The following is a 144,179-nucleotide window of genomic DNA, read 5'->3' on the forward strand; positions in this document are numbered from 1 at the left end:
TTATAAGAATTTAATAAAACACTTCCAACATTTGAAATTTTCATAAACTAAATCAACTCTAAATATAATTATAGAAAATATAGAAATGAGCCCCAAACATCGGGGTGTCACTAAGTCATAAGCATCTAAATCTATGAACTAAGAAATAAAACTGTCTAGCTATCAATACAGTCCAAAAGAAGAAATGATAAAAGGAGTAGCAAGGTCCTGCGGACGCTAGCAGCTATATTGCAGTCTCCAACGATAGCCGGCCTGAACTCAACGATCGCCGCGCTCTAACTTACCTGGATCTGCACATAAAGTGCAGGGTGTAGCATGAGTACAACCACCTCAACAAGTAACAGAAATAACTAAGGAACTGAGTAGTAGTGACGAGCTAAGTAGAACAATTCAAATATTTATTTTCACAATTTACAATAAACATGAATAAACAAATAAATTCCATAAAACCAACAAATGCAACAAAGAAATTAACAGGAAAATGCAGCAACAACAAAAGTAAATGCAACCTCACAGCAATGTCACTCCATCACTCAGCACTCGGCACTCAGCACTCAATACACTCAACACTCAATAGGTACATGCACTCACTGGGGGTGTGTACAGATTCCGGAGGGGCTCCCAAAGCCCAAGCGCTAAGCACACACAACTCACGTGCTGCACGGACAACTCACGTGCCATAATATCAATCCCTGGATCCGCATGGTCAACTCACGTGCTATGCGGACAACTCACGTGCTATAGTATCAATACCTGGATCCGCACGGACAACTCACGTGCCTCAATAAAATACCTCATAACAGGCCCTCAGCCTCACTCAATCATGTACCTCTCTAGCCTCATCATCATCAACAAATACGGGAAACACAGCCCACGTCAAGTATCACAGCATATCAGCAAAATAATAGGGACTGAGGTAAACATGTACAATAATATCTATGACTGAGTGCAATTAATGTAAGCATGAATAAAGCCTAAGCATGATCTCTAACACGAAGGCAAACAAGTTCAACAACAAATAAACACATAACCACAGATAATAGCCATTAAGCCTCACAGCCTCACGGGACTGACCAAGTCTCAATCCCTCGCGGTGCACACCCACACGCCCGTCACCTAGCATGAGTATCACTTCCAAACAATCACGTGATGTCAAATCTCCGGGTTTATACCCTCAAAGCTAGAGTTAAAATTATTACTTACCTTAACAGCGTAAAATCCTACTCCGGGATGCCCTCATCTCTGGACTCAGTCTCTAAAAGCTTCAAATCTAACCAAAATCAGAATACTACTATCAACATAGGCTAAAGAATCGAATTCCACAATAAAAACTACATAAATAGGCCAAAAATCCGAAATCGGCCAAAACCCGACCCCCGTGCCCATGTCTCGAAACCAGTCAAAAATGGCAGAATAACAAACCTCGTCCTCACCCTAGTCTAACCATATAAAATTCGTCAAAATCGGACTCCGTTTGGTCCCTCAAATTCTCACTTAAAACTCTTCAAAACTCAAGCCCTAACTCCCTCAATTCACCCTAAACCCTTACGAATATGGCTAATCAGTGGAAAAATCATCATAAACACGTGTAAATAAACCCAAGCGACCTACCTCACTGATGTCTCGTGATTCTCTCTTGAAGAATACTGCCCTATCTCAAAAAACCGTTCAACAATGGTGAAGAAAGGGCAAAAATTCGCTAAGTGTGACTTAAATAGGTTCTGCCCCATGGATTCCTCACCTGCGGACCCTTTTCTCGCACCTGTGAATCCGCATCTGCGGTCCCAGGTGCACATCGATGGAAACCACTTAACCGGCCAGGCTTCACACCTGCAATTGCCCCTTCGCACCTGCGGGCTCGCAGGTGCGACCTCACTTCCGCATTTGCGACCAAACCCAATAGTCCAAAATCCGCATCTGTGACATGCCCTCCGCACCTGCGATCATCACACCTGCGACTCCTCCTTCCGCAGGTGCCGAAATAGCAGTAGCAGTAGGTTTAGCTGTATTCTCCAACTTCCAGACTTCTCGTTAACCATCCGAAATCATCCCGAGCCCCTCAGGACCTCAACCAATAATTCCCACAAGTCATATATCACTGCCCGAACTTAGTCAAACCTCCGGAACACCCAAAACAACACCAAATCAACCCCGGATTCAAGCCTAAGAACTTCTAAACTTCTAAAATTTGCTAACGACACCGAAACCTATCAAACCACGTCCAAATGACCTCAAAATTTTCACACACGTCACAATTGATACTAAAAACCTACTCCAACTTCCGGAATTCCATTCCGACCCCGATACCTAATTTTTCACTGCCGACCAAAATTGCCAAATTTCTAACTTTTGCCAATTCAAGCGTAATTCTACCACGGACCTCCAAAGTGCATTCCGGACACACTCCTAAGTCTAAAATCACTCAACGAAGCTAACTAAATCATAAAAATCCAAGTTCGAACTCGTTTACTCAAAAGTCAACTTCCGGTTGACTTTTCTAACTTAGCTTTCTAACTTAAGAGACTAAGTGTCTCATTTCACTTCAAAACTACTCCAAACCCAAACCTACCAATACTATACAACTCAACACAGCGAACAACACATAAATAAGCAGAAATGGGGAAAACGGGGCTACACTCCTGGCCTCACTTTGTGAACATATACAAAACTATGTCAAGATGTCCCTCGGGGCATATATAGGTGTACTAAAGTTCTTTTCTTGGAACTTTGTCGAACTTACGACTATTGCTATATTTCGTTTCATAGCCTCGGTTATCTATGCTTATGGATTTACTACATCTAGGTAGGTTATACTATACCATAACACTAACTTAGGTTTATTACTACCTAGGTCTGCTACCCAACTCAAGGTTAATCTCTCGCTACTTATACTATATGTATAAATTTAAGTCCTTTAGTTCTTCCTCATTAGTGTTTATCTTAAGAATCACGGCCTAATCTCATCTCATACTTTGTAACTTCTATCCATCCATTGTTGATTCACCTAAATGTTGATCCATAATCTACCACTTATAGCTTGAAACTTCTTACATAATACATTGTCACTAAGGCTCATGTCTCATCGAGGAACATTTGAAGTGATTTTGCTAATCCACCTAGGGATGATCTATACTTCAATAACCATATTTCATAGCATCCCAATGTGATTCATCATATGGATTCTAATCCTGTGCAACTCATGAAATCCCTTTTCTCAAAATTGTTACTCAATCAAAGGCCTAAACGTCATCCTCTTATCTATCACCATTACACCCGTATTCTACTACCAGGGAAGCATTCCATCTCTTCTAACTACTACTAGTCTTAGACTCCTTTGCATTCATTATGTCTAAATTGAGATTTCTTTAACTTATGAAAACCATCAACACTCTTGTTTTGATGGGCTTAATCTCGAGGCCTTACCTGTTCTCGTCATCTTCTCACTCACCTTTTCATATCCTTACTCTTATCTACCTAAAACCTTGTCACTCTATCATACTTTATCTTGCAACCTACACATATTTATTTATACTACTCGCAATCTTCCTTTAAATTACTAGCACCATATATTTCCTTCTGTGCCTTCTCAGTTGTCTTTAAATGTAAGCAATGACTTTTCCTAGTCGTTCTGCCACTTGTTGTATGAATACTTGACTTATCTTAGTGCCCACACATATTGGAATTCCATGCAACCCATATGATCTTGAATATCACCTTTTCATTTTTGTTCCCCGTTCATTAGCTACGATAGGTGCCACTTTTGTATGGAGTACATACAATGTTGTTATGAGACTGTTGTTACAAGACAATTTCTTTGTTATGTCACTATGCTTAAGTTGAAGCCTACTTCCTTATTTCCCCAGCTAGTCTTTCTTTGTAGTACTTAAGGAGTCCTTCTGGCTCTTGTAAAGTTGCGAGTTTATTATATTGTATACCCGAAGGAATTGTCGATGTTCTTACTCGCCTACAAATATCCTTAGTTACATACCTCCGTTCCCTTGTGCTCATAGGGTTACTTTTGAACTCAAATTTTGATTGTCTTCTTAGTGGAACTCTCTCTTATTTCCATAACATTTATACGAAACCTTTAATTACCCCAACTCCTATATAAAATTTTTCAACGATTGCGATCTCGTATAAAAGAGACTGAATTCCCTATGCTGGGGTTCACTACGTTTATCGTTCATGATCTTTTGATTTATCTATGACCTCTTGTGTAGCCATAACTAGGCTCTACCTGAATCAACTACAGACTACTCGTTGATCCATTCTCATATATACATTTTGCGTAACCCCTCTTGGGTTATGCCCTCTGTCTTAACTTACCTCTCATACGGGATCCTTGTGTATCAAGTGTTCATTCCCACTTATTTATCAATATCATCGGGTGTGGAACCCTTACTGATTCTCCCCGGCGTCATGCTTGCATAATGTTCTGGAGTCATATCTTATCTGTAGGATCTGAATAAATGCAATCTCATTCCTTTCACCTTTTTACTGCATTCTTCCTTTACTATTCCATAGTTACCTCTTCATCTTTGGCATTTTTTTTTTCACATGTTCACTGACATCTTACTCGCCCTATGGTAACCCTTCTATACCAGGGATAATTGAATTTCTTACGCACAAGGGTGACACTTAGTGTAACTGGAACATTTAGCCCCTTAAGCTTAACTCTGCTCACTGTGCTTGCTTTTGGGAAGCGTCTTCCTGAATGAACTTTAAAGGTTATTCTTTTGGTGTCCATTATATTATTGTCGGAATGCTATCTCTAAAATTCTCACGATGCCGATAGCTATATAATCCTTCGGTCCCTAATTCATGTTCAGTTTATCTTGTTTACCAGCCCATACTGATTTCTATTACTCTGGGGGTCTAGCTTTTCCTTCAGGTAATCATGTTAGAGTTACCAACTCATTTCTCAAAATTGGAATATGACTTTATGGCTTATACTCTTTTATTGACTCAAGGCATTTCACCTATTGTCTTTTCCTTCACTTGACTATACACTCTATCATCCCGTCATATTTTGATTTACTATTATCATACATTTATCACATCTTACTCATGATGCTTCATTTACTCTCTTTTTATTCTCCTGCTAATATTTTTGTTCATCACTTTATTCTGAAAACTTCAGCAAAACATTCTTTCACTTTTAGCTCCCCTTGCTTTATCTCATTGGCTCTTCGGGACGCCTAACATTCTCCTTTTTTTTTTACTAGGGGTTGATGTCATACTAAGGTAAATATTTATCTCTTCTTGGACTCCACTGCCTATCTTCTGAAATTTCTAAACATTCCGGTATTCATATCTAACTATACAATTCTAGAGTGCACCATCTGGATGTGTTGCAAGGAGAATTATTACCATATTTTGCATTATCCTATAGAAATGTTAGCTAATGATAACAATCCATCCACCATTTTTAGGTTACTCTAACCCCAGCTGGATCCTTCTATCATATCCTTCTCTTAAACTATATTTGTTCGCTCCCATAGGACATAATTGAGATGGGTGTGGTCAATTTTATATACCTCTGTTACTGTTGAAGGTAACTCAAAATACTTATATTTCTCTACCTGAATTGTAATTACTGATAATCTTCATTAACTAGGTACCTCGTACTCTTCTTCATCTTGCTTCTTTTACTTGCCCAAACTTGTGTCTACCTTCCGATTCTCTCATTCCTTTTTACCATATGAGTGGATAGATATTCTTTCCTTAGGGCTCCTTATCAAGAAGCTTACACATCTTAGTACACACATGATCTGCTGAAGACCTCACATTTACTCATCATAAGCAAGATACAAAATTGAGTTTCTCTGACTTAACTCTTCCATAGCCACATTAAATCACTTATCAACTGTCTATCTGGATGTAGGTATCGTTGTATTACAAATAAAATAAAATTGAGGAGTTTGAATTCTTAGAACTGAGATCTACCATACGATGTAGAGTAAGAAGAAAGAGTGGCAGTCCTAAATTCCCTGTAGCCTCCTGCTTAAAAGTGTGGTGCACAACACACCCATAAACAAGACTCTACTAGACACGGCTTGTAGACTCCCTAGGACAGAACTGCTCTGATACCACTTTTGTCACGACCCAAACCGTAGGGCCGCGATGGGCACCCGGTGGCTTACTCAACCGAGTACCAACGTAACATATCTTTATTATCATATCATCATAGGTAAATGGGCCAAAAGAGGCGTCATGAGATAACCAGAATAAAACAAAAGGGAATACTAGACATAGGATGACCCAACCTGATATAGAAACTTATACATGTGACATACGGGCCTATAAGGCCGATATGATCATTTGTATACTAAAAAGATAGTCCGACAAAGCCATACAAGTATCCATATATATGATATCTGTCCAGAAGCCTCAAAGAGTACATAAATTCCATAAAGGTAGGGACAGGGCCCCGTCATACCAATCAATACAAGTCCAAATCATACTGACCAAATAGGTAACTCCAGAGCAAGTGGAGTGAACAACACCTTCTGCTGAGTTGATAGCCTATTAGGAGGACTCTCAATCTGTCTATCGGGACCTACGGCCATAAAATGCAATGTCCCCAAGCAAAAGGGACGTCAGTACAAATAAATTACCTAGTATGTAAGGCATGAAAGTAGTATATAAAAGACATGAAAGAAACATGGAGTAAAGAACTCAACCTGAAATTCTGAATAACTCTGTGAATCATGAAAAATTTATAATGTCATGCATGTGCGTATAAATGTCATACCATGCATAGGTATATACGTACATAAAATCATCAAGCTTCTAAGGGCATCCCATCATATCATCTCAGCTACTGTTGGCGAAATCATCAACTTATATCAGCTGATCAGGTGGTGGTGCGTATATAATGTCATAACCTTTTCCCATACCCCATATACATATAATATACACGTATATAATGCCATCTAGTCATGGGTCAATGTACAGGTATAAATAAATGCAATGCATAAGGAAGTAAGTCAATAAGATCTCTTGGAATGTCATAAAACCCATGAACAGACGATATGATAGTAGGACATATGGGGAATCAAACACATAGGCAACCCTAGTACTTCTAGGAATAGAATCATTTGTGAAAGTTGTGTGCTTGCTCATTTCGTTGCATCATATGGATCATGCCAAAAGGAAAGAAGGGATAGTCTAAACATACCTTAACTCCATTAAGTCCTTAATATCTTCAAAGCAATTATTCAAACAACTCAACTCAATCTACCATAGCATAAGGAGATTCAAAATCAGTGTTGAGTAAAGGCTATGTCCGTAACTTAAACTAGTAACTTGTTTACGTAAATTTATGCAGCATCTCCCCTGTAACAAGACCCTCCTCCAATACCATATACCAGCAAAAATGACCAGAGCAATCCAGTAATACATAATTATCAATAACAAGACACCATATAACAACAACAAGTCACAACTACTTCACGACGAGCGGCAAGCTCCAATTGGAATCTGTATACCCCATATCACCTCTTATAGACTTCTTACTTTAACTTAATAGTATCATTAACATGATAATAAAGTCATTCATCAATGATTCCAGCCTTATACCATATATTTATAACAAAGAAAACAATCCACAACTCCAATTATCCTCAATTAGCAACTTTATTCACTAGTTCATGTCTAGTCCATCCATTTAACTTAATCAATGTCAAGATAACCTTAAGAATATACAAGAACACAATATACATACCTCCTACAGTAGCTTCAACTCAAAATCCAAGTTACATATAGCTTATAACATCCCTCAATGTCAATACAACACCATAGAAGTGATTTAATCTAATCTTCACTTGCAATCTCAAGTTTCATATGTTTCTTTCATCAATTCACTTGATCAACATATATACATGCATAACAACAGAAACCATATCATAATAAAGTAATTTTCACCATTTTCTAGCCATAACTATATATATATATATATATATATATATATATATATAGCCTTAAAACAACCCAACAAAATATAACAATATATTTTTCCCTTTCAAGTGTTATCTTGTAATCTTCATCCAAATAACTTAACCAACACATAGATAAAATTAATCCCAAGAAATAGGATGTTATAAATACCTTAAATAATCTTGAAAACCTCGAATCAAAGATTCTCTTAGCTTACAAGCACCCTTAATCACATCACAACACCATAGAGACTCTCTTCTTCACTTAGGCAAACTTTGATGTTTGATTATGGTATATTTCTTTGGAATTTGTTTGGAGCCTTTGGGGAACTGTTTGGGAGGGTTTGGAGAGTCTGAGGCTGGAAGGAGGACGAAAAATGAGCAAATATCATCCCAAAAATGAGATAAGAATAAGTGAAGGTCGGCCCCTGACCAAGTGGTTCCCAAAGGGGCTTCCTACGCAGTCTCACAAAAACGCAAATATCTCTCTACACCGATGTCGTATTGACGAAATAGAGTTAGAAACTAGATACATGGTTATTTAATTTCATATAAAGATCTCCATGTAACTCTCAATATTTTGGGAGAAAACTGCCTCGCAACCTGGCCTATAAACCTGCCAGTTTCTCCGAATTGCGGCGACGTGACTTGATAACCCTACTTTAAAAATCCATATTTATCTACCCTGATATCGTATGAATAAATGGTTTGGACCGTTGGAAACTAGGTTAAAATACCTTCATTTTGGTATGATATATGTCCCAAAATGATATCACAAAGCTTACGAATTTAATTTCTCAAAACGGCTCGTTACAAGGCAAATCTTAGCTCGATTTTTCCGCAACTTAAATCTATTTTTTCCCAAACTTTATATTTTATATAAAAACATCATATAAAGTCATATAATGACTTTAAACTCATTTAAATCATGATTAACAAGTCACTTATTCATCTTAACTTACTTAAGACTTCGATAAACCTTTTTTATCCTTGTAGAAGCATTTCGTCCCTTTTGAGCTTACATTAGATAATCCTATAATGACAGTGACGTCTGAAGTACGAGGTGTAACAACATTAAATAAATTAATATACTTTCAAAGAGGACCTCATTTTCGAGCTAACATCAATTGACTTACGACGTACTTTCACGTTCAAAAACATGGGGTGTAACGTTATTCCCCCCTTTTGAACATTCGTCCTCGAATGTTGACTGATGTGCTTATCAGTCTCATAACCTATAGATCTTGAGAATAATTTAATATTTTCCTTACCCTCTAGGAAATTATTCGGTGAATAAATTCAAAGACCAGGGCATTCCCCAATTTAGGCATCTTCCCACATCACAACTTGTGGTCGGAATTCTTCCAATCTCGTAACTTTTACTACCTTCTGTGATGCAGCCAGTATGAATCTATCCTTTTATGCGTGGATCTTATATCCTTTTTCCTCTAGCTTTTTTCCAATATCTTGGCCTCACTCTATGAACATATATAGAACTATGACATGATGTCCCTCGGGGCATATATAGGTGTACTGAAGTTCTTTTCTTGGTACTTTGCCGAACTTACGACTATTGCTATATTTCGTTGCATAGCCTGGGTTATCTATTCTTATGGATTTACTACATCTAGGTAGGTTATACTATACCATAACACTTACTTCGGTTTATTACTACCTAGGTCTGCTACCCAACTCCAGGTTAATCTCTCCACTACAAAAAAAAATGCAATTAGCTACGAACATCATCACTAATCTGTTGCTAAAACGCTCGTAGCTATCAGAATTTCTTGATAATCCGTTGCTAATCTATCGCTAAATGCGATTAGCGAAAGATTTTTCTGTTTAGCTACAAAATTTGTTTGTCGCCAAAACCTAATTTTTTAGTAGTGCTCGCTGCTTATCCTATATGTATAAATCTAAGTCCTTTAGTTCTTCCTCATTATTATTCATCTTAAGAATGACGGTCTAATCCCATCTCATACTTTGTAACTTTTATCCATCCATTGTTGATTCACCTTAACATTGATCCATAATCTACCACTGATAACTTGAAACTTCTTACATAATACATTGTCACTAAGGCTCAGGTCTCATCGGGAACATTTGAAGTAATTTTCTTGATCCACCTAGGGACTATACTATACTTCAATAACCGTATTTCATAGTATACCAACGTGATTCATCATATGTATTCTAATCCCGTGCAACTCATGAGATCCCTTTTCTCAAAACTTTTACTCAATTGAAGGCATAAACGTCATCCTCTTATCTATCACTGTTATACCCTTATTCTACTAGCAGGGCAATATTCCATCTCTTCTAACTACTACTAGTCTTACACTTCTTTGCATTCATTAAGGCTATACTGAGCTTTCTATAACTTACGGAAACCATCAACTCTCTTGTTTTGATGGGCTTAATCTCGAAGCCTTACCTATTCTCGTCACCTTCTCACTCACCTTTTCATATCCTTACTCTTATCTACCTAAAACCTTGTCACTCTATCATACTTTAGCTTGCGACCTACACATATCTATTTATACTACTCACAATCTTCTTTTAAATTGCTAGCACCATAGATTTCCTTTCGTGCCTTCTCAGTTGTCTTTAAATGTAAGCAATGACATTTCCTGGTCATTCTGACACTTATTGAATGAATACTTAACTTATCTTAGTGCCATACATATTGGAATTCCATGCAACCCATATGATCTTGAATATCACCTTTTGATTTTTTTTTCTTCCCGTTCATTAGCCACGGCAGGTGCTACTTTCTTATGGAGTGCATAAAATATTGTTGTGAGACTGTTGTTACAAGACTATTTCTACTTTATGTCATTATGCTTAAGTTGAAGCCTACTTTCTTATTTCCTCAGGTAGTCTTTCTTTGTAGTACTTAAGGAGACCTTCTGGCTCTTGTAAAGTTGTGAGTTTATTATATTGTATACCCGAAGGAATTGTCGATGATCTTACTCACCTACAAATATCCTTAGTTACATACCTCCGTTCCCTTGTGCTCGTAGGGTTACTTTTGAACTCAAATTTTTATTGTCTTCTTAGTGGCACTCTCTCTTATTTCCGTAACACTTATACGGTACCTTTAATTACTCCAACTCCTATCTGAAACATTTTCAACGATTGCGATCTCGTATAAAAGAGACCGAATTCCCTATGATGGGGTTCACTATATTTATCTTTCATGATCAGCTAATTTGTCTATGACCTCTTGTCTAGCCATAACTAGGCTCTTCCTGAATCAACTACAGACTACTCATTGGTCCATTCTTGTATCTACATTCTGCGTAACCCCTCTTGGGTTATGTTCTTTTTCTTAACTTACCTCTCGTATGGGCTCCTTATGTATCAAGTGTTCATTCCCACTCATTTATCAATATCATCGAGTGTGGAACCCTTACTGCTTATCCACGGTGTTATGATTGCATAATGTTCTGGAGTCATATCATATTTGTAGGATCTGAATAAATGCAATCTCATTCCTTTCACCTTTTTACCGCATTCTTCCTTTATTATTCCATAGTTACCTCTTCATCTTTGGAGTTTTTTTTTCACATCTTCACTGATATCTTACTCGCCTTGCGGTAACCCTTCTATACCAGGGATGATTTATTTCCTTACCCACAAGGGTGACACTTTGTATAACTGGCACACTTAGTCCCTTAAGCTTAACTCTGCTCATCGTGCTTGATTTTGGGAAGCGTTTTCCTGAATGAACTTTAAAGGTTATTATTTTGTTATCCATTCTATTATTGTCAGAATGCTATCGCTGAAATTCTCACTATGCCGACTATTATAAATCTATCGGTCCCTAATTCATGTTCAGTTTATCTTGTTTACCAGCCCATACTGATTTCTATTACTCTGCGGTGTAACGTTTCCTTCTGGTAATCACGTTGGAGTCACCAACTCATTTCTCGAAATGGGAATATGACTATGACTGATACTCTTTTATTGCCTCAAGGCCTGTCACCTCTTGTCTTTTCCTTCACTTGACTATACACTCTATCATCCTGTCATATTTTTATTTACTGTTATCAGTCATTTATCACATCTTACTCATGATGCTTCACTTACTCTCTTCTTATTCTCCGGCTAATATTTTTATCCATCACTTTATTCTAAAAACTTCAACAAAACGTTCTTTCACTTTTAGCTCCCCTTGCTTCATCTCACTAGCTCTTCGGGACGCCTAACATTCTCCTTTTTTTACTAGGGGCTGGTGTACTTCTTTGGAATTTGTTTGGAGCCTTTGGGTAACTGTTTGGGAGGGTTTGGAGAGTGTGAGGCTGGAAGGAGGACGAAAAATGAGCAAAGCTCATCCCAAAAACGAGATAAGAATAAGTGAAGGTCGGCCCCCGACCAAGTAGGTCCCATAGGGGCTTCCTATGCACTCTCTCAAAAACACAAATATCTCTCTACACTAATGTCGTATTGACAAACGGTTTACAGCATTAGAAACTAGATACATGGGGCTTTAATTATATATAAAGATCTCCATGTAACTCTCAATTTATTGGGAGAAAACTGCCTCACAACCTGGCCTATAAACCTGCCAGTTTCTCCGAATTGCGGCGACGTAACTTGGCGACCCTATTTTAAAAATCCATATTTCTCTACCCCGATATCGTATGAATAAATGATTTGAATAGTTGGAAACGAGGTTATAATACCTTCATTTTGGTATGATATATGTCCCAAAATGATATCATAAAGCTTACGAATTTCATTTCTCGAAACGGCTCGTTACAAGGCAAATCTTAGCTCGATTTTTCCGCAACTTAAATTCGATTTTTTCCAAACTTTATATTTTATATCCAAACATCATATATATTCATATCATGACTTTAAACTCATTTAAATCATGATTAACAAGTCTCTTATTTATCTTAACTTACTTAAGACTTCGGTAAACCTTTCTTATCCTTGTAGAAGAATTTCGTCCTTTTTGAGCTTACATTAGATAATCCTATAATGGCAGTGACATCTGAAATATGGGGTGTAACAATATTAAATCACTTCATATACTTTTAAAGAGGACCTCATTTCCGAGCTTACATCAATTGACTTACGATGTACTTTCACGTACAAAAATAAGGGGTGTAATATCCTTAGTTATGCATGTTCATGTATCTATGTCGATGAGTGATTCTATTGTTGTGGACCATGTGTATAGGTCGTGTGTAGTGACTATCAGGGGTTTGGAGATGATGGTTTATGTTTTACTACTTAGTATGGTTGATTTTGACGTGATTCTAGGCGTGGATTGGTTGTCACCATGTCATGATATTCTGAATTATCATGCTAAGACCGTGACTCTGGTGATATCGGGATTGCCTAGGATTGAGTGGAGAGGTTCTCTGAACTATGTTCCTATTAGAGTGATTTCATATTTGAAGGCCCAACGGATGGTTGGGAATGGATGTTTGGCATAGTTGGCCTTTGTGAAAGATGTTGGTGATGATAATCCTACCATTAAGTCTGTTTTGTTAGTGAGAGACTTTCTGGATGTGTTTTCTGTAGACCTGTCGGGCATGCCACCCGATAGGGATATTGATTTTGGTATTGACTTGGTGTCGAGCACTCAACCCATTTCTATTCCTTTGTATCATATGGCACTAGCAGAGTTGAAGGAATTGAAACAACAACTTGAAGAGCTCTTGATAAGGGGTTTATTAGGCCTAGTGTGTCGCCTTGGGGTGCACTAGTTTTGTTTGTAAAGGAGAAGGATGGTACCATGCATATGTGTATTGATTATAGGAAATTGAACAAAGTTACAATTAAGAGCAAGTACCCACCGATGCGCATTGATGACTTATTTGACTAGCTTCAAGGTGGGAGAGTGTTCTCTAAGATTGATTTGAGGTCTGGGTATCGCCAGTTGAAGATACGGGATCTTGATATCCTGAAGACGGCCTCGCTATGGCCACTACGAGTTCCTTGTGATGTTTTTTGGGTTGACCAATGCCCGAGCAGCATTTATGAATCTGATGAACAGTGTATTCCAGTCATATCTTGATTCTTTTTTCATAGTATTTATTGATGATATCCTGGTGTACTCACATATCCAGGAGGAGCATGCACAATATCTGAGGATTGTACTACAGACGTTGAGGGAGAAGAAGCTTTATGCTAAATTCTCCAAGTGTGAGTTCTGGCTTGATTTTGTGTCATTCTTGGGGCACGTGGTGTCTAGTGAGGGGATCAAGGTAGATTCAAAGAAGATTGATGCAGTTCAAAGTTGGCCTAAACCGACTTTAGCTACTGATGCAAGAGGGTAGAGTGGTTGCTTATGCTTCACGTCAGTTGAAGCGCCATGAGAAGAACTATCCCATTCATGATTTAGAGTTGGCAGGCATTGTTCATGCATTGAAGATTTGGAGGAATTATCTCTACGGCGTGTCCTGTGAGGTATTTACAAATCATCGGAGTCTACAACACTTGTTCAAGTAAAAAGATCTAAATTTGAGGCAGCGGAGGTGGTTAGAGCTGTTAAAATACTATGATATTACCATTTTGTATCATCCCAGGAAAGTCAATGTGGTGGCCGATGCCTTGAGTAGAAAGATAGTCAGTATGGGTAGCCTTGCATATATTCCTGTTGGTGAGAGACCGCTTGCATCAGATGTTCAGGCCTTGGCCAATCAGTTCGTGAGGTTAGATGTTTCAAAGCCTAGATGAGTTCTAGCTTGTGTGGTTTCTCGGTCTTCTTTATATAAGTGCATCATAGAGCATCAGTATGACGACCCCCATTTGCTTGTCCTTAAGAACATCGTACAACACGGTAATGCCAATGAGGTTTCTATTGGAGATGATGGGGTTTTACGGATGCAGGGTCGGATTTATGTGATTAATGTGGATGGGTTACGTGAGTTGATTCTTGAGGAGGCCCACAGTTTGTAGTATTCCATTTATCTGCATGCCGCGAAGATGTATCAGGACTTGAGGCAGCACTATTAGTGGAGAAGAATGAAGAAAGATATAGTGGAGTATGTGGCTCGGTGCTTAAACTGTCAGCAGGTAAAGTACAAGCATCAAAGGTCGGGCGGTTTGCTTCAAAGGATTGAGATTCCTCGTTGTTGGGATCTCACGGACTTTGAAATAATTCGATGTTATTTGGGTGACTATGGACCGGTTGACTAAGTCCGCACATTTTATTCCTCTTGTAACTACCTATTCTTCAGAATGGTTGGCTGAGATCTATATCCGTGAGATTGTTCGTCTTCACGGTAAGCCGGTGTCCATCATTTCTGATCGGGGCATGCAGTTCACATTGCAGTTTTGGAGAGTAGTGCAGCGAGAGTTAGGCACACGGGTTGAGTTGAGTATAGCATTCCACCCCCAGACGGACGGACAGTCCGAGCGCACCATTCAGATTTTGGAGGATATGCTACGCGCTTGTGTTATGGATTTCGGAGGTTCTTGAGATCAGTCTCTACCGCTTGCAAAGTTTGCATACAACAACAACTACCAATCAAGTATTCATATGGCTCCTTATGAGGCCTTATATGGGAGACGATGTCGGTCTCCAGTTGGTTGGTTTGAGCCGGGGAGGCTAGGTTGTTGGGCACAGATCTGGTTCAGGATGCCTTGGAGAAGGTCAAGTTGATTGAGGATCGACTTTGCACGGCATAGTCTACACAGAAGAGTTACGCCGATTGGAAGGTTAGTGATGTCGCATATATGGTGGGATAGAAGGTATTGCTCAGACTATCGCCCATGAAGGGTGTGAGAGGTTCAGGAAGAAGTGCAAGTTGAACCCTCGATATATTGGCCCTTTTGAGGTGCTTGAGAAGATTGGGGAGGTGCCCTACAAGCTTCCATGCTCCGGAAGTATTACGGTGATCCGTCTGATGTTTTGGACTTCAGCACGGTTCAGCACGGAGATTTGACTTATGATGTGGATCCGATGGCCATTTTTTATTGGTATGTTTGAAATTTGAGAACAAAAAGTATAGCTTCAGTGAAAGTTCAGTGGAGAGGCTAACCAGTAGTGGAGGCTACTTGGGAGACCAAGCGGGAGATGCGGAGCAGATGTCCACACCTATTTGAGACACCAGGTATGATTCTAGACTCATTTGAGGACGAACGTTTGTTTAAGAGGGGGAGAATATAATGACTTGGCCGGTCATTTTGAGTATTGTGGCCCCGTTCCCCCATTTATTGCTGATTCTAAGTTCATTTGTTGTTATGTGACTTTCCGGGATGATTGGTTTGGTTTCGGAGATGTTTCGGAATGAATTGGGACACTTAGTCCCAAGGTTGGAAACTTAAGTTAAAAGAGTTGACCGGATGTTGACTTATATGTAAACAGCTCCTGAATGGAGTTTTGATAGTTCTGATAGCTTCGCATGGTAATTTTGAACTTAGAAGTGTGTCCGTATATTGATTTGGAGGTCCGTAGGTCATTTTGGCTTGAATTGGCGAAAGTCGAAAAGTTGAAGGTTTGTAAGGTTGAGAAGTTTGACCGAGAGTTGACTTTGTTGATACTAAGCTCGGATATTTGGTTCTGGGAGTTGGAGTAGGTCCGTTATATCATTTATGATTTGTATGCAAAATTTGAGGTCAATCGAAGTTGGTTTGATAGGTTTTGGCATCGATTTTAGAAGTTGGAAAGCCATTAGGTTCAATAGGCTTGAATTGGGATGCGATTCATGTTTTTGATATTGTTCTGTGAGATATGAGGCTTCGACTAAGTTCATATGATGTTTTAGGATGTGTTAATATATCTGGATGGGCTCCCGGGGGCCTCGGGTATGATCCGGATTGAGAATTTGACTTATGGAATTTCTGTTGTGATCAGTTCTGGTGCAACCGCACCTTAAAAAAATTGGTCGCAGGTGAGGATCCACAGAAGCGACCAAGGGGTCATAGAAGCTTCTTTGAGTGAACATACGAAGCTATTGACATCATCAAAATTCCGTTCCGGAGTCGTTTGCTCAAAAGTCAAACTCCAGTTAACTTTTTTCATTTAAGCTTCAAAAATAAGAATTGTTCTTTCAATTTAATCTGAATCTTCCGAAAACCAAACTCGACCACACAAGCGGGTCATAATACATATTACGAAGTTGATCAGAACCTTAAGTCGCTGAACGAAACATTAATTCTCAAAATGACAAGTCGGGTCGTTACATTCTCCCCCTCTTAAAACATACGTTCGTCCTCGAACGTGCCAAGAATTATTCTGAGGACATTAAATTACTGAGTGTACTATTACACACCTACTCGCGGTGAGTCCACGTCACCAAAATTTTAACATGGTCCGACCATACAATCTGAGTTGAGATTATTTCTTTTATCCACATTTATAAACTTTAAAACCAATTTCTTACACTCCAAACATTTTTAAAAGGCCTGATTTTTCATATCAACACACTGTGTTAGTCTCAACCGGTTGTAGCAATTTTGTGCCTACACATACATTATATGTATGCCCATAACCAAATCTCTAGTCATAATAGCTGTTCATAATTAATTCCAGCATCCTCAATTAGCCTCATATTAATCAAATCCTCATTTCAAATTTTCACAATACTAACAGAAAATCGCGAGGCATGAAGACCTCATAATTATTTATCCGAATTAACGAGTCACATTTAACGCCACCTGGCACTCACCTCGTGGGATAAAACTCAATAATTATAGCACGAATATGGCTAAATATGCACAGAAAAACACATACAAGAATTATCAAATAAGCCTAACAGGCATAACTCCCTATTTGTACTATAATTCAAAAAAAAAATCACAAGGGAGAATTTAAACACATAAATTTTCATCACAAGAATTCTCGTCCTTATATAACTTCCACCGTGGCTTATAGCCCAGTTTAAATATTTCACATCATATTAAATCGCGAGGATCCCATCCTCAACTCTGAATCACAAGTACTTTGCACATTATGCCAACTGAAATTTTTCATTTCCTTTCTTTCTTCTTTTTAATAAATTCCGTGAAATAATTTCACAATACATAATGAACCCCTATACCGATAGGGCATATAATTCATAAAATTGTAATCAATTATCCCAAAATTACATCAAAAACCACTATAGCGAGTAATAGAAAGTCAATTTTGGACTCGTAGCCCTCAATAGTGAACAACACAAAATGATAGATATGTCTATCGCAATAAAATCTCCCATAAGGGGTAAACACATAAGTAGGTTACATAATTACGAAGCTCACTCATAAGTGGAGCATAATAGGAGGACTCGTCTTGATACTCAGAATCGAATCAAACTAAGGAAAATATTCCTTTATAACAAATCGGGATCATACCTGTAATGACACCACATGGTGTAGCGGCCTCGGCCATACCATAGCAATTATATCAACGGGCTGGGCCTCCACCTCTAGGGCGCCCTCTACCCGCCTATCCTCCACCCCTAACTAGTTGTGCATGTGGGATAGTAACTGGAATAGAGCCTATAGCTCGAGTGTTCTGATGAAATTCACATCTCCTAAGTCTGGGACAATCTCTCATGATGTGCCTAGTATCACCATATTCATAACAACCTCTCTGAGGTCGCGGTTGCTCGTACTGAGTCTGTGCCGGATAACTGGAATAACCACTGTAAGAACCTCGTGCCGGTGGTGCACTAAAAGTATTAACTAGAGCACTACGAGTACTCTGAATTGTGGACTGGGCTGACCGACTGCCCGAGCCTCTGCCATGATGAGTCATATCTGCATAGTAGAATCCACTGAATCCTCCAGAGTTTCGAAACCTTTTGACCTCCTTAGACTCATTTTCCTCACTTCGAACACGTTCTAACATCGTGGCAATCTCTACTACTTACTGAAATGGAATGTTAGTCTGCAACTCTCAAGCCATATATATTTTAAAATCATAATCGAGCCCTTTGATGAATCTTCAGACTCGCTCCATAACTGTAGGAACCAAGATAGGAGCATGACGGGATAACTCATTGAACCTGATATCATATTCTGACATCGTCATGGTGCCCTGACGTAACCGTTCAAACTCTGTGCGCCACGCATCCCGGAGAGTCTGGGGAACAAACTCTTTCAAAAACATCTCCAAAAATTGAGCTCAAGTTGGTGGCATTGCATCGGCTGGTCTACCTTCTTCATAAACTTGCCACCACTGATACGCTGCTCCTAACATCTGAAATATAGTAAAGGCAACGCCATTCACTTCCACAATACCCATGGTGCAGAGAATACTATGACATTTTTCTTGAAATCCCTGGGCATCCTAGGTAGCTGTGCCACTGAAGGTAGGTGGACTATACCTTTTAAATATCTCAAGTATCTTTTGTTCTTCTTCTGATGCCTCTGGCCTGACCTCAGGCTGAACCGGAATAACAGGCTATACCGGTACTATACCCGAAACCTAAATAATGTAAACCTGCTGCTCTGGAGTACAGGCGGTAGGAGTATGAACTCCTCCCCCAATCTGTGAAATATTTGGTGAAACAGAGATCAATCCCGTCTGAGTTAATGTACCAAACATGTTCAAGAACTGTGCTATGGTCTCCTGAAGTCCGGGGGTAACAACAAGTGTCTCTGGTTCTTGTCCCCCAAGTAGAGCTACTGGCAACTCTTCGACTGCTGCTCTGACAGGTGTTCTAGCTGCGGCACGTGCCCTTCCTCGGACTCTACCTCAGCCCCAGCCTCTTGCGTCCCTAGCAGAATGTGCAGGTGTCTGCTCAGCTGACCCGGTAGCACATGACCTCGCCATCTGTGAGAGAATAGAGATATAAAGGCTCAAATTCCAAAATCAACAAATCCGCATAACATGAATTAAAGAAGTGGAAATTTCCTAACAGTACTGTAGCCTCTCGAAGATAAGTACAGACATCTCCGTATCGATCCGCAAGACTCTATTAGACTCGTTCATGACTCGTAGAACCTATGAACCTAGAGCTCTGATACCAACTTGTCACGACCCAAAATCCCACCTCAGGCTTCGTGATGGAACTTAGTCTCTAAGACTAGGTAAGCCGATTACAATTTTATTTCAAGCCATTTTTTTAAACATATAATTTAATACAAGTGTCGAAATCAAAAATGGAAACAAACATAACAACCTCCTAAGACTGGTAATACTGAGTCATGAACTCTAACTGAATACATGCAATAATCTCAAGGATTGAATATACAATACTGTTCAAATAAGAGTTGACAGAACAATAAAATGGAAAGACTCCAAGGGATTGCGACGACCAAGCAGCTCTACCTTAAATCCTTGCGATCACACTCTAACCTCTGTCCGAATACGATATCTCCAATACCTGGCTCTACACAAAAATGTGCAGAAGTCTAGTATGAGTACACCACAGTCGGTACCCAATAATTATCAAGACTAACCTCAGTTAGAATTCGTGACTTAGTATTACCAGTCTTGGGAGGTTGTTATGTTCGTTTCCGCTTTTGGTTTCGACACTTGTATTAAATTATATGTTTAAAAAATGGCTTGAAATGAAATTATAATCAGGTTACCTAGTCTTAGAGACTAAGTGCCATCACGACGCCTGAGGTGAGATTTTAGGTCGTAACACCCCTGAGGATATTGTTGCGATTCTTGATGAGCTATCTGCAGATGCAAACCAATTGTCTGCTGAAGGAAATAAAGGAAGAAAATCAGTTGGGATATATCAGGTGAAATCCAATAGCTCATTGCAGGCTCATCTTGATTCAATGGCAAAGGAAATCAAAAAGTTGACCTTAGCTAAGGTCCAAAGTCAGCCACTAACAGTTTATAATTTTTGTGGGATGGGACACCCAACATATGAGTGTCAGGCCTCAACTGCAGATGAGGTGGTGAATGCTATGGGATGTTTTGACAGAGAAAACTATCAAGGAGGAAACAATTTCAACTCCATGGGCCAGAAGCACCCCGAATTTTTGTGGAGTTCACTTTGGGGTAGTTTGAATACATGGCAGCAGAATAATCTTAGACCTCAAGGACAAGAAGCTCCAGGCTTTCGAAATAAATAAAAAAGGCAGCAATACCTGCCTCAACAGACCAACCAGTCTAGCATGGAAGATCTGGTGAAAGCCTTTATTATTCATACATATGAAAGGCTTGAAACTCATGGAACAGCTATCCGAAACTTGGAAAGACAGGTGGGACAACTTGATAATCTATTGTCCGAGAGGGCTCCAGGAACTCTCCTTGTTAAATGTCGAAAGGAATCCAAAAGAAATAATAAATGCGGTGTCTTTGAGAAGTGGCCAAGTATTGAAGGACTCCATCGCAAAGCAAAGGGTTTAGTTGATGGGAAGATGAGTGGAGATTGTGGAGGAGCCGAAAAATAAGGACAATCAAGAAGGTGAAGTGAGGGTAGATCCAGATGATGGTCTGAAGAAGAAGAGGAGGACTAGAGCTCTGAAAAAGAAGAAGAACAAAAATTCAATGAACAAGGAGACTGAGGAAAGCAAATATATGCATGCTTTACATTTCCCCCAGAAGCAAAGAAGAGAAAAGTTGGACAAATAATTTGGGTATTTTCTAGAAGTGCTCAAGCAAGTGCATGTTAATCCATATTTCACAGAGTTGCTCTAACAAATGCCAGCATATTCCAAGTTCTTGAAGAAAATATTGTCTAACAAGCAGAAAGTGGAAGAGACATCGGTTGTTAAGCTCACAGAGCATTGTAGTGCTATTCTACAAAATAAGCTCCCTCAAAAGTGTGGAGATCCAGGGAGTTTCACTATACCTTGCTCTTTAGGGAGTGCTAACTTTGAAAAATCTTTGTGTGATTCAGGCGCTTCTATTAATATTATTTCATTGTCTATTTTCAGGAAGCTTGAGAGAGAGATTGGGTCAATCAAATCTGTACATGTGTCTTTGCAGCTGGCAGATCAGACCACGATAATACCCGAAGGAATAGTGAAAGATGTGCTAGTTCGAGTGGACAAATTTGTGTTCCCCGTGGACTTCATTGTGGTAAACATGGAAGAGAATAAGGAGGTCCCTCTGATTTTAGGGAGACCTTTCTTGGCTAGTGGCAGAGCTATTCCGGATAGTCAGGAAAGGCAGATCATGCTACGAGTGGGGGAAGAAAGAGTGGTATTCAAGATGAAGGAAGCAATAGGGGCATATAGAGATGAGTCGACTGCATATTCGGAATTCAAGGCAAATGCCCTAAAGGAGCGAGCTGGAGAGGGTGAGCATGACAAGTGTGGGATGTACCTAAAAAAGTCAAAGAATAAAATCTCTGTATGGTTGTGTACACTGGGTCGAGCGTGCAAGGTGAATCCCGACATTGATTCAGACTCAGACTAGATGATTCAGCGGAGTTCCCTCACCTCTTGCGTTTTCTTTGTGTATCATAGGGACATGCCACAGTGCGGTGGGGGATGTAAATATGCGTTTGTTTTTCTTCTCCTTATCTTTGTGTGTGTTTTCGTCATTGTTTTGTTTGAAAAATAATTTTGACTTTTTCCGACGATGGATTTTCTCGACTGTCTTCTTGAGGGATTAAAGTCGAAGAAGAAGAAAATAAAATGTCTTTAATCTTTTTATTTTCTTAGGTAGTATAACAATCCCCTCTTGGTTTTTCTTTGTGTCGCGGGTCTTTTTCAAGGATTTTGCTTGAACCAGGTGTAGTTAGTTTTTTTTTGTTAGGAATAGAGAAATCTTGTGTCGTAATGCTAAGTGAAGATAAATTTTATTGACTTTGTTGTGCCTTGAGAGCAGTGAGTGCCTTAGTTGTGACGTCTAGACTCTATTCTTGACTTATGCATAAGTTCCTTAAATTGTTTGATTTTGACTTTCCTTGACTGCTTTGACTAGAGAGTCGTGATAGACCCAATAGTTATATTTCAACGTATGTGAGCGGTTTTTGTCGATATTATATGCATGTCAGTTGATGTCTATAACTTTTCCTATGTGTTTGCAAAGCGGAATAGCAGTCCTGTTCAGTCTAGGAAGTGATAGAGGAACCCGATGTTGAGCTAGATATATGCCATTGACCCACCTAATGGTTGTGTATCCTAGTAGCCCTCTTGAGCCTATAATCCTATTTCTTTGGCAACCACATTACAAGTCTGACCCCTTTGTTTGAATTTACTATCTGTTTGAACCCTTTTACCTCTCTCGATCACTTGAAATTGTTATGAGCTTAATAAAGCTAAGTGGAGGTATGGTTGGCTTTTGAGTGGAACTGAGAAAAATGGAGAAAGGTGCACCATTTAAAAATTGTGAGAGCCACTTGTAGAGAATTGAAAAAAAGAAGAAATGAATTTGGTTGAAAAAAAATAGAACCTTGAAATGGAAAAAAAAGAGTTTGGGTATGTATTAGAAAAAAAAATGATTCCTAACTAGTGGTAATTCTCATCTTGTTTGTGCTTAAAGAAATTGGGAGCTGATGTTATTATGTTTTGAAGATTGAGGTTTGGTTCAACATAAGTATGGAGTTTGAATTGTTAATATATATGTATTAAAGTTCTTAGAGGGTGTAGTCACTATATCCAAATGTATCCTACTCGTCCCGCATCCTACATTACAACCAAACAAAGTCCTACTTATAATAATTTGACCACTAGTAAGTGTCAAGTCGACCCCTCGTCACTACTTCTTCAAGGTTAGACTAGATACTTACTGTGTACGCATTATTTTACGTACTCATGCTACACTTCTGCACTGATTGTACAGGTACTGAGACAGGTACTTTCGGTGGTCACACAGGCGCATAGACGCACTTTCACAGAGACTTAGTGGTGAGCTGCTTGCCTTGCTTTGATCTGCAGCATCAAAGTCTCCCTCTACCTTATTTATCATTTTTATAGTAGTTTTTTATATTCCCTAGATTGTTCATGTACTTGCGGCACCGGGTTTTAGGGCTGCTAGCGGTTATTCACCATTGTGCTTATTATTATTATCACCGTGATTTATGTATTATTCACACTTGGTATTTTTGGAAAAGAAATATGTATGTTTCCATGAGATTTTACTTTTATTCAGTGTATTTAAAGAAATTTCTATTTTTAAAAGTAAAAAAGGAATAATTAAATTGGAGGTTCACATATTGGCTTGCCTAACAACAGCGTTGGGCGCCATCGCGACCTATTATGTGTCTTGGGTCGTGACAGTATTAGAAAAAAAATTGATTCCTGACTGGTGGTAGTTCTCATTTTGTTTGTGCTTAAAGAAATTGGGAGTTGATGTTATTATATTGTGACGCTTGGGGTTTGGTTCAACATAAGTGTGGGGTTTGGATTATTAATGTATATGTATTAAAGTACTCAGGGACGTGTAGTCACTATATCTAAATGTATCATACCTGTCCCGCAGCCTAGATTACAATCAAATAAAGTCCTACTTGATCTTTGACTGAATGAGCTCAATTAGTAGAGTATTACACTACGGGCAAGCCTATGGTACGTCTTTTGTGGCACATGGATTTTATTTCTGAGAGTGAGTGAATTCTTTCTATCTTGAGTTCCTATTTGTTCTTGAATTTTATTGTGTGTGGAACTACTCTTTAATTTGTGTGTGAGGGCACATGATTTGTAAAGGAAAGGTAAAGTCTTTGACCTCTGTGTTAGAGTAAGTGAGCAGGTTGTGAAAAATATGTGGTGCTTTTGAGTCAAGTCTTGAGTTAGGATGTTGCGGTATGATAATTAGTCTGCTTTAAATATTTTTGATATGATGAGCTAGTTGAATTGTTTGATGAAAAGATTGTTTTTATGTGAAGTGTAGTTTGATTGCTCGAGGACGAGCAATAGTTCAAGTGTGTGGTGTTGATGGTATGCTAGAAACCCCCATTTTAGCTGTAATTTGCACTCTAATTATTAAACTTTACTTGTGGTTAAGCTTATATGATGGTGATTTGCACTTGTTACATGTTTTATACCTTGTAGGAAGTGATTACGAGTTAAAAAGATAAGTTGGAGCAAAATCAAACTATGTGGAGCTTCGAAGTCTGAGTAAAAGGCCAAGAAATTAAATCGGGATTGCATGCAGGGTTCGAGGACCAAGTCTGGAGATTAAAAAGTGCACTAAAAAAATTACTTTGTGAAAATTGCACTACTGCGCCGCATGGGGCGCCGCGAGGCACGCCACGCTAGTGTAGTGGAGCATGTCTGTAAAAATAGTATGGCTTCTGAACATCTCTATTGGTGCGACGCATGGGGCGGCGTGCCCTGCGCCATGCCTGTGAAAAACTGTCAGAGTGTTTTCCTGTTTTGACTTAGAAAGGGTAGTTCCGTTCAGGCCTGTTCCTACATTGTATAAATACACCAATAGCAAGTTTTTGAAGGGGCTTTTGACCTTGAGAGCTTTTGAGGGGCATTGGAGGATTCAAGACACAAGATTTCATCTTCCTTCTACCAATTCAATATGCGAGTTTGGACTATAACGTTGGATTAATGGTTTCTTATCCTTTAACTCTATTTGTGATGACTTTCTCCATATTTATGGAGTAGTTTACCTTAGGGTTAGACATGATTTGGTGACTTGATGATTGTTTTGGATATAATTACTGTTTAGTTGCTTGAATTTATTGGAGAAGTTTTAATATTAGTTATGATTTTATTCTTTATAGTGTTTAATCGAAAGAGGAACATCTTATTGAATATTATTGCAGCGTATGCCTTAGTTTATTTTGGTGATTCTTTGAATTAATCGTGAGAGCTTTTTGAGTTACCATTTAAATTGAGATTGAGAAATATTCGCGAGAAATTTCTCTTAGATCATTCCTACCATTCGATTCTTGCATGTTTTACCGCATTTCACATTAGTTTATTTGAAAGATTTAAATTTAATTGAGAGAGGAATCTGAATCGTAAGTATAATCTAATCATCTATTGAATTCGTGAGAATCGATAGAACCTTAAGAGTAAAATATAATAGTGTAAAATTCAGAATAGCAGTCTTGCACCTATTGTCGTGCCCTGTTTTCTCGCGAAAGCGGGTTTCGACGTGTGACAACTCTTTTAAATGGGTATTAAAAGAGAAGAGTCGTCACCAAACGGTTTAAGATGTGTTAGGGCACCTATTTGAAAATAACTCTATTTTGACTAGTCAACGCCACCAAAAATCGAGTAAGAGCTCAAATTACCTCAAAGAAAAAGTGTTAGGCATTATTCGAGGTCCACAACTGTGGTTCCCGACCGAAGTTTAAACTATGTGGATTAGAGAATTAAGCTAGGTGATCAAATAAGCAAAGAAATGTGTAGAAGTTGAAAACTCCATTATAACATAAGAATTAACTATATGGATAATTGATACAAGTCTTACAAAATCACAAAGAGTACAAATGACTAAATGCGGACAACAAGCGTATAAATAAAGGGGTGCCCTAAGTTTTTTAGCCTAAAGAATCATCCTGTGCAACCTAAATAATACTTCGCAACTCCCTTGAGGTAGGGGTTGCTCATATTATTCAGCGGGCACAGACTATCATCTCCTGCTACCCAATTACTATGTTGAAGTTATTACTTAAAGGCACTCTAATTCAATTCTAAATCGTACTCTATGCATGCACTACCCGTTCCGTGCCTATGGTCGAGGAGGCTTTGGACCTACTATTAGGTGGTTCTAGACTTTACTTAGGTTACTCAAAATGATAAACTAGGCGACCTTATCAGTTACAATATTGGCACCAACTGTTTGTTGACTCTCATCTTGTATAATCATAGCATATGCTTGATTGAGATTTGGTGCAGTGGTCTTCATCAAGATTTGCTTGCGTGCTTGATCATATGAATCATTTTAGCCACTTAGGAATTGCATTACTCGTTGCTGGTGCATCATTTCCACATTCTCCTTTGATTTTGGACACCCAAAGTTAGAGAATGGGGCTAAAACATCATATTCATGCCAAAGCTCCTTCAATTTCGAAAAATAAACTGAAACTGAGCTAGTTCCTTGTGATAATGCTCCAATTTCACGATGTAACTGAAAAATCCTCACTCGATTGACCTTATCAAATCTCTCTCGTAAGTCTTCCCAAATGAGATGTGCATCTGATGCATAGACGATACCACCTAGGAGTTCTGCACACACATTGGTCATGATCCATGACAACACCACCGCATTGCAAGTTTCCCATTGTTCCTGCAATTCAGCTGTCTCGTACAGATCCTTCTTCCATGTGCCAGTAACAAACCCTAGCTTTCCTTTTCCCTAAAAGTGTGATCCTCATCGATCTGCTCCAAAGCCCATAATTGTCTGATCCAGCGAGTTTTACGAGTATAGAAACTGAGCTTGGAGTGTCGTATGGACCCAGGTATAAATGATGTGTGTGGTCGATCAAAGTTTCTGCCATTGCTCAGAATAATTTGACAGCAAATGATCGAATTGAAGACTTTATGTGAATTTCGACCTAAACGAGATGTGAAGGAAGATGCGATGCGTAAAGTGCAAGGTTTGAAGCTCTCACCTTGCTCGTTAATGGAGTCAGAAGAGAGAAAGAGAAATAGAGTATTGAAGAAGGCAAATATTTTTTTTTTTTGTTAACACTGTACATCCCTTTTATACAAAACTAACAACTTTCACTAATTAACTTAACAAACTAATACAGCGCATTGACAACTGTCATTAACTAGCTAAGAGCTATAACTGACACCCTAACTAAGAAATACACATGAGCTGCAGATGCTCTATTTGAATAACCTTCCCTATGGATTAGCTTATAGCAACACTGGTATTAGTACTATTGAGTTTTATACTGAGATGATTGTTTCATGAAATAAAACTAATGAATTCTGAAAGTCTATGATTTCCTTTTTAGTTTGGATAAGATCAAGGATTATTCTGTAACACAATCTGGTTCCTTTCTTTAAAAATTTCTCAGGTTTATTTAAGTAACTTAAATGATACCACCCAAAATCTGCTGATACGAACGTGGCCAATACGCACAGTAACGGTCATGGTTCCATTATTCCTGGATTATCAAATTTGGACATGTGGCAACATCTCTAGAACGTCGTTAATCCCTTAGTTCACAGTTACCTAAATTTGTACGGTGTTTTGTGGATAATATTTTATTTACATAAAGGAGCTTTTCCAAACAAAAAAAGCCGAGCGAGTGGGAAAATAAGTTGTATATGTTTTAAAAATAATAACAAATAATATGTAAACTGTGAAACTGAAATATCTTCTGAAAGCGAAAAATCTAATTAGTTAACCTCTTAACGGAAAATGTTATAGGTTTTTGTTGGATTGATTTGACCAAATTATCATGAAAAATTTTATAACAACACAAACTGAAGGGTTGTTTATGTGTTTTTTTTTCTCTTAATAAAAAGTTGAAATCACGATATCAGGTAAACTCCTACCAATATCTAACAAATTGTAGGTTGATGGCTGATTCATCGAATAATTCATATTGTTTAAGGATTCGCTTTCCCCCGGTCAAATACAAGAAAGGACTATTTTCTTTTTGGTACGGATGAAATTCTTACAAGCCCATTATAAATTAAGAACACAAACGTGGTATAGTTTAAAATGAATTTCGCCCTTCATAAAATATAAAATGTGTTGTTGCATGTAAATAAATCGTTTCAACTATCAAGGTTTATGGTAAGATAAGATCATTTTACTCTTTAATTAGAGGTATCGAATTCGAATAGATAAGTCGTGTGAACCATCCAAGTTTGTGATAAGATAAGATTTTTTTACTCTTTAATAAGAAGTATGGAATTCAAACTTCATGAATGAGTTCTCATAAGGTATACCCTTTAATTGGTCTTATGCGACTTAAATTTAAATTAATCATTCAATGGGGAGGGTCTTAGCATGTGCCCGAAGACCGAATGCATTAAAGACTTTGACAACTTGTGGTGGCCTGAAGCGTGTTGTACTAACACGAATACTCTTTTTAAGTCTTAACATAATTCTAACTGTTCAGTGACCTTACTCCCTCTGGTCCATAATAACTTCCCGGAGTAGCCAATAGGGATTTACCAAATTTAGTTATTTATTAAAGTCAAAATAACTTGTAACCAACGTGATCAATATTCACATTGGAATCCGACTATATCCGGATTCACGTCGCGTAGAGCCTCATTCCATGAAAAGCGCTCCCTACCAAAGATTTTTTCATACCTAAGGTTCGAACCCGAAACATCTGGTTAAGGGAAAAGCAGCCCCATCCGCTCCACCACATCCTTTTGTTGTAAAAAAAAAAATGTTTCAAAACGAAACTAAAATGAATTTAAGTAATTATTTTTTTTATATCTATCCATGTGATGTTTTTATGAAAAGAATGAAAGAAAGGTGATGTTTTTAAGAGTTAATATAAATGATACGGAGTACTATATATGTTCCATTTTATAAGACACTAACTTTTATGGAATGAGAAAATTTTCTTTTAGCATAATTTTTTTCATATATTTTTTTCAATATATTTAATTAGGAAGTACATGGTCTAATTTTTTCAGATAATTAATGAGAAAGTACAAATATGTATATAGAAGAACTAGAGAATGTCCAGTGGTAAAACTGGCAACTTTCAAGCACTTCCTTTGTTTCAAAAGAGAACTTCGTAAATTTTAATTATAATATTCTCATTTTTTATGAAACTTGCTTATAGAAATGATATATATAGTAGTTGAAAGATTATCTTTGATATTGCTATATACAATTTCATTTTAGATGGCAAGATCCACATTTTTATAATTAAATGCACATAAAACGAAACCAAGGGAGTAATACGTTAGTGTACATACTAAAGTATAGTGCAATTCCTGTCAATTTGGGGCATGTGGTTCGAGAAAAAGATCCATTTGGAAAACAATTGGTCAGAATTGGAGACGTAGGACCCAAGACTTGTTACATCCCTTTCGGTCCATCTTCCTACTTTATTTATGAAGAAGTAAAAGAACCGCTCAATGTCTTAACAATTCGCTGTTCCCTACATTTCAAGTTTCTACTATAAATAAATAGCCTCCTATAGTTGCACTTTTTCGTTGTCCGCGTTTATTTCCCTTCTTTCTTTTCATATATATATAAAAAAACTGCTCCAAGTAGTTTCCAATTTCCACATTCTCGTAGAGATCTGGTAATTCTCTTCTCTCAGTTTTCAGAATTTGTTGCAGTTTTAAATGTATTCTTGTTTGTACTTTCCAGATTATGTCTTTTCTCTTGTTTGTACTTGCAAGTATCGTTAACGATGTAGTAATGCTCTTTGTTCTCTTTCAAGTTTCTCCTAATGAGTTTTTCCTTTTTCAGATTTTGTTGCAGTTTTAGGTGTTCTCTTTTTTGTACTGCAATTTCTTTTTTCTTTTTTTTTGTGTGTGTGTGTCTGTGTGTTTGTGGACATAGTCGGTTAAAGTGTTGTATACTATTTACAATCATGGTGCTTTGTTTCGTCTTATATGGCTTTCTCTTATTTCTCAAAGATCAAGAATGAATTTTTATCAACAGATTGAAATCCAAGTTCATTCAGGTTTCTGGTGAACTACTCAGAGAATACATTCTTGTTTTACTTTTCAATTTTTTTTCCTGCTAATCTCTGTATCTTTCCAAGTTTATTGGAAGGGACATTGATAGCTAATCAGTTTTATGTTTTTCTATTAGTAATTTGCTTCGAAACGCGAAAAGCCCTGTTTACATATTTTAGGTCTTCTCCCCCTGTATTATCCTATATTGCTAGGATACTCCGAAAATGATGGTGGGTGTGCAGAGGCGGAGCCAGGGTTCGCATTGAAATATTTAATGAATTTTCTAATACAATACATGATCTAAGCAAAGTAATGAGTTCGTCCGAACCTATAAGAGTACACTAGCTCTGCCCCGGTGGGTGTGTCGGATCCTCCAAAAGTAGTACATTTTTAAGGATCTGGCATGGTGCGCAGCATTTTGGAGAGTCTGCGTAACATAGGTATTATCTGGACATTTTGGTCTCCCTTGTGTTGATCTGCATATGATAATAGTGGGTCAAATACATTAGAACCATTTCCAAAGATGTTTTCTGCTATATTCCTCCCCTTCATTCTTTGGAAGAGGATTCCTATTGTAGAAGCACTAGAACATGTATCTCTATTTCCTTCTTTCAATTGTTGGGGACAGAACACTGATTATCAGTATTATATGCCACGAGTTTCAAATTTTAATTAAGCTTTATCCGCTCTCTTAATAGCCTTATTATCTGTGTTTTAAGAGAATCTCTATCACACTTGACCATTATATATTTAATTTCTGAGCGAAATACTAATTTTGATGTTTATATTGTTTAAGATCCGTAGAACAAAATGGAGCATGAAGACAGCTACCAGCTAGTTTCAGAGCCAAAATATGAATGCCTTCTCTTTGGTAAGGCTTTATTTGTAACCTGTTCTCTTTACAAAAGAAGATTGCTTTGTGTAGTCATTCCTAAAGTTGCTTCTACCTCAATGTGCAGATGTTGATGATACACTTTATCCACTGAGCTCCGGTCTTTCAGCACAATGCACAAAGAATATCATTGGTAATTAGCAGTTTTCTTGTTTGATATTTCCCTGCATAATTGCTTCTTAGATAATTGTTTGTTGGAGTAAATAATCAATAATTTCCCATGGTTGCATCTTTTAGATTATATGGTTGAAAAGCTTGGGATAGATGAAGCTAAAGTTCCAGAAATGTGTGTAAGCTTATATAAGGAATATGGAACAACGATGGCTGGTCTCAGGGTAAGATTATCACTTGTTTGAATTAGCTAGTCTGTGTTCTCACAGTTAGTTTTGGCTGACCATATTCTAAACTTTGCATTCATTCTTTGCAGGCCATTGGTTATGACTTTAACTACGATGACTACCATAGGTACCACTTCTTCTCTACGTTTCCTTGCACATCTCCATATATTATTTTCAAATGACAATTACCTAATCCGGTCTTCCTTGACAGTTTTGTACACGGGAGATTACCTTATGAACTTTTGAAGACCGACCACGTTTTGAGGAATCTTCTGCATAGCTTGCCTGTTCGGAAAGTTGTAAGTTACACATTCTTACATTACATAGCGCTACAAACAAATACCTTACTGACTGTTGACGATGTTGATGTAATGTTCATATGTGTTGTGATTGAAACAGATATTTTCAAATGCGAATGAAGCCCATGTGGCAAAAGTTCTAAGCAGGCTGGGATTAGAGGATTGCTTTGATGATATCATATGCTTTGAGACTCTGAATCCTACTCGCAACAGCAGTGTTGCACAAGACAATGTTAATGGCGGTGAGTTGTTAGCCAAAATCTAATGCCATTCCTCTTGAAACGGTTGTAAACTTGTAATATATTGACTAGTATAGATACTGTCTCTCCTTCCAGAATCCCCTAGGACTCTGGTTGTTTGCAAACCCTTCGAAGAAGCCTATGAGCAAGCCTTTAAAATAGCCAATATTAACCCTCAGAAGACGGTATGTTATTAGCCTCTCTTTCACTCTGGTGGTTGAATAGAATGAATTCTGAATTTCAATCTTTTACTGGTTTACATGAATTCTAACCTAATACTTTTTTATCTTTCTGCTTTCCTCAGCTGTTCTTTGATGACTCGGTCCGTAACCTTGAGACTGCTAAGATCATGGGCCTTCATACAGTTTGGGTAAGTAAAATTACTAATTTTCGGAGCAACAAAAAGAAAAAAATCTTGTGCTTCTTCCTTGTTAGTTGTTACTTTATGCTTATGAATTTCACTTATTTGGTATAGGTGGGAGCCTCACATAGAACAAAAGGTATAGATTATGCACTAGAGAGCATTCACAACATGAAGGAAGCATTACCAGAGTTATGGGAAGATATTAAACCAGACGCTCGCATCTCAGAAAAGACTGCAATTGAAGTGAGAGTTTAGCTGTGTGTAATCTCACAATAAAGACTTTTCCTTCTCTAGTTTCCTCATTTGCCTGTTAACATGAATAACAGTAGTTTCATTGATTTCATTCCCTAACTGTATTATTATTGCTTAGTGGATGTGAAAGACTTTTTTTGATTTCGACTATTATTCACTGTAAACAGTCGCTAGTGTCACATTAATTGCCATTCCATAAAATGCCTTAAAAAAATAGGCACCTCCAACCCTTACCCAGATATGGGATGAGTATCATTTTGTTTAAGAATTCTTAGTGAACCTTTTCCTTTCCTTTGTTTTTCCCCCTCTAATTTTGGTTTCAATTCGCACAAAGAATAGATATGTGATAGAAGCAGTTAAAGAACACAATAAATGGAAATTCCACTTATATGGTTGAACAACAGAGCGTTCCACAACTATAAATCCATGAGACTCTTATGAATTCAGCCCAATAAGGATATCAACACACAAATAGCTATTGGGCTGAGAAGAGTTATTAGGTCGAGAACAAGCAATAAGGTCAGGCTAATTTGGGATCCGGGTTGAGTAGTGAGCCGAAGAAACTTTTCTATTAAAAGAGTAGTGGTCGGTGATTTTGAGATTATACGCATTGTTGAGAACTCTGTTCCCCTCCCGTCTCTGTTATTCTGGCTTCTTCCTCTGGACTATCTCTTTATGTTCTCCCCCGGCTCTCTCTATCCTTCTTCTCTTAATCTCCTTCTTAGTTCTAGTTTCTATTATTATAATGATTGACTTTTTGAGTTTATGAATTAAACCTATCATTTTCCTCGTTTACTTTGTGTTGTGGATTCGGTTTCATAACACTGGTGCTTTCATCGATTCGGACTCCAATGGAAGCGGTGATACTAGATAAATCCAGCAATGGCAACCTAGAGAGTTGGGTTTATCGGGCAGAGCGTTACTTCAAATTCCTTGGCTTCTCCGAGGAAGACTGGTTACCTCTTCCTTACTTCTACCCTGAAGGTGAGGCCCTCGCTTGGTTTGATTGGCTACATCATAACAAACAGTTCTACGATTGGAACCACTTCAAGGAGAAATTGTTTTTGCGATATCAAAAATGGACTTTCGCAGATTCCAATAGGAGTGTGGCTGATCCGTCCCTGGCTTATCATAGCTACGTTAGTTATGCTACTTTGTGTCCGTCTGAAGCCCAGGTATCTCCCTTACTTGAGTTGAGTCATAATTCCAACTTTTATGGGTTAGAATCTGCACTCAAAGTTGGAAACTCAGAAGCGAAGCATGTGTTCGATGAAATGTCTACTGGAGTTTTCACCAAAGCAGTGGATGAAACTTCTGCTATTAAAGCAGCGTGGCAAAGCACAGATGCACACGTCTCTATCTCTCACTTTGTAGCTGATTTGAACGATAATCAATCACCTAAGGTGTTCGACGACATGTTACATAGTGGTTGTTCTAAGGTATTCGAAGAGGTGCAATCAGATGCTCCAATCGAACTGCCTGATGCCGAAGCTACAATTCCTGAAAGCAGCAAAGTCCAACTGTTCGATGACAGTTCCCATAGAGATATGCGAGAGAGGTATGCTCATACGACTTCTCTTGATCGTGGCTCTAGTGAACAGCAAATTGAATTTGAGGTCTTGGAAGACATGTATCTTGCTGACTTTTTCATGGGACCAGAAACTATGTGAATTTATATCTTGATAAACTTTTTATGGAGAAACGAGATGAGATTTCGACAGGTAAAATGCCTTCGGATGAAACGATACCGGATGTTGAGCATGGAAACGTTAGTGGAGAAGTAGAACATGATGAAGATATTCTATTGGTGGTGAGTGTACCGCATATTGATGTCCCAATGAAATTCGATAGTACTTGTAAGGATTTCTCGACCATAGTTGTGGACGATTTCAAGGAAATATCTGATAAATCATCTTGTCGTATTGATAACACTTTCACTGATCAACGTCTTTCAAATCAATTTCCATTTAATCCTGGTGTAAATCTCGTTGTGGTCATTGTTCGTGGAATTGTGACGGGTTTTTGTGTAGGAGATCCAGGAATAAGTTTCAAGTTCAAGTCTCTAACAGGTTATACAGTGAATGTGGAGCCACTGCTATTGATGGGAGTTACTGACATATTTTTCTTCTTTGCAAATATCAAATCATTATTGTTGCATAATCATTATTGGACTTGATATTTTACTAGGCCAACATCTGACTTCATTACTGATGCATTAGTCATTGCTTCACTTCTTAGTGTTGTTCTAAATGTTGCTGCCAAAATTCACAGAGAAAGAACTACACAAGTCCTTCAAAGTGTCATAGCTGGGCAAACGGGGGTAAATCCGAGAAGCCAAGTTACTTTTGATATGCTTGTAGTCTTCGATTCGGGAGGAGGCCCTTTTGATGTACCAATTCTTGAAGATAGAGATGGTGTCTTTGAAGCAACCTTGAATGCCATAGCTATTCTGTTAATATACAATGGACCTCTCTCTGTTGACAACCTTGATCTTTAAGATCGGAAAGCAACTATTCATGAATTTACCAAGTTAGAATATGGCTTGTCATGTTTTGGTTTTTATTCCCTTATTGAATCACATTCTACAAGTAGCATTAGAGTTTATGGTGCACTAGGTGAGTTGTGGAGAAAAATAAAAGGGAGTAGAAATATTGACTCCACTGCTAGTTTGGGGATATTTGAAACTCTAGAGCTTCGCTCTGAAGTTGATGGTGTAGTTGAGTCTATGGCGGGGCGTTTCAATACTTTGAACAGGAGAACAAACGAACAGCTAATCACAATGGACCTATGGGTTGAAATACTGAAGGAAAAGGGCTGCCAAGGAAACTGCCAAGCATTTGTTGCTTTGCTAGGGGTGCTAGAGGCACAACTTGCCCTTGTTATATAGGGAGTTCTTGTTCTGCTTTTTACATGTGATAGAGATGAGCTCGCCACAGAAATATGCATACCAAGGTTCGTGTTAGTTATTGATGTTGCTTCAATAAATATCATATCCCGTACTTGTGTTGCTGGCACACATGGGGCTGCTGGTTTCTTTTTGATATGCAAGTGGACTTTCCAACTAGGCCTTATACGTGTGAATGTTTATCTAGCTACAACGAGTTTACCATTTTCCTTTATTGAAGAATTTTTTGCCTCGAACCTTGAGGATAAGGTTCTTATTGAGGACGATGGTATTGTTATAAATCAACCCCAGCCCAATAAGGATATCAACACACAAATAGCTATTGGGCTGAGAAGAGCTATTGGGCTGAGAAGAGCTATTGGGCCGAAAACAAGCAATAAGATCAGGCTAATTTGGGATCCGGGTTGAGTAGTGAGCCCAAGAACTATTCTATTAAAAGATTAGTGGTCGGTGATTTTGAGATTATGTGTATTATTGAGAACTATGTTCCCCTCTCGTCTCTGTTCTTCTGGCTTCTTCCTTTGGACTATCTCTTTCTGTCCCCCCCCCCCCCCCCCCCCGGCTCTCACTATCCTTCTTCTCTGAATCTCCTTCTTAGTTCTAGTTTCTATTGTTGTAATGATTGACTCTTTGAATTTATGAATTAAACCTATCATTTCCCTCGTTTACTTTGTGTTGTGGATTTGGGTTCATAACATAGACAGTGCAAAAGAAGCCCAGTATATGACTCTATGCTGTTGATACAATTGTTGGTTGGAATGTTGAAGTTTAAAGCTTTATGAACTAAATGGTGTGAATGTATCTAATATTGTGCTACCATTTATCAAAAGTGAACACGCGGATTTGTTTGATTGGAAATAAGCTTCAAATGCAAGTAAAGCCCCAGATACAGAAGCAAAGGGAGACTGTAAAAGTGCCTGTACCACATGATGTGAATTACAATTCTGTTTACCCGAAAAACGGATGAAGTTAAATTTATACGTAGTTCTAAGGGTATGTGGTATAACTTGACACAAATCATAAGAGTAAATGAAAATATTAGATATTGACTATAAAGAATGAAAATAAACAAAGTTGAGAAGAGGATGATTTATGGATTAAGCAAGATAAGTCAATCTATGAAGCTAAAAAGGATAATTCTTCGGTATGAGAGTATATGATATTTTAGTTACAATGTAAGCAAAAACTTAGTTTTTACAGAAATAATAACAAACCCCTTTATAGTGGAGGGATCCTACTTTAGATATAATTAAAAATACATAGTGGGAGACCCATGATAAATAAGCTTTTCCATAATTCCTGTTAGGATTCTCTCCCCTAGTGCGGTTGCAACGGCTCTTGTCTAAGAGCTCGATATTGACTCGAGATCAATATCGATTCGAGCTTGATTTTGATTCAGAGCCTTGTATTGATTTGGGGACAGTGTTGGTCGGTCTCTGTATCGTAAGCTCGATAACTTCATCATAGTTCGATTTGGATTCGAGCTCGATAATGATATCGAGCTCGACATTGATCGGTCCCTAGGGCTCGAAGCTTGATGACCTGACTTCGGACCTTAACCTGATCTTCGATCCAATGCATTACCATTTTGACCAGTTTGTATGAAGGACTAACCGGTTTTGACCATATACAGATAGTCCCCTCGTTTTTTGGGAAGGATGTAGCGAGAAACGACATGATTATTTAATGGTACGATTAGATATATACTGGCGTTTGCATCGAGTCCGATCATGACGTGCGTGATAGCTGTCCTGTCGGTTCAGTTTACCTAGGCATTTAATGCATGTCAGACGATGGTCGGCCATTATCGAAAATGAACCGTCATTGATCTACCTATAAATAACCCCCTTTTCACTTTTAATCACTTTTACATCTCCAAACTCTAAATTTTCTAATTTCTTTCTCACACCTTCTGAATTCATTCGCAAATCTGTGATTCTTCTCTGCAAAATCTTTCTTCAAAAATACCAAATCTTTGTTACCTCCTTCTATTCTCGATCTTTAAATCTAAAAATGGCGAAAACATTAAAAATAATTCCTCAGAAAGAGAAAGCTTCTTCTTCACAACCTGCCGCCGACAAAACACCGGTAGATCCACGGCCTGAGGAGTGCATCTTGGGGTGTGTGTTCTTACCTCTGATTTTAAGGTCGACAAAGGCTCATCGGTTCCCGGCCGATGTGAGCCAGTATCGAGGTATTTGTGTTCGATAACCGAAAGGCACCTCGAACATCTACAGAAAGATTGTAATTAGGAGAATAAATAAATAATAATCCCGTCTTCTGAAGAAGATATCACCACTTACGTGAAAGGGTTTTTAAGTGTGTATACTTACCCTCTCACATTAGGTCCCCTCGACCCTGTTATTATTGATTTCTGCCGTTAATATCAAATAACCCTAGGCCAGATCCATCCTTCTTTTTGGCGGATCGTTATTTTGATCCGTTACTTTGTGAACAAAATCGAGGGGATGCCTTTTACGCTCGACCATCTTATCCGATTGTACTGCCCTCTCCTCTTTCGAGGCGGGTTAATAAAACTCTAGCATCGGGCTACCAATGTTCTGTTCTCGAGCATAGACGAGAAAAGGGATCGAGGCTGGATGGGCAGGTTTATTCGAGTAAGGACTTCAGACCTGATTCCGACTGAAAATATGCCTTTTCCCGAGGAGTGGAACATGAAGCATAAGTGTAATTCTGCTGTTATCTCCTATTATTTTTCCCTTTAATTTCTTTTCTCACTGATATCCCTTTTTGTGATGCAGCGGTTCCCTGGATGCCCGGTGTAGTTCCTGACCTTAAGAACTAGGTACGGGATCTAGCTTTGACCTCCACATATGCAGAGCGCTCGTGGCATGATTTGTCAAAGGGCCGATGGGAGGCCAAAAATCATAGTAAGCCCCTTTCTCGTATCTTTGGTAGTTCGAATGAGATGCTTTCCATATACTTAAATAAATTTTCCTGTATGTAGGTGTGGGCAAAGATACAGTTTTGAGGCCCTCGTCCGTCGAGAAAGAGGCTTCGACCTCTGTTCCAAAGCCGGTGAAGGATAATAAGAGAAAAAGGGCCTCAGCTTTCGAAGATCCAAAACCAAAGACGAGGATGGCTCGTAAGCCGAGGAATAATGCCATTCCTTTGACCGTAGAATTAGTTCTGCGTCTAAGGGATGATGAAGAAGAAGAAGAAGAAGAAGAAGAAGAAGAAGAAGAAGAAGAAGAAGAAGAAGAAGAAGAAGAAGAAGAAGAAGAAGAAGAAGAAGAAGAAGAAGAAGAAGAAGAAGAAGAAGAAGAAGAAGAAAACGACGGGTACGTGCTAGTGGCCCGAATGAAGAAAACCATCGATGCCCCAAAGGCAGTTGAATTGATGGCAATTTATAAAGCTCTGCCTCGGACTGAGGAGATATTGGAGGAAGGTTCGGTTAGAGTCCCCGAATCATTAGAGATCGAGAATGCTTCCTACCGAAGTCAACAAACGGTGGGTATATCGGAAGGGGCCGGTCCTGAAGCTCTCCGAACTAAGGAGAACGCCCCAAGCAAGTCGCTTGGGGTAATAGTAATCGGAGACTCGCCCACTCTCCCTACTTTTTCCGAAGTGCAGCAAGCTCTGAATCGGGTAAGCTTTAACTCTCTTCGTTGATATTACTTTTATGTTTGCTATTCTTTTCTAACTTCATTTCTTCTTTCTTCGCAGGCTGTGGCGGTTCATTGAGAAGCATGTTCTCGGTCTCGAGCTGAGTATATCGGTTCTAGGCCGACCTCCGACGGGTTACGAAGGTGAGGAATGCCCTTAGACTCCTTTCCGGGCAAAGGGAAGAAGAAAACAAAGGCCTTCGAGATGATTTGGACAAGGCTCATCAAGACCAGACCGACCTGACCGAGCAGGTAATGATAATATTAAGATCTTATGGCTTGATTTAGGATCGGAGGCTAATATTTTAATATCACAGCTGCAGCAGAAACTCGAGATGATCGGGCAGCTTCATGAGGAAGTTGATATAATAAGGGCGGAGACCATGGGATGGAAAGATGGCATTGACCATCTCGCTACAGAAAAAGAAACTGTTCGGGCCCAATTGTCATTGACTGCAAGTCAACTTCAAGGCATGAAGGAGAAGAGCTTGGTTCAAGCAAGAAGAATAGAGGAGCTCGAGGCTCGGATGGCCTTCGAACTTGCCAAGGCCAAATCTGACACTGAAAAGGCAAAGGCCGATGCGGATGCATTCGTGATCATCTATCGAGCTGATGCTGAAGCTGCTCAGGTACAAGCAAGAGAGGTAGCCGAGACCACCAACACTCGAGCACATTGGGTTGCTGAACTTGCTAAGTGCCGATCTCGGAGAGAAACCCTCGAGAAGATCCATGCTCGAGGTTTCGATCTCACCGAAGAGATAAAAAGGGCTAAAGAGCTCGAAGCTGATGCTGAAGCCTCGGCTTCCGATGATGATGATGATAATGATGATGATGATGATGATGATGATGATGATGGCGATGATGGGAGAAAGAGTGGGTCCGAGAGCGGGTAGGAGCCCGACAGAGAAGAGACTGTCCCCGTAGATAACCAAGAAACTTAGCCCTTAGTTTTTATTTTGGTTTTTTGTGCAAGGTCCTGTTCGGACATTGTAAACATTCTTGTGTATATATAAAGATCTTTTCTTTTCCTGACTTGCTTCTGTTTTATTCTCTGCTTTGTGAAGATTTTGTTTCATTCATGCCTTATGAAGATTTTCATAAGGCTATAGGCAATATGATCGTATTTGGACCTTGTAGCCTTTATAACCGAGTGAGTGCTCAAACTCGAAGTAGCCCGTAGGCTTAGTAGTCGAGTGAGTGCTTGCTCGAAATCGAAATAATGTAGCCCATAGGCTTAATGGTCGAGTGAGTATTTGCTCGAACTCAAAATAAGAGTAGCCCATAGGCTTAGTAGTTGAGCGAGTGTTTCGAACTAGAAGTGATGTAGCCCGTAGGCTTAATGGTCGAGTGAGTGCTTGCTCGAACTCGAAGTGATGTAGCTCGTAGGCTTAATTTCTCGAACTCGAAATAAGAGTAGCCCGTAGGCTTAGTAGTCGAGTGAGTGATTTCTCGAACTCGAAGTAACGTAGCCCTTAAGCTTAATAGTTGAGTGAGTGATTTCTCGAACTCAAAATAAGAGTAGCATGTAGGCTTAGTAGTCGAGTGAGTGCTTGCTCGAACTCGAAGTAACGTAGCTCGTAGGCTTAATGGTTGAGTGAGTGATTTCTCGAACTCAAAATAAGAGTAGCCCGTAGGCTTAGTAGTCGAGTGAGTGCTTGCTCGAACTCGAAGTAACGTAGCCCGTAGGCTTAATGGTTGATGAGTGATTTCTCGAACTCAAAATAAGAGTATCCCATAGGCTTAGTAGTCGAGTGAGTGCTTGCTCGAACTCAAAGTAACGTAGCCCGTAGGCTTGATGGTTGAGTGAGTGATTTCTCGAACTCAAAATAAGTTTAGCCCGTAGGCTTAGTAGTCGAGTGAGTGCTGCTCGAACTCGTTGATTTTTCGGTTGGCAGTCCCCGATTTATGGGGTAATGGTCGACTTTTAAGCCTGTTTACATAAAATCTCAAAATAGAGGAATTTTTCTTGGATATAAGATATCAGTAAAGAGGAAATTTTTCATGTTTTGTAAGTCATTATACATGTGTTCATATTTTGTGTCAGGGCTCGGGCCAACTACATGAGCATGGTTCATTTTGACCATTTGGCTCTTACTATTTTTCCTATCGGAACCCTGTTGTTATGGAGTAACTTTCTTGTATTAAACTTCATATATTTGAGGGGTAATTCCCCCCCCCCCCCCAGTATTCGAGGTCAATTGTAAAGAGGCCTCGGATACTGTTGAATTGTTCTATGTTAGCACGATCTATGGTTGCCTCATTAAAAACCTTGCCGAAAAATCCATTTGGGATAAAACCAGTCTAAGGGAAAAAGAGTGCAACGCGTGCTTTCAGACCTAGGGCTTCGAGTTGAATGATCCATCTTTGTTCCTGATCAAACTCATGCAAGGGTTAGTTTTGAAATATAAACGAACATGGGAGGGTCGTACCTTAGCAGTAGTATCTTTTTAGGTTTGACGCATTCCAATTACTTGGTAGTTGTTTTCCGTTTATAATACCGAGCTTGTAAGATCCTTTACCGACATTTTCGAGAACCTGATACGGTCCTTCCCAATTTGGATCCAGTTTTCCTTCATTTGGATTTTGGGTGTTGAGGGTGACTTTCCTTAGCACTAAGTCCCCGATTTTAAAATGGCGTAGATTGGTTCTTCGATTATAGTATCTTTCGATCTGCTGCTTTTGGACGGCCAATTGGACGAGAGCAGCTTCTCGTTTTTCATCCAATAATTCGAGGCTAGTATTCATAGCCTCGTGATTTGACTCTTCTGTTGTATATCGAAACCTGACACTGGGTTCCCCGACTTCGACTGGAATCAAGGCTTCTGAGCCATATACTAAAGAGAACGGGGTTTCCCCCATAGTAGATTTTGATGTTGTTCGATATGCCCAAAGAACTTCGGGTAGAATTTCTCTCCATTTTCCCTTAGCGTCGTTCAACCTTTTCTTTAGGTTTTGAATGATAGTCTTGTTTGTCGATTCGGCCTATCCGTTCCCACTAGGGTGATACGGTGTTGATAATATCCTTTTTATTTTATGGTCTTCAAGGAATTTTGTCACTTTGCTGCCGATAAATTGTTTACCATTGTCATACACTATTTCGGCAGGTATCCTAAATCGACATACGATATGATCCCAGATGAAGTCTATAACCTCTTTCTCCCTTATTTTTTTAAACGCCTGTGCTTCAACCCATTTAGATAAATACTCAGTCATAAATAAAATGAACTTAGCTTTACCTGGGGCCGAAGGTAGAGGGCCGACGATATCCATTCCCCATTTCATGAATTGCCATGGGGATATGACTAAGTGAAGTTGCTCTCCGGGCTGATGGATCATCGGTGCAAACCTTTGACATTTTTGAACAAACCCCTTTGCATCTTTGTCCATATCGATCCAATAATATCCTGCTCTGATTATTTTTCGGACTAATGAATCGGCACCAGAATGATTTCCACAAGTACCCTCGTGAATCTCACATAGGATGTAGTCGGTGTCTCCTGGACCTAAGCATACTGCCAATGGTCCATCGAATGTCCTTCGGTATAATATTCCATCTACGGACAATGTGAATTGAGCAACTTTGGTTCGTAGGGCCCTCGAATTTTTAGGGTCCGATGGGAGCTTTCCGTTATTCAAGTATTCAATATACGTATTCCTTAAATCCCAGGTTAAGCTTATAGAATTTATCTCGGTATGACCTTCCTCGATCACGGATCTCGAGAGTTGAACGAAAGTCCCCGAGCTGATCTCATCTTCTTCGACCGATGATCCTAAATTTTCAAGTGCATCGGCCTCACTGTTTTGTTCTCGAGGTACATATTGTAAAGTCCACTCTTTGAAACGGTGCAAAGTTACCTGCAGTTTGTCCAAATACCTTTGCATTCTGTCCTCTCGAACTTTGAAGGTTTTGTTTACTTGATTTACCACCAGTAAAGAGTCACATTTGGCTTCAACGACTTCTGCTCCCAAGCTTTTAGCTAGCTCGAGACCTGCAATCATGGCCTCATACTCGTCTTCGTTATTAGTCAACCTAGTAGTTTTGATAGATTTCCTAATAGTGCTACCCGTAGGCGACTTTAAAACGATGCCTATCCCGGACCCATTCACGTTCGAAGCCCCGTATGTGAAAAGGGTCCATACCCCCGATGATGTACCCGATTTCAACAAGAGTTCCTTTTCGACTTCCGGTACGAGGGTTGGCATGAAATCAGCCATGAAGTCCGCTAAAATTTGAGACTTGATGGCTGTCCGGGGTTGATATTCTATATCTTACCCACTGAGTTCGACGGCACATTTGGCCAATCAGCCTGATCGTTCAGGCTAATGCAAAATATTACGAAGTGGGTAAGTGGTTCATACACATATAGGGTGACATTGAAAGTATGGTCTTAACTTTCTTGAGGCGCTTATCAATGCAAGTACCAATTTCTCTAAATGTGGATATCTAGATTCTACTTCTCCTAAGGTTCAACTTACATAATAAATGGAAAATTGCGTACCTTGCTCTTCTGGAACTAGGACACCACTTACCGCAATTTTCGACACTGCCAAGTATAAGCAAAGTTTCTCGTCTGCTTTTGGAGTATGAAGCAGTGGTGGGCTCGATAGGTATCCCTTTAATTCCTCTAATGCTTGTTGTCATTCCGGGGTCCAGGCGAAATCGTTCTTCTTTTTTAGTAGAGAGAAAAATCTGTGACTTCGATCTGACGACCTTGAAATGAATCGGCCTAAGGCAGCAATCCGTCTCGTTAGCCTCAGCACGGCTTTTACACTGTCCACGATGGCGATGTCTTCAATGGCTTTGATTTTATCGGGGTTGATCTCGATCCCCCGATTCGATACCATAAAGTCGAGGAACTTGCCCGAACCGACCCCGAAAGCATATTTCTCAGGGTTGAGCTTCATGTTGTATTTCCTTAAAATATCGAATGTTTCCTCAAATGAGCCAAATGGTCCTTTGTGTGCAGGGACTTAACTAGCATGTTATCAATATAAATTTCCATTGATTTAGCTATTTGTTCCTCGAACATTTTATTTACTAGGCGTTGGTAAGTAGCTCCTGCATTTTTTAGCCCGAAGGGCATCACATTATAACAATATGTTCCATACTTGGTGACAAATGAAGTCTTTTCATGGTCTTCCGGGTTCATTTGGATTTGATTATACCCTGAATAGGCATCAAGAAAAGTAAGTACCTTGTGGCCGGCCGTGGCATCGATCATGCGATCGATGTTGGGCAGGGGAAAAGAATCTGCGGGGCACGCCTTGTTTAGATCCTTATAATCTACACACATTCTAAGTTTGTTCCCTTTTTTAGGGACGACAACTACATTGGCTAACTATTCGGGGTAATTCACCTCCCGAATGTACCCTATTTTAAGAAGTTTAGTTACCTCGTCCTTTATGAACGCATGCTTTACCTCGGACTGGGGTCTTCTCTTTTGCTTCACCGGTTTGAACCTAGGGTCCAGGCTTAGACGATGCGTCGTTATGTCCGATGGGATCCCTATTATATCTAAATGGGACCAAGCAAAACAATCTATGTTATCGATAAAAAATTGAATAAGCCTTTTCCTGAGTTCGGGGGTTAATCCCGTTCCCAGGTATACCTTTTGTTCGGGCAAATGCTTGATTAGTATGACTTGCTCTAGTTCTTCAATCGTTGATTAGGTAGCGTCGGAATCATGGGGACCATGAAGGATCGAGGGGCCCTTTGATGATCATCTTCGTCAATCTTCTGATTTTCTGGTTGGGTTGAAGTTGACGTCTGTGATTGCTATTTGGCATCTCATTCTCTTTTTGAGTACGACCCCTTTGTTGATAGAGGTGAGGATATCGAAATTACTTCTTCGACGGCAAATATTTCTCTCGTGGCCGGTTGTTCCCCGTACACTATTTTGACTCCCTCCGATGTTGGGAATTTAAGAACTTGGTGGAGGGTCGAAGGTACAACTCTCATATTGTGGATCCATGGCCTTCCAAAAAGGGCGTTGTACCATATGTCGCCTTCGATTACGTGGAACTTCGTTTCCTGGATGGTCCCGGCCACATTTATCGGCAGAATTATCTCGCCTTTGGTGGTTTCACATGCCATATTGAATCTACTTAGAATGAGGGTTGCGGGTACGACCTGATCCTATAGACCGAGCTGTTCTACAACCTTCGATCTAATAATGTTGGTTGAGCTACCTGGATCAATTAACACACGCTTAACTTTAGTTTTATTCATAAGTACAGATATTACCAGTGCATCGTTGTGAGGTTGCATGACTCCTTCTGCATCTTCATCATTAAAGGACAATGTTCATATGGGTGCATAACCCTGAGTTCGGGGTCGCTTTTCCCCCATAACCGATGTCTTAGTGCGTTTAAGAACCGGCCCTTGAAGGGTATCGACGCCACCGATGATCATGTGGATGATGTGTTGTGGTTCTTCCTATTCGTTTTGTTTGCCGAAATCCCTGTTTTTGAAATGGTTTTTGGTCTTGTCGCTTAAAAATTCTCGAAGGTCCCTTTTATTGAATAACCAGGCTACCTCCTCTCTTAGTTGCCTGTAATCTTCCGTTTTGTGGCCATGGGTGCCATAATATTCGCACATTTAATTGGGATTCCTTTGGGCAGGATCGATCGGTATAGGTCGAGGCCATTTAGTGTCTTTGATGCGTCCGATAGCGGACACGATGGCGGATGCATCAATGCTGAAGTTATACTCCAATAAATATGGTGCTTTCTTAGGTCCGGTAAGCCTGTCGAACCTATTTCTGTTCATCAGCCCCCGAGACCCTTGACCTCGATCACTTTTTTTGTTACCTTGTCCGGGGTTACGTCTCGATTCATTGATTCTGTGACTTCCACTATATGGTCGGTACCGGTCCCTGATCGGACCTTGTTCTCGATTGGTGTCCCTTCTAGCAGCGGGTTCAGAACCCAACTGATCATCCTCGACTCTAATTTTTGGCTGGTACCGATTATGCACGTCGGCCCAAGTAATAACTGGGTACTCGATCAGGTTATGCTTCAACCATTGTGAAGCCGTCGAACTTCGTTCGTTCAAACCTTGAATGAAAGCCTGAACAACCCAATCATTTGTGACTGGAGGCAGATCCATTCGTTCCATTTGAAAACGAGATACGAAATCCCTTAGCATCTCGTTATCCTTTTGTCTTACTTTGAACAGGTCCGACTTCCTGGTCTCGACCTTTATGGCCCCGGTGTGTGCTTTTACGAAGGAATCTGCAAGCATAGCAAAAGAATCGATAGAATTAGATGGTAAATTATAATACCATATCATTGCTCCCTTTGACAGGGTTTCACTAAATTTCTTCAATAATTCGGATTCGATTTCATCGTCCTCTAGGTCGTTCCCTTTGATGGCACATATGTAAGAGGTGACATGTTTGTTGGGGTCAGTAGTTCCGTTATATTTAGGAATCTCGGGCATGCAGAATTTCTTTGGGATCGATTTTGGAACCGCGCTTGGGGGGAAAGGATTTTGTACGAATTTTTTAGAATCTAAGCCCTTCAATATTGGCGGTGCCCCTAGGATCTGATCAACCCTGGAGTTATATGTTTCCACCTTTTTGTCGTTTGCCTCGATCCTCCTTTCTCCTGATTTTATTCGTTTGGTCAGTTCTTCGAACATCTTAGCATTTTCGGGATTAGTCCCCGACTCATGCTCATTTGACCTTACTATAGCTGGTTTCGTTCTATGGGCGATTTCTCGGGGTGGACTGGGCTCCGTCCTGCTCGGTATCTGGTTTTGACTCTGTAACTGAGCTATTGTTGCATGTTGAGCTTGCAACATTTCGAAAATCATGCGCAAGCTGACGCCGTTTTCTTCTACGTTATGGGTATCTCTAGCTGCAGATCGAGTGCCACCATGGATGCTATTTTCGGGTTCAGAACGTAGGTTTGCCTCAATGGCCACATGCGAATTAACATCTAATGGCATTTCGACTCGAGCTTCAACGGCGTCGACAAGCGGCCTTTCGGTCTTGGGCGTTAAGTTGTTGTTCTCACCTTAAAGACCAACTTCGTTGTCGATAGGTAAGGCCATTTATTTGATAGCTCGTCGTTGCTAATCCGAAATCAAAAACACTTACGGAAACAAGCGTAAAATGGCGTGTTTTGTGGATTCATATTAAATAACCACTGTTATCCTTAGCCCCACGGTGGGCGCCAAACTGTTTACCCAAAAAATGGATGGAGTTGAATTTGTACGTAGTTCTAAGGGTATATGGTATAACTTGACACAAATCGTAAGAGTAAATGGAAATATCGAATATTGACTGTAAAGAATGAAAATAAACAAAGTTTAGAAGAGGATGATTTATGGATTAAACAAGATAAGTCAATCTATGAAACTAAAAAGGATAATTCTTCAGTATGAGAGTATATGATATTTTAGTTACAATGTAAGCAAAAACTTAGTTTTTACAGAAATAATAACCAACCCCTTATAGTGGAGGGATCCTACTTTAGATACAATTAAAAATACATAGTGGGAGACCCATGATAAATCAGCTTTTCTATAATTCCTGTCAGGATTCTCTCCCCTAGTGCGGTTGCAACGGCTCTTGTCTAAGAGCTCGATATTGACTCGAGCTCTCGATCTTGACTCGAGCTCGATTCTGATTCGGAGCCTTGTATTGATTCGGGGACAGTGTTGGTCGGTCTCTGCCTCGTAAGCTCGATAACTTCATCATAGTTCGATTTGGATTCGAGCTCGATAATGATATCGAGCTCGATATTGATCGATCCCTAAGGCTCGAAACTTGATGACCTGACTTCGGATCTCAACCTGATCTTCGATCCAATACATTACTATTTCGATCAGTTCGTACGAAGTACTAACCGGTTTTGACCGTAAGGAAAACTTCAGGCTTCGTTTGCTTAACCAATCTTAGAACATCGTCCATTATATTGGACTGTTTTCGTCCTCCAGTTAGTTCATCAGAAACATTTATAACCAATTAATTACAAGCATCTCATCCCTATTTATCTTGATAGAATCCCAATCTCTTAGCTATAGCTTTATACTCAAAAGGGACATTAAATGTCTTGCAATAATTTGCTAGTCGATGCCCTGTCTCCTCAACTCTCTCAGCTGCTATGAAGTAATGATCATGTACAAAGTTAGAATGCCAAACTCAAATTAGTGTTTTAATAAATAAATAAAAAACTAAAGTAAATGTTGCAACATGAAAAAAGTAACATGCTAGAACCATCGAAATTTATATTTAAACGGCGGCATACAACTTAAATTCTTTTGAACGACAAATGTCTAAGGAACAATTCAACAATTAAGAAATTACTATCTTCAAAACGCAATACCGCTTGTTATAACTAACACTTTGATATTGGTGAAACATATTTACTTTGAAAAAGAAAATTGACTATTCAAAGTGACTAAATATTTATAAAAAAAATTATGAATGATTCCTCTTTCATTTTTCTCATCTTAAATAATTAGACGACTGCTTGCTGTTTCTATTGAAATTTTTTGTTACCCTTACTTAAGGAAATTTCCCGCAGATACAGATGACAAAGACGCAATTAAACATATATCATGATGGATCACGGGGACTACACAATTATGGACATCTATTTTTCGTATGTAATCACTTAAAATTGCTTTATCAATTGGACCGTCTAATATAGTAAAAGCGTCAGAGAAAATGACAAGCGCAAAACAAAAGGGCAGCATACGATGTAAGAAGACACTATACTGTAATAAGTCAATTATTAAACCAAAAGACAAATATGTCTTCCAAACCAAACGTCAAATTACATATCTCAATGCAGTTTAGTCCAAACTAAATTGACTTCATTTTATGGACCAGGTTCATTCTATTTGAGGCTTTATAATTCCACATAGTGTTATTAGTGATTTTGAATGAAGATATTGAAACCATTTAATAATTTATCATTTTAGTTGTGAATATAAAAAAGTGTTTTCGCTTTAATAGTTAAACTTTTAAATGTAATGATTTACGTTTACCCAATTCTACGAGCGAGGTATTAGAGTTGGTAAATATTCTGGAAACCAGTAACTACCATAAATATTTACACTTGTTTGGCACAAGAAAAAGAATCAAACTTGTACCTCTAATCCTTATTACGCTCTTAATAAAAAGAATCAAATAAAAGGTTAAACTGCAGTGTAAATAAAATCAAGATTCCTATTTTCTTAAAGATAGTGCAGGACAAATATCGGATAAAACTTGTCTCGTAATTAATGATATCTTTCTTACTGACATTATCTTTTTTTTATAATGGTTTTTTTAATCTTAAAAGCATGTGATAACCTGTCTTTGAGATGTCTTCTTTAGTTTTTTCTAGTAGGTTCGGATTTATTTAATTTAGTGATTTTTCGTTAGTTAAATAGATCAATAGTAGAACAGATTCTTTTCTTTCAGTTCATCAAAGAGTTATATTATCGTAAGAATATTTACGTGGTAAGAAGGAAACCCAGAGAGAACTAATGCCAAATATATGAGAAAGAACAATAAAAAGGAGGGAGAATTGCTTCAAATATTACGCTTTATCTATTAATTTAATGAAAGGGGGCTTAACATGAAATTCATAAAATTGAAGGTAAAATACAAATTTAAAAGTTAATTTGGTCAACATTTTTTCCCTTTCAATTGCTAGGGAAAAAAAGAATATGTCAGAGAGCAAAAAAGAAAAGATATGAGAAATTATGCAACTACCATAGTCACCATAAGATTATCTTTGTCAAGACAAAAGATGTATCTTATCCTAGAAACTAGTGACATTTTTGTTAAAACCAAAAAACTGAACTGGAAAGGGAAACAAAGTTTTAACATAATGGGTTTCAAAATTCTCCTTTTTCTCCTTGATACATAAAATTGAAATGTTAGACAACACACCTCATTAGGCTAATTTTAGAGAACGTAGATAGATAACAACTACCAGTCGTTAGCCAATTGTACACAGAACGATCACAAGGAGACATGACAAGCAAAGCTAAGTCGCACAAACAGTTTCAACTATGTGTTTCACCATACTAAGCTTAATCAAGATTAGCAAAAACCAATCCTTTCTAGGGACAACATTATGTACAGAATGGCTACATAACACATCGGTTTTGGCTACATAACAGCATCCTATGAACTGAAAAGAAAATTGTGCCGCCGGCCAAAGCAGCTGAATACAGAAGTGCAATCTCATGCATGAATGCAGTCCTCCCATGATCTTTTTGGAGACCTCAGGATTTTGAGTTTGACAATGAACGTGTTTCAGATACTTCTATGCTGGCACCCAACACGAGCTAGCACATACTACCCGGCCTTTCCAACCCTGTAACATCCAATTACCATCCTCATCAAACACAAAATCTCGGTGGTATCCCCCCTTTACCTTGCACCTTAACTTCTGCATGAGTTGTTGGTTCAAGGGAAGCAGCTTGAATCCAGCCCTCATATTGCGGACCTGCCACTGCTTATATGTCTCAGGCCTCTCAACCCTCTCGGACCCTTCGCAAGCAATTACATTCATTGCCTCGCGCCTATAAAATTCTTGTTCAAAATGCAACCTCTGCTGATCATCACGGGGTAAAGTAGCATCAAACATGTCAAAGAGAGTTGAGTAGTGGAAGAGGGCCTCCCTGAAGCGAGTGACAAAGAAGGGTGCACTGTAAGATCCATTGACTACAGCTTGCACAAAGATATCTGGATTCATCTTTCTAATTAAGCTCAGAACTGCATCCCTTGGACTGTCCACAACCACCGTCTCATCCAATAGGTTCTTAAGACGAAAAAGACAGTTCACAGCAACAGTCTCGCCACTTGCAAGTTTCAAGTCTTCAATTTTAATATTCTCCCAATTCTGTGTAGCTATCGCATTATACTCAAATGGAACATGAAAGCGCTCGCAATATTTTGCCAAGCGGCTCCCTGTCTGTTCTAAGCTTTCTGCTGGCCTGAAGCCAGGTTGGGGAAGGTCTATTCCAGTAATGCGAAGCTTTGGAGGCCCACTAGGTATCTGTGAGAGAAGCTGGATGAGTATTGGCCACTGGAAACCGTATGTTATACCAAAATCTATGAGATGCAATGTCCTGGCATTCGATGCTGTGTGGAAGATCATTTTATTTGCAAACAATATTGATATTTTCTTGAACGGGCATGACGAAAGGTAAACCTGGTATGCTTTCAATTTCTCAGCAGCTGTGATCCTTTTCGGGGCAAGGGCAGCATATTGTTGAGTGCCAGTGCCAGCCAAACGAGCTTCAAGGCCATCTGCAAATACACTGGCCAGCCTCTGGTATGCATCACCTGTGGGTGAAGAATGCTGCCTGATCTGCTTTAGCTGTTCATTTGCCGTCCTGCGATCGTCAGCAGCAACAGATTGTGCACAGCTAATTAAGAGAGTCCTTAGATCCACAGCTTCATTTTTAGTCCCTTGTTTTTTAGCACGAGTTTTTCCACCATTTGATCCATGTGCTTGTCCATTCTGATCTGAACTTTTGTTTACTTCAGATGGCATCTCACACTTGACATCACCACATCCTGTCCCCTTATCTGTACAAAGCAGAACCCTATCAAACATCTCTGATAACTCAACCTCCTCCACATATATTGCTGATTGTTTGTTGCTCCTTTCGTCCTCGTAATCACTGTCCTCGGGATACTGATGCTTTCTTCCTTTCGTGCCATTAGGTGAGTGATTCTTCTCATCCTTCTCTACCTTGACGACAGCCTCTTTGGATACTTCCTCCATCTTTGGAGGCAATGTATAATTATCCAAATCGATGACAAATTGACTGAGGTTTGGAAGGAATTTACTAGCTTCCTCCATCCCTCTCTTGAACTGTAAGATGGACTCACTATCAGTAAATACATTTGAAACAACATTAGGATTTACTAAAGAGTCCACATGGGCATTTGAATTATTGAAGTTATTTAAAGAACCACGGGACCTCTCTGAGTTACTCTGCACCAAAGGTCGGACGTTGTATTCCGATGGATGACTCTCGACAGGCAACCTAGATTCTCCAGGATCAACAACCCATTGAGTATCGGTGGAATTAGTACCAGTATTGCTACTACTTGTACTATGCTCGCTGGAATTCCAGAAAATGCTGTCTGGGCTTTTTAACTGATGGTCAACATAATCAGAGGTACGATAGGGTGAAGGAGGGTACGACTTGCCAAGGGCTTCATAGAAGGACTTCTCAGCAGCTTTTAGAGCAAGCGGATCATGGAACATGCTGGGCTTATCTTCAATATTCTCCTCCATTAGTATCTGGTTAAGGTACTTGAATAGAGAATCAGAGTCGTGATCATCTGGAGAGTCCACTTCCGAGCTCACATTTGAGGATGGAGCAAAGTTACCAACGTCTGGGCTTGATGTATTGTAAGGGGCACCAAAAGCTACATAGTCATTCGTATAACTGAGAGGATGATTCAGTGATTCCTCAAAGCTAGACAAATTGATCTGATCTTCGAACTCGAAAGTGTTTACTGGATGAGGCAACGGATTGAACCGAGGATCCATAGACGTGCACAATCTACAAATAAAGGAGAAAGGAGGAAAATATTACAAGGAGAAAAGAGGGATGAAACAAAATTTCATTGGGTTGCAATAAACAATGAGAATATACTAAGCTGTGCATATATTGAAAAGGTGATAACTATTTCTTTTATCATAAGCAAACTTATACTGGCTAATATCGATATAAGACTCCAAAACAATAGAAGAACCAGATAATGGGTGGAAACAAAACCTAAGACTTTTCAGAAACTCGGTCACATTAAGCTAATTAATTGCAATAAATCAAAACAAACATTAAAGATATCACCCAATGAATCAAAGCAAACATTAAAGATATCACCCAATGAATCAAAGCAATGAATAACAATATGACTCAAAATCAAAACACGAAAATAAATAATTAAAAAAAGAAGACGAAAAAGAACTGAAAGAACGAAGATCAAATCTAAGTTACAAATTTCACGAAAGAGAAGCCAGGCACAAAACACCAAACTGGAAAGAAAAAAATGTGAACACCATTAATTTTTATTTCTCTTTCATAAGATTAGATTCTTTTTTCGTTCAAAAAAAAAGTTTCTAAAGGAAGATAAGAAACTCCATAAGCCTGGAAAAAATCAACAGAGTAATAACATCGAGAGGAACAAAAACCCAATTGAGAACTGAAGAAGTTGGGGGAACCAGAATCAGTCATCACAAAAATCTCAACTTGAAAAACAAAAGCTTTACAAACATTTCTATCTACTGGTGTGCGTACCTTAGACTAAAGAGAAGTTGCGCGATGAAGTGAAAATGGGAGGCACTCTCTCACTTTTATTTAAGAGAATGAAACGGCAAAAAAAATGCGAAGAGGATATGAATATTAAAGCCCAAGGAGTCAATACTAAGCCAAGAGAAAAAGGGAAAGGGAACCTTCTGTGAAGGAGAAGAAAAGAAGCAAAGAAATTAAATGTTAAAACTTAAAAGTGATGATCAGATAAAGCTTGACGGGTCCAGGTTTTTAACCCGCTAGAGCCAGTCAAACATGGGTCATGGCTTGCATCAAACCAGGTCATATTCTATCTTTGTCTGTGTCTGTGCAGTGTGTGCAGCTTATTGGTGCATTTTGCTCTGAGCCACATTCCCACTTAGCTTTTTGACAAGTATTCTGTGCCTACATTTGTTGAGTCCGGAACCCAAATATTGTCTAACCAAACTATGGTTAGAAGGGGGAAATATGTATCCTCTTTCTTTGTTTTAATTCACATGGCCATTAAAAGCAGATAAAGAAAATTTAATGTACAACAAGAAAAATAGAGTATAGGGAAGTGTAATGGTCAAAGGCTAGCTATAGAGTTGGTAAGCAGCAATAAGATTTATCGATATTTTTAATAGTTGTTATTTTGTATTATACATAAAATAATTTTTTTTTTTTATTTTCAAATTAGAATTATGAGTTTTATTTTACAGTTAAAATTTTCATAAGAGAATAATATATACAGTTTAATCTATTGCTTGAATTTTTTATTTTATTTTATTTTATTTTTTAATTTAAATATTAAAATTTTAGTTATATTTACACAATATGAATTTTATTAATCGAAATTCTAATTATAAATCTTATAATTTTCTTATTATTAAATATAAACTAATTATAACTATTTAATCTTTAAAATTATAAACCAAGAATTATTATTAGCTAAGTAATGAATTATGTTTTTCATATTCTTATCAGGATAATTAATTAAATGATTGTTCATAAACTAAATGATTATAATACAGTTTAGTTTATGAAAATTTAGTTTAGAAAAATTAATTAAATGGTTGTTCATAAATTAAATGGTTATAATCAGTTTAGTTAAGGACAATTCTTATTAGAAAAAATTTAGTCTACGAGCAACCATTCAATCAGTTTTCCTAATAAAAATATATGAATTATATTCCATTACTTAGCTAATAATAATCCTAATGGATTATAATTTTAAAAATTAAATGGTTATAACCAGTTTAATAATAAGAACAACCATATTCTTATTTAAATTTTTTTAATGGATAATACAATTACAATAGCCAAGGAATAAAAGGAGAAATAAAAAATACATTTAAGAAAAAATATAAAAATATAATTAGAATTTTGATTAATAAAATTCATATAGTGTAAATATAACTAAAATTTTAATAATTAAATTCAAAAAGAAAAATATTAAAAAATAAAAAAATCCAAGCAATAGATTAAACTGTATATATTAATTAAAATTCTCTTATGGAAATTTTAACTATAAAATAAAACTCATAATTCTAATTTGAAAATAAAAAGAGAAAAAAAAAAGAATTTTGTTTTGCATATAATACAAAATAACAACTATTAAAAATATCGGTAGATTATTTTAACAAAATAATAAAAGGCTTTTTTTTATACTTTAAATGAATTCAAAAATCATAATTTTCTAATAAATATTAAATGATTTTAGTTACATTAAAAAGTAATTATAAATATTAAAGTATTTATATCTAAATACTTAAACCAAATAATGAAAAAAAATAAAAAAGAAATAAAAAAACAAAAAATTGTTGTCCTTGGACTTGAAGGCCAAAACCAATTTTATTTCTAGCCTTTAACAATTACACCACCCAGCACACTTCTTATTGTTTAGTACATTAAATTCTCTTTATCTATTTTTTCTGTGCCACGTGTATTTCAAGAACAAAGAAAGAGGGACGTTAACGCTGTCTGGTAAAAAAATAAATTGACATACATAGCGCATTAAATTAATGCGTTATACCTATTTTTGTCTCCCTTTTTTTCGCCATAGTTTGGTCGCTTGAATCTAATTATACAATATTTGGATTCCGGTTAGTAGATGAGCTTTAACTTTTTGGATTTAAATAACAGCCTCTTTATTTCATTTATGTGGAACTTTATCATTTGGAAGATCAAAGAGTGACTATTTTTTAATGACTTTCTAATATAATAGGTAAAATTAAATAATTTTTGTGTTGTAAAAATAATTTAGTAATTTTGATGCAGTAAATTAAAGCTGATGTAGTAACCATCCGGAACAATTAATGTCTCTGCCCAAAAATTTTCTTGCTTTCCGAGTCCCCAAAGATTACGGGTGTGTTTGGCACGAAGGAATATATTTTCCATAAAAAATATTTTCTTAGAAAATGAGTGGTTTTATTACTTATTTTTCTATGTTTGGTTGGTAAATGAAAAAAAATTTCGGAAAAAATATTTTCTAGTGTTTGTTTAGAGTAAAAAATATTTTTTTATAAAATATTTTTGTTGAAATAAAAAAAAATACTTTTTACTACATTATTTTGTTGAAACGAAAGAAAATACTTTTTACTACATTATTTTGTTGAAACGAAAGAAAATACTTTTCTACATCATAAAAGAAAATATTTTTTTGTTGAAACGAAGAAAATACTTTTTTACTTCATGAAAGAAATACTCATTTTTATTTTGTTGAAATGAAAGAAAAATATATTTTCTACATCATAAAAGGAAAGTACTTTTTTTGTTGAAATGAAAGACGATACTTTTTACTACATCATTTTGTTGAAATGAAAGAAAATATTTTTTCTACATCATGAACATAAAGTATTTTTTTGTTGAAATGAAAGAGGATATTTTTTACTACACTCTTTTGTTGAAATGAAAGAAAATATTTTTTCTACATCATGAAAAGAAAGTACTTTTTTTGTTGAAATGAAAAGAAGATATTTTTTACTACATCATTTTGTTGAAATGAAAGAAAATACTTTTTTAATATCATAAAAATAAAGTACTTTTTAGTTGAAATGAAAAAAGATACTTTTTACTACATTATTTTGTTGAAATAAAAGAAAATATTTTTTCAAATCATGAAAAGAAAGTACGTTTTTTGTTGAAACGAAAGAAGATAGTATTTTTTACTACATCATTTTATTGAAATGAAAGAAAATACTTTTTCAACATCATGAAAATAAAGTGTTTTTTTGTTGAAATGAAAGAAGATAATTTTTACTACATTATTTTGTTGGGGAAAGTTGAAGAAGAGTTTTGGAAAATATTTTTATTTCGCTTGATAGGGAAAATATTTTTCTCCAATTGGAAGAAAATGAGATCACGAGAAAAATATTTTCTAAAACATTTAAGCCAACCAAACATGAAAAAATTGAAAAATATTTTCCTTTTTACCAAACACACCCTAGAAGTCTTTTCTTCTCCTATTTGTATGTAGACTGTAGAGGAGATACTTGGAGAGGAAGCAAATTGGTCAAATTTGGAACCAAAAGTTATTTTATTATTTCCCCCTTTTAGTCAAGAAAGATATTATACAAAAGTAAGACAATAATGATATAGAATAAGTCGAATATTCTAATGCGCATTTCAACCAATAACTGTTCAACTTTTATAATTACTCTGATCTCATTTTCTAACACGGTTAACAGAGCACTAAGTAAGATCTAAACATAAAATAATCATTTCAAATACATTTATATTTACTTCATTTCATTTTAAATGCTGTGTTAGATAGGCACCGGCAGAGGTTAAGAAAGAAAATACTTTTGGCATATATATCAAAAGCAATAATTTTAAAGATTATTGTGATATTTATACTATATTAAAAGTACGAAGGCCATTAGCAAAATGTCGTTCGCTTTTTTTATCCTTTAAAAATAGATTTTATAGTGGATAACATTATAATTTAGGTTACTCTCCTAATATTTAGGATTTTAAAATTAATTAATATTTTACTTTCTAAAAATTATTAATTTCCTTATTTGAAGCAAACCGAATTAAGAAAATAAATTTTTTGTTCTTTTTTCTTTTCAAGCGCTTTGCCGCTTTGCTCAAAGTCTTTAGCTAGCAAATTGTTGTTGCAACCTATTTGCCATATTTTCTATCGAGATCAAAAAATATTTTCCCAACCAATGCAACTCAATTCTTATTACTTTATTAATTTTTGTTTTTAATTTTTTATTACTGAAAAGTTAACAATATAAAGAATTTTTTTATTTTCCTTAGCAAGTACACTTAAATAATTTAAAATAGATGAGCTATTATAAGAATATGAAAAAGTAAAGAATTATTCTTATAGTGCTAAGAATATATCCATAAATGCAATAACAACTTATTTATGTATGACTTTTAGATATATTTCAATATATGAGATGTTTGATATTAACAATAAAAAACATGAGTAGTAATATAACACTCTTTGAAGCTACAAGATACTAGGTTGGTTGCGAGTTGCGATAATACAAAATATATAGAGTTAATCTCTCAAAATGTTATATCATTTTCATCTAATTTTTACAATACAATAAATATATATAGTCCATATTTTATCTAACCTACTATTTTTTTTAACAGAAATAGTTTTTATCGTAAAATGGTCCTAAGTATGGATAAAAAAATCTATCTTTCTTTTCAAAATATATACCATAAATTGAGGGCATCATGTCAAAAGATGTTTAATTATATTGGAGTTACACAAAATTGTAAAAGTTGATGCAATAAAAATTAAAGATGAAAAGATAGAAGGCAAAAGCATATCAAGAAGACCAAAAAAAAAAAAAAAGAAGGAAACAATGAAGACCCATAACTTCTAAAAAATTAAAATTGAAAAAGATTAGTAAAATACCATTCTTTAAATAGTATAACCTCTAACTATCTTTTTACCAAAATCATAATTTTGTTCAAATACGGAGCAACTTGTGCTGGCACATTATTTAATATTTAGTTCAAAATTTCTAATTGAAATTATTTTAATTCAATTAAAACACGATATTAATATTTATTTGTATGATGAAGAATATAGTTTATCAATAGTTTTTTGTTATTGACTCAACAAACACGTGCATCGCACGTACTTTAAGACTAGTTTATATAAAAGCTGAAAGCATATCATTAAACATTTAAAGTTAAAAGTTTTCACATATAAGAATACTTTTTTTTAAAGAATAAAAGGAAAGAGTATTATATAGAATAAAGTGGAAGGAGTAACACATAGGAGTAAGATACACAAAACTTCACATGCAAGTCATGTACTCTTTTCAGTTCTTCGCTAAAAGGGTTCATGAACATATTTTAAACAGTAGAGAAGAGTAGTAATACTGAGTCAAATAGAAATAAAATACTTAATTAGAGATTTTTAATAATCGATATTTATTTAGGTTATATAAGAACAGACCGAAGAAAAGTCACCAATTTGATAGAACATTGCTTGACTATGAACAGCAACTTGAAAAAAACATCAAACTTATTCTGATCAATCTCGTGCACGGCCTCGACTTTTGCACTTTTTCAGATTCAATGACTCACACAAAGTTATAGTACTACGAATGTACTATATTTATAAGCTAACGGTTGGATACACACACACACAAGGAAATATGTACTATATCGCGCCACTATTTATTTTAAATATTAAAAGAAAAAGTCTGGGCCATATGGGGAATCTTATGCTACTTCTAGTCAAATATAATAATAACGAGGTTTTAGGCCGTTAATTTAAGAAAATGTCTTTTATAGATCTCTTACGTGTAAAAGAAAAATCTCGTACGTGTAAAAGTAAACTTCTCATGTGTTAAAAAAAAAAGGTAGGGTCATAAAACTAAAAACAAGTTTGTAAAAGGCCAAAAAACCAATTGACCCAAGATAACATATCAATATTTAGTCGGACAAATGATAGAAAAGAGACACTCAAAAAAGGATTTGATCAAATTAATTAATTAAAATATGCTTTATTCATATGGATTCATATTTGAAAACCTCATCCACTTAACAGAAATTAGTAAAAATATGAACTCGAAGTTTCATACGAGGTTTCTATAATTGATCTTTTGACTTGACAGTGATAACTTTGCATGGTGATGAGTCCACGGGACCCGTAATAATCACATCTGGTTACCTGTCTTGTTATATAAATTAATTTCACAAATAAGTACTACTACTTGATTCATTGTATCGTAGTTACGTTAAAATATTTGCATAAAAAATATTAGCATAATCAAAAGTCAAAACTGAATGAAGAAAGATTGATTTTAGCATCAATCACCCTTTACTAGCAAGTAGTAATACGTGATACAAAAATAATAGAGAAGAAAGAAATATTGAAGCTAAGAGAGGAAGAAAGACTTAGAGAAATGTTAACGCTAGCTTCTTCAGAATAGTGATTTCAAGACAGAAAACGACTTAAAGAAATTAAATCACTTCTTCAAAATAGTGATCGCCTGACATTGGAGATGTATATATATAACAGATTACGCCCTTACGGGGTCTGGAAGTTGCAAGAAAAATGAGTAGATAATATTGACCAAGAACAAGAAGGAAAAATATTGTGTCGTGGCAAGTCACTGTCTTGAAAGTGATTTCGGCCCGACTGAGTGTAAATCGTTAAGATCGGTCGCTCCCCAAGGTTCCACAGCACCTCCAAACACGTGCACTCGTGGCTGGTAGTTTGGAATTTGCACAAAATAATTGCCCAGAAATCAGTTAAAGAAGAAGAGAAGATGAAGGTGTCTTTTTATGTGATTGAAAACTCCACAAGACAGCTTCTAATATAGATAAGATGCTAGAGTTTGTTACAAGAGAATTAAATTGGGGTTAGGAGTTACAAGAATTCAAGTAGCAATTACCACATAGTTGTTACAAAGTAATAAATCAGACGGTAAGATAATGAATTTTGGTAAGCATGTATTTGGACACTTTCTGGTAAGCTTCTCTCCTTGACACAAAAAATGTAAAATAATTTTAGCAAAATCTTAGGTCTCACGCATATCTCGCGTGCTAGTGGGTGGGTTGGGGGCAAATCGACTTGTTTTGCCTTCAGGACCAATTTTTCATGTGCGCGAGACCACTACCTTTTACTAGCTCTTTACAAGCCCGACAAAGAGGAATTCAATATAAGGAGAAGAAAAAGACTTTCCGCGACCAATGAAGGAACTTTGTCTTTAACAAAAGACAAAAGAAGTAAAGAAGAAAAAAGGGACCAAACAGAAATCTTTGGCTTTGATTATCAAATATAATAATACCAACAGAAGTGACATCAATATTCTTTTTTAAAAAGCAAGCACGCATGTCGTTCTGTTAATATATATAGTCAGATTTCATCTTTAGAAATATGATGGCATCTTGTAATTAGTTATACTGATACACCTAACTACTGCACTTGCATATTACAAACCTTACAACAATCTCCCACTAGCTAATTGTAATCTTACAACAATCTTACAAACATTACAACACTGTTCTTATCTATCAAAATTCTAGCTATATGTAACTGGTGAAAATTTGATGGTTCATTTTTTTAACTTTTTGCCATCTACTTAAATTCATTTCATGGATGATAGCATTAAGTATTAGTGGTGGTAACCATAAGTGCAATCTACTAGAATGAAGGGAAAAGTAGTTGTATATATTTGTTATGACTTCGAAAAAGTAGGAACTCCAGCAAAATTAGCAATATTACTGGTACACAAGATGAAGCTATCTATAATCTTAAAATTGAAATTGATGTCCCAAAAGTGGAGAATCATAATATGATAAGGAACTAGTAAGTTTTACAATCAAATAGGGAACAAAACATTTCCCTTTTGCCTTTTCTATTGAACGAGTTAATTACAAAAGTACAATACCCTTACCCTAGAATGAATTTCTTTCCAAGGAAAGAAGCATTTAATGCCAAATTCTTGGCACAAAAAAAATTCTGTTAGCATATCACTTTATTCTATCAAACATTTACAAAGAGCCAGCTTCCAACCCCTCCATGCAAGGAACTATATAGCACTAACTAATTAACTTTCCCTGGTAATACTTTTTAAACAGAAGATATTTTACAGTGACAAAAAATAAGGAAACCTCTTCTTCAGTCCCCCATCGTGCAGCCATTTCCACGACGTGTTCCTAGAGCAGAAGGTAAGTCTCCGATGGCTGTTTCATCTGCTGTTTGGCTTGCTGTTGGGACCAGTAAGCATGGGCAGTGAGGACCCTGTCCAAGAGCTCCTGTGGCACGGGCTCGCCCCTCCTTTGCTGAGGGGATATTCTTGCTGTGTGCACCAGAGTTTTCCATTTATCCTGATAACAGCCGTCAATTAAACTCAATGTTGTGTGATTACTATGTGTATCAAGATTCAAGAGGATGGCTCATGACTATTTTCTTTCTCCTTTCCAGGTCATTCACAGAAGATTTTGTTAAGTATTGGAGATGTAAAGGAAATTACATACAAGATGCATGCAAGTACGCCGCTTTAAGAACCAAATGATTTCTTAGCTGCTTGAAGAAGCAACAAATGGATAAGGCTTCTCAGATTGTAACATTAGTCATGCACAGAATGAACTAGCTAATTAAGAAAGCAAAGCATAAAAGTCGAAATGGGAAGAGAGATCCCGGCAGGCAAGTCAACAATTGGCTGCGGATGGTGTGATGTTGAAAAGCACGAGACAGTGACAAATGTTATACCTTCAAATCGACATAAGTTCTATGATTGGCATTATCAAAAGCTCGCAGTTTCACATCACGCCATCTGCCAAACAACAAAACAATAACTGATAAACTGAAAAAACAAATCAGAAGTCTGCATCCTGACCCACGTTGTACTTCATTATCACTTAACAAAAGCCCTGGTTGGGGGAGTGGGGTAGGGGTGGGGGGAGTTTGGGTGAAGATGTTAATGAAATTTGATAGATTTATGAATTCTTTTGAGATCCCCAGAGCTGTAACTCGTTGTACAGATACATAGCACTCACTTAGTGCTCTTTTGTGAAGAAATACCCTTATTTATAATAAAAGTTAATAATAATCTAGAATCTCATACACATCATAGCTCAATTCAGTACTAATTATGGTTATACTAAACATACCTTCCTGTTCCAAGCTTCTCAACAGCTTGAACAAGTGCTTCCACTTCCGCAACAGAAAAAGGTCTACGGATTCGACGCTGCGTGGCCTCAGATCGCTTGGGCTTCAGCAATGGAACTACGGCCAAGGCTTCTGCATTTACCGCAGTTACTGGAACCAATGCTCTTGAATTTGCAGAAATTTTCTCCAATGCTGCGTAATGAGGAGATGGAGCTGAATCACGATCACTTTCAACAAAATTATTCAAACTTGTTCCTGTATGATCATCAGATCTCCCCTGATGAATGCCAGTAATAGCAGGAGATAGGCACCTGGTGATATATATATATATATAGTGCAAAGTCGTCAAGACTACTTTTGATTCTAGCATGTTTCTAAGAAGATGTAGTTTCCAAAATAAAGCTCAAAAAATTGAATACACAATAAGCTCCTGCACATTTCCACAAAAGAAGTAGGAATACTAGCCAAGATAGAAAACACTAGAAAATATAGAAACAACCCACCAAGAATAGGAAGAAGTTATGGATTTCTAATTTCAAAACAACCGCAGGTATATATTTAGCCATATAACTTGCTGTTAAACTGAAGTAGCAGCAGAAGCTCTATAATAACAATGGCTACGGTCCTAATACCCATCAGAGATCGATAAATAGAATACCTTGTTAGTGGTTGAGGTGTATCACAAGGAAGGACACAAGAACGCCAATCTGGACCAAGAGGTGGAGAAGCTTGAATGGGATTGGGCTCCAGTGAGAAGCCCAGAGCATCAAGCTCGTAATCATGAGAAATTCCAGTCTGCAATAAGGTTTTGTTATCATCTCTAACCTTCTTACCCTGAAAAACCACACCGATACGTAGTCCACCACCAAGTATAGCAGTCACTGCTTCCATTACGGTCCTCTGCAAAATATTACGAACATGAATAGTGTTTTTCCAAACTGACATTCAAAAAAAGAAAATGTAGCACAAGGCAGAATACTGATGATAGAAACTTATTGAGGAAAGTGAATTAGTATTTGAAGGTAACGCTTTCACATGCCTTTAAAGAACCAACAGTTGCATTTTCTGGAATCTCGACAAAAAACTCAGGAACCCTGAAGGATTTGATTCTAAACTTAACTGCGTGAAAGGAAAAACATTCCCATATTAGAACCTCTTCAAATGACAGAGCAAGGAATACAAGAGAATTCACGTGATAACACCAAAAGAAGGCTCTCTCACCACAGGAATCACTAGGCTTGAAGGATGCACGACCTCCATTGAAGACTGACGTCCCAGCTGCTGCACCGCCTGTCAGAGTTGATATGCAGAGGTAAATAAGTATCAATAAGGATCGAAACATACACACATTTATGCACGCAAGTAAAAACTGAGTCATGTCCATGTTGCTGCATGAAAGGCATAAACTGAGAAGCGAACAAACCTCCAGAAGATGCTTTACTATAATAGGAAGCATTTCCATGTAAGTCACTTGTTGGAGAACTACAAATTCCATCGGTACTCATCTCTCCATCTGAATTAGAGAAGGAGCCACATTTGAAGAGCTTTCTTTTCTTGAAAGGAAAATCCCTCTGAGACCTTTGGTGCTTGTAGGCACTGTTTCTGTTGTGGTAAGCATGCATTGTTTTCCCCCCTGGAAAAATCCTCCTCGTGTCAAACCCCAGGGCAAGTGAATATGAAGGATTGCAAAAACAACAAACGCTTACCAGTATTGGCATGCCCCTCATTGTCAGATTTTAGATTTTCTTCCCAATATTTGGAAGCTAGTAACTTCTTAATTGGGCGATCTCGTACCCGTGGTGCTGACCCAGAGGCCTTATTTGGGGTGCTTGGTTGAGTGCACCCAGAGTTTTCGTCATCATCTCTATTATCTAACTTTACATCATTCCGGATCACCGGAAAGGACCTACAAGGAGCAGTATACGGAGACAAAGATAATCTTACACTATCATCTGAAGTAACAAGTAGTGTTGAAGGTTTCTTATCCCAAACATCAGGGAACTCTGGACTGGAAATTGCAGCCCCCTTACTTGTAGAAACTTTAGCATTATTTGACAGCTCAATTTTAATCTGTTTATCACTTTCTGTGTCTAATGTACAACTTGAAAAGACTCCATGTTCCTCCTCCCTGCTTTCACCATTTACAAATTGTTTAGCAAAGGGGAACTTCTCTGAGCAATCAGAACTCATAGTGACAGATGCAGGTCCAGAGATGGTATCATTTTGAGCATGTGGCAGTTCACTTAAAGAACGATTTACAACTGGAGCTTGTGAGACAAGCTCAGAAATGAAGAACCCCCGCTCATAACAGCCTTCAGCATAAGATTTTTCTTTTATCTTCTCATCTTTCAGAATTGATTGCTCCTTCCCTCTAACAGAACCCGTAGAATCAGGTGAGCTCGCTCCCTCCCCCAATAACTTGCCAGCTACAGTAGCTAACAAGTCAAAGGGACACGTTCCATCGCCATCAGCTTTCCTCCTAATAGTGCCCCTTCTCTACAAAAATTGCCAGGGAAATAAGATCAGGATAAGTGCCTCAATAGCAGAGGAATATACTTATAAGGCAAAATAATGGATCTGAAAAGTGAGATTACCCTAGCCGATCTGGTAGCTCGAGGTATAGGAGGCACCTGATAGCCATTGAATCCATAGTCTAACCTCTTCTGCAACACCATATCTCAGAAACCATCCCAAGAAATATCCAGCGAACACAAAAAACCAGCAGATTTTTTACAGTCTAAAAACTTCATGCTACACAACTCCTGTGGTCAACTGCACCAAATAGTCTAACAAAGAAGAGCCCTGCAAAATCACAAGCATTATAATTCGAGATATTTAAGCAAAAATAAAATTAAGTTAAATCATAAATTAAGTGATACTTAAATAAAATTTCATGTGAAACAAAAGGATCCTAGAGTTGAAATTCTCTTAATTCAGGGAAAAGATAAAAGAACAGAATCATCATTGTTTGATAAAGCTCCAGATGCCAGTAGGGAAACAAATCCTACAAAACTAGCGCCTTGTACTGCAGAACTTTATGCCAAACTCAACCCCTCAGCATCATAATCTTCGTTTATTGATACTTAAATGCTGATTATCAACCAAGATATTAGGGATGATCGATTAAGATCTGATATATTTAAATCATATCTAAAGCTGTTGTCACTCCCTAAGTTGAGCTAGATTTCTGAGTAAATGAAAGCTTCCCATCTTAAATATGCAGTTCAAACTACACCTTTCAACCATGATTCGCTGCTTGATCAGGACAAAATTGAATGATGTCATAATCCTAATCCAAAATGCAACGACGAGGTAAATAAGTAGGGACATTAAATAGGATCCTTATCGTAATTGAATGACAAAAGTAAAAGCTATTTCCAATTCTACATTTGCTTCAATAGAAATTACTTGGAACTGCTAGATCTCAATACTTTTCAAGGTTTTCCCCTCCAATAAATAGGGAAAAGGGAAAAGCAAGTTTAAGACATGCAGTGTGATATAACCATTACCAGATCAGCAAAACAAGAATGCAAGAAACATATAAACCTAAGTGCTGATAGAAGAAACATAATATGTGAAGTTCCAACATGGCGTTGGAACATGTTTTGTGATCAGTCGGAATAAAGGTTATACATGAATCAAACGAGTGGTATTAGTCACAAAATCTGGTCTTATGCATCTGACTAGAAAATATTCAATAAACGAAAATGTGAATACATAGAACCCTCTTAGATATTATAAACTCCATAAAGTCAATCCTTTGTTTAAAGGACAAGAGAGCATTTTCTCACGAGGATAAAGTAAATTGTTGCAAATTTGAAAAGGGAATACTAAAAACTAAAAGAACCCGCCCAAAACCCAGACAGAATAACACCAGAAATGAAATCATGAGTGCCAACACCCCCACCACCCCATAACAAGTACCATAACATCAGATCAACCAAACTAAACAAAGGGAAATATAGATATATCCAATCCAACGGACCCTGAATTTCAAAGAAGGGACCCCAAGTGGAAAAAGAGAGAAAGCTTTTGGACGTTAAATTCTGAAAATAGCAGCCCCCACTTAGATCCAAGAGATGAGAATAGAATCTAAAAGTACACCAAAAAGTTTTCTGAATTCAGAGGAAAAGGTAAAAGAGTGAAAGTTAAGAATTCCAAGAATGCTCTCTATGTCACAGAGAAACCTCAAAAAAAAAAAAAAAAAAAAAAAACACCAAACCATCAAAATTTACCATGTGCATTCTGAAAATGGACATTTCTTTAACTTTCTCAAGATTTTCACTCCAACCGAACCAAGTTCTGAACCAAAGATCATAACTTTATGAATTTGGGAACAAACCAATAACAAAAAAGAACAACCCCATCTTTAAACAACCAAATTTATGTCTAAAGTCACCATAATTTCCATTCAAATCCAAGAATCACCCATGAAAAGACAAATTCCCGTAGAATTTAAAAGCAACAAGATAATTCAGGATCAGAAAGGAGCAGAAAATTCAACGGAGAAATCAGAGAAGAAATAAAAAAAGAGATCACGAAAATAATATACCCTGTAATTTATGTAATGATGAACCATCCAATGTTTTTCATGGCCAAAGAAAAACCCTGAGAAATAAACCACCGCATGTATGTCTTAAACCCCCACTTCTTTATACAAGTTACTGGCGCTAACGGTAAAAGGCCCGTAGATGCACTTGCCAGTACCAGGTTTCTGTCTCAGAAACTACCTTAAGACCCGGTTACTCGACAACTGGTGGGCCCATATCCTCCCCGCCAGGTTGGCCGTACATGCTGCCACGTGGAACACCTTTCGGATCAACTGCTCATCGATAAAAACGTTGAGTCACGAACCAGGGTATTTTCTTTGAATTTTGTGTTTTAACTATATCATTTTATTTTATTCTCGCATTACTTTTATGGAGTTTTTTTTGTTTGTTTGTGAATTTTAAACATCCGTACTTGGAAGTTGTTTAATTTTCCTTTTTAGTGTTTTAAATTACTCAGATGAAATATGAGTAAAGCATGTGCAAAGCGTTCCAAACTTTGAAGAAACTCCAAGAAAAGATTAGATGATATTAGTAGTATTCTAATTCTATAAGCATCAAAATAAGAACGGTAAAGGGCCAAATATACTCCTTTACTTTCGAAAATGGTCTAACACTGCCCCTCGTTATACTATTGAGTTTTTCATACTCCTGCAGTCATACGTTGGGTTCAAATATACCTCTCATTTAAACGGAGGGAAACGTATCATCATCATGTTGGTCAATTCTAAATATCTCCTAATTAATTAAAAAAACTCATTACCCATATCCGAAAAATAATTATTTTTTTTTGTAAAAATTGGAAAATACTGAAATTATTTTTACTAAAAACTTAAAAAACGAAAATATTTGTTTTTCAATTTTTACAAAAAAAACTGCTTTAGAAAAAACTGAAAAATATTTTCTAAAACAATGTTTTTGTAAAAACTAAAAAACAAATGCTGAAAATTAATTTTTTAAAGCAATATTTTTTATAAAAACTGGAAATAACTGATTGGTTTTTACTAAAAACTGAAAAAAAAAAAAGAAAATATTTTTTTTCCCAGTTTTTAGATAAAAAATGATTTTAAAAAAATTGAAAAATATTTTCTAAAATAATATTTTTGTAAAAACTGAAAATAAAAACTAAAAAACAATTTTCTAAAGCAATTTTTTTGTAAAAACTGAAAAAATAAATATTTTCTTTTTTTTCAGTTTTTAGTTAAAATTATTTCAGTTTTTTTCAGTTTTTAATTTCTTTAGAAAATTACTTTTCAATTTTTGTTTTCCAGTTTTTACAAAAATATTATTTTAGAAAATATATTTTAGTTTTTTTTAAAGCAGTGTTTTTTTGTAAAAACTGGAAAAAAATTATTTTCGTTTTTTCAGTTTTTTGTAAATTTATTTTTTAGTTTTTTTCTGTTTTTACAAAAAAAAAAAAAAAATTCGGGTATGGATAATTGGTCTTTTTAATTAATTAGGAGATATTTAGAATTGACCAACTAGACGATGACACGTGTCCCTCCGTTTAAATGAGAGGTATATTTGAATCCAAAGTATGACTATAGGGGTATAAATAACCCAATAGTATAACGAGAGATATTTTTAGACTATTTTCGAAAATAGAGAGGTATATTTGTTCCTTTGCCGAAATAAGAAAGATTCATTCATTAGCCGCATATTCATCGATTTCGTAACTTAGCAACAAATCTAAGGTTGTATTTTCCTAGTTATGTCAATACCTAGAGAAAAAAGTAGAAATATTACCGAATTAGGCAATCAAACCATGTTATCTATTACTCCTATAATATATAGGATCAAGTAATAAAATGAATATAAGAATACATATTAATCAATCGCGTTAATTTAAATAAAATTTATGCAAAAGATGTGTGTCTTGCATTTTACTTTATGCCTTGGCAGCGAATACCCAATTTTTTAAAATCCTTTTAAAGAGTTGTTTATACCTTTTGGTTTCATCGACGAAAACAAAAACAACAAAAGTTACCTAAGTCTTGAAGTAGTTATATCCTACGAGCAAAGTGGTCATAGATTTCCATGTCTCACCAATTTTACTTACGTCCAAACTGTTTGGTGAATATCCCTTTCTAATTCTGATGGGATCTAGATTCAAATCATTTGAATTAATAGTATAGTTTATTTTCAAAATTTGAGTTAATAATTGCACGATAAATTACACCTTAAGAAACACACTTCAATTAAGTGACGGTTACAACGTTAAAGGATAAAGTTTTTCTGTCGTCTTGTAGTGGACGGTTGTTGACACTTGACACCTGTCTGATTTAGACAAAATATAGAAAAAAAGGGTCTAACTTAAATTCTTATCCAAAATAAAAAAGAAGCAAAAGTGGTAGTAAAAAGGAGAAAAATTACCGGTGACTGAGGATTGAGGGGTAGTTTTTATTGGGTTTTACAGTTGAGTTCGATTTGTTGGGAGGTTTTGTAGTAAAAGAAGGGTTAGATAAAACCTGGCAGTGAAAATTGAAAGGGCGAGGTGTGTGTTTAGGGACAAGTTCTCCGATAAAATTGGAACAAAAAACCTTTGCCCTTTATTCGTAAAAGAGTGGATAAACCATGTTATTCTCACTACTATTCTATAAGTCCACTAATTTATTAAAGGTTTTGTTGTGGATTTTCTTTTTTCGACTTTTAGGGTTTTTTTCCTTTTTTCTTTCGACAGAAGAAGAAATTAATAAAAGGTTAATTTAGATGCAACCATTTGATTACGAGTTACAAGTAATTTTGTTTATGCACACACGCTTGACATGGAAATATTACTATATAATTATGCATAAATTTACAAACTGTAAATTACATTTTCCTCTAGATATAATGTACTACTTTGCATGGTTAGAGATTAATTTTAGCGCAAACGCATGAAATGAAATAACTATTTGGAGACATACAATATTACTAGATTATGAATAAATTACAAATAGAAAATTATACTTTCTTCTAAATATTATGTATCTTTTACATGGTTAGATATTGAAGTTTAATCATCACTTGATAATCAATCTCACCTTTCACCGCGTAAGCGGGGTTCAAATATGATAAGTAGTGCATCTTTCTCCTTTCTGTTGGGTTTTTTGGGCCGTTTACTTCCTGCGTGGATTAAAAAGTGCCTTTTGGAACAATTCATTTTTGCTTTTGGCCTATACATAAAGACCATTTATGTCTGATTTGGGGGTTAGAGAGATTGAGAGACAACATCCATTTTTAACACAAAAGAAGAAGAGAGAGTGTGCATATTTTTCTACAAAAAAAATCAGCTTGAGCAGCATACATTAAACTTCGATTTCCTTTTATTTCTTGTCGGATCGAGCTAAAATTTGAATTGGGAGTTTTTAATATTTGGTTCTTGGATTTCAATGCTGGAAATGGAATTTGGAGGACTGTAGCTTCGATTTTGAAGGCGTGAACAATAACTTATTTTTGGGGTGATTTCTCTCCTTTCTTCAATTATTTTGGTGCAATTTTATTTTTATTGTTGCTCTTAGTTTGGCACTTACTTTATTACCAATTTAAAGAACTTTTGTAACTTTTGTTCATTAATTTAGTGGAGCTTTGAGAGTCTTTGGTCACGTAATTTTTACTCTTCACATTAAGGATGGTGTCTCGTTTGTTTAATTTATTTTTACCTTGTCGTATTTATTTATTGGTTGATATATTTACTGCATGGATACATTTGTGCTTAATTTTCTTTGTTTTCTCTTGGTTCAAATAGATTGAAAAAGTTAGACTAAGGTATTATTTTGCCGCTATCTTATCGTGCGCATTGTTTGTGCTTACTTTTCCCCGATACAGTGGTACCACACACTACTAAAAAATTTAGTTTTAGCGACGGACAAATTCTGTAGCTAAACAAAAAATCCGTCACTAACGACAGATTATCAAAAAATCTTGCTAGCTATGAACGATTTAGTGACAGATTAGCGACGACGTTCGTAGCTAATTCTATTTTTTTTTGTAGTGACAACTTATGGTTATATTGATTAATATTTCTATTTGGATGGCAGGGGCAAATATGAGCAAGATGGTGTATTAAAATGGCAGTAATTACCATATTTGAAAAGGCAAGATGAAAAATCTTCTATTTAAGAAAATGCATTTACATGTTTGCTTCTAATAAACTCGAATCTATGTCTGATGAGGATTGAAAATTTGAGTATTTACAGGTTAGTGGCTATATTAGACATTGAGTTGAAAATAATACACAAAATCTTATTGTGAATAAAATACATGCTAGAATTTTGTGGGATAAACTCGAGACACTTTATGCTTCGATGATTGATAATAATAAGTTGTTCATGCTGAAACAATAGATGAATATTACATACAAAGAGGGCAGTCCTATTTTTGATCATACAAATAATTTTTGAGGTATTCTTGATCAGTTGTCTGGAATGTTTGGAAGGTTTGATGAATAAATATAAGGACTTTGGCTTTTGAATACTCTGGGAAACTCGTCGGGTTTCTTTAACTAATTCGGCTCCCAATGGTATTGTAACTATGAAATATGCTAAGAATGATGTTTTAATGAATATATGAGAATAAGATCTCACACTTCGTCTTCTTTAGCTTCACACTCCGATATTTTGATTACTGAAGACAAGGGAAAAAATAATTTCAGAGGTCAGAATGATAGAGGTAAAAATTGAAGTAAGTCAAGGTCCAGGTACAAGAATATTATATGTGATAATTATAATAAGAAAGGGTATATTAAGAAATATTATTACAAGTTTAAGAGATAAATAAGACAACAAAAGGAAGATGGCGACAACGAAAATCGTGTTACTATTGTTATTAACGATGATATTCTTTTTTCCCGCAAAAAATATATCATTAATCTTGTTCATGATGAGACTAGATGATTTGTAGATTCAGGTTCCACTTCTCATGTCTCGCCAAAGGAAATATATTTCTTCTTATATTCCAGATAATTTTGGAAGGTAAAAAAATAGGTCATGATGATGAGATTGGGGTCTTTGGCGTTAGCATAGTTTGTATGAAAACTAACAATAATTCGAGATTAGTTCTTAACAATATCAAGCATGATCCAGATATTCGTCTGAAGTTAATCTATGTCGGAAATCTTGATGAAGAGGATTATTATAATATTCTTGGTGGTAGCCAGTGAAAGCTTACTAAAGGTATAGTGCTCGTGGATCGATGTATAAAGTTATGTCGCTTGTACAAAATGCATGGCTTTATTTTTACTGACTCAATTGATTTGGTGGAGAATGATACTTCATTAGAGTTATGGCATAGAAAGCCGAGTCATGTGAGTGATAAGGAGATTGATAATTTGGCTAAGAAGAATTTGCTTTTTGGAGCGAAACAAGCAAAGTTACAGAAATGTGTTCATTACTTTGTTGGAAAAAAGAAAAGAGATTCTTTTAGAGTTATCCTTCTTCGAGAAAGCTTGATTTTCTGGAATAAGCACACTCTTAGTTATGTGGTTCTTTTAAAGTAAGGTCTCACAGCGGTGCACTTTACTTTGTGACTTTTATTGATGATCATTCTCGCAAACACTGGGTATTTCCTTCGAAGTCCAAAGATCAAGTACTTGATGTGTTTAAGGATTTTCAGGCCTTGTTTGAGAGGCAGTCAAGAAAGAAATTAAAATGCTTCCGCTCAAATAATAGTGGTGAGTGTATTGGTCTTTTTAATAATTATTGCAAATCGCGGCATCAGAAAACTCCTCCAAAGACTTCTCAGTTAAATAGTTTAGTAGAGATGGTAAATAAAACTTTAGTCAAAGAGTTAGATACTTGCTTTCAAATGCTAAGCTGCCAAATTCCTTTTGGGCAGAAGCCATTTGCTGCTTATGATATCAATTTGTCTCCTACTATTGCTTTAGATGGTGATATCCCTTACAGAGTTTGGTTTGGTAAGAATATTTTTTATGATCATTTGAGAGTCTTCGGGCGTAACGCCTTTATACATACTCCTAAGAATGAGAGGTCAAAGTTGAATGTTAAAACTAGGCAGTGTATCTTCATTGGTTATAGTCAAGATGAATTTGGCTATCATTTTTATGATCTAGTTAGGAAGAAACTTGTTAAAAGCCATAATGTTGTGTTCTTTGAAGACCAAACAATTGATGATTTTCACAAAGCTAAGAAGATTGATTCTCAGAGCAGTGAAAGCTTAGTTGATGTTAATCCAGTTCCTATGACTATTCCACCTGAAGAAAATCTTCAAAATGATGATAATGAAGATGGTGATTATGTTCAAAATGACCAGCATGATGTTATTGATGCTCCAGTTCAGGATAGTGTGGTTGGTCAGGAACCAATTGCAGTTGATGCTCTAGAGAGTTCTCTTAGAAGATCTATTAGAGAGAAAATACCTTCTTCTTGTTATCCTCATACTGAGTATACTTTTGGCTGATGGAGAGAACCTTGAAAGTTTTAAAAAGGCCATGCATAGTGAAGAAAATAAAAAGTGGTCTAATGCTACGAAGGATAAGATAAAATCCTTACATGATAATCATACTTTTGATTTGGTTAAGCTACCTAAAGATAGAAAAGCTGATGAGCGCAAAACACAACACAAAATTGATGCTCGCTACACAAAGATCGTATAGTTTAATTATCGTCTCCATATGGATTGAATTTTAATAATGTTCAAGTAATTTATGGCTTAACACTATTCAGGATAATTAACACTTTGATTGGAATGACTATGAACTAAAATTAACTATTAAAATTAATTAACAATTGATCACAGAGAACTAGAGAGTAGAGCAATGGGTTATTATCAAGACGAAGAATAAGGGTTTTGACATGATAGGTGCAAGATTGCTATCTTGAATTTGACGTTGTTATTGTAATGATCCAACCGGTTGTTTTGAGAATTAGCATCCCGTTCGGTGGCTTAAGGTCTCGAGTAGCTTCGTATTATGTATTATGACTTGCGCGTGTAGTCGACTTCGATTTTTCGGATGATTCGGGAGTGATTTGGAAGAACAATTCTTGTTTTAGAAGTTTAAGTGAAAAGAGTTTATCGGAGTTTGACTTTTATCAAGACGACTCCGGAATGGTGTTAGATGATTTCAATAGTTTTGTATGGTGATTTTGAATTTAGGCATGTGTCCGAATTTAGATTCGGAGGTCCGTAGGTTGATTTGATGCATTTTGGCGAAAAATGAAAAGTGAAGGTCTGGAAGGTTGAGAGATTTGACCGGGAGTTGACTTTATTGATATCGGGTCCATATTTTAATTCAGGAAGTTGATATAGCTCTGTTGTGTCATTTAGAACTTGCATGCAAAATTAACTTCATTCCGGGTTGATTTGATATGATTCGGCGCAAGTTGTAGATGTTGAAAGTTCATAAGTTCATTAAGTTCGATGTGAGATGCGATTCATAGTTTTGATATTGTTTGATATGATTTGAGGCCTCAAGCAGATCCGCGTTATATTTTTCGACTTATTGGTACGTTCGGACGGGGTCCCGATGGGCTTGGGTGAGTTTCAGATAGGTTTGGGTTGTGTTGCGCTCGTTTTTTATGTTTCAACTTCATTTCTTCAAGATAAAATGATACCACATTGAGAAAATGAGATCCAATTTCCATTTTGATTGAATCATTAGATCCGTATTGTAATTACATAGGCATAACAAAAAGAACCATCGAATTTGGACATCGTATGAGGGCGTTATGCTCATTTTAGTGTCAAAGAAGAGAGCTGGTGCTGGTGCTTCGCAGATGCGAAGTTGGGTCCGCATCTGCGACCCCGTAGGTGCAAAAAATGGTCCGCAAAAGCGGAAAGGACAGCTGGAAATGCACAGGTGTGGATTTTTGGTCGCAAAAGCAAAAATCCCTGTGTATAAAAATATCAGACCGTGTTCTTTTGGTATTTTGAGCATATCTTGAGTTCTAGAGCTTCGATTGAGGTGATTTTTGCAGCGTTCTTCTCGTCTTTTCATGGGGTTCAGTATCTAACTATAATTTTTGTATTTTGATATGATTACAGAAGTTCATTTTTGAATTAATTCATATTTTTATTGGAGAATTGGGGGTTTTATCAAAAACTTTTCTAAAGAGAATAATTGAGTTTTGAACATCGATTCAGAGTCGGAATTGGATAAAATCAGTATGGTTGGACTTGTAATTGAATGGGTTGTCAAAATTTATAGATTTTATCGGGTTCTGAGGTGCGGGCCCGGGGTTGACTTTTTAGTTTTCATTAAAGATCGAAGCTTTATTATCCGTAGGTTTTTTCTATGATTTTTATTTATGATATTAAGTTATTTTGGCTAGATTTGAGCTGTTCGGAGGTTGTTTCATACGAGAAGGTCATTTTAGAGTATCGATTTAGCTTCTTTGAGGTAAGTATCTTGCCTAACTTTGTGGGGGGGGGAGGGGGGAACTACCCCTTAGGATTTGAGTCGTTTGTGCTAATTATGTTATGTGAAAGCCTTGTACGCAAGGTGACGAGTACGTACTCAGGCTTATTTGTGGAAATTGACCGGTTTAGACTCTTAAGCTTCTTTTCATGTATTTATTTGGAATTTTTAGCACATGTTATATCTTTTATTCGCCATGTCTACTATCACATGCTTTGTTTGAAGTTGTCGTTACATGTCACATCCTTTACTTGTTGAGTTAGCTCTTATATGTTTTATTTGAAGTTGTTACCACATTTATTATAATGTGATCTCTTTTATTGTTGAGTTATTCTTAGTTGAAATTATTGTGCATGATATCCTTTTGTTGCCGGGTTATTCTCATGCATTTAGACGTAGTACTAGTTCGTGTCATCTCTCTTTCATTGTTAGCCTAATTCATACACTAGAACCTAGAGTTTACCATTTCATGGAGATGCTTTCACTATTGAGTTTATCCTTAAACAATTAATTGGAATTGAGGTTATCGAAAGTCATTAATCTATTTTAAATTGAAGTTTTGTTTAAATGGGGTGTTGTTCCTTGTGAGTTACTTTTCGCTCGTTTTGTTGTTATTGAGATTTTATACACATTGTGTTTGAGCCGTGGGCTATTTGTTGTTGAAATATTGATATTATTGGATTTTGGAAAGGTTGTGGCCTATGGGCACTTGTGTTATGAGTTGATACGGCGTGTTGTTGTGATGCTAGCATTTGGGAATTATTGTATGTTTTGGTTGTTGTTATGCGGAGTATAAGGGTGGTTTTCACCATTGTTGTTATGCGGGGCATAAGGGTGGCATCTCATTGTTGTTGAATATACGAAGTAATAAAGGTGGCTATTGTGTTATTGTCAGGGCGGCGTGATACGGGTGGCTATTATACGTAGTGATACAGGTGGCTATCGGAGAGATAAGGGTGGCTAACGATATTGTCAGGGCGGAGTGATACGGGTGGCTATCGGAGAGATAAGGGTGGCAATATCAGGGATGATGTGTGATGGCTTGGGGACATTGTGTTGGTGATTTTTGTGTGATGGTGTGCTTTTCCTTGTGTTTGACATACACCTTGCGTCACTTATTTTGTTGCTTCGATGAGCTACTCGATTTACTTAAAATTACTTGTTAATTGGGGTTGCGGTAGTACACTCACACAAGCATACACCGTAGCATACCACTTATACTAGCTCAGGAGCATGCAACTTGACATTTATTGATCACGCCCATATGTTCTTGTATTATCCGTCTTTATGTTGCTATTGAGCCTATGACCATACCGGGCGGATTATGATTGTGAGCGTGTGACCATGCCGGGCGGATTGTGATTGTGAGCATGTGACCATGCCGGGCGGATTGTGAATGTGAGCCTGTGACCACGCCGGGCGGATTGTGAATGTGAGCCTGTGATCATGCCGGGCGGATGGAGATATTGGCACATGAGTTGTCCATGCATTTGTGATTCGAGATGCGGGCACGAGGTGCCGTGAGTATATGCTGGGGGTGAGACCCGTGACTTGTGACTATGAAATAAGGTATCACAAAGTGATTTCATTGTGAATCTTGTGTTAGAACGGCTTGATTAATTGGCTGTCCTTTGTGTTCCTTATTTGGTTTCTATGGAATTTTCACGGTGTTATTGCTTTAATGTTTATATCACATGTTGATTTTATTGCCATTTACTGATTTCTGCTTTCCATTATTAGCTTTATATTTCTATACTGCACAAGTTATTTTGTCTAGTGAGTGTCTTGACTGTACCTCGTCACTACTCCACCGAGGTTAGTCTTGATACTTACTGGGTACCGACCGTAGTTTACTCATGCTACACTTCTACATATTTTTGTGCAGAGCCAGGTATTGGAGATATCGGACTCGGGTGGAGGCAGCTTGTTGATCGCAAGGATTCAAGGTAGAGTTGCTTGGTAGTCGCAGTCCCTTGGAGTCCTTTCCTTATATTGTATTGTTGGTTGTTATTTGAACAGTATTTTATTTCGATCCTTGAGATCATTTCATATATTCAGCTAGAGTTTGTGACTCTGTATTACCAAATCTTGGGAGGTTGTTATGATCATTGTCACGTAGGCTTATTCCGCTTTTGTTTCGATATTTATTTTAAACTATGTTTCAAATTATCATTGTTAAAATTGGCTTAATCGTTGTTAGTAATCTGCTTACCTAGTCTTAGAGACTAGGTGCCATCACGATGCATGCGGTGGGTTTTTTGGTTGTGACAAGTTGGTATCAAAGCTCTAGGTTTATAGGTTTTACGAGTCACAAGCAAGTTTAGTAGAGTCTTACGGATTGATATGGAGACGTATGTACTTATCTTCGAGAGGCTACAGAAATATTGGAAAAATTTCACTTCTTTCATTCCTGCCGTGCGGATTTCTTGATTTCACAGATGGTGAGGACACGCGCTACCGTATCAGATGAGCAGACACCCACGCCCCCTGTTAGAGCCGCTAGAGGCCGGGGCCGAGGTAGAGGCCGGGGAGGGGAACGCGCCGCATCTAGAGCACCTGTCAGAGCAGTAGTTGAGGAGCCGCCAGTAGCTCCGGTTGGAGGACAGGCACCGGAGGCGTCTGTTGTTACCCCCGAACTTCAGGAGACTTTAGCGCAGTTCTTGAGCATGTTTGATATATTGGCTCAGGCGGGATTGATCTCTATTGCACCAACTATTTCGTAGATTGGGGGAGGAGCTCAGACTCCCACCGTATGTACTCTAGAGCAACATGCTCATATGGGTTAGGTTCCGGGTGTGGTGCTGGTACAACCTATTATTCCGATTCAGCCTGAGGTCAGGCCAGGGGCATCAGAGGAGGAACAAAAGAGGCTTGAGAGGTTCAAGAGGTATAGTCCACCTACTTTTAGTGGCACAGCTACCGAGGATGCACATGGTTTTCTAGAGAAGTGTCATTGTATTCTATGCACCATAGGTATTGTGGAGGTGAGCGGAGTTGCTTTTACTACATTTCAGCTGTCAGGAGCAGCGTATCAATGGCGACAGGTTTATGAGGAGGGTAGACCAGCCGATGCAGCACCACCCATTTGGGATCAGTTTTCAAAGATGTTCTTGAGGGAGTTTGTTCCCTAGACCCTCAGGGATGCGTAGCGTACAAAGTTTGAGCAACTGCATCAGGGCACCATGACAGTGTTAAAGTATGCCATCAGGTTCGGTGAGTTATCCCGTCATGCACCTACTTTGGTTCCTACAGTCAGAGAGCGAGTCCGCAGATTCATTGAGGGGCTCAGTTATGATCATAGATTCTACATGGCTCGGGAGTTGCAGACTGATACTCTATTTCAGCAGGTGGTGAAGACTGCCAGGATGTTAGAGCGTATTCGGTGTGAGGAGAGGGAGGATAAGGAGACCAAGAGGTCTCGAGGTTCTGGAGGGTTTAGTGGATTATACTCTTCAGCTATGACTCATCGTGGCGGAGGCTCGGGCAGTCGGCCAGTCCAGTTCATACTTCAGACTACTCGTGATGCTCCAGTTAGTCAGGGTACTTATGTGGGGCAGTCATCTTTTAGTGCACCACAAGATAGTCGAGGAAATCCTTTGTTGGGAAAAGTCAAATAATAATGATGAAGACATACACAAAGAAAACATATATACATATTTACATCCCTCACCACACACTTTAAATTGTGACATGTCCCCATGACACACAAATAAAAAGCAAGAGATAAAAAAACTCCATGAATCATCTAGTCTGGGTCTGAATCAATATCGGGGTCTGCTTTGCACGCCTGACCTAGTGCACACAACCATGCCGAGATTTTCTTTTCTAACTTCTTTGGGCGCACCCCACACTTATCATGTTTGTTCTCTTCAGCTAGATCCTTTAGGACATCCACCTTAAAATTAGTCTTCCCTAGGTGCCCTTATTGCTTCCTTCATCTTGAACACCACTCTCTCTTCCCTCGCTCTTAGCATGAGATGCCTTTCCTGAATATCCAGTATAGCTCTGCTAGTAGCCAAGAAGGGTCTCCCTAAAATCAGAGGGACCTCCTTATTTTCTTCCATGTTCACCACATGAAGTCCACAGAGAACGCAAATTTGTCCACCCGAACTAGTACATCTTCCACTATTTCTTCAAGTATTATCATAGTCTGATCCATCAACTGCAAAGACACAGGTACAGATTTGATTGACCCAATCTCTCTCTCAAGCTTCCTGAAAATAGACAAGGGCATAAGAATAATAGAAGCACCTGAATCACACAAAGACTTATCAAAGTTTGTACTTCCTAGAGAGCAAGCTATAGCGAAATTCCCAGGATCTCCACACTTTCGAGGGAACTTATTTTGCAGAATCGCACTACAATACTCTGTGAGCTTGACAACCGAAGTCTCTTCCACTTTTTGCTTGTTGGACAATATCTCCTTCAAGAACTTGGCATATGCTGGCATTTGTGAGAGTACCTTGTTGAAAGGTAGATTAACATGCACCTATTTGAGCACTTCTAGAAAACGCCTAAATTGTTTGACCAACTTATCTCTTCTTTTCTTCTGGGGGAAAGGTAGAGCATGCATATATTTGATTTCCTCAGTCTCTTCATTCATTGAATTTTTGTTCTTCTTCTTCTTCTTCTTCAAAGATCTATTCTTCCTCTTCTTCTTCAGACCATCCTATGGATCTACCCTCACTTCAACTTCTTGATTATTGTTATTTTTCTGCTCCTCTACAGTCTCAATTTGTCCTTGAATCAACTCGCCCTTTTTATTTTGCACTGGGTCCTTCAATACTTGCCCACTCCTTAATGACACTACGTTTTATCGTTTCTTTTGGATTTCTTTCGGTATCAGCAGGAAGCGTTCCTGGAGCCCTCGCAGATAATAGATTAGCAATATTCCCCACATGTATTTCCAAGTTCCGGATGATTTGGCCATGAGTTTCAAGTCTCTCATATGTCTAAATAATGAAGGCCTTCATTAGACTTTCATGCTACACTGATTGGACTATTGGGCTGGTATTACTGCCTCTGCTAATTTAGAAAACCTGGAGCTCCTTGTCCCTGGGGTAGGGGATTATTCTGTTGCCATGCGTTCAAACTACCACCAGGTAAACTCCACAAAAAATCGGGGTGCCTCTAGCCCATGGAGTTGAAATTTCTTCCACCTTGATAGTTTCTTCTGTCAAAACTTCCCACATCATTCACCACCTCATTTGTAACTGAGGCCTGACACTCATGTGTTGGATGGCCCATCCCACAAAAATCACAAACTGTTGGTGGCTGACTTTGGACCTTAGTTAAGGTCAACTTTCTGATCTTCTTTGTTATTGAAGCAATCTAAGCCTGCATTGAGATATTAGATTCCACCTGATGTATCCCAACCGCTTTTCTTCTTTATTTCCTTCAGTAGGCCATTGGTTGCATCTTCAGATAGCTCATCAAGAATCACAACAATCTCCTCAGGTGTTTTCTTCATTAAAGGACCTCCAACCGCATTGCTTAGAGTTCTTCGTGAAGAAGGTGTCAATCTATCCCAAAAATCCTGGAGTTGCATCCACAATTCAATTCCATTATGCTGACATTTTCTGACTATCTCTTGAACCTCTTCCATGCCTCAAAACCTATTTTTGTGTCCTTTTGGCAGAAGTTATGGATTTCTCTCCTAAATTTCCCCGTTTTTGCCGATGAGAAGTATTTGTTAAGGAACGTTTTAGTCATGTCTTCCCATGTCCTGATAGACCCAGTTGGTAAGCTTTGCAGCCAGTGCAGTGAAAAGGGGAATGCCCTTAAATAAACTGCATCTTTTGACACTCCGTTGTACTGGAAGGTGTTCATGATTTCCTCAAAATCCATCAGATTTGTGATTGGATCTTTAATCACCTTGCCTCTGAAGACATAGTTATTTTGGATGGTTTACATAAGACTTTGCTTCAGTTCTTCACTGCAATCGGCGGGGCCCTCACACTTGACAATCCCTAATTGTATACTGGCCTAGCATATTCTCTTTATAAGTTACCAGGCATGGGTCCAACATTCCAAAATTCATCTTCTACAAGAGGTCGGTTCAGGTTGAATCTCCGTCCTCTGTCCCTATTAACAGTTTCATCATCTCCTAGAGCTGCTTCAGTAACTTTCTGTGCAGCTGCTTCTTATCGCTTGGTGGCTTCCCTTGTAGCCAAATCAACTCTATCATTACTGTTTTTAGCCATGGGTTCCTGGGTCGAAGACTGCCCCAAGAAATTTCTGGTGAGTTTTCTCTCTTTTCTCAGCTGTCACCGGTGTTTCTCTAACTCCAGCTCGTATGCTTCACTTCCTTTGAAGAAGATCGAGTCATACACCAGAGAAATCAAATCTGTTACCTGCACAAGTAAGAAACGTTAATACAAGAAAATAAAATTTGTTCCTGAATTAGCACCAAAAACTATTTTGAACACTATTGATTGCCAATCCTCCGCAATTGCGCCAAAATTTGACGAGTACAAAATACAACACGAAATTGATGCTCACTAGCCAAAGATAGTATAGTTTAATTATCGTCTCCATAAGAATTGGATTTCAATAATGTTCAAGTAATTTTTGGTTTAACACTATTCAGGATGATTCACACTTTGATTGGAATGACTATGAAAAAAGATTAACTGTTAAAATTAATTAGCAATCGATTACAGAGAACTAGAGAGTAGAGTAATGGGTTATTATCAAGACGAAGAATAAGGGTTTTGACATGATAGGTGCAAGACTGCTATCCTAAATTTGACACTGTTATATTTCACTCTGAAGGTTCTATCGATTCTCACGAATTCAATAAGTGATTAGATTATACTTCCGATTTAGATTCCTTTCTCGATTAAATCTAAATATTTCAAATTAACTTATCTTTCACCGAAAACCTCAAAAAATATGAATAAGTTTGAAAACTGTGATTTTCCCCAAAAAAAAAACCTTTCAACAATAAACAAGATTTTTCATTTTCAGATAGCATGAGAAAATGAATCTTTATGCCTGTATCTCAAGTACGCATGTCAAATGCAATGCATCTCAATGATGAACTGATGTACTCACACTCTCAGAGTACTCAATCTCACTGTCTCGTATTCTCACTCATCATGCTCAACACTCATCACACTGAGTCACTCAGTATTGTACAGAGTAGATCTAGCCCAAACATAATAACTGCTAGCAACTGCGCTCACTGGGTTGTGCAGACTCCGGAGGGGCTCCTTCAGCCCAAGCACTATAATCCGCACGGACAACTCACGTGCTGCACGGACAACTCACGTGCTATAGTATCAATATATGGATCTACACGGACAATTCACATGTTGCACGGACAACTCATATGCTATAGTATCGATATCTGGATCCGCACGAACAACTCACGTGCTGCACGGACAATTCACGTGCTATAGTATCAATATCTGGATCCGCACGGACAACTCACATGCTATTGTATCAATATCTTCAGAATCAGGCCCTCGGCCTCACTCAATCATCAATCTCTCCAGTCTCCCAGCCTCACAACACTCATGATAAGCAGCCCAAGTCAATGATATGAGATGCGACAATATACAATAACAGAGACTGAGATATGATATGTAATGATGAATACGACTGAGTACATAACTACAATTAAACAAATAACTCAACAGCAAAGAATGACCACTGTGGGTCCCAATAGAGCCATCATATAGCCTAAACATGATTTCTAGCATAAATTAGAGCTCAATTGCTCTAACACATAGAGTATAGAAAAAAAACGTTTAGACAAGGTAGCTACATAATTCAATGGTATCGACTAACTCACAGTTACCACGTTGCATGCCCACATGCCCGTCACCTAGCATTTGCGTTACCTCAACATCAATCACATAGCACGTAATTCGAGGTTTCATACCCTCAGCACTAAGTTTAGAAGTGTTACTTACCTAAAATCGTGTAAATCTTTACTCCATCACGCCCTTGCCTCGCGAAACAGCCTCTGAATGCCTCGAATCTAGCCACAAACAATTCGATACAATCAACACGAGCTAAAGGAATCAATTCCATAAGAAAATACTAAGTCCTGAATCAAAAGTCAAAAAGTCAACTCAAAGTTAAACCCCGGACCCACATCTTGGAATTCGATAAAAGCCACAAAAATCCGAATACCCATTCAACCACGAGTCCAACCATATCAAAATTAGTCAAATCTGATGACAACTCGGCCTTCAAAAACTCATATTATAGTTTATGAAGTTTCTACAGTTTTTCCCAAATTTTCATCTCAAAATACTAATTAAATGATAAAAACAATAATATATTCATGTATATTAAGCAAATCCGAGTTAGAATCACTTATCCTGATGAATTTCTTGAAAACCCCACAAAACATTGCCACAAACCGAGCTCCCAAAGTCCAAATATGAAATAATACTCTAACCCTCATTTATAAAGTACAAAAAACTGATCTCCCATTGTGTTGACCGCACATATTTTGTGCGGTCCGCACATTCCAGGTTCCGCGGCCGCAATCCAAATTGTGCGGTCGCACTTCAGCAGTGGCTGCACTACCAGGATTCAGTAAATAATCCATAACTTTTATAGATATCCAAATAATTAATGGTTTACCTTTCTGAAAATCAGACTCAAAGGGCTACAACTTTTGTTTTTGGAGTATCTCCAAATTCCTTATAGATTAAACGATATAAGCTTCCGAAGTCAGACCATCAACCTGCAGATTCTCCTTTCTGCGGTCCGCACATTTCCTCTACGATCCGCACATGAGGCTTTGCCTCAGCACTCCAAAATGTGCCCTCCACACTTCACTCTCTCCAGCACATCATCAAAGTGCCGAAATGCCCAAACTTGTTCAAAACTCACCCGAAACACACCTGAGGTCACCGGGACCCCATCCAAACATACCAACAAGTCCTAAATACAATACGAACCTACTCGAAGCCTCAAATCACACATAACAATATCGAAAGGACGAATCATACCTCAAATAGAACTTAATGAACTTTGAATCTTCAACTTTCAAAACTTACGCCGAAACATATCAAATCAACCCGGAATGAACTCAAATTTTGCACACAAGTCCCAAATGACATAACAAAGCTACTCCAATTCCTGGAACTATGATCCGAATCCGATATCATCAAGGTCAACTCATTGTCAATCTTATGGACTTTCCAAACCTTTAAATTTTCACTTTCGCTAATTAGCGCTAAACCTTCTAGAAATATCCAAATGCAAATTCGGACATACGCCCGAGTCCAAAATCACCATCCGGACCTAACGAAACCATCAAAACTCCAATCCGAGGTCGAATAACAAAAAAAGTCAAACTTGGTCAACTCTTCCAACTTAAAGCTTCAATCATGAAATTCATCGTTCTAAATAAATTCTGAATAACCTGAAACCAAAGCCAACGATTCACACAAGTCATAATACACCATACGGAGCTACTCATGCCCTCAAACTACCGAGCGAAGTGCAAGTGCTTAAAACGACCGGTCGGGGGCAGTAGTGTATATTATCTAGAGATATTATTTTTTCTCAATTTCTAACATCCAGACTTGATCCCCGAACCTCGAACACGATCCCGACTTAATTCTTTGGGCTTTAACTCAGATTTCAAAGCTCCAATTCATCCATTTTAGCTCTAAACTTGCTTCTCAAGTCGAAATCATATTCTACACAGCATGGCACACGTACTAAGTAAAAAGTACTAACAATTAGGCTCAAATACAATCATAGTATAGTGATTAAAGTGCAAAATATAGTTAAAAACGTGAGTTCCTAGCCTACTCTCAAAAGTGACGAGCACAAAACACAACACGAAATTGATGCTCGCTAACCAAAGATAAACAATAACAACAACAACAACCCAGTAAAATCTCACTAATGGGGTCTGGGGAGGGTAGTATGTACGCAGACCTTACCCCTACCCTGAAGGAGTAGAGAGGCTGTTTCCGAAAGACCCTCGGCTCAAAAAAACAAAAAGACAAAAGGGGAAAAAGGGAGACAATATTAGTATCACAACAACAATCATAGGATAAATAGGAACACCATGAAATCCAGAAGAAAGATGCAAAGTAAAGGGAGACAATATTAATAAGTATTAGTATGACCACAACAGTCATAAGAAAAATAGGAACATCATGAAATCTAGAAGAAAGATGTAAAGCAAAAGCGATAGCTAGTAAATAGGACCTGCACTGAAAAGCGAAATAGTAAGCCACAACATTCCCACTAGTTATCTTAGACAAAAACCCTACATGGCTAGTCCCACCATGTTACGAAGTAAGGCACGACTCAACTACCTCCTAACATACAACCCTAATATTCGACCTCCACATCTTCCTATCAAGTATCATGTCCTCAGAAATCTGGAGCCTCGCCATATCCTGCCTGATCACCTCTCCCCAATACTTCTTAGGCCGCCATCTACCTCTTCTCGTGCCCTCCGTAACCAACTGCTCACACCTCCGTACCGGAGCATCTGGGCTTCTCCTCTGAACATGTCCGAACCATCTAAGCCTCGCTTCCCGCATCTTGTCATCAATGGGAGCCACATGCACCTTCTCCCGAATATCATCATTCCTAATCTTATATATCTTAGTGTGCCCGCACATCCATCGCAACATCCTCATTTCTGCTACTTTTATCTTCTGGATATGTGAGTTCTTAATGGGGCCAACACTCAGCCCCATACATCATGGCCGGTCTAACCACCGCTTTATAAAACTTGCCTTTGAGTATCGGTGGCACTCTCTTGTTACACAGGACTCCAGATGCTAACCTACACTTCATCCATCCTACCCCAATATGGTGTGTGACATCCTCGTCGATCTCCCCTCCCCCTGGATAACCGAACCAAGGTACTTGAAGTTGCCTCTACTCGGGATGACCTGCGAATCAAGCCTCACATCCACGCCCACTTCCCCTGGCTTAGCGCTGAACTTACACTCCAGCTATTCCGTCTTCGTCCTGCTCAGCTTGAAACCCTTAGAGTCAAGAGCTTGTCTTCAAACCTCCAGCCTCTCGTTAACACCTGCTCGCGACTCATCAATCAGAACTATGTCATCGGTGAATAGCATACACCATGGCACATCCCCTTGAATATGGTGTGTTAATGCATCCATCACCAGGGCGAATAAGAACGGACTGAGCGCAGAACCTTGGTGTAACCCCATTACAATAGGAAAATGCTCAGAGTCACCTCCTACTGTCCTAACCCGAGTCTTAGCCCTATCATACATGTCCTTAATCGCCATAATGTAGGGAACCGACATACCTTTTGCCTCCAGGCATCTCCAGAGAATTTCTCTAGGAACCTTGTCATACGCTTCTCTAGGTCAATAAACACCATGTGCAGATCCTTCTTCCTCTCTCTGTATAGTTCCACCAACCTTCTAACAAGGTGTATAGCTTTTGTAGTCGAACGACTCGGCATGAACCCGAACTGGTTGTCGGATACAGACACTGTCATCCTCACCCTCGCTTCAACCACCCTCTCCCACACTTTTATGGTATGACTCAGTAATTTGATACCCCTATAATTGTTACAACTCTGGATATCACCTTTGTTCTTATACAATGGAACCATCGTACTCCACCTCCACTCATCCGGCATCCTTTTCCCCTTAAAAAAATAATATTAAACAACCTAGTCAACCACTCCAAACCTTCTCTCCCCACACACTTCCAAAATTCCACCGGAATCTCATATGGCCCGGTCGCTTTCGGGTTTAACGCTATTCAGGATGATTAACACTTTGATTGGAATGACTATGAACTAAAATTAACTATTAATATTAATTAACAATTGGTTACAGAGAACTAGAGAGTAGAGTAATGGGTTATTATCAAGACGAAGAATAAGGGTTTTGACATGATAGGTGTTGATACCCAATTTTGCCCTCATATTTTATAGATATCCTATAAACTTTCAAAATATCATTTTTGAATTATTACCTAATTTACAAGAGTCATATAAGTATTTTCTATAATTTTCTATAATTTTTAAAGTTTTAAAATTGATTTTCTCGCATTCAATCTATTTAAATATTTATTAATTACCTCTTTAAATTATTTTAGGGTGATTTAATCATCCAAATTAATTATTATTTTTACCCACATGAATTTTATAATATTTTATATCATCTTGTACGTAATTATATTTGCATTTTATCCATTCCATCTACACTAGTTACAATAACAGCCTATATTCTATACATAATTCTATATATTATATTATGTATGCTAAAATAGCATTTTTTAAAATATATTTTTATAATGTTAAACCATTATTTTCAAGCATTTTACTGCATAAATAATTTTTTTATTATTTATTAGCCATTTTTTATAATTTATTTTTAATGAATTTCGTGTATTTAAATTGTAGCCCAATTTTGAGCTAATTTCGGACCAAAATCAAGGCCTAAAACATTTAGCCCATCCCAATTAAGGCTCAGAAGCCCAAACCAAACGACCCATTAACAAACCCAGTCGGGACCCGTCTCAATGACCCGCCCCACTCTTTCTTTTAATCTTGGGCGTTGATCTCATTAACAAACCCGGTCGGGACCCGTCTCAATGACCCGCCCCACTCTTTCTTTTAATCTTGGGCGTTGATCTCAGAGATCAATGGCCCACAAACCATCTCTCTTTTTTTTAATCCACCAAACCCCTAACCCTAAAGATCATTCCCTACCTAACAGCCACCTCCAAACCCTCTCGAATGTTCTCTCGTCTCTGAAAGAAACCCTAGCAGCCGCCTCTGATTCTCTCCGATTCCAATGTAAACATAGAGTCAATCCATGATTTACTTACCTATTTTGAGGTACTATGATGGTGTATATGCGCTTGTGGTGTTACTTAAGTTTTTGGCAAGAACTATCTTTCGAGATCTGGCCTGGTCGACTCTAATTCGGTGGGGATTTGGATGATGTCTCATCTATATACATCATACAAGGAAGGATCCTTGATTCTTGGTTCGATTCTCATACGTGTGGACCCAACTAGGGTTTGAGAATCTCCTTCTCTTTTGCCGATTTTGATTGCATGCGATATATTCTTTCCTTCTTTGTGTTTAATTGATAATTTTTCATGTTTGTCTGCTTAATTTGAACACCATATAAAACCTTCCCCCAAACCCCTAAAATGGGACCTCAATCACTGAAATTACCAATATTCTCTCATTCTCACTTGTCTTATACTACTGTCTTTTGGCCGGCTGAAAGCAAAGGCCACCGGATGTAAGGCCCCATAAAATTTTGCCAAGGAATTTAAGGTTTCGTGGTGCCGAGGTAGGCTAATGATTTTGAGAATTGTAAAAAATGAGCCACGGTACAGACCTTTTGGGCTAAAGAATGCACTAAAGTGTTTATGGGAATTTTTGGCAGAAGAAAGCGATTCTGCTTTCAATTTCGCGACCGCAACAAAACTGTTCCGCGGACCGCATAAGCATCACAGAGTGGAACAGAAAATGGACAAATTTTGAAAAATAATTCTGCTGGCCGCATAATGATTCTCTGGCCGCATAATCATTATGTTGGCCGCATAAAAATTCTGCTGGCCACATATCCATTCTGCTGCCCACATAATTGATTTTGTTGCCCACATATCTATCCTGCTAGCCACATATCGATTCTGCTACCACATAATCGATTCGGGATGCGAGACATCTACCCTTACGCTCCTACAAGGGTAATGAGGCAAGCTGGAAGAAAATAAGTCATACCTCGGGTTTCCAACATGGTTTAGTACAAGGCAGATTTCAAGGGAGATGTCATCCCATTCAAGTTCGAAGCGCAACACATGTGAAACCAAAAGATCATCGTGGAAGGAGAAACTATTGAGGTATAGAGATATCACGACGGCCATATGTACTACTATCTATCATGGTTAGAAGATGACGTAGTTGGGGACGTCAAACCAGGTGTCAATCTGAAGGATAGGATCATAGATGAAGTGTTTGAGGCACAAGTGAAGTACAAGAGGCTACGCAAAAGGGTATTCGAGTCCGAAGCTAAGCATCTGGAATAACATAAAGTGAACATGAAGGCGATAAGAGAATGGAAAGAGATTGTCACTAAGTCGACTGAAAGGTTAGAATACTTGGAGCAAGGACTGATGGAGCTAGAAGGGAAGATGAGAAAGAGACTTTGGGATTGTCAAACCATGGACGACAATGAAGGAGGAAAGTTGGCAAAGGCTTACTTATTACTGGACATGCGCGATCTGGGAAACATGATTGATGGGGGTCAAGAGAGCCAAGCATGGAGAAGGTTCTTTACTGCTTTCTAGTTTAGATTAGATTTCGATGTAATAAGGCCTAATGCCATTAGTGATTTTATTATTATTATTATCGATTTAGTAAAAGATTATTTTGGCTTATTTTCGTGCTAATGAAATGAAGCAAACGTTGGCATCAATTTTCTCAAAGTCTATATGTCGCTTAGGCCTACCTCAGGCACAATGAGGTCTCCAAATTAGGACGCGAATTATAGCATGACTTTTATGAAACATGTTTAAATATTGCAAACACTCTTTTACTTCGCCTTGCTGACTTCGTTACCTTTTCATTTTTATTTCTTTTATTTATTCTCATTCCCAAAGGTTGGTTCGTGCATAGTGGTATCATCAACATACCATACTAGATTTAGAGGTCCTCCACCTCCTCCTCCACCCAGCGACCCAAAAACCAAAAGCAAGGGCAAAGGGAAGATAGATGATTTAAGTGGTATCCGGAAAGATAATGCTACTACGGCAGAAAATGTTAAAACTTCAGATGGTAGAAGCACTCCAGGACAGAATGAGTTGGTCTTACGTTTGGAGCAGAAAATCCTGGATCTGCAGGGTGAGCTTGAACAAGTCCGAAATCTGGCAAACCTTTCCCTTACTCTCAATGTTCCCGACATCAACCAGCAAAAATTAACCACTAAAAACCAAACACCACCACAAAACACACAAATCCCGCGCCGCACCGCCCATAGCACTCAATCCTCCCGTACCGCACCAGTATCATAATCCCGCGCCTCCCCAAAACCTTAACCCACCACCAGTGCAAACCCCTCAATAACAACACCATCACCCAACTCAATATCTATAAACCACTACTTATCACTCTCCCAAAAATGCACCATAACCTACTCCCGATCCCACAAAACTTAACCTACGATCACCCATATACCCAAGTTCCAGGAACTCATCAAATCAATCTGATATATATGGAAACCTTACCCCATACCCCGTAGCAAACCCTATACATACCTGAGCCAACTGAGAAGTACATGCTCATTCGAAACATGGCAGAGGAACTCAAGAAACTTACAGGGAGAGTCCAAAGTATCAAAGGCGGGAAAGGTGTTAAAAGTTTAAACTACGAAGATTTGTGTATCTAGCCAGATGTAGAACTGCCGGAGGGTTACAAACCTCCCAAGTTTGAGATGTGTGATGGCACTGATGATCCGAAGGTGCATCTGAGAACCTACTGTGACAAGCTTGTAGGAGTGGGTAAGAATGAACAAATCCGCATGAATTGTTCTTGTGAAGCCTTATAGGAGACGCCTTGTCTTGGTATATCAGTCAAAACCCAAAGAGGTGGGCAAATTGGGTAAGTATGGCATCAGATTTTATGGACAGATTCAGGTTCAATACAGAGAACACACCAGACATTTTCTATATTCAAAACCTCAAGAAGAAGCCGACAGAAACCTTCTGCGAGTATGCCACTCGTTGGAGATCAGAGGCCACAAAGGTAAGGCCAGCACTTGAAGAAGAACAAATGAACAAGTTCTTTGTTAGAGTTCAAGATCCGCAATATTATGAACGGCTGATAGTCATCGAGAATCACAGGTTCTCAGACATCATCAAGTTAGGATAGAGGAAAGCAGAAGGAATCAAGAGTGGGACAGTAACTAATTTCGAGGTGCTGCAAGCCATAAATAAAGTCTTGAAATCAGGAGGTATCTCAAAGAAGAAAGAACTGGGTGTTGTGATGGTAGACCAGGGCCCTAAGTCTCCCCTCACATACCAAACACCTCCACCCACATACCAACCCTCACCCCCAAAATACCAATACCCTGCCACCACCTACCATACCTATAACACTCAACTTGCATATTACCATTCACCTCCACCCGCCTGCCAAAACTACCCAAAGCCACGCCCAAACTTCGACCACAGAACTCCCAGATAATACACCCCAATTACTGAACCCATAGCCCAACTGTATGAGAGACTGAAAGCCGCTGGTTACGTCACCCTTATTCCTGCTGTTGCTGTCAAGAACCCTTCCTAATGGATCAATTCCAACAAAACTTATGCCTATAATTCAGGCATGAAGGGTCATATCATTGAGGAGTGTCACATGTTAAAAGACAAGATTCAGACACTGATCAACACTAAGGTTATAAAAGCAAAAGAAGCTGCACCGAATGTCCGCAATAACCCTCTACCAGATCATAGGGGTGAGGGAGTGAACGTGATAGAAATTGACGAGGAATTAGATCAGGAAGTATCCATCGGACTCATTCGAGAGGGAGATACTCCTAAAACATCTCCAGTCACCTCACGCCAATTGTGGTACAAACCCAGGCACCATTTGAGGTTGAGGTAGCTAGCTACACCTTTCACTGTAATGGTAGCTCCCATACCATATTACAAATCTAATGTCGTCACATAGAATTATGTTGCGGAAGCGAGAAGAAAGGGAAAAGCCAAGAGGGAAGAGATGGGTGCCGCGCAAGGTATGACTAGAACTGGAAGAGTCTACACACCTGAGAATATGGGAGGAACGAGCAAAGAAGCTGCATCTAAGCTGCCTGTTGTTGAGACAGGCACTGACGATCTTTGGAGGAAGATACTAGCAAGGGAATACTCTGTTGTTGACCACCTGAATAAAACTCCCGCCCAGATATCCATTTTATCATTGTTGCAAAATTCAGACGCACACAAGAATGCCTTGATGAAAGTGTTAAGTGAAGCTTATGTGCCTACCGGCATTACTAGTGGAGAGATGGCTAACATGGTCGAACATGTAATGGAGAGTCACAAAATTACTTTCCAAGAGGATGAGTTACCACCAGTAGGGTTGAGTCACAACAAAGCATTACACATCACAGTGCAATATAAGGACAAGTTCATTGCCAGGTTCCTGATAGATGGAGGTTGGAGCTTGAACATATGCTCGCTGACCACTCTGAAAAGATTAGGTAAAGGACTGCATGAGATACGGATGGAAAGCATGAATGTGAAAGCGTTTGATGGATCTCAGAGAGACACTATCAGAGAAATCAACCTTTATCTACAGATGGGTCTGACTTGGTTTGATGTCGAATTCCAAGTTCTAGATATATCTGCTACTTACAACCTATTGTTGGGATGACCATGGATACATGCAGCTAGGGCAGTGGCTTCTACTCTGCACCAGGAAGTGAAGTTCGAGTGGAATCATCAGGAGGTGATCATTCATGGAGATGGAAGCAACCCTATCTACACTAACCAGAACGTTCCAGTCATCGAAAACAGGAGGAAGTTGGGCAAAGAAACATATCACCGCATTGAGCGGGTTAATGCAATTAAAAATGATCAATGGTGGAACAACAAGATAGAAAGCATATTGATGTGGACAGGATATGAACAAGACAAGAGTCTTGGTCGAAAGCTTCAAAGGATCACAAAACCCATACAACCACAGTATCATGGCACGACCTTTGGACTCGGGTATGAATACCATGCAAGAGTATTAGAATTGGATACCACCATGGCGTTCCAATTACTATATGCTAGAACAACCCATACCATCTTTGCACCAGACATTCCATTAAGCTGACATGATATGGGGATTCGAGGAAGATGAGATTTTGGCCTGTATGAGGAAGTTGTTTCTGGATGAGGAAGACATGGACTGCAGTATAATTGTGGAGGAGGAGGAGGAGCAGGAGGAGTAGGAAGACCTTACTATTCAGACAGTGGCAGAAGGAGCTGTTCTTAAGAACTGGACCACTGCACCATCCTGAGCTCGCTGAGTACCTGGGTAGCCTGGAAAAATTAGCATGACTTGTTTTTAAATTGTTTTGAGCATTTAAGACATTTTCAGTATTTTATTTCGAAATAATTACTCGAGCCATCGAGTCGTACTTGTTGACAATTTTAAGCTTTATTAATGCATTATTGCTTTTTGTATTTATTATTATCTTTCTACATTCTTTTTAGCGTAATTATTACATATCCTAATGAACCTATGACTGTGACTTGTAATGAGACAATGCAACATAAGTACAGTGATTCTGAAGATCTGGAAGATGATATAATACCTGAGGAAATTGTCAAAAAAATAGAGAATTTTGAAAATAAACCAAAGTCTAATTTGAAGGAAACCGAGGCCGTTAACTTAGGGAATTCTGAAACAGTCAAAGAAACTCGCATAAGCATTCATCTATCATTGTCAGAAAAGGAAGAGTATATCAGGTTCCTAAAGGAATATAAGGATATTTTCGCATGGTCCTACGACGATATGACTGGGTTAAGCACATCTATAGTAGCTCACAAGCTACCTACCAATCCCATGTGTCCACCGGTAAAGTAGAAGCTCAGAAAGTTCAAGCCAGATATGAGTCTGAAGATAAAAGAGGAGGTCACCAAGCAAATCAAAACCAAGGTTCTTCGAGTGGTCGAATACCCGATCTGGTTAGCCAACATTGTGCCGGTTCCGAAGAAAGATGGGAAAGTTAGAGTATGTGTCGATTTCCGAGATCTGAACAGAGCAAGTCCTAAGGATGATTTTCTGTTGCCTAACATACACATATTAATTGACAACTGCGCCAAGCATGAACTCCAATCCTTTGTGGATTGCTTTGCAGGATATCACCAGATCTGGATGGACGAAGAGGATGTCGAAAAGACAGCCTTTATCACATGATACACATGAGGGCTACCTACATGAGGGCCATGATGACTATCTTCAACGACATGATACACAAGGAAATAGAGATGTACATGGATGATGTTATCATCAAATCCAAAAAGAGTTCAGATCACATAACAAACCTGAAAAAGTTTTTCGACCAACTTCGAAAATACAATTTGAAGTTGAACCTCGCAAAATGTCCCTTCGGAGTCCCTACGGGAAAGTTGCTAGGTTTCATCGTCAGCCACCGAGGTATTGAGTTAGACCCATCAAAAATCAAAGCTATCCACGACTTGCCACCGCCAAAGAATAATAAAGATGTGATGAGTTTTCTAGGACGCCTTAATTATATCAGCTATTTTATAGCACAATCAACGGTGATATGTAAGCCGATCTTCAAGATGCTGAGGAAAGATGTTGCGATAAGCTGGACTGAAGAATGCCAGAAAGCTTTCGACAAAATCAAGGAATATTTATCTAAGCCGCCCATGTTAGTCCTGCCAGAACCAAGAAGACCTCTACTGCTTTATCTCTCCATGTTGGATGGAGCCTTTGGATATGTTCTAGAACAACATGACGAAACTGGAAGGAAAGAGCAAGCGATATATTATGTGAGCAAGAAGTTCACACCTTACGAGGCCCGATATTCTCTGTTGGAACGCACCTGCTGTGATTTGACATGGATAGCCCAAAAGATGAGACATTATTTCTATGCATACACTACATATCTCATATCAAGGATGGATCCACTAAAATATATCTTTCAGAAACCCATGCCTACGGGTAAGTTAGAAAAGTGGCACATATTGCTGAGTGAGTTCGACATCATCTATGTGACTCAGAAGGCAGTCAAGGGGCAAGTGTTGGTTGATCACTTAGCGAAGAATCCCGTAGACGGAGAATACAAACCATTGAAGACGTATTTTCCCGATGAGGAAGTGTCATTTGTAGGAGAAGATATTACCGAAGCATACGACGGTCGGAGGATGTTCTTCGACGGAGAAGCAAACTTCAAGGAAATGGGTATCAGAGCCGTTTTAGTATCAGAAATCGGTCAACATTACCCGGTATCTGCAAAATCAGGTTCCCGTACACAAATAATATGGCGGAATATGAGTCCTGCATCTTGGGACTCAGGTTGGTCATCGAGTTATTGGTAATCAGAGATTCTGATCTATTGGTACACCAGGTACTAGGAGAATGTGCTACCGAGATCACTAAAATATTGCCATACTTGAACTATGTACAAGAATTGTTCAAAAGGTTCACAAAGATAGAATTCAAGCATGTTCCAAGGATCCAGAATGAGTTCGCAGATGCATTTGCCACCTTGTCTTCCATGATACAACATCCAGATAAGAACTTCTTCGATCCTATCCTAATAGGAATTCATAAGCAGACATCTTATTGTGCTCATGTTGAAGAAGAGTTCAATGGAAATCCATGGTTCCACGATATCAAAGAATACTTGGAAAAGGGAGAATACCCAGAGAATGCTACACACACTCAGAAGTGCATGCTTCGAAGATTAGCCAACCATTTCTTTCAAAGCGGAGGAATTCTGTATAGAAGGACTCCTAATTTGGGATTGTTGTAATGTGTCGATGCCAAGGAATCATCTAGATTGCTCGAAGAATTACATTCCAGAACCTGCAGACCTCACATGGACAATTTCGTTTTGTCCAAGAAGATATTAAGAGCAGGTTATTTCTGGATGACTATGGAGACATACTGCATCAAATATGTTCAAATGTGTCACCAATGCCAGATAATGCTGATATGATACGAGTGCCGCCCAACGAACTCAATGCAACGAGTTCACCCTGGCCTTTCGCTGCTTGGGGCATGGATGTCATCAGACCAATTGAACCCACTACTTTAAATGGACACAAGTTCATTTTGTTGGCAATAGACTTCACAAAATGGGTTGAAGCCGTATCATATAAGGTTGTGACTAAGAAGGTCGTAGCAAATTTTGTCTGAAATCGCATTGTTCGTCGATATGGAGTACCTGAGTCAATCATTACTGACAATGCCACCAATTTAAATAGTGACCTGATGAAAGCTATGTGTGAAATATTCAAGATCAAGCATCGGAATTCTACAGCATACCGGCCACAAATGAATGGAGCCGTAGAAGCTGCCAACAAGAACATCAAGAAGATATTGAGGAAAATGGTGGACAACTACAAACAATGGCACGAGAAGTTACTGTTTGCTTTACTTGGATACCGCACCACAGTTCGTATATCAACTAGGTCAACCCCCTATCTACTAGTATATGGTACCGAAGTTGTTATCCCTACCGAAGTGGAGATTCCTTCCATAAGGATCATACAAGAGGTCGAGCTTAGCGATGCGGAATGGATACGAAACCGATATGAACAACTGGATCTCATTGATGGAAAGAGAATGAACGCAGTGTGTCACGGTCAACTCTACCTGAACAGAATGGTAAGGGCTTTCAACAAAAAAGTTAGATCAAGTTAATTCACACCGGGGCAATTGGTGTTGCAATGAATCTTCTCACATCAGGATGAAGCAAAGGGGAAATTCTCACCTAACTGGCAAGGCCGTTACATGGTTCACCGAGTACTGATAGGAGGGCACTTATACTTGCAGAAATGGATGGAGAGATATGACCAAAACCTATCAACTCGGATGCAGTCAAGAGATATTATGATTGCACTTTCTATTTGATGTAACCTGAACTACGCTTGACCTGATTCCCGTTTAAGAGGGGATACGTAGGCAACCTTGTGGGTTCGGTCACATCATAATAAGATCTACATTCCCCATATGGTCAGAAACTAGGGCAAGATCTCAAGTTTGTCGGATCTCATCGCGTTTAGGATCACCAAATAAGTGTATCGCCAAAAGTACGCATATAAACAGGGGCAAAATTTTGAGAAGGGTCCTCAAAATTCCGACCTGAGGAGGTTGCAATATCTCAAAACGTGTCACAGTCTTCGATCCAAACATTATTTGCTTTCATACATTATCACATATTTTGCACAACTACATTTTTTAATATAAACGATTTATCACAAATGCATATTTTTTGAAATTTTCATTTTCTGTAGTAGCCAAACGTTACCCAAGATGACTAAAACAAGACCTCAAGACAAGGAGAAGAATCAAAGGCACGAACCAACCTCCCCCCTCCAAAACTCATAATATTTCTTTGGGTGCAGGCACGAGAGACATAACAAACACGTCCGCAAGCATATACATACAACGAGATCACTATCTTCACACCGACATAAGTCTCCAAACGCAAACGCATCAAGCTAAGAAATACTTTGACCTCTCGCATTTAATCATTGCTCTTCTTGCATGGGCTAAGACCTACCCTCGTCATTGCGTGAGACTAAGCACTGTCTCCATTCCTTGCATGAGGCTAAGCACTACCTCCATTATTGCATAAGGCTAAGCATTGCCTTTTCTTGCATGAGACTAAGCATTGTCTCCATCCCTTGCATGAGGCTAAGCCATGCCTCCATTATTGCATAAGGCTAAGCATTGCCTTTCCTTGCATGATACTAAGCACTGTCTCCATTCTACGCATGAGGCTAAGCACTGCCTCCATACGGCATAAGGCTAAGCACTGCCTTCCCTTGCATGAGACTAAGTATTGTCTCTGTCATGACCCAAAATCCATTAAAGGTTGTGATGGCACCTAACACCACTGTCAGGCAAGCCAACAATAAAAGATTATCTTGATTACTCATACTAGTATTTGAAATCAAAATTTTCTTCGATTACATAGTACGAAATGAGATTTACAAAGTGAATGAAAATATTTTCGCAACTACATTAATGAATAACCTGTAAGCACCCCCAAAAACCGGTGTCACAAGTGCATGAGCATCAACTAGGAAGTAAAATAAAATACAGCATCTGTCCGGAATACAAATTAGACAGGAAAAAATACAAATAACTCTGAAAGAGACTCTGCTGGCTGCGGATCGTAACCTGAAATGCAGCTTGTGGCAAGTCCCCTTATCATCTGGACCACAAGACATAAAAGTACCTGCAAAAAATGTGCAGCAAGTGTAGTATGAGTACGTAAATCAACGCGTACCCAGTAAGTATCTAGCCTAACCCTAGAGAAGTAGTGACGAGAGGTCGACATCGACACTTACTAGTGGTCCAATAAGACAGTTATAATAAGAAGTAAATAGATATAGATCAGAGTAAACAAACGGAATAAACAAGTGTAAATACGTGATACAATCCTCCTCTCTACAATAGGCTCAAGCTCTCAATTAGCAATTACCCCCTCAACCGGAGCATATATATATATATATATATATATATATATATATATATATATATATATATATATATATATATATATATATATATATATAATGAACCTCACCAGATAGGTCACCATAATTCAAATCAGGAAGACTCATAGATACACTGACTTCTTGTCAAATATTACGCATGATTCCATGAGAGTATTTTATAGAAATGCCGAAGCGTACGACCTGATACCATCATAATATGTGCATTGCCTAGGGTCAAATGACACAAACCATAGATACATCTATTACACTGCCGAGGCGAAGGATCCGCTCCCATGAGAGTGTGGTACATAATCTTGCCGAGGTGAACGGACCGATCCCATTAGAGTGTGGTACATAATCCTGCCGAGGCGAATGACCCGATCCCATTAGAGTGTGGTACATAATCCTGCCGAGGCAAACGACTCGATCCCATTAGAATAAGAAGCTTTAACGGGTCCTTGACCCCACTCACGAATAAACGTGTAAGTTATAATTTTAAGAAAAACCTTTCGATGAAAACGCATAGCACGGGAGAAATCTGTAAGAGGAACAAAATTATTCTGTGGCAAGTCATGAAACTCGCGAAAACTTTACAATAACAAGTTTATCACTCTACACAGGTCTAGTCTCAAGTTGTAATGCGAAATAAAAGAATTAAACGAGCAAGGATAATCCCTATAGTACAAGTACAGCATGGGGTGAACCTAAGACTACCCGGATAATAACATGGATCAAACTACGTACGGACTCTCGTCACCTCGTGCGTACGTAGTCCCCGCAACAAGTTTCACATATAAAATATGTCACCTAGGGGTAGTTTCCCCCTCACAGAGTTAGACAGGAGACTTACCTCATCTCAAAACTTACTTTCCGGTCCAAAATTGTGCTTTAAATTCTCAACTCGGTGCCGAACGACCCGAAGCTAGTCAAATGTTATATAAAATAGTCAATACATGCTCAAGAGTTCACACCCCAACTATTAAAGTGATTTTTCTAACCCAAATTGAAGAATTCCTAAAATTCACCCCCTGGCCCACGTGCTCGGATTGCGAAAATCTTTGAAGAAAATTGTTACCCATAACCTCATGAACTCAAATATATGATTTTTATCTAATTCCACAATCATTTTTGTGGTCAAAATCCAAAAATATAAATTTCTAGGTTTCTTCAAAAATTCCCAAATTTCCACTAGTTTCCATGTTAAAATCTATATATAATCCAAGTATTTAACTCAAAATGAGAAAAAGTCACCTACCCCATAACAGAGGATGAAGATGGCACTCGAAACCTGCTCCAAAAATCGGCTCCCATGGATGAAATGAAGTGAAATTGAGCCAGAGTTCCAATTTAAAGACCATACTGCCCAGCCACGACTTCCGCTTCTGCGGTGAGAAAGTTGCTTCTGCGATAGTCGCTTCTGCGGCTCCAAGTCTCGCACTTGCGAGACACCACACCAAGGTCTCTGGCTGCTTTTGCGGCCCTCATGCGCATCTGTGCCAATGCTTCTGCGACGACCACTCCGCAGGTGCGATCTCGCTTCTGCAACGAGATGACCGCATCTGCGGTCTCAGCTCTGCCCAACGAAAATCCGCATCTGTGCCCCCTCTTGGACGCTTCTGTGGCTCCATACCTGTGGCCAAAACCTCACAGGTGCGGTTACACCAGAGGGTAGATACTTCAGCTTTCCTTCCAAGTCCAAACTCGATCCATTAACCATCCGGAATCCACCCGAGGCCCTCGGGACCTCAACCAAATATACCAACACATCCCAAAACACATTATGAAATTAGTCGAGGCCTCAAATCACGCCAAACAACATTGAAACTATGAATCAACCTCCAATTCAAACTTAATGAACTTTGAAACTTCAAACTTCTACAATCGATGCCGAAACCTATCAAATCATGTCCGATTGACCTCAAATTTTGCACACAATCTATAATTGACATTACGGACCTACTCCAACTTCCGGAATCATAATCCGACCCTGATATCAAAAAGTCCACTCCCGGTCAAACTTCTCAAAATCATCCAAATTTCCAACTTTCGCCAATTGACGCCGAAATGACCTACGGACTTCCAAATCAACGTCCGGACACGCACCTAAGACCAAAATCACCATACGGAGCCATTCTCAGGCTCGGAATCCCAAACGGACGTCAATGACATTGAAATACATTTCAACCCAAATTCATGAAATTCTTTCAAAATGCCAACATTCCACAATAGGCACTGAAACACTCCCGGCTCGTCCAAAACCCGATCCGGACATTTGCCCAAGTCCAAAATCATCATACGAACATGTTGGAACCTTCAAATCCTGATTTTGAGGTCGTTTACTCAAAAGTCAAACATTAGTCAATTCCTCCAACTTAAAGCTTCCGAATTTAGAATTTCCTTTCCAAACCGACTCTGAACTTCCCGAAACTCAATTTCGGCCACATGTATAAGTGATAATACCTGAAATGAATCTACTCATGGCCTCAAACTGCTGAACAATACACTAGAGCTCAAAACGACCGGTTGGGTCATTATAGTCTCCATCCCTTGCATTAGGCTAAGCACTGCCTCCATTATTGCATAAGGATAAGCAATGCCTTCCCTTCCATGAGACTAAGCACTGTCTTCATTATACTGCATGAGGCTAAGCACTGCCTCCATTAATGCATAAGGCTAAGAAATACCTTCCCTTGCATGAGGCTAAGAACTGTCTCCATTATTTGCATGAGGTTAAGCATTGCCTCCGTCATTACATAAGGCTAAACACTGCCTTCATTCACGTAGGGTTAATCATTTCCCTCATTAGGGCTAAGCACTGCCCCCATCTCACACAAGGCTAAGTACGGCTTCTCTTCATTCTCACATGTGGATAAGCACTGCCTATTTCCTCTATCAAACAATTAACATCGCCGCATCTTTGCATTTCATGGGCTGAAACATCGCCACATTGTCCAAAGGCTTCATAGTCTGACGGCATCATCCTCATAGCCCGAAGACATCATGCCATGGCCGAAGGATCTCTCAAAATTGCATATCATTATTCAAAGGCGTCATAGTCCAGAGGCACCATCCTCATGGCCCGAGGACACCATTTTATGGCCTGCGAATCCTTATCATACGCTTCATGGCCCAGGACATCATAGTCTAAGGACATCATCCTCATCGTCCGAAAGACAACTCTCATGGTCCGAAGGGAATCTGCATCATGTTTAAATTTCCGCAATAACTATATATATTCATGTGCATTGTGTTTTAAGTTTTGCATGTAACTCGGGAGGTAACCATTGTACAAACAGGAGCAATTCTCGCTCTGGTTTCCGCTCACAACGCTCACATCCTTCGATCATCTCAAGCGTAACCAATTATCAACAATTGATTATCCTTTATCCCATAACCACTCAAATATTTGCCTTATACATCTGTAACATTCAAATTCGCATTCATAGCTCCACCTAAAATTATCTGTTACTCACGACACTGTCTTGTCCAAAAGATCCTCTTTCAAAACACACGACCACTCTTGTAACAACTCCATCGGTTTTGTTCGCCGTTGGATCCAGAACTACACATGGCCTGATTCCCATAATACCAGGGATATGTAGGCAACTCAAGAACTAGGGTTCGGCCCCTTTTTTTCCAAAACACCCCATCTCTCTTCGTTCGGACAAAATTGGTCATTATTTTCTTTATCCGACAACTCTTTCATCATTTCCGGGTAAAGAGGGGTAGCTGTTGATACTCAATTTTGCCCTCATATTTTATAGATATCCTATATACTTTCAAAATATCATTTTTGCATTATTACCCAATTTATAAGAGTCATATAAGTATTTTTTATAATTTTCTATAATTTTTAAAGCTTTAAAATTTATTTCCTCTCATTCAATCTATTTAAATATTTATTAATTATCTCTTTAAATTATTTTAGGGTGATTTAATCATCCAAATTTATTATTTTTTTACCCACATGCATTTTATAATATTTTATCTCATCTTGTACGTAATTATATTTGCATATTATCCATTCCATCTACACTAGTTACGATAACAGCCTATATCCTATACATAATTCTATTTATTATATTATTTATGATAAAATAGTATTTTTTAAAAATATATTTTTATAATGTTAAGCTATTATTTTCAAAAATTTTACTGCATAAATAATATTTTTATTATTTGTTCGTCATTTGTTATAATTTATTTTTAATGAATTTCATGTATTTAAATTGTAGCCCAATTTTGAACTAATTTCGGACCAAAATCAAGGCCCAAAACATTTAGCCCATCCCAATTAAGCCTCAAAAGCCCAAACCAAATGACCCCTTAACAAACCCGGCCGCGACCCATCTCAATGACCCACCCCCACTCTTTCTTTTAATCTTGGCCGTTGATCTCAGAGATCAACGGCCCACAAACCATCTCCCCTTTTTTAATCCACCAAACCCCTAACCCTAAAGACCATTCCCCACTTAACAGCCGTCCCCAAACCCTCTCGAATGTTCTCTGGTCTCTGAAAGAAACCCTAGCAACTGCCTCTGATTCTCCCCGATTCCAACCTAAACATGGAGTCAATCCATGATTTACTTACCTATTTTGAGGTACTACGATGGTGTATACGCGCTTGTGGTGTTACTTAAGTTCTTGCCTTATTTTTGGCAAGAACTATCTTCCGAGATCTGGCCTGGTCGACTCTGATTTTGTGGGGATTTGGAGGATGTCTCGTCTATATACATCGTACAAGGAAGGATCCTTGATTCTTGGTTAGATTCTCATACATCTGGATCCAACTAAGGTTTGAGAATCTCCTTCTCCTTTGCTGATTTTGATTGCATGTGATATATTCTTTCCTTCTTTGTGTTTGATTGATAATTTTCCATGTTTGTCTGCTTAATTTGAACACTATATAAAACTTTCCCCCAAACCCCTAAAAAGGGACCTCAATCACTGAAATTACCACTATTCTCTCATTCTCACTTGTCTTATATTACTGTCTTTTCGCCGGCTGAAAGCAAAGGCCACCAGAATTCGATTATCATACCTTTTTCAGTGTGAGCACTTCCCAGGGTTCATTCGAAACCCTTGGGAACTCTGACGCACTGAGATTCCTGGGTTCTACTGCTCGTTTTGCTACTGATATTTGAGATATTGCTAAAATTGTTCTTCTTGTCTACTTGTTTGTCAATTAGTAATGGGTAAGTACCTTTGGCCCTTGGAATTTCATTCTCTTTTTGTTTGAGTTTCTGCTTTGTATATCTATGTCCCTCAAGCTTTTGTGAATCAACATGCTATCATACGTATCCTTGTCTTCTCTGAAGTTATTCTTGAGGCTCTATACTTCTCTAGTATCTGAACTTGCCTAATTTTTAATCTTGATTTTTGCTCTCTTAAGCATATTTACCCTAATGTGTGTGTTTGAATGCTTATCACCTGCTACTCTTCCTGAGTTTATCCCCCCACTTTGTTCTGCATCCTTGTGATAGATCAACTCATGTGTTCTAATGTATCTGATACTCTACTATGACCAATTCCTAACTATAGTGTCAGTCAATTGTGAGCTTAATGTGTGTTCCATGCTTAGTTCAATCATGTGTTGTTTAATACTACTTATAGTCTATAAGGTGAGATGCAATATCTAGCCTTTATGTAACAATCTAGTTCTTAATGTGTCTTTGCCTAATATGAATTCTGGCTATACTAAACCTGTTTAGTCTGCTATGTTATGTTGATGTTTGTTGTCAATCCTGAGTTTGCCTTTCTACCTTGTTCTGGATTATTATGCCAACCAAATTCATGCTTAGGAAGTAATTGAATTCATGCTTAACTTGTTACTCTTCTGGTCCTGTTGTTCATAAGGACCTGTTATCATTGTGTGTTTGCTGACTTGCTCAACCTTGCATTCCTTAATACCAGTTAAGAACTTAGGAATAAACCTTATGGCTGACCTTCTTTCACCACACATGGCCAAATAGTATTAGACTTTATGCTTGTTTCTCTTACTATTGAAGCTTGATATGTCTCTTATATTGTGAATAATGTTCAGCATGCTAAAGTTTTTCCCCTGTTCCATTAAGTAATTGCTTGATCATGAACCTACTCTGTTATGTTGTTCCTTTCATTAGACTTTTCATGATAGACACCTTCATATGAAGGTGGTGCTTTGCTTGTTTCTTGTCTGATTTTGTTAGACTCTCATCTAAGGTTCTCTAGGTTGATTCTGAATCATGCTTCATTTTGAAACTCTTTGGAATGGTTTACTATCCTATGGTGGTCAATCATGTCACTCTTAAACTTTGTTTCTGGAATTACAAGCATAAACTTGCCTTATATATGCCTTGTGTGCCTTTTAATCTAGCCTGATCCTGTTTATATATCTTGGCTAGAGATATTGTTAGCTACAGCTTTAAGAACTATGTGTTTAATTTGTTTTGTCAATTCCAATAAGCACTTTGTCACTTGTATGGCTGAATTTGGCATCAATTTGGATAAGTAAGTTATTCGTTTGGGCATGGTATGTTGAACCTGCTGTGGTACTGAAAGTCTGAAATGCACTGTCCGCATTTAGAGTTTGGGCCTGCAGTCCATATGAAGTCCTAAACCTGTTTGAAGGCCCAGATGTATTACTAGGTCATTCTATATTCGTATTTGGGCCTGTAATCATTCAATATGGTCTGTACTAACTTTGTAATAACGAATGATGAGTAGATTAATAAAAAGGGGCTGGGGTATTCTAATACTTGCATGAAAGGGTAGAAAACATGCCTATAGGGTCCATGTGTTCTATTTGCTATTACGTCCAGCATGCCTTATTTGTTGTTTCGTTTAGTGTGTGTCGCACACTGATAGCGATCATGCCTATAGGAATCACACACATACTTCACTTAATTTATCAAAATATATTGGCTCAAGTAATTGCTACACTTGTTTCCATGTCTACTACTCAACGATTTTGGATAATATACCTATAGGATACAATAATGACATGCCTTTGCTAATCTAGATATCATGACTATAAGGTTTTAATGATTGATCAACTTTTTGTGTTACTTTGTACTGCCTCACTTAGATGACATGCCTATAGGGATAAAGTGTTACAAAATCAAGCATAATTATCAATTATTAGAAATCCTGCCTATAGGATGTTTATCGACGCTGCTAATCTTGTGTTTTCAAGCGACTTCAATGCCTTATTATGAAACTATTAGAAATCATGCCTATAGGATATTGTCACCTGCCTAAGACGCATATTTATAAAATCAGCACTGGTAATTCAGAGTTCTTGGATTGTTTTCACTACTTTATTACGCAAACAAAATAGAGATCATGCCTATAGGACTTTTAACGCAATAATCTACCTATACGTTGGTCCAGAAACTGCAGCATTACCTGTATAATACTGGAATCATATAGAAATCATTTCTATAGAACCTAATAATTCTAATACGTCTTAATTATATCTACTGCATTACAAGAAAATCTGATCGCGTGCTTTTGTGCTTATGTGTAGAGGTCAACTTGAGCCTTTCATTGCTATTGTGTGCAGTACTATCTATTTTGAAGCCTTAACTCCTTGCTCCAAGAATATTTAAAATAGTCTAAGCACCATGGTGTAACATCATCGCCTCAAGATTTGACTCACATACCATGACTTATTCACAAATCACTTACTTACTCTAACATGGAGATCAATGACGTTACCTTTCCTTTATGAATCATGTGCCCTCACCCAACAAAGAGCTTAGTTCCACACACGATGAATTTTAAGAACGTAGGAACTCAAGATAGACAAAATTCACTCGCTCTCAGAAATAATATTCATATGCCACAAATGATGCACCATAGGCTTGCCCGTAGTGTAATACTCTATTAATCGAGCTTATTCAATCTAAGATCAAATAGGACTTTGATTGGTTGTAATGTAGGCTGCGGGTCGGGTAGGATTTATTTGGATATATGAGTGACTACACCTCCCTAAGCACTTTAATACATATACTTTAACACTCAAGCCCCTACTTATGTCAAACCAAAACTCCACCTTCACATCAATGTATATTACTCCATACTTCTTTAAGCACAATTACATCAAGAGTCACCACTTATCAAGGAATATTCTTTTTCACAGCAATACAACTATATATTTTTTTTCTTTCTTTCTTTCTAAATTCAAGCGACTCTTACTTTTTTCAAAACAATGAACCTTTCTCCTTGTTGCATTAGTTCCACTCAAAAGCCAAACCAACCACCCTACACTTTAACTTTTACAAAGTTTATAATAATTCAAGTGCTCATTTGATGCTATGGCAATGCAAGCAAGACGAGGTAGAGGTTTTCAAGGAAGGAAGCAATTTATGCAATGTGAGCATTATCACATGAGGAACCATACCAAAGAAAATTGCTACAAACTCATTGGCTATCCATCTGATTTTGATCAAAGGAAGAAAGTTGGTGTTGGAACTCAGAATTATGGTCGAGGAAAACTAGACAACTGGAAGAGAGAGTCACTTGTTGTTGTGAATCATGCAGATGTAGGCTCATCCTCGCAAGCAGCTAAAGGTGGCCAACTCATGAAGTCGACTGACAGAGGACATTACTTCGCTGATGAGCAATATAGCCAGATACTCAGCCTTCTCAGGAAGGATTCTGGAGAACGTCAGCCTTCTCAGCCAGATATTCTGGAGAAGGATTCTGGAGAACATCAACATAGGCATATTTTGGACACTGCTAGAGCATTGAAGATTCAAAGACCAATACCTATCAAGTATTGGGGCATTTGTGTGAAAAGTGCAGTATACTTGATCAACAGAATGCCTTCTAGTGTTCTAGGGGGGAAAGACACCTTTTGAACTAATGTACAACAAGAAGGTATCATTGATACATTTGAGAGTACTAGGATATTTGTGCTTTGCAACAGTCTTACCCAAGGGAGACAAGTTTGCAGAAAGGGCAAGGATGTCTATCTTCATGGGGTATTTAGAGACACAAAAGGGGTATATACTCCTAGACCTGAAAACCAAACAATTTTTCACATGTAGAGATGTGATATTCAAAGTGTCAATGTTTCCTTTTGCTCATGAAAATAGTGGTACTTGGCCACAGATTGCAGACACTCATCAAAAATTGAATTCACAGTTGTGCTCTCCCTTATACATTGACCCTGTGCAATTGAGATCCACAACTGAAACTCAATATATGTCAGTCGGAGGAGATGAGTCAATTCATCATGAGGAAGCAACTGATTTGCAGGCTCATGAGTTACAAGACACAGCAGTGAATGAGGAGGTTGGAATAGAAACTAATGTCTTATCTGCAGCTCAAGGAAGTGAAGAACATCAAGGAAGTCCACAACAAAATACAAGTGGGCAGCATGTTCTGGAGAATGATAATGAAAATATAGAACCACAATGTGGTAGAAAATCTAGCAGACAGACCAAGGAGCCTATTTGGATGAAAGATTATGTCATCAGTGAGAAGGTGAATACCTACAGTTATCCACTCTCAAACTATTTGTCCTATGACAAGACTACTCCTGGATATCAATGCTATCTATCAAAGTTTTCTCAACTAGTAGAGCCACAAACATTTAAGGAAGCAGTACAAGACAGTAGATGGGTGGAAGCAATGAAGCAGGAGATCAAGGCCTTGGATGATAATAAAACATGGAGCATAGTTGACTTACCAAAAGGAAAGAATACAATGGGCTCAAAATGGGTGTATAAGATCAAGTACAAGTCAAATGGTGAAGTTGAGAGATTCAAGGCTAGGTTGGTTGCAAAAGGATATAGTCAAAGAGAAGGGCTAGAGCTGGACTATCATGACACCTTCTCACCAGTGGCCAAAATGGTCACTGTGAGATCTGTGATAGCATTAGCAGCTTCAAGGGGCTAGAATTTATTTCAAATGGATGTGTACAATGCCTTTTTACAAGGTGACTTATTTGAGAAAGTGTACATGGAGTTACCAGAGAGGTTCAGGCAGCAGGGTGAAAAAAAGATTTGCAAGTTATTGAAGTCTTTGTATGGGCTCAAACAAGCCTCGAGGCAGTGGAATATCAAACTAATTGAGGCATTACTGAGAGCAGGCTTTGTTCAAAGCCATCATGATTATTCATTATTTTCTTTAAGGAAGCAGGATAACCTTGTGATTGTATTAATGTATGTAGATGATCTTCTAATCACAGGAAATAGTGCAGAGTTAATTGGACATGCCAAAGACATACTACATCAGCAATTTAGAGTCAAAGACTTAGGAGTACTCAAATATTTCCTAGGTATTGAAGTTTTGAGATCCATGACTGGAATTCTACTAAACCAAAGAAAGTATATACTGTAGTTAATCTCAGAGTTAGGGCTGAGTGGAGTCAAGCCAGCCTCTACACCTCTAGAGGCAAATGTCAGACTAACTACTACAGAATATGACCAAACAAATGGTGTTAAAGATGATGAGTTACTAGAAGATATCAGTTCCTATCAAAGATTGGTGGGTAAGCTCTTATATGTTACTATTACCAGGCTTGATATCAACTATGCTATGCAAACATTAAGCCAATTTATGCAAAGGCCTAAGAAGTCTCACTGGGAATCAACAATGAGAGTTGTAAGATACTTGAAAGGAGCACATGGGCAAGGCATTTTAATGAGTTCTGGAAATGCTAAAAGACTCATATACTGGTGTGATTCAGATTGGGCTGTATGTCCCAATCCAGGAGGTCTATCACTGGCTATGTTGTAAAGTTTGGAGATAGCTTAGTGTCATAGAAATCAAAGAAGCAATAAATTGTATCTAGAAGCTCAGCCGAGGCTGAATATAGGAGCATGGCTGCAACAATAGCAGAAATAACATGGCTACTGGGGCTATTCAAGGAGTTGGGAGTTCATGTTATTTCACCAGTGACAATTTTTAGTGATAGAAAATCAGCCATACAGATTGCAGAATATCCAATCCTACATGAGAGAATAAAGCATATCGAGATTGATTGCCACTTCATTCGAGACAAGATCAAGGAAGGAGTAGCCAAGGCAATTCATGTGAGTACTAAGGATCAACAAGCAGATTTGCTGACAAAGGGACTAGGGACTACACAACACATACATCTATTTGGCAAGCTTGGTGTGCTCAATTTCTTGCACCCTCCAGCTTGAGGAGGCATGTTCAAATAGAGCATGTGCAGCTCATGTGTATTTGTTAGTTAGGGTGTTAATTATAGTTGTTAGCTAGTTAATGGCAACTGTCAATGAGCTGTATTAGTTTATTAAGTTAATTAGTGAAAGTTGTTAATTTTGTATAAAAGAGATGTACAATATTAACGGAAAAAAAATAGTTGCCTTCTTCAATACTCTATTTCTCTTTCTCTCTTCTAACTCCATTAACGAGCAAGGTGAGAGCTTCAAACCTTGAATTTTAGCAAAGGTTGGGATCCATTTCCTTTCTTTGCATTTTAGCAAAGGTTGGGATCCATTTTCTTTCTATACCCATCTTTGTGAACAAAGAAATCAATAAATACAAAAGAACATAAAATTATCGAAATCGTTAAAAGTTTCATGGTTTTTTTAGTGAGGAGAAATAGGAGTCACTCAAGACGCAAACTTTTAAATGTATTACCTTGCGTCACAAATTTGGTGGAGAAATATTCATATATGGTACATCGATTAAGTAAAAGAATACATTGTTTGACAGTACGCTTCAAGTAATTTATGAACTAGTGGATTTGATCACGCTTAGCACAACTTATTGACAATAATCTATATATCTATATAAAGCAGGGCATAATGAAGGTGATGTGGCATCTTCCATAGTATAAAAATCTTAGTTATCTTTTTTCTCCTTTACTTGAATTTTTTCTCCATTTTTACATTTATCTTATTTTTTAAAATGTCCACATCCATAACTCACACCTCTTCATTGGGGTTTATGACTTTTCATACCAATTATTTGATGAGTTACAAATTTCATCTTTGCGGTTTAATTCCCACCTCTTCATTCGGGTTATGACTTTTCAAGTCCATAACCCCTAATTCTTTATTGTGTTATATTTGCGATCAACTACATTTTCCATGCATGCTGGCACTCATTGAATTGTGCCCTCCGTTGATTGAACTTCGACTGCTTTGACAGATAGATTGTAAGGCTTTCAAATATATTTTGCGATTCGAAGTTGATGTTGTTATACTATGGTTGCAAATAAATATTTTCGGATTATGTTCAACTATGCATTCCGTAAGTTGTTCCTTGCGGCCGAAGTACGATAACTGTAGCTAATCTAAGCATTTAGGAATTGGAAGGGGAATATAATTTGACAATTGACATTGAGATTATATGTTATTCTATCTATGAATTGAAAAATATGTCTTGATAATTAGGAAGTACTAAGATATGTGATTCTTGCTTCGCTGTTACACTGTTTTTGCTGCTTGTATCTTCCTTGAAAGCTTAAATTAGGTAGACATAGTCTTCTAATGTTTAACTCTATCTTGCCCATAATACAATGCTTTTGAGAGCATACCTGGACATAGCGTGGAAGTGGTGCTTGAGTTAGAGAAATTGATTTCTTCTTTTCGTGAGATGGCTTAAGCCTAGCAAACATCTGATCTGAAGATGATATTGCAGGGACTATTTTAGAGCAAAATAAGCTTTTGGAGGAGAGCACCTACAAAGATCGAAAATTCTTAGGTATCTACTACTATCATCTTCTTTCGCTTTTTTCTCATAAAGTTAAGCTCATAAAGTGTTTGTGTTATTTTTTATTAAATTCGTGGAAATTTTTGTATTAAACCTTGCATGTGGCTTGATCAAATTCCTTTATTTTCCTAATTTGTTAATTTAATCAGTCCTTTTGTTCTTCTTCCTCACCAGCAAAATGTAAATGTACATCTATTTTATCCACAACATACATGTTCATGCTTAACAGCATGTTGTTTCCATCTAATGAAACAATCTGCCATCTAGCTAACGGCTTGCAATTGTAGCCATTATCTACTGTTTTTTATGATGGCTTCATGAGACCAACAAATACTACTGTTTACCCGAAAAATTGGATAACGTTGAATTTATGTATGGTTCTAAGGGCAAGTAGATTCCTCTGATATGAAAATAACAATACACGTATTTATATTACAAAAATAGAAGATGATGAACAAAGATATTAGGTGAGCTTTATAAAGATAAACACAATGAATTCTTGATCCCGGTGAAAGTGTGTTCTATTACAAACTCTCTTGGCTTTTATAGCCAAGGATCGCTACTTTATCTATAGCAACATGATGGAATAAATATTACTAGTGGAGGACCCATGATGGTGTGTCTCCTCCTTAATTCCCGCAGAGATTCTCTCCTTTGGTACGGTTGTAACAGCTTTTGTCTGTGAACTCGATACCGACTCGAGCTCGGTACCGGATCAAAACCTCGGCCTTGATTTCGAGCTAGGTGATCATTTTCGGGTATCGATGTTCGGGACCTGTATCGACCGATGTTACCTCGGTCGATTCGAACGCCCGGGCTCGACGCCCCCATCTCAGAATTCGCTCGGGGTCTCCATGAAGGTACCCCTCGATTGAAATGCCATCCTCAATCGATCTTCACGACCGAGGATCGGTTTTAATCGTATACAGATAGCCCCCTCATTTCTCGGAAAGGAGATGAAGAGGAACGATGTGATTTTCCTAAGGTTCGACCGAATCGATAATGACGTTTCTATCGGCTTTGACTATGACGTGCGTGATAGCTGTCCCATCGATTTGGTTTTATCGAGGCATTTAATGCGCGTCAGTCGGTGGTCGGCCACCGCTAGATGAATCGCCGTGCCTTATAAATGATTTTCGCATACAATGTTTTCCACTTTTGTGCTTCCTCTTTTCCCAAATTCTCTTTGATTAGTTTCTCTTATTTCGTCGTTTTAGTGCCGCTTGTACCAGAGTTTCGGTGCCGTCCCCTCTTTCACCTTTCTTTGCGACTTTTTCTTCTCGTATTAATGGCGAAAACTTCAAAAATCGTACCTCACAAGGAGAGAGCTTCTTCCTCACGGCCGTGTGACGATAAGGCGCCGACCGAGCCGTCCGTTCAAGATTATATTCCCGGCCCGTATATTTTAAAAGCTGATTTTAAAGTGGAGAATCCTTCGTCCGTTCCGGGTCGGTGTGAGCAAGTATCAATGTATATGTGCTCTATAGCGGAGGTTAACCTCGAGGCCGTCAAGAAAGATTGCGGCTGGGGTTCTGAGGTTGTGATACAAATCCCCTCCTCCGATGAGAGCGTCACTACCTATGTGGAGGGATTTCTAAGTGTTTACACCTACCCTTTTATGTTGGGAGCTGTCGATCCCGTGATTTTTGATTTCTGCAGGAGATATCAGGTCACCCTCGGCCAAATTCATCCTTCCTTATGGCATATAGTCATCTTATTGCGTTTCTTCTCTATCAAAGATAGAGGGTTGGATTTTTCTCTGAGCCACCTTATACGACAGTATCGGCCTCAGATTTATCGTGGACTTATTAGGCTATATTGTCGGGCATCGAAGGCTTTGATGTCGAGCATCGATGAAGATAAGGATCGAGGCTGGATGGGTCGATATGTTCGGGTGAGGACTCGTGATCTTATCCCGGAGGAAAAGATGTCGTTTCCTGAAAAATGGAACTTCGACCGTAAGTGATCCGTGTTTGCTTTTTGTGTCTTTTTCCGTGTTTGCTAATATTATTTTCTGATGTTCAGCTGCACCTTAGATGCCATAAGCTGTGCTTGATCTCGAGGATTGGGTTCGAAAGTTAGCCTCGGCTTCATCCTATGCCGAGCGCGCTTGGCGTGATTTGGCTAAAGGTAGATGGGAGGCCAAAAATCATGGTGAGGTTCGGTTCCTGTTTCCCTCGAGGTATATTCTGCGTTCATTTCGTTATCAATTTTTTCCTTGTATATAGGTGTAACTAGGGATGCCGTTCTGCGGCCTTCGAGCGTTGATGAAGGCAACAAGCCCCCGGTCCTGGAACAGGGAAAAGAAAAAAAACGAAAGGCTTCCTCTCGGCCGGAGGACCCTAAGCCCAAAACTCGAACGGTGAGGAGAAAAATCATTGCCCTTTCGATCGACTCGGTCCATCGACTGAGGGAGGAAGAAGGAGAAGAAGATAGCTCCTCGGCTTTGGTAGTCCGACCTGCGGAGGCAGTCGAGGTTGTTAGAGCTGCTGAGCCGATGGCGGCCGTGCCCATCGGGGCTGGTTCCGAAGACCTAGGTCTCGATCAGAGTACTCCGAGTGATTTGCTCGGGGCAATGGCAATGGGTCATTCACCTTCCCTTCTGTCTTTTTCTAAGGAGGCGTTGAAGGAGGCTCGAGAGCTGAAGACTCCCGATATTAGTGCTGGCTCAGGTGCAGCGGATCCTTTTAAGGATTGTTTTACCGGTGTTGATGACAGTTCCAATATCGGTGATGCCTCTCTTTTGTTAGAGGAATCTCAACGTTTTATTACTCGGGTAATGATTCTTTCGTACTTAGCTTCTTTGTTCTTTTCCATACTTGGCGGTTCCGATATCGGTGATCCCTTTTTTTTTTGCTTTATTGGTATTGATGACAGTTTCTAACTGTGCAAACCCCATCGGTAGGTTTCGAGTTGATCTTAGCCAGTGTAAGGCCGAACTCCGGAAGGTCTTAGGTGAGAGGGATGACCTTCGGCTTCTTTGTAGCAAGAAGGAGGAGGCTATCAAGGATCTTCAAGCGGATTTGGCTAAGGTCCGTGAAGAAAGGGTCGAGCTCGATCAGCAGGTGAGCCTTGTTCTGTTAAAGTATGGATTCGACTCAACTGTGGAAGTTAACCATCCGTTGTCTCAGTTGCATCAAAAGATCGAGAGGATCGGGCTACTTCGAGAGGAGGTCGATCAAATCCGGGCCGAATGCAACCAGTGGAAGGAGACTATTGACCGCCTGGCAGCTGAGAAAGAAACCATCTTAACAAAGTTATTATCAGCCGACGTTCAGCTTCGAAACGTCAAGCAAAAGGTGTTGGCTCATACTAAGAAAATCGATGAGCTTGAGATACGACTTGCTGAGGCTAAGGCGGAGGTTGAGTCGTCGAAAGTTTTGGCGGATAAGTCTATCGCTATATATCGAGCTGATGCTGAGGCCGCTCAGGTGGAGGCCCGGGAAGCGGCGAAGATTGCCGATGCTCGAGCTCATTGGGTTGCCGAACTTGTTAAGTGTAGATCTCGGAGGGAGACCCTCGAGGAGATTCATGCTCGAGGTTTCGATCTTACCGAAGAGGCAAGAAAGGCAAAAGAGCTTGAAGCGGAAGCTGAAGCCTTGGCTTCTGATGATGATGACGATGATAACGATGATGGTAGCAAAAGCGGGTCCGAGGGTGGGAAAGACCTAGACCCAGAAGCTTAGAGTCTAATTCTCATTACCTGTAAATTAATTACGTAGGCAATTTTGTATATATATGACAAGGTTGATTTTGCTTGTTGAGTTGATGATGATTCGAATATTAACGTAAACTCTGAGTAAACGTAGCTTTTTCAATGTTTCAAATTCGATTGGGTCCTTGTTCGAACTTGACAGCCCGTAGGCTCAACGGTCGACTGAGTATTTCGAACATGATATAGGAGTAGCCCGTAGGCTTAATGTTCGAGTGTTTTTTTCGAACTCGAGATTATGTGGTAGCCCGTAGGCTTAATATTTGAGTGATTATTTCGAACTCGAGATAATGTGGAAGCCCGTAGGCTTAATATTCGAGTGATTATTTCGAACTCGATGTTGAAGTAACCCGTAGGCTCAATGGTCGACTGAGTATATCGAACATGATATAGGAGTAGCCCGTAGGCTTAATGTTCGGGTGTTTATTTCGATCTCGAGATTATGTGGTAGCCCGTAGGGTTGATATTCGAATGATTATTTCGAACTCGAGATAATGTGGAAGCCCGTAGGCTTAATATTCGAATGATTATTTCGAACTAGAGATAATGTGGAAGCCCGTAGGCTTAATATTCGAGTGATTGTTAATTCTAGTTGCATAATAAATCTCAAGCCATTGTACATATGTTTTGGGGCAATCAAATATGAGCATGGTTTATTTTGACCATTTTGGCTCTTACAATTTTTCCTCTATTGTTGTGAGAAGACTTTGTTGCATCTGAACTCAATGTATTTGAGGGCCTGGTGCCCCCCCCGGTATTCGAGGCCGTTCGGGCTAAGGGTCGAAAGCCTCGGATACTATTTTGTCAGCGCAGCACGATCGATGGTTGCCTCATTAAAAACCTTTCCGCAAAAAACTCATTTGGGAAAAAGCCGCTCTAAGGAAAAAAGAGCGCAACATGTGCTTTTGAGTAAAAGAATACTTCTGTTCTTTGTTCGAACTTCTGTACGGGACAGATGAATAAGGTCGGACCTTAGCAGTAGTAACGTTTTAGATATGATACATTCCAACTGCTTGATAGCTGTTTGCCATTTATGATGCCGAGCTTGTACGATCCTTTCCCAAAGTGCTCGAGCACCTGGTACGGTCCTTCCCAATTTGGTCCTAGTTTTCCTTCGTTTGGATTTCGAGTATTGATAGTGACTTTCCTTAACACCAAGTCCCCTGGCTTGAAGTGGCAAAGTTTAGTTCTTCGATTGTAATACCTTTCGATTCGTTACTTTTGTGCGGCCAACCGGATGAGGGCAGCTTCTCGTCCTTCGTCCGATAATTCAAGGCTGGTGTTCATAGCCTCGTTATTTGATTCTTCCGTCATGAATCGAAACCTGGGGCTAGGCTCTCCGACTTCGACTGGTATCAATGCTTTGGAGCCATATAATAAGGAGAATGGGGTCGCCCCTGTACTGGATTTCGATGTTGTTCGATACGCCCAAAGGACTTCGGGCAGGATTTCTCTCCATTTTCCCTTAGCGTCGTTCAATCTCTTTTTCAGATTTTGAAGAATAGTTTTGTTTGTTGATTCGGCTTGTCCGTTTCCACTGGGGTGGTATGGGGTTGCTAGTATCCTTCTTATTTTGTGGTCTTCGAAGAATTTTATGATTTTGCGATCTGGATCAATTAACACACGCTTAATCTTAATTCTAATCATGAGTACGGATATTACCAGTGCATCGTTATGGGGTTGGATGATTCCCTCTGCATCTTCATCATTGAACAATAAAGTCCCTGGGGGAGTGTAATTTTGAATTCGAGATCGCTTTTCCCTCACAATCGACGTTTTAGCGCGTTTGAGTATAGGTCCCTGAGGGGTATCGACGCCGCCGATGATCATGTGAATGATGTGCTGTGGCTCTTCTTCTTCATTTTGCTTGCCGAAGTCCTTGTTTTTAAAATGGTTCTTCGCCCTATTACTCAAAAATTCCCTGAGGTGCCCTTTGTTAAACAAGCGGGCTACTTCCTCTCTTAATTGTCTGCATTCTTCCGTTTTGTGACCATGGGTGCCATGATACTCGCATATTTGATTGGGATTCCTTTGGGCCGGATCGGTCTGCATGGGTCGAGGCCATCAGGTATCTTTGATGCGTCCGATGGCCGATACGATGGCGGATGCATCGATGTTGAAATTATATTCCGATAATCGAGGAACTTCTACAGGATCGGCATGTTTATCAAAACCTCTCTTTCTCATAAGTCCCCGAGAAATTTGCCCCCGATCATATCTGCGGTTATTCCTAACTGTCTCATGCGCCGAACTGTGGTTCACCCGATCTGTGACGTACGGTTGATATCGGTCTTTGTTTGACCTTTGTTCTCTGTTGGTTTCCTTCAGAATTTTAGTGGTTGCGTGGTTCTGACGCGTGGGTTCATATGGAAATCCCAATTGATCATCTTCCACCCTGATTTTTGATTGGTACCGATTGTGTATATCCGCCCAAGTTATTGCAGGGTATTCGATCAAGCTTTGTTTCAACCGACGTGATGCTATCGAACTCAGTCCGTTCAACCCTTGGGTGAAAGATTGTACGGCCCAGTCGTCTGTGACTGGTGGCAAATCCATGCGTTCCATTTGAAACCGGGATACGAATTCCCTCAGTATTTTGTCACCCCTTTGTGCTACTTTGAATAGATCCGATTTCCTCATTGCAACCTTTACGGCACCAGCATGTGCTTTTACGAACGAATCTGCTAACATGGCAAAAGAATCGATAGAATTCGGTGGCAAGTTGTGATACCAGATCATTGCTCCTTTTGCGAGGGTCTCTCCGAACTTTTTCAATAATACGGACTCGATCTCATCGTCTTCCAAATCGTTGCCTTTGATGGCATATGTATAGGAGGTGAGATGTTCGTTAGGATCGGTCGTACCATTATATTTGGGAATTACGGGCATACAGAACTTTTTTGGCATCGGTTTCGGGGGCGCGCTCGATGGAAAAAGCTTTTGTATGAATTTCTTCGAATCCAGCCCTTTCATCATGGGCGGAGCCCCCGGGATCTGATCGATCCTAGCATCATATGTTTTGAATTTTTTGTCGTTGGCTTCGACTCGCTTTGTGAGCTCCTCGAGCAGTTTAGCAATTTCAGTAGCGGTTCCTGATTTTTGCTCGTTCGGTTTCACTGTGTCGGGCTCCGTTCTGGGGGTTACTTCTCGAAGTAGCGGATTGGAGTTTGGATTACTTCACATATGAGTTTGGCTCTGCAACTGAGCTATTGCTACTTGTTGGGCTTGTAGCATTTCGAAAATCATGCGCAAGCTGACCCCAATTTCCCCCGTGCTGTGGGTGTCTCGGGCTATGGGTCGAGCGCCACCCTGAACGCTTCTTTCCTGCTCGCAATGTTGATTCGCTTCTAGAGCTATTCGTGAATTGATATCTACTGGTACTTCGGCTCGAATTTTGTGTTCCTCGATTCGAGCCTCGTTGACGTTGTTGGGTAGCCTTTCGGCCACGGGCACCAAGTTGTTGGTTTTATCCTGAAGGCCGGCTTCGAGGTCGATTGGCAGAGCCATTGCTGACATGAAGTTGTAAGCTGGAGTGTGCTGTATATTTGTATCAAATAATCACTTGTTATCCTTAGCCCCACAGTTGGCGCCAAACTGTTTACCCGAAAAATTGGATAACGTTGAATTTATGTATGGTTCTAAGGGCAAGTAGATTCCTCTGATATAAAAATAACAATACACGTATTTATATTGCAAAAATAGAAGATGATGAACAAAGATATTAGGTGAGCTTTATAAAGATAAACACAATGAATTCTTGATCCCGGTGAAAGTGTGTTTTATTACAAACTCTCCTGGCTTTTATAGCCAAGGATCGCTACTTTATCTATAGCAACATGATGGAATAAATATTACTAGTGGAGGACCCATGATGGTGTGTCTCCTCCTTAATTCCCGCAGAGATTCTCTCCTTTGGTGTGGTTGTAACAGTTTTTATCTGTGAACTCGATACCGACTCGAGCTCGGTACCGGATCGGAAACTCGGCCTTGATTTCGAGCTAGGTGATCATTTTCGGGCATCGATGTTCGGGACCTGTATCGACCGATGTTACCTCGGTCGATTCGAACGCCCGGGCTCGACGCCTCCATCTCGGAATTCGCTCGGGGTCTCCATGAAGGTACCCCTCGATTGAAATGCCATCCTCGATCGATCTTCACGACCGAGGATCGGTTTTAACCGTATACAACTACCAACTGGCAATGCAACGTGGATGGCTTGACACCCCATAAAGGGTGTGTCATTTTATCTTGCCATAATGAAATAGAAAAGTGATATATAGTTTCTTTTCTTCCTTCGTGGGTTTTACTATGTGACTCAACAATTTCGATCTAAAAAAAAAAGGTTGATTGATGGAATCGATCGGGATGCTTCAGAGATTAGTAGTTGAGAACGTAACTATTCCCCGATCAATAAAAATATGCAATTTTTAAAAGGAAGTTGGGTGAAGAAAAGATGGAACTTTCTCATCTTTACAACTCAATCCAAATTCCTAAGGGATGTCCTTAATTTCAAAAGGGATGTCCTTAATTTCTTGACAAAGACCACCCAAAGTAAGGAGATCGAGCCCCTTAAAGAGATAACTTTATCTCTATATTATTTGTTCACAGATAACTTCCTTTACAACCAAATCAAAAAAAGAAAGGAAAGAAGAAGGAAGAAATCAAAACAATACATTTTAATTAGTAGATTTATTAATGTGTTTGCAGTATCTTATGTGTTAAACAATGCTTAAAATAAGCGTAGGATGTCCAATCTAGAATTGGCGGAAGTTCTTATTCTATATATTTGCCTTGCATTGAAACCTTTAAAAAAAGTATATTCTGAAAAAGGTTTCTCATGTTTCATTCAAATTCTTAAGACTTAGCCTATGTGATTATTCTTTGGTGATTTTCTTCTAATGCAATTTAATGTGGTCACGAGTGTGCATTCTATTAGAGAGCAAAATTTGATGAGTAACAATCAATACACTACGACCTCAATTATTTAGCGTATTTAGTAAAGTACGCGATGTCGCCCAGAATAATTATATTGTGTTTTGATAATAAATGAACTCGAATCAAAGTTCCGACTAAAGGATAACAAGGTGGCCATGTAAACCTTTGGCACTTATGTTCAGGTTGGTGGCATTTTAATTTCAAGTACCTATAAAATTAATAGTACACTAAGGGGTGTTCATGCGATAATGTCCCCAAATGTATGTTAGCTCTCTTCTTTTCTTATTTTCCATTTCTTTCCTTCTTCAATTCCTTCTTCGTTTCTTTTTCCTTTTACATTTTTTCTTTAATTTTGATTTGACACAAATGAGAAAATGTCTCCTTATGAAACATAACTGTTAAAAATTCATATTAAGAAATAAATACTAAGAGATATAGGCTTTACAGGACTAAGAAAAAAGTGGGCGACATCCTAGGTTTGCATTGCCCATATGTTTACATTACTTTCTTTTTCAATTTTTCATAAATTTTTTTTTATTTTTTATTGTTTTTTGTTTAAGTTTAAATATACATATTTAAATGTATGTGTTATATTTAATTTTGAATGTTTCTTAGATATGTTGTTCTGTCAAAGAATTTCACATAGAGTATTACCAGAATCACAAAGGAATGCTTAATAAAAAAATAATTTTTTAATTATGATATTAATATTAAGTAAGTTTAAAAAAATTTTACAATCGCGCGAAGCGCAAACAAGTATACTAGTTTTTAATAATAGTGGAGTAATACATCTATTTTATATTTTAAATATTTGAAGTATTTTTGTTTTCAAATTCAAAAAAATTAGACTAACACTTAGTTGCGTGTTTTTCTCAAATTTTGATTCTTGTGTTTATAGTACATGTGAAGCTAATTTTTCTCTTTAAAAAGCATATAAAGGAAGAAATGAATTTCAAGAAAAAATGATCTTTCTATGGGTAGTGCATAAATTTTACACGTGCTTTTTTCCTTTCCTTATAAATGTATACGGGTAAAATCGGGGATAATGCATACCCCGATTTCCCGGTGGAGAAAACGGAAGAAGGGCATGGACGCACGAGATTGAAATCGAGGCTGGGAACCCTTCGTATCGAGATCCATGAAAGGTGAACGATGTGCTCATCATCGGGTATGACAAAGCAACGCGCCCCGGGCCCAGAACGAGTTCTAAGACCTTGGAAAATACGGTGAACGGTTACACACGACGGATAGAGGGGCATGATATTCGCACCTAACAGGATATCACGGCGCGGATCTCGCTCGGAGTCGGTTATGGATCAGTAATTAACGAGAAAGGAAGATTTTTATATTTTTTAGACTTATCCTAGGAATGAAACTCTCCTATTATATAAAGGGAAATTTTTTCTTTTGTAACACGCAAATAAAAGCAATACAAGTTTATCTTTCTGCCTTTTAGCTATTGCGAAAGTTCTTATTTATTTGTTATGTTCTTCATTCACAATTGGGCACGAACCAAGGTTCCAATCGAGGACGAGGTCACTGTTCAATCTAAGTTCGAACTCGTCCATAACATTACAATTGGTTTGATCGTTTATTTTATCTTTAACTTGTTTATCTAATATTTTTGATTATTTGTGTTGAATCAAACTACGTATCCTTAAAATCACGTACAAATTTAATTGTTATACGATTTAGGGGTAAACAGTTTGGCTCCCACTGTGGGGCTAAAGATAATAGTGGTGATTTGATACGAATCTCAATAACACACCCTATTTTACACTTGTTCATTAAAGTCTTAATATCAGGTCAGCCCAAAAATGTCGAACTCATAGTCCGCCTACTTGAACGCTGACACCGAGTCTGGCCATCATGGAAAAAATAATAATTTGGTGCCTAGAAACGAGGTACCTCATGCTGATCCCAACGGTGTCCCAATTGCCGATCCAGTCGATGCTAACTTATAGGTGGCCATTGATGTCAATTTGCCAACTAATTTAGAGAACAATGTTCGCGGGGGACCCCGACCAACAGCTCGAGAAACGCCCGAAGGCAAAAGGGTAAGCCTATGACTAATCTTTGAAATGTTGTAGGCTTAAGAGACGAGAATAGCGCAGCTGTAGAATCAAAGCCACGCCCTCAACAGGGTCGAGCCCAATCAATCCCGGGAAAGCACCCGAAGAAAAGAACAAATCACTGAGAGACCGGGTGAAGCCGAGCTTGGGGTCAATCCCGAGATAATGAAAATGCTTAAAGCATTAACGAAGTAGGTGGAGTCAGGTGAGAAGAAAATTGCGGCTAATGACAAGAAGGTGGAAACATACAATTCCAGGATCGATAAAATCTCGGGAGCACCCCCGATATTGAAGGGGCCGGATTCCAAGAAATTTATTAAAAAGCCTTTTCCTCCGAGCACAGCACCGAAGCCGATCCCAGAGAGGTTTCGTATGCCTGATATCCCCAAAATATAATAAAACCACGGATCAAAATGAGCATGTAGCCTTTTATACGTGCGCAATCAAGGGGAACGACTTGGAAGACGATGAAATCGAGTTGGTGTTACTGAAGAAGTTTGGGGAGACTTTGTTCAAAGGAGAAATGATATGGTATCACAACTTACCCCAAAATTCCATTGCCTCATTTGCTATGCTTGCAGATACTTTCGTAAAAGCCCATGCCGGGGCCGTCAAGGTCGAGACCAGAAAGTCAAACCTTTTCAAGGTTAAACAAAGAGACAACGAGATGCTGAGGGAGTTCGTGTCAAGGTCCAGATGGAACAGATGGACCTACCTCCGGTTGCAGATGATTGGGCAATTCAGGCATTCACTCAGGGATTAACCCCCGAAGTTCCTTGGCCTCTCAAAACTAAAATAAAATTTGGTAGAGTACCCGGCGGTGACTTGGGCCGACGTCCACAACAGGTGCCCGTCAAAGATCAGGGTTGAGGATGACCAACTCGGAGCTCCTTCTAGGTCTTTTTACACCATCAGGGCCGATGATAGGTCTAAGAGAACCATTGATCATGAGCCAAGACCGGTCCGGTATCGGTACCAACCATACAGTGCAGACCAAAGGAAAAATGGGTCCGGACATCACCCCACAATAAATGAGAAGAGAGGTGATCGTTGGCCCAGTAGCGAGGTCTGATGAGCAAAAGTGGTTTCGACAGGCCGCTGGGGGTAAGGAAGCATCGAGATTATTAGAGTATAACTTCAACGTTGATGCTGCTATCATCGTGTCATCCATCGGGCGCATCAAAGAGATCAAGTGGCCCCAACCATTGCAGTCCGACCCTACCCAAAGAAATCCCAATTTGATATGTAAGTATCAAGGCACTCATTGTCACAGGATCAAGGATTGACGACAGCTGAGAGAAGAAGCTTCCCGGTTATTCAACAACGGGCACCTCCGAGAATTTTTGAGTGATCGAGCCAAAAACCACTTCAGGAACAGGGACGCCAACAAACAGGTCAAACAAGAGGAGCCTCAGCACGTCATCAACATGATCATCGTAGGAGTCGATGTCCCCCAAGGACCAATGATAAAGTGCACTAAAGTATCTATCACAAGGGAAAAACGCACCTGAGATTATGTCTCATAGGGAACCATTTCGTTCAGCGACGAGGATGTCGAGGGTATCGTGCAAGATCACAATGATGCACTGGAAATATCCATACTTATCAATAAGTCTCGAGTTAAACGTGTGTTGATTGATCCATGTAGATCGGTCAACATCATTAGATCAAGGGTGATAGAGTAATTGGGGTTACAGGACCAAATCGTGCCGGCAATCAGGGTGTTGAACGAGTTTAACATGGCATGTGGCACCACTAAAGGGGAGATAACCTTGCTAGTAAACACTATCGGAACGATCCAAGAAATAAAATTCTACGTGATTGAAGGGGACATGAGATATAACGCTCTATTCGGAAGGTCGTGGGTTCACAACACAAGAGAGGTGCCCTCGACCTTGCACCAGGCGTTGAAATTACCCACATTGGGGAGGGTCAAGATGGTCTACGGAGAACAGCCAGCCGCAAAGAATATGTTCACTGTTGACGAGGTAATCCCGGTGCTCGCAGTTTTGACATCAAGGAACGCAAAGCCGACCAGAAAGGAAGAAATTAAATAGCAATCGCTAATGCCGGCCTCGACCGAACTGGAGGAATGAGGCACTGATGAGGAGGATGATTACGGTGTCCCGAGATCATTCATAGCTCTTGATGACACCGACCACTAAATCGATGGTCGAAGAGTTAGAGCAAGTCATATTAATAGAACACCTACAGGATCGAAAGGTATACCTAGGCATGGGGTTAACCCAAAGCTCAGGAAAAAACTTATTGATTTTCTTAAAGCTAACATAGATTGTTTCGCTTGGTCCTATCTTGACATGAGAGGTATCCCATCGGAGGTAACCACTCATAAGATGAGTTTGGACCCAAAGTTCCACCCAGTTAAGCAGAAGAGGAGGCCACAGTCCGAGATCAAACATGCATTCATCAAGGATGAGGTATCTAAACTTGTGAAAATAGGATCCACCCAGGAAGTTAATACCCGGACTGGTTAGCTAATGTATTGGTAGTGCCTAAAAAAGTAAATTATCTAAGAATGTGTGTAGATTACAAAGACCTAAACAAAGCATGCCTTTAAGATTCTTTCCCCTTACCTAACATCGATCGAATGATAGATGCAATGGCCGGGCACGAGATACTCAGTTTTCTCGATGCCTACTCCAAGTACAACCAAATTAGGATGCACCCGCATGATCAAGAAAAGCTTCTTTCATCACTAAATTTGGCACCTACTATTATAATGTAATGTCATTTGGATTAAAGAACGCTTGTTCCATCTACCAACGCCTAGTAAACTGGATGTTCGAATAACAAATAGGGAAATCAATGAAAGTTTATATTGACGATATATTGGTCAAGTCCATGTGAGCATATGACCATTTAAAACATTTGCAGGAGACTTTCGACATACTAAAGAAATAGAACATGAAGCTAAATCCAGAGAAATGCGTAATTGGGGTCAGATCGGGCAAATTCCTCGGGTTCATGGTATCCAATCGGGGAATCGAGATCAACACTGACAAAATAAAGGCCATAGAGGACATCACCGTGGTGGAAAACGTCAAGGTTGTTCAAAGATGGAACAGGCGTATAGCCGCCTTGGGCCAATTAAGCTCGAGGTCCTCAGACAAAATACATCGATTCTTCTCACTATTAAAGAAAAAGTATAACTTTTCTTGGACCCCAGAATGCCATCAAGCTTTAGAAGAACTTAAATGGTACCTATCGAGACCCCCCTGTTGCACACTCCGAGGGAACACAAACAAGTGTACCTATACTTAGCAGTTTTCGAGGTGGCGGTAAGTAGTGTCTTAGTTCGGGAGGAAGAAGGTACGCAAGTTCCTATTTACTATATCAGTAAAACTCTAGGCGAGGCCGAATCAAGGTATCCGCACCTAGAAAAATTAGCGCTCACTTTGCTAAGCGCTTCCAGGAAGCTAAAGCCGTATTGTCAATGTCACCTCATATGTGTTGTGACCTCTTACCCGCTAAGGAATATCATGCTTGGCCAAATGGGCCATAGAAATTAGCGGGTACGATATCGAGTATCGACCCCGAACCGCCATAAAATCTTATATTTTGGCAGACTGCGTGGTCGACTTTACACCGGCCTTAATACCAGAAGTTGAAAGGGAATTACTGTTAGCCTCGGGGACTACTTCAGGAATCTACACCCTTTTCACGGACGGTGCCTCCAACGCAAAGGGGTACAAGCTCGGTATCGTATTAAAACCACATACGGGAAATGTAATTAGGCAGTCTATTAGAACTGTGAAATTGACTAACAATGAGGCCGAGTATGAGGCCATGACTGCATGTCTAGAATTGTCTAAAAGCCTTGGGGCCGAAGTGATCGAAGTCAAGTGCGACTCCCCCATCGTGGTAAATCAAGTTATCGGATCATTCGAAGTAAATGAAGAACGGATGCGAAGGTACTTGGAGAAATTGCAGGTAACCACCCTACACCAATTCAGGGGATGGACCCTGCAGTATGTACCCGAGATCAAAACAGTGACGAAGGAGTCAAGATAGGGCTGAAATACATTGTTCATCAAGTGCATGAATATTGTTGGGGCATTGGTCAGCCCAAAAGACATCACAAGGAACTCATAATGACCATACCGAGTCCTAAAAGCAGTCTTCAGGATATCTGGCTCCCAAATCTTAAACTAATGATAGCCTGAACGCAAGTCGATCTTAGAGAACACCTTGGCACCCTGAAGCTAATCAAATAGGTCATCAATACGTGGCAATGGATACCTGTTCTTTACTGTAACCTTGTTCAACTGCGATAATCAATACACATTTGCATAGAACCATCCTTCTTCTTTATAAACAAGACAGGAGCACCCCAAGGCAACACATTAGGCTGAATGAAGCCCTTATCAAGCAACTCTTGCAACTATTCCTTTAATTCCTTCAAGTCTGTTGGGGCCATACGATAAGGTGGAATAGAAATGGGCAGAGTGCCCAGTAACAAATCAATGCCAAAGTCAATATCTTTGTCGGGCGGCATGCCCGGAAGATCTGCTGGAAATACGTCTGCAAAATCCCTCACTACCGGAACGGACTCGACGGTAGGAGTATCAACACTAACATCCCTCACATAGGCCATATATGCATCACACCCCTTCTCAACAATTCGTCCAGCCTTAAGAAATGAGACAACCCTGCTAGGAACATGATCTAAGGTACCTCTCCACTCTAGCTACGGTAGACCTGGCATAGCCAACGTCACCGTCTTGGCGTGGCAATCAAGGATAGGGTGATAGGGTGAAAACTAGTACATGCCCAAAATAACATCGAAATCCACCATACTAAGCAATAATAAATCAGATCTAGTCTCAAAACCACTAAGAACAATAAAAAATGACTGATACATACGGTCAACAATAATAGAATCACCCACGGGTGTAGACACATAGACATGTGAACTTAGAGAATCACGCGAATGGCTCTGGCCTGATCGACTGGGTTGCCCACTGAAAGCAACTCGTACAGGAGGCACACTAGACGTTGGCGGTGCATAAAAAGGATCGTGGGGCCTAGTAGTGGTTGTAGCACCACTGGCGGCTGAAAGTGTTGAATGAACAGGGCAACCCATATAACCCCTGCCCTCACAAGCTGCAGCTGGGGCACGAGTACCATGATAAGCGCCAGACTTCCGAGACCTCTTGGCCTCTCTCTCCTCTCTATCCCGAGTCAACATACCCTCTAACCTCCTAGCAATCCCTACTACCTACTGGTACGCAATATCCATCTCCAACTTTCAAGTCATGCTCAATCTGATACTGGGGATGAGCCTATCAATAAACCGACAAACCCTCTCTCGAACAGTAGTAACCAAGGTCGGTGCATGCCTAGCTAAATCGCTAAATCGGACTGCATACTCTGACACAGTCATAGAACCCTGGCGCAACTGCTCAAACTCTAAGCGCCAAGCATCTCTAAGACTGTAGGGGACATACTCCCTCAAGAACATATCTAAGAACTGAGTCCAAGTGAGTGAAGCTACCTCAGCCAGACAATCCAAATCGTATGCGCGCCACCACTGATATGTCGCGTCTGTAAACTGGAACGTAGTGAAAAAAACCCCACTAGTCTCCGCACCACCCATAGTACGGAGGATACGGTGGAACTCCTTAAGAAAACCATGTACATCCTCTGACGCTAAGCCACTGAAAGTAGTTTGGTGGTACTTCTTGTACCTCTCAATCTTGAGCTGCTCTGCCTCAGAAACTGATGCCCTATCCTCGGGCTGAACTGGAGCTACCGGCTGCATCGGTATGGTCTCTGGAACCTGGTCGACCTGGACCCACTGCTCTAGGTTACCGATGACGGGAGTCTATGCTCCTCCCCTGGCCTGAGATATGGCAGGAGCAAGTGGTATCAATCCTGCCTGAGCCAAGGTAATGAACATGCTTAGGGCTAGAGTCTCCTGGAGGGCTGGTGCAGTAACAGGCATCTCAGGTGCCTGCCCTCCAACGAGAGCTACTTGTGGCTCCTTTGAAGTAGCTCGTGCGAGTGCTCTGGCTGCACCACGTGGACGTCTTCATCCTCTACCATGGCCCTGGCCTCTCGCGGCTCTAGCAGGGGGCGTGGGTGTCTAGTTATCTGATCCAGTTGTACGTGTCCTCAACATCTGTGAGAGAATAGAAAAATAGAAGTTTAGAGTCCGAAGTCAAAATCTCACACGATAAGGAATCAAGAAGTGAAGCTTTTCCTAACAGTTCCATATCCCCTCGAAGATAAGTACATACGTCTATGTACCGATCCGCGAGACTCTACTAAACCTGCTTGTGACTTATAACACCTATGAACCTAGAGCTCTGATACCAACTTGTCACGACCCCAGTTTCCCCTCCATAGGATGTCGTGTTGGCACCTAATCTCTAAGACTAGGTAAGCCTAACAAATTTTCGGAATAACATAATATAAAACTGAAGCCCAATTCCCAACACATGAAATAAATATAAAACTGCAAATCAATAATTAAATCTCCCAAAACCCGAGGGAAATAAGTCACAAGCTCTAAAAAGAAATACTAAGTGTCTCTATACATCAGAGTCTAAGGAAAATAATGAAAATAACATAATAAGGATAGAGGGGGACTCCGAAGTCTGCGGACGCTGGCAGATATACCTTGAAGTCTCCACGTTCATACCAGCTCACGAGTATCTAGCCTGGTAGGAAGGACCTGGATCTACACAAAACGATGTGCAGTAGTATAGTATGAGTATACCACAATGGTACCCAGTAAATGCCAAGCCTAACCTCGGTAGAGTAGTGACGAGGTTAGGTTAGGACCCTACCGGTTTAAAGGAAAAGCAAGGCAGAAGATATAATAATATTTTGAAATGATTGAGAATTTAAACAACGAGAAATTTTAGGAAATAACAGCACAGTAATTAGAGGTAAACAAGAGGGGCAGTCCTGAGGTACCGCCTCGTAGTCCCAAATGTAAATATGCACGACGGGGAGATCTCCCGAAGTACTGCCTCATAGTCCAAAAGTAAATATGCAAGACATGGGGATCTCCTGAGGAACTGCCTCGTAGTCCCAAAGTAAATATGCAAGACAGGGGGATCACCTGAGGAACCGCCTCGTAGTCCCAAAGTAAATATGCAAGACAAGGGGATCTCCCGAGTAAACGCCCCGTAGTCCCAAAATAAATATACAACAGATAACCGAACCGAAGGAACAACAAATTTACAGCAATAAACCTTATAATTAAAGATATAATTCAAATTAAGGGAAGCAGGTAATTCAACTAAGCATGTTGAAGAAGGGCACGCCGAAGTGAACTCAATGAGTTTAACTTGGGTTTGGAGAAACAAATATATAGATTACTTGAAGATAGGAAAATTGCCTTCGGATCCCAAAGAATCGAGAGCCCTACACACCAAAGATGCCAGATTTAGCTTGGTCGAAGGGGCATTATTCAGGAGGACCTTATTTGGCCCACTAGCCAGATGCTTAGGATCAGAAGAGATCTAATACGACATGAGAGAAGTTCATGAAGGCATTTGCGGGAACCATTCGGGGGCAGAATCCTTGGCTTAAAACTAATTAGGGCCGGCTACTACCGGACCGAAGTGGAGAAGTATGTGAAGGACTTCATATGGAAATACAACGAGTGCCAAAGATACGCCCCGATGATCCATCAACCAGGAGAAATGCTCCACTTGGTCCTGTCCCGTGGCCATTTATGAAATGGGGAATGGACATCGTCACTCCCCTGCCGTGAGCACTCGGTAAAGCTCAATTTATATTATTCATGACCGATTATTTTTCTAAATGGCTTGAGTATCAAGCATTCGAAAAGGTCTGGGAGAAAGAAGTCATTGACTTCATCTCCGACCACATAATATGTCGATTTGGGATTCCAGCCGAGATTATTGCGACAACGAAAAATAGTTCGTCGGCAGCAAGGTGAGTAAGTTTTTCGAAGATCACAAGATCAAGAAAATACTATCAACGCCTTATCACCATAGTGGGAATGGGCAGGAGGAATCGACAAACAAGACTAAACTCTAAAACCTGAAAAAAGGATAGACCGGTTCGAAAGGGAAATAAAATGAGATCTTGCCCGAAGTCCTGTGAGAATACCGTACGACTTCGAAATCGAGTACGGGGCCACCACATTTTCTTTGGTTTATAGAGCCGACGCCTTAATACCAATCGAGCTGGGAGAACCGAGCCTCAGGTTCCAGTATGCGACCGAAGAGCCAAACGGCGAGGCCATGATCACGAGCATAGAACTATTGGATAAAAGGCGGGTGGTCGCCCTGGTCCGGTTAGCCGCCCAGAAGCAACAAATAGAAAGGTATTACAACATTTATGAAAGTTGTGCGTTTGCTCGTTTCATTTGTATCATATGGATCATGCCAAATACAAAGAAGGGATAGCTTTAACATACCTGAGCCGATTCTCTTGACAATCCTGCTATCATACGTCAATTGCGATAAAACACGTAACGATGGAGCGAAGTAGGGAAAAATCTGTATGATATTCTTGAGAAAGATTGTACCGTGCTCCCTTAGAATTTGCAACTCACGCTGCTATAGCATTGTAGGGATTCATAAGAATTCCTTTTTGAGAATTTTCATCTGTTACTAGCAAGCATATACATTTCCCTTTTATGATATAGGGAGGTGCCTTTATCATAGTGGGTGTGGGCCCCACTTTATGAGATGACTTAGCCACCGAATTCCTTAAATATGCCACCTAGCCCCATAACTTACCTAATCAATATTAGGCTTGATTAAGAACCCCTACTTGCTGCCACGTTGGGAGGTATTAAGCTTATCCACAATTTTCTAATTAGCTTGTTAATCTCCCACTGAACCAATAATTAATCAGTTACCCACATAATTAAGAATTATCTCAAATAACTTAAAATACGAATAACTTTTAACACACTTTATAAACCTTACTATCATGGTCATGTGGTATATCGTATGGTACTAGTCCATAAATATGGGTATTATAGCTTGGACTGTATTTTATCCCAAATTGTTAAACTTCAACGAAACTCATTTTTTTCGATTTGTTTACCCTCTAACATTCACGGAACTTACTTATCACCTGTTATAAATAACATAATTACCTATATCCGCAAAATTAGTCTCATTCCAGAGCTTACGTTGTTCAACTTACGACAAAACGTTAACGTACGAAAATGCGAAATGTAACAATTACCTCGAGAATCGACAAAAATATTATTAAATCATGGAGTAACATGTGTCTAGGGTATTAGATGCGAAGAGACGTGCGTCTTATCAAGCGCCAGAAAATTCTCAACAAGGTTTAGAAAATTTTTCGCCAAGAAAGGAATCTTCACCAACTTTCCGGTGACACAAAAATGTGCCACCAGAAAGCAAGGGGATTATCTATATAGGAAAAAAATCGGTTCATATTAAATGCTCAAATGACAGAGTGACACGTGGAACCAGGGGGCAGACAGAAGATGAAGCGAGTGAAAACCAAAACCGAGGACAACAACTTGGATTGGCACCGGGTAGACCTCGAAGGGAACATTATCGACGGTAGAAAACGGATATTTTTCACCAGATGACATTCAATGAAGAATATTCCTCAGTATTAAATACGCATCCGTTACAGAGAATTTTGGCATATATGACCTGCCATTACATATCCATCAATGGCCTCCGCTATTGTCATTTAAGAGGGGTTTGATCCAAGGAACTTGATCCCTAGGTATAGCTATAAATAGTGGCTTCAACAACCATTGTAACACAAGAAAATTCTGACAAACTTATGCTACATAATATTTTCAAACTGAAGAATATTATATTTTCTGTCTAACGTTATTCTTATCGCTGGCTTCGGAAGCCTTGCTCTCGGAATCAAGCTATCTGCTATTTATCTCGATTTCAACGCTAAGTCTTCCATTTTATTTAATTCATTTATCATTTTGGGATTAAATCGATTCGCTTGTCTATAAACCATACTATAAATTCAACTGTACCATTTTACGAGTAAACAGATAGTATAGTTCCTATGATGGAGTAAGGCCACTCAACAGTATTTAGCAGTGTTTTAAAAAGTGTGGGCGTAAGGCGAGACGTTTTACATATGCCTACGCGAGGCTTAAGCCCTGAGGCACGGGGCGTAAGCCCCATAGGTATTTAATTTTTAATATTTTATAAAATAATATAATTACAGTAAATATTTATAAACAGGTAAGATTGCATGAAAATTGAAGAAAACTATAAGTGTGTGAAATATATATATATATATATATATATAATATGTGTGTGTGTGTGCGCGCGCGCGCGCGCTCCATTCCCATAAAAAACTAGGCAAAACAATCTATTATATGCTACTTGCAAGCACAAGTAACTTGAGTCTAAAAGAATAAAGTTTTCTACATGGAGGAGCAAATAGGATGACTAACCTGCAATTTGAACTTTGAACTTGCTGCTATGAAGGAGAATGTAGTTCTCTTTATATTTGTAAAAAAAAAATTGAATATTCGTTACTTTTGGGAGATATTAGCAGACTAGCGGACAAGATAAAAATTTGGGAAAGACCATGGATTAGGGCTTCAATCAATAAAAAAGGTCTTGACTTTTAAATTTAATACATTTCAATTCCTTTTAAAACTTTTGAGTAATTACCAAGCTGACTTTTGAGAATTGAGTATTATATGAACGACTTATTCAACAAATTTTGTTTTAATTTGAAAAAGTCTCTCGAGCTTATGCCTCACTAAAAACGCGCCTCAAACACCCGGGTGTACGTCCCGAATTACTGGGCGTACGCCTCTTAAAACTTTCGCCCCTCATCATCGCCTCGAGGCGTTTTTGGTGCGTCTCGCCCCAGAGCTCGTCCCGAAAATACCTTTTAAAAGGCTGGTATTTAGTTTGTGATCATGAGATGGATGTAAAACTTAGGATACTATATGCATCACAAAAAAAGTCCCTTGAGTTTCACTTTGACAGATTAGTAATTATCAACGGTTGTGGGTAAAATATGTGAAACTGTGTAAGCATGAGAGATGCAACTCATATATAACTAAGTCGTTGTAAGGCAATAGAATCTTCCATGTACAAAGTCACCCCTATCATAATGAAAGAAAAAAGTATCTTGTAGGACAAGATCTCATGTCCTCTCCAATAAACTTGAAGTGCTAAACCAGCGAGCTATAGCCTCACATGTACATTTATTTTCTCCTTTAAGGTCCATTGAGACTGCTCTCCCACTAAACCCTAAACTCTCGTTCCATCTTTTTATCACGGGAAAAGTCAGTCCATGCCGCAAAGAAACTTGATGTGCTATATTTGTAGGTCAAGGAGAACTACTGCAATAGCACATTGCCTTGATGACTTCAGTAACTTTATATGCATGGTATGTTTTCTATATTAGAAGCAACCAAACAAAACCAGGTTCTTAGATATTGCAAAGCAAAATAAACTTATGTTAATACAATTTCTCTTCTATTGATATGCCGTAGTTAAAGGAAGTAGGTAACATAACTGAGGTGAGATAAACTTTTTCCCTAATTTTAAGTCATAGTTCAAGAAAGTAGAAATATTTACACGTCACATGGAGTATTAAATAAAGCTAATTTCGCATCTCTCAAAAAGTAAAATGAGTATATTTCATCTAGAAACTTGCCAGCTAACTTAGAAGAACCAAGAAGAGGAGAAAGCCTAGGAGTCATGGACATCATTTATCAAATTACCTTATTTGAATGAAGACAATTCTGCTTGGGTAACAAAAAAATGTGAAGTAATTAAGAGCGTACAGAGGAAAATTTTGCTTTCTTTCCATTTATTTTCGATACCATTTTTTCACAGAATTGAACTTACGTATATAAAAGAAGAATACTTCTACCAGAACTAAACATTCAAATTGGAAGGTTCACACTTCACACAAAACAATGTAGGAGCCAAACTAATCTTCAAAAATAAGATATGAAATGTAACAGAAGAATGTCAGCCTGATCTTTTTTTTTTTTCACAAAAGTCCACCATGATGGTGGGGTTTAGGTTATACCCCAACCTTTAGATAATCAAAAAGGATAAGTACACGGAGGAGGACATAAACCATAGCCTCCAAAATATGATGGAGAATGATAGTACTCATTCTTGTGTACATCTAATCAATAAGATACTGCCTAGCTTTGGTGGTTACATACTTTACCGTATGTGTACATCGAGCTTCACAAAAAGATGCTATGAGTATAGTTGTAAAAACTATACAAACATCATCACTATCTAAGGTTAGCATCATTAATTACAAAATAGTTCTTCCTTGGTCTGTATCTGAAGTTTGAAATGCCCTGCTGATCCAATATCACAATTGCCTTCACATAGTCTGGTAAGGAGCTCTCATTATCAAAGATAACTCAATTTCTCCCCTTTTCACCCATGTTTGCTAATTGATCCGCAGCCATATTACCCTCTCTGAATATATGGACAAAAAAAAATTACCAGAACAATCTGGTCTATGATATGTTGGATGTGCCAAGGAACCTTCATTTTATTGTTAATCATGTCTACTATCAATTGGGAATCAATTTCAACTATTACATTGGAGTATCGACCAGTAATACACATTTTTATACCCTGAAGCATAGCTTTGGCCTCAACCATGTTGTTACTAAAAGTGTCATAGTAATCAGCAAATGCGAAAATGCAAGCACCTTGACTGTTTCTGAGTATTTCCCCTCCGCCAGAGTTTCCTGAATTCCCTTTACTACAACCATCCGTGTTTAATTTTACCCATCCATTATCAGGTTTATACCACCTTACCAATTTGCTGGTAATGACCTGTCTAGCCGTTTCCACTACTGTGCATAAAGCATGCCAAGGCTAAGGAAGAGTAACTTTGGGGAATTGAATATTTAAAAAGAAAGTCATATATTTAGACACTTGCTGAATTATAAACCTTTCAGACATGTGAATGTTTTTAAATCTGGAAGCACACCTACTCTTCCAAATCTGATAACAGATACCTAATGGTAGGCATTGTAATAAAGCAGCATGGATTTTATTCTTTATTTTTGCTAGCCACCAACACATTAGAATCTGTCTGATATTTCCCATTTTCAAGGTGATACCACAATATCTACCAAAGAATAGCCAAACTTGTGTAGCAATTTGGATTTTGCAAAAGAGATAAGTGGCAGTCTCCTCATTGTGATTAGTACAATAGGAGCACATGGATGGAACCATTCTACCAAATTTCTGAATCATTTAAGCATTAGGAATTCTGGACTGAATCATCCTCAACATAAAAAATGAGATTTTGAAAGGAATTCTATTGTGCCACATCATAGATGCAGTGAAAGATCTAGACCTTTATTTTCTCATATTTTCCAATGCCGATTTACAAGTAAAGACTCAATTTGAATCAACTGACCAAACTGGCAAATCCTCGATGCCCCCATAAATCTCAATCTCCAAAATATTGCTAATGAAACTATCGAGGAGGACTTCCTTAAGCTTGGTCACATTCCATCTTCTCTCTTCAATGAAGTTCAGGACCTTAGTATGTCTAGATGCATTAGGTAGTTGCCTGAGCTTAGCCAGAGCACCTTTACCAGTCCAATTATCCCACCAAAATAACACATTACCTTTGCTTATCTTCCATAAAATGATTTTTTCAGCATCTTCCTTGATATCCATGAGCCTTTTTCAGGTGTGAGATTGATTATATGACCACTTTCTAGCTATTGGATATTTTCTTTTGCAGTACTTTGCCTCTAAAAAATCCTTTAGTAATCCCTTTTTGATTCTAAAATTCCACCAAACTTTAGCTGAGAAGGCTCTACAAGTGTCATTTAGAGACCTAAAACCAGCTCCTCCTTCAATGGTGGGATAGCATAAATGAGCCTATGATATCTAGCGCACCTTGTTTCTATCTTCAATCTTCCCCCAAAAGAAATTAGAGATTATCTTCTCAATCTGGTATAAGACCGTTTTGGGAGGATATAATACAGATAAAAGATGGAGTGGGAGAGATTGAAAAATAGATTTTATTAGAACGGCTTTACCTCCAAAGGAAAGAAGTTTTCCTTGCCAACCTTGCATTCTTCTAGAGACTTTGGCTACCATGTTGTTTAAGTGGACAATTTTCTTCCTTCCCAAGTAAATAAGACAACCTAAATATTGCATGGGGAACTGAAGGTGTGGAAAGCCAGTAATATTTTTGACATCATTGACATTATTTTTATTAAACTGTGAGGAGACATAGAATCCAGATTTTTCTTTATTGACTTTCTGACCGGATATACATTCATATTCTTTCAGCATGTCCATCATCAAGCTGAGAGAAATTAAATCACCTGATGAAAATAGAATAGTATCATCTGCATAACACAAATGGGTGATAAATGAGCCATTCTTCTCTGCTGAGTATGGAATAAAATCACTCTCTGGGAGCATCTTCATCAATCTAGATAGTAGTTCAACTCCAATCATAAACAAGGAAGGGGATATTGGATTCCCTTATCTGATCCCTCTGAAAGATTTAAAGTACCCATGTCTAGTGCCATTAAGGTTGATAGAGTACCAAATATTATTGATCAACCTCCAAACTCTGTCAATCCAGATCTTAGAGAAGCCCATTTGTCTCATAACCTGGCATAAGTACTCCCAATCCACTCTGTCTTAAGCCTTGGCCATGTCTAGTTTCATGACTACATTATGTGGGGCTTGATTAATATTATGAACCATCTCCTGAGTTAGCATAATATTTTTCGTGATTGCCCTCCCTTTAATAAATCCCGTCTGACATGGAGATTCCAATTTCTGCATCAACGGTCCCAATCTTTGGTTCATAATCTTTGAGATTATCTTGCAAGAGAAATTACTGAGACTGATAGGTCTTAACTCAGTGAATTGTTATGGGCAGACCACCTTGGGGATCATGATAAGACAAGTATGAGTATATGTTTTTGGTAAAGGGGTACCTGCAAAAACATCAAGCACCATTAGTAATAAGTCCTCCTTGATGATTTTCCAACACGTGTGATAGAATTTTCCTGATATCCCATCAGGTCTAGGAGAACTGGCGTTGCTCATAGAAAAAACTATCTCCTTAAGTTCCTCCATAGAAAGTGGTGCAATCAACTTGTTGATAACATCTCCATCAATGATTCTGGGAATGTTATTTAGTAAGGAAAAATCTTTCTATTTGTGCTCCTTTGTAAATTGCTTCTGAAAGAAATGAATGGCCTCCTGAGCTATACTATCATCACCCTCAATCCAGCTACCATCCTCCTTCTTCATCCTTGTTAGAATTAATCTTTTTTTTTTTACCATTAACCACATAATGAAAGAACCTGGAGTTCACCTCCCCTTTAACAAACCACCTGATACCAGCATTTTGTTTCCAGAATGCCTCCTCCTTCTTAATAACTCTGATTAGTTTAGCATTTGCTTGGTTAAGGGAAGCTATATTAATATCAGAATTGTCGTTGATAGACTTTTTTTCCAGATCTACAACCTTCTCTTCCAGCTCCTTTTTAGAGTTAAATATGTTCCCAACCGAATTCCTTGACCACTCTGATAGCTTCCTGCACATATTCTTGAGTTTTAGATGAAACTTCCATAATGGCGATCCTTGCACATCCACGTTTCATGCTTGCTCCACTACTGACGTAAAGTTAATTTCTTCAGTCCAGAAATCCAAGAACCTAAAATATTTTATAGGGTCTCTCATCTTAGATTTCACAGTGATTAGTAGAGGGGAGTGGTCAGATCCTGTTCTGATCAAGTGAGAAACCTGAGTGGAATCAAATAGGTTCAACCAATCATGATTTATCAATACTCTATCTAATCGCTGCCAAACTCTTTTGTTTGGATACCAACCATTGCACCAAATAAAATCAGAACCAGTGTAGCCAACATCCAGAAGCTCACAATCCATGATACACTGAATGAACTACAAACTTTTGGATATTCTATGGGGAGATCCTCCTTTCTTTTCCACTGGGTCAATTATGCAATTAAAGTCTCCTGTTACTAACCATGGAAGGTTGTATGAATCACTTAAAGTTCTAAGACTCTCCCATAAATTCTCTCTTAGTTGATCATTACACTTTGCATATACAGAGGTCCAGAGTAAAGATACCCCATTAACTTTGATCTTGCAAGTAACTTGTTATTCATCTTCTTCGACAATCGTACAGTCAAAATTATCTTCCCAAAAGATTCAAATTTGGCTATTACAGTTGGCAAAGGCATTTTGAAAACTAAGAATTCTTTAGTCTCATATAAAGGTTTACACAAGGTAATAAATGGTAGTTTTTCTGAAGTAATCAATTGTTTAAGTCTTTCAAGAGCACCACTGGATTTAATGCTCCTGATATTCCAATAGAGGTACTTAAACATAATCACTTAATCTGATAAGATGTGATCCTGTGAGACCACCCTTCCAGGCCTTTGGTTGTTTTGCTTAACCCTCTAATTCCCTGCCTCTTGATGAAGTCCTGCCACCTCTCTTGTTGCCCCTTCCTCTTCCTCTATTAGATAGGTGTCCAATATTAGTCACATCTCCATAGTTTGCTGTTACATTAACCTCGGCCATTGAATGGGAGGTAATTGCCTCCGCCAATTTATCTGCATGTTCATCACTGTTGTCTTCATCATTGTCCACACTACCATATTCCTCACTTGTTTCTGAGCTTTCATCATCTGTATAATCCATATCCTCTGAGCTGTAATACCCCATTTCAGAGGAGTTGGGATGTTCCCAAATCTTAAGATCGTCATCAACTTCCTTACTCTTGGTCTCAAGATCAGTTCCACTAATTAGCTTAAGATAGTTGCTGTTAGCGTCTCCTGGGTCAATTTCACACACTGCTTCATTGATCTGAACTTGTGTATTTAACAGGTCACCATCATCTTCTGGAATAGATGATGGTGCAATCTCTTCTTGTGTGTGTTCTTGCGTTTGCTCATTCACTATATCAACTATTTTGAAATTTTTTGTTTCCTTTTCACTTTGCTTTGGTGCTATCTTATCATTCACCAAATTTGCCTGTTTGTCTATATTATCCTCCTCGACCGCAATATTTTGTTTCTTCCTCATATTCCCCTTCTTCTGTTTGTTGACAGAATCTGGTTTTGGCTCCAAGTTATCCCTGCTGCAGTTCCCGTTTTCCATCTGATTATTTTGAGTGATTTTTTTCATATCTTTATGAGTGATCTCGTCGCAAGCAAGACCCTTACCTTTTCCTGGTACCTCCTCCAACGGTTGAAATTTATTAACTTCTGAAGGTTCCCTAATAGTAATGCAATATTTCTTTTTGGATTTTGATAGATTTGGTCAATTTGTTGTGTATTATTCTGTGCAAGTTCAAAGTGTTGCTTTTGGTTTGTTGCACCTCTTCTGTCTTCCCCCCTCCCTTTTTACTGCTCACTGTTTGAAAATCCTCCTCATTTTTTCGTTTCCTTTTCTTTACTGAAGTTTTCCTCCTTTGGGGCTTTAATTCTCTCGTCTCTTGCCTTATTTCTGCACTGAGTTTTCATATGACCTTGTAATTTACAGTACAAGCAGTAACTTAGCACTTTTTCATATTCGATATCGAGCCATCTGCCATCTTCCTTACCATCAAGTCTATTAAAACCAAGCCATATTTGGTCTAGCTTTGATTTTAACAAATCTATCTCCACTTTAACCTTCGCAACATTTTTCCTAGATTCGGAGTATGTTGCCTGATCCAGTGTCACAGCAATTCCAACAGATTTGACCATTCTTGAGATAAGAGGCCACTTGAATAAGTGCCATCGTAGTTGGTGGATTAAAATCCAGACAGGAACAATAGAAGTTTCCTCCTCTGGTTTAAAGTCAGCTGTCCATTTCAATATCTTCATAGGGGCTTCACCAATATCCACATATTCTTTAAATAAAATATGATTATAATCAACCTCAGAGGTGAAATCTAAGTAGACATGCCTGTAATCAAATTAGGCAATTTTCACTGATCCTTTTAATTGAAACTTGCTGATAAAAACTCTCCTTATCTCCTCCATAGTAGGTTTGCCTCTATAAAACTTTCATATTAGAGTCAATCTATATTCTTGAGCCAGATTCACAAAAAAAAGTCCTCAGCTGAGAAGAAGACAGCTGGCTTACCTAGGTGTGTACCATGTCGGATTTTGATCAGTGGCGCATCATTATTTAGAGAGGTCAATTAGGATTGCACAGTAGCTGCAAAGGATGGTTTTGATACTATTGCATCACTCCCTTTGTTACCCCCATGTGCACTTGTTCTGTTTCCTACCACCGGCGATCTCAATAAATGCATGTCGGTTGTAGTTGTGTTTTGGGATTGCGGGTTAGGTATTTGGTGTAATTGTATTTTTTAGGGGAGACTTTGTGATTGATTAATATTTTTATCTGCCGCAAGCTCATTCCTGCGGGGCGGCTTGTCAAAATTTGAGGAAATTTTGGGTTGAGATGGTACAGAACTTGTCTTGGGCTCTATATTATCTGGTTTGGGTTCTGTGGTTATAGATTTTGGATCTGTGGAGGTGGGAATTATGGAGCTGCTATTTGGGATTCCGATGGAATGGGGTGGTTTAGTGTGGGAGGTGTTCTGTATAGTAGCCGTTGAATTGGTGACTTTAGATGGACTAGTTTTGAGTAGGTTTGTTGTTGGATTCTCATTGGTTGAGGACAATGGGTCAGGGGGAGCTGGTGGATGAATGGGTGGTGGGTCATTGGGGTGTTGTCCTACCAAATTTTTTGATAGCATCGTTGGTTAGAGAGAAGGGAGAGAAAAAATTGCTCTGATTTAAAAAATGAGAATATTGTCTATTGATTTGGAGTTAGAATATAAGCAATCACCCCCTCAGCCTGATCTTCTCTTCCACTTTCTTGATTCAAAATGAATTTCTAAAATTCCAGCGCACTCGAGCAAGAAATATGATGATCCAATTGTGCAATTTCAGGCGGTCAATACATATAATACATAGCCATAAACCTACCATCATCTACTTACTTTTTGTTTCCATAACCAATTAGAGGCAATAAATAGATGGTTCCCTAAATTGTTGGTCCAAATTGTGAATCCTATCTTAAGACAATGAGACAAAAACCAAATCACCCTAGGACCTAACTAAGTTTGACAGCCTCCCTCCTCAAGCACACTGCACCCTTACCTATATTGTTTATTGCCATCATATGAACTTTACTTTCCAAGTGATCAGTCAAGTTCATAGGCTTTCTTTTAGTGATGCACATCTTGAGCATATGAATCTGTTATCTTAATAGTAAGAAAAATGGTGACACATTTTTGTCAATTAAACATGAAAGATAAAAATGAATAATAGACAGCTTAAAATCTTACATTAAGTTTTGTGAAGAGATCAATTTAACAAGTTTATGAAGAATTACACCATCTACGATTTTGCATATGAACGAATAAAGTACAATCTAATGCTTTTTCATGCAGTATTTTGTATGTAGAACATACACCAGAGCTCCTTCTATGGAAATATATAGGGACTAGTTCATTTAATGTTATTCAGAACATATGGAAACATTTTTTTTTCAATCACGACTATCGAATTCGAGCTATAAAGAGTTATCATATTTACTTAGGGTTAATTTCACTGATAGTCATCCAACTTATCATTTATTTCACAAAAGTCACTTAATTATTTTTATCACTTAAAAGTCACTCAACTTTACCTTTGTAACTTAAAAGTCATTCTAGTTCAAAACCTACAAAATATCCAATAAAAAATATGACATGACATTACATTTAATTAAAAAAATCTAACAATAATGTCACATAAGCTTAAATATACCATATCTAAGTTAGACCTATTTCTTCTTCGGCCCGTTTTGACCTATAACCAAAATGAGTTTTAATATTTTGACAATTAACTGGACTACCACTTTGATTTTTACTTATCAAAAAAGAAAAAGGGAAGAAGAAGCTAACACTTCTATTTTCTAATTTTCTGCAGTATCACACATAACATAAAAAGATCTAGCAGATCTTACTGAATTGAAAAGCTTGATCAAAGGATAAGTTGTGATTTAATTTTACTGAATGGATAATAAGAACACAAAGGCAACGACAGTCCAAATAGTGCAAAGTAGAATCAAGATGAATGTGTGGATATTTGAAAATCATCTGAATTCAAACGTCAATTCTACTGCACAGGACGATAAAAGTCATAACACCAATTTCAACGACCTCTTCACTTCTCGATACAACGGTGCAACTTTTATTTTCCTCAACTTCACCTTTATACGAAAATCAAATGGTGATGCCAAACTGAAAAAGTCTAATATTGGTATTGCCTAATGCAATCAAGATTCAATATGGAAAGAAAATTGCATACTAAGATTTTTTAAAAGTATAAAAACTAAAAATAAAACATTTCCAAATGAGACACAGAAATAAGTGGAGATGTCCCTAAATTAAGAATTAAAAAAAAAAAAAAAAAAGAAGCAAATAGATTGAATTTCACCGCAAGCTAGAAACAAAGTGCCCTCCCATTATCGATTGTCAATCCAGCCCACTGCCGATTGAACAGAGAAATCAGTAGTAATGAGCAATGGAGATGGGAATAGAGCCAATCCAAGCGCAACGGAAGAGCACAAGAGGGAGAGGGAGATAATAAAAAATATTTTGCCTCGTAGTGGTTGCGTCATCTAGACTCTAGATGATACAGAGAAGTAGGAAAGAGAAAGATAGCGAAGTGGGAGAGAGAGAGATCCAGATGGTAAGACTAATAAAAAATGTGGCAAATTAGTTGCTGCGTCAGTAAGCTCAATCGGCGAGTAATAAATATCAACTAATAACGAAAAGATGATATTGCCCCTAATTTGATATGTATTGCCATGAAGCACACTAGTCGAAATCCTGGTGCTTAAATATACGAAATCCAAACAATGTATAAGGTCCATTTTAATTGACCATTAAACCTGATAGAAACTGAGGGTCTACCAAACTTATATAGAGAACCAGGTTCTCTATTAATTCTCACAGAACACACTCACACAGCTAACACAATAGAGTTTTACGTGAAAAACTCTCAGTTTACGGGATTAAAAATCACGACCTACCCTTGTAGGATTTTAACTTCACTACTGAGCAAACTTCAGATTACAAACTATTGTAACCTAGAAATTAACCTCTTAATCCCTCACTAACTTATAATAAATCTATTATAAGCCCCTTTCTAATAACTCTATTACAAAGCTAACAACTCGACTAACTCTAGCTAAGACACAAACACATGCATGGATTATGATTTTACAAAGGTTTCCTACACAATGCTTCTTACTAAGCTAAGTAGGAATTACAAGTAAATCACTTTGGCAAAGATGCTACACAACTAAGGACATATGATGACTCAATGCAAGAAACTAGCCCTTCGTTATGTTGCTCTTTGTTCTTGACACCTTGAATGTCACTTGCAGGTTGGCAATACACTTAAGAGAGAGCTTGATCAATTCTGGAGTGTGCAAATGTATTGTTTTTACTTTGCTTCATGTTAATATTACATAAGTGACATCACTTGAAAGATGCAAGCATGTTTGGTACAAAGGCATTCCCCATAAAGTGACTGCTCTACTGTTTGCACTGTTGCGTGTGTGCAGAGGAGCAGTTGCAGTCACTTTACAGTTGTGGGGAGTTGACTGGTACTGTCAGCAAGGGAACTGATGTCGATCTGTTCCCTCTATTATTTCTTGGACTCTGAATGTTGGAGCATGTCTCAGACTTGAGACTTGTTGATCTTTGAGCACACAGAGGATATGGAACAGGTTCCTCATCTGGTTCTCAACAAAGTTTGTTAAATCATCAAAATATAGCAAGACACATAACTTATCAATTTTTCCTTTTTTGATGATGACAAACTTGTAATTGAAATCCCCCCTGAAACTGTGCTTGTTCCCCCTCAATTAATTTTTCCCCTTTTGGCATCATAAAAAGATTAGTGACTGGCAATAAGCAAAAAGAAGTCTAGCCTGATTAATTCATGCCACTTGTGTGCACACAAACATGACTAAAAATAGAGCAAGAAAGAAGACAAGATAAGCATAGCAAAAGGATGGGATATTCATTAATTTTGGAAATAAACAGGGAGCAGTTCCATTTGTTGCATAATCATTCCACAAAATAAAAA

General features: G+C 38.6%; 6 protein-coding genes across 9 annotated transcripts; 3 read left to right on the plus strand and 3 right to left on the minus strand.

The window, feature by feature from the left end:
* The first annotated feature begins 21,489 nt into the window (after positions 1–21,489).
* LOC104100858 (uncharacterized) lies at positions 21,490–22,209 on the plus strand. The gene has a single exon (XM_070178996.1). It carries the CDS (start codon positions 21,490–21,492, stop codon positions 22,207–22,209), a length of 720 nt encoding a protein of 239 aa, XP_070035097.1.
* Positions 22,210–29,761: 7,552 nt separating this feature from the next.
* LOC104100853 (uncharacterized protein C24B11.05-like) lies at positions 29,762–32,848 on the plus strand. 2 transcript variants are annotated; one of them, XM_009608201.4, is made up of 10 exons: positions 29,762–29,932; positions 31,111–31,185; positions 31,274–31,339; positions 31,444–31,541; positions 31,634–31,671; positions 31,756–31,843; positions 31,944–32,085; positions 32,179–32,267; positions 32,387–32,452; positions 32,558–32,848. In XM_009608201.4, exons 2-10 carry the CDS (start codon positions 31,125–31,127, stop codon positions 32,699–32,701), a joined length of 792 nt encoding a protein of 263 aa, XP_009606496.1. In that variant the 5' UTR covers positions 29,762–29,932; positions 31,111–31,124; the 3' UTR covers positions 32,702–32,848. The 2 variants fall into 2 exon arrangements, with proteins under 2 accessions (XP_009606496.1, XP_033513192.1); XM_033657301.2 differs by lacking the exon at positions 29,762–29,932 and adding an exon at positions 30,731–30,754.
* A 17,358-nt stretch (positions 32,849–50,206) lies between these two features.
* LOC104100854 (scarecrow-like protein 14) lies at positions 50,207–53,636 on the minus strand. The gene is made up of 2 exons (XM_009608203.4): positions 53,499–53,636; positions 50,207–52,760 (listed from the first exon to the last, which is right to left on the minus strand). The coding sequence occupies exon 2, from the start codon at positions 52,745–52,747 to the stop codon at positions 50,501–50,503; it is 2,247 nt and encodes a 748-aa protein (XP_009606498.1). The 5' UTR covers positions 52,748–52,760; positions 53,499–53,636; the 3' UTR covers positions 50,207–50,500.
* Positions 53,637–61,271: 7,635 nt separating this feature from the next.
* Positions 61,272–67,363, minus strand: LOC104100856 (telomere repeat-binding protein 5-like). Of its 3 annotated transcripts, none has more exons than XM_009608204.4 (10): positions 67,124–67,354; positions 65,166–65,373; positions 64,278–65,067; positions 63,995–64,204; positions 63,793–63,861; positions 63,611–63,690; positions 63,230–63,471; positions 62,574–62,882; positions 62,173–62,236; positions 61,272–61,787 (listed from the first exon to the last, which is right to left on the minus strand). In XM_009608204.4, the coding sequence occupies exons 2-10, from the start codon at positions 65,244–65,246 to the stop codon at positions 61,617–61,619; spliced, it is 2,016 nt and encodes a 671-aa protein (XP_009606499.1). In that variant the 5' UTR covers positions 65,247–65,373; positions 67,124–67,354; the 3' UTR covers positions 61,272–61,616. The 3 variants fall into 3 exon arrangements, with proteins under 3 accessions (XP_009606499.1, XP_009606500.1, XP_009606501.1); XM_009608205.4 differs by lacking the exon at positions 67,124–67,354 and adding an exon at positions 66,807–67,084; XM_009608206.4 differs by lacking the exon at positions 62,173–62,236 and having other exon boundaries at positions 67,124–67,363.
* An 11,290-nt stretch (positions 67,364–78,653) lies between these two features.
* LOC138894307 (uncharacterized) lies at positions 78,654–79,088 on the plus strand. Its single transcript, XM_070178997.1, has one exon. The coding sequence runs from the start codon at positions 78,654–78,656 to the stop codon at positions 79,086–79,088; it is 435 nt and encodes a 144-aa protein (XP_070035098.1).
* Positions 79,089–79,537: 449 nt separating this feature from the next.
* LOC104100859 (uncharacterized) lies at positions 79,538–79,921 on the minus strand. Its single transcript, XM_009608210.1, has one exon. It carries the CDS (start codon positions 79,919–79,921, stop codon positions 79,538–79,540), a length of 384 nt encoding a protein of 127 aa, XP_009606505.1.
* Positions 79,922–144,179: the final 64,258 nt, after the last annotated feature.

The sequence above is a fragment of the Nicotiana tomentosiformis genome, chromosome 6 (assembly GCF_000390325.3).
Source record: "Nicotiana tomentosiformis chromosome 6, ASM39032v3, whole genome shotgun sequence".
NCBI lineage: Eukaryota > Viridiplantae > Streptophyta > Magnoliopsida > Solanales > Solanaceae > Nicotiana > Nicotiana tomentosiformis.

What these genes read in the sequence shown, in the direction of transcription:
- LOC104100858 (XM_070178996.1), top strand. Translation starts at nt 21,490, where the DNA reads ATGCCAGCATATTCCAAGTTCTTGAAGAAAATATTGTCTAACAAGCAG.
- LOC138894307 (XM_070178997.1), top strand. Translation starts at nt 78,654, where the DNA reads ATGACAGTGTTAAAGTATGCCATCAGGTTCGGTGAGTTATCCCGTCAT.
- LOC104100859 (XM_009608210.1), bottom strand. Translation starts at nt 79,921, where the DNA reads ATGCCAGCATATGCCAAGTTCTTGAAGGAGATATTGTCCAACAAGCAA.
- LOC104100854 (XM_009608203.4), bottom strand. Translation starts at nt 52,747, where the DNA reads ATGGATCCTCGGTTCAATCCGTTGCCTCATCCAGTAAACACTTTCGAG.
- LOC104100856 (XM_009608204.4), bottom strand. Translation starts at nt 65,246, where the DNA reads ATGGTGTTGCAGAAGAGGTTAGACTATGGATTCAATGGCTATCAGGTG. An exon ending in GAGCTACCAGATCGGCTAGG is followed by an intron (nt 65,068 to 65,165) that starts GTAATCTCACTT and finishes CAATTTTTGTAG; the next exon opens with AGAAGGGGCACTATTAGGAG. An exon ending in ACACCTCAACCACTAACAAG is followed by an intron (nt 62,883 to 63,229) that starts GTATTCTATTTA and finishes ATATATCACCAG; the next exon opens with GTGCCTATCTCCTGCTATTA.
- LOC104100853 (XM_009608201.4), top strand. Translation starts at nt 31,125, where the DNA reads ATGGAGCATGAAGACAGCTACCAGCTAGTTTCAGAGCCAAAATATGAA. An exon ending in ATATGAATGCCTTCTCTTTG is followed by an intron (nt 31,186 to 31,273) that starts GTAAGGCTTTAT and finishes CTCAATGTGCAG; the next exon opens with ATGTTGATGATACACTTTAT. An exon ending in ATGCACAAAGAATATCATTG is followed by an intron (nt 31,340 to 31,443) that starts GTAATTAGCAGT and finishes TGCATCTTTTAG; the next exon opens with ATTATATGGTTGAAAAGCTT.